Genomic DNA, 135,579 nt, shown 5'->3' with positions numbered 1-135,579 from the left:
TGTATTTTTAGTAGAGACGGGGTTTCACCGTGGTCTGGATCTCCTGACCTTGTGATCCGCCCGCCTCGGCCTCCCAAAGTGCTGGGATTACAAGCGTGAGCCACCGCGCCCGGCCGAGAACATCTAAGTTTTTAACCAACCACCATGTGGGTGTAGAAGACCATCAGGCCATAGAGGATTATGTTCAGGCCTTGAAATCTTTTTTTTTTTTTTTTAATTGTAAGTTTTCTTCAGGCTCAGAAGGTATCAGACCTTGAAATCTAATGGAACTTGCCTTCCTAGGTTTCAGACTTGCTTGGGACCCATGACCCCTTTTTTCTTTCCAATTTCTCCCTTTTGGAATGAAAATGTCTGTCCTAGGCATAGCTATTGTATTGTGTAAGCAGATGACTCATTGTTTGACTTCACGGGTTCACGGATGAAGAGAAGTTTTCCCCAGGGTGATTCATACTCTGAGTCTCAGCCATCAGTGGTGTAGTTGACAACATTTGGGACTTTGAGTTCATGACATTTAGATGAAATTTTGGACTTAGAGTTGACACTGGAATGGTTAAGACTTTTGGGAATATTTGGAAGAGGTGGATATATTTTGCATGTGGGAAAGACATGAATTCTGGGACAAAGTGGAAGACTATTAGGGGTTGCTTGTGTCCCCCAGAAAGACACGTTGAAGTCCTAACCCCCCAGCATCTCAGAATGTGACTTTATTTGAAAATAGGGTTGTTGTAGATGTAATTAGTTAGGTTATGATAAAGTCATGGTGGAGTAGGGTGTGTTCTTAATCCAATGACTTGGTGTCCTTATAAGAAAGGGAAAAGAGACACAGAGACAGACCTGACAGTGAGAAGACAGCCATGTGAAGACCAAGGCAGAGATTGGAATGGTGGATCTACACGACATGCAACACTGAGAATTGCTGGTAAACACTGGAAGCTGAAAGATGCAAGGAAGGGCTCTCCCCGATAGGTTTCAGAGGGTACATGGCCCTGTTGACATCTTGAATTCAGACTTCTAGCCTCCAAAGCTGTGAGACAATAAACTTATGTTGTTTTAATCCAACCAGTATTTATGGTATGTCATTAAAGCCACCCTAGGAAGCTGACACAGATTCTGGTACAACTAATTTGAATTTTTAATCAGTTGTACAAAATGTGAGATTAATGTCACATTAAAAATATTTCATGTAAATCTACCCTATTCTGATTTTCCATGTATCAATACTTTCATTATTGTTAAATACAAATAGGACAGATGAGTCTATATTTACATATGGAGTGAAATTTTCCAGTTTGTTTTTGTTATCTTTAGCTAGGTAATAAATGTTATTATACCCGATATGGTGGTTGTTTGAAAACTTAGATGTTCACATAAAGGACTACAATGTTATTTATTTGTTTGTTTGTTTGTTTTGAGACAGAGTCTTGCTCTGTCGCCCAGGCTGGAGTGCAATGGCGTGATCTCGCCTCACTGCAACCTCCGCCTCCCAGGTTCAAGCGATTCTCCTGCCTCAGCCTCCCAAGTAGCTGGGATTACAGGTGCATGCCACCACGCCTGGCTAATTTTTGTATTTTTAGTAGAAGCAGGGTTTCACTATGTTGACCAGGCTGGTCTCAAACTCCTGACTTCCCACCTCAGCCTCCCAAAGTGCTGGGATTATAGGCACGAGCTACCGTGCCCGGCCTACAGTGTTATTTTTAAAAACTAGATACTATATGAAATGCAGACATGATAAATGGGTGCTTAACCCTTTTAGGTGACCTGCCTTTTTAAGAAAATTGCAATTTTCGTATAAAAAGGTATACATTTTTAAATAGTTTAGTCATTACTTGATTTGTAATTTATTTTATATTGATTTTCCCCTCTGAGATTCAAATGTTTGTAACCATTGCTGTCTTTTTTACAGGTCTCTCTTCTTTATCAAGTTATCATATTTGGGAACAAGTGTAACATGGTAGAAATAAGATGTGTCTTGCGTGGGAGGCTGATGCTCCAAGGGAACCCTGGGCAGGATCCATGCTTTCTGCTAACACAGGCTTCATCCACCCTAAGTGCTCAGGCAGCATTTGGAGAAGGAAGAAGGATGACTGGAAGGAAGAAAGTTACTTTTTTTTTTTTTTGCAGTTGTGGGGAAATTGCGCTGATTCATGCATGTACTTTTATCCAGTCTCCCCGGTCACGAACAGAGCGTAATTGCTGCATGGCTGGCCAGAACAAACACTTGAGCTGGAAATACCAAACTGTATATATGTTAAACACAGGCTAGTTTTACAGAATTTTCACCTCTACTTCTCAATACAAAACCTGTTTTTCACAACTAGCATTACCCCCACACGCAGAAATTTTTAAAGAAAAGATGACTAGGTCTATTCTAGAACATTTTGTTATTCCTGGCAGTAGTACAATGAAATTGGGTCTAGTGGTATTTATTGCTGGGGTGGATGTAACTCCTATTGAATCTGAAAGCACAGCATCAAGTGAAAACTGCTGAACAAATGCTAAGCATAGAAACTCTTCTGTTTATGAACTTTCTGGTTTTCAATAGGCTGCCCTGAGCCTGCTTTTTTGTTCTTAATTGAACACAACATGGTACAAAAAATTACTAGGCCTGGCCAGGCGCAGTGGCTCACGCCTGTAATCCCAGCACTTTGGGAGGCCGAGGCAGGCGGATTCCAAGGTCAGGACTTCGAGACCAGCCTGGCCAACATAGTGAAACCCCGTCTCTACTAAAAAATATAAAAATTAGCTGGGCATGGGGGCGCATGCGTGTAGTCCCAGCTACTCAGGAGGCTGAGGCAGGAGAATCACTCGAACCCGGGAGGCGGAGGTTGCAGTGAGCCGATATCGTGCCACTGCCCCCCCGCCGGGATGACGGATGACGCTGTGTTTTTTTTTTTAATGAAACAAAAAAAAAAATTACCTGTGGGTGCTGGGCTGAGCCATGATTTTGTTCCTCATCTGGAGGGATTAAGGACTGCTTGGCTAAGCTCATCCCCAGTTATTGAATCAGTGGGACTTGTAGGGAGGGTGTGAAACCAAAATTTTTTATTTCTAACAAATTCCCAGGTGTTGCTGCTGCTGCTGCTGGTTGTGGACCTCACCTTGAGAACCACTGCGTAGCTCACAGCCGTCTGGGCCAGCTCTCAGGCTGAAAGTTAGAAAGAGATTTCTGTAGTCATTTTAGCTGTAATTCCCCCGAGGGTTACACTAGAGGGCAGTGTGATTACAGCTACTGCGATGGAGAGCAGATTGACTTCACACTGAATCCAGACTGAGGTTTTATATTTTGTTTACGGATGTTTCATGTAGGCATTTGTAGGTAGAAAAGGTTCTGCTGCTAAAAAGAAGTTAAAAGTTTGCTCTCTCTCTCTCCTGTCTTTTTATTTTATTTACTTATTTTTTTGAGATGGAGTTTCACTCTTTTTGCCCAGGCTGGAGTGTAATGGCACGATCTTGGCTCACTGCAACCTCTGCCTCCTGGGTTCAAGTGATTCTCTTGCCTCAGCCTACCAAGTAGCTGGGATTACAGGCATGTGCCACCACTCCTGGCTAATTTCATATTTTTGGTAGAGACGGGGTTTCACCATGTTGGCCAGGCTGGTCTCAAACTCCTGACCTCAGGTGATCCGCCCGCCTCGGCCTCCCAAAGTGCTGGGGTTACAGGCATGAGCCACCACGCCCAGCCTTTTTATTTTAAAATCATATATATTTATTAGCTGGAGAGCTGAGGCTGTTGAGGTGTACAATTTTATTTTCCATTATTCAGAGAACGTTAGAGACAAATTTGCTCTTTGAGCTGTTTCTAAACGTGTTTTCAGTGACTCCAGTTTTGTTAGTAGTAGAAATAGGGTTTGAGACCAAATAAAGCTGGAAACTCTGAGTTAAAGAAGTTACATAGACTCCTTTATGAAAATGTTCCTTAGAGCCTATATTTGTACACTGGAAACCACTGGGAGGAGGAGGCGGAAGGCAGGACCGCTGTGGGAGGAAAATGCCTTTTGGGTATTTTGGACAGGAAACACCTACCTGGTCCTGATTCTTCATCTTTTCCATAAGGAATTAAAAACTGGAAGAGAAAAATGACTGCTATGTAGTGACAGGACCTGTCTCCAGACTGTAGCCCAGGGTAGTTTCCGTAGGACCAAAATATTATTACCTGCAGTTCTGTGTGCAATGACAATACCCAGGCCAGTCAAATGCACTCCGTCTTCGGGCCTTGGGTCTTCCTATTCCACCTGTTAGAATGCTCTTACTCCAGGCACCTGCAGCCTTGCCTCCTCACTGCATGCAGAGTGTTTAAATACCACCTTATTAAAGAGGATCTCCCAGACCACTCTCCAAAATGGGCCTCCTTGGGTCACTCTCTATTTTTGTACCTTGCTTTGTCACCACCCGTTATATGCTTAATTATTTTTTGTTTGCTTCTTCTCTCTAAAATAGAGCTATAACAGAAGGGACTTTATCTATCTTAGTGTCTGCTATATCCCTAGTACTTTGTAGGTGCTCAGTGAACATACACTGGATGAATTAATATTTTCAAAGTATATAACATAAGATTGGTTATTCTATCAGCCAGAGTTCTCCAGAGAAATGGAACCAACATATTGATATATAAGTATACATAACACATTTTATTTATATATATATATATATAAAAAATGTTAAATATGTTAAAATGGTAAGAACTGGTATCTTTTATTAAATGGTTCTAACAGTACCCAGATAATGTGAACATTATATACACTTACAGAAAAATTTCCACTTGCACTTCTGGATTTGAAAGTGCAGTATCTGGCCAGGCGCGGTAGCTCACACTTGTAATCCTAGCAATTTGGGAGGTCGGGGCAGGCGGATCTTTTGAGTCCATGAGTTCAAGACCAGCTCAGGCAACATGGCAAAACCTCATCTCTACGAAAAAATACAAAAAGTAGCTGGGTGTTGTGGCGGGCGCCTGGGTCCTAGTTACACAGCTAAGATTATACCTAGACCTACACTACACCTATGCTGAGGTGGGAGGATCACCTGAGCCTGGGAAGTTGAGGCTACAAAGAGCCATGACTGTGCCATTGCACTCCAGCCCGGATGACAGAGTGAGACCCTGTCTCAAAAAATAAAATTAAAAGTGCAACATCTGACACTTTCTAGTAATTGTTTAAATGTAATGATATTGTATACTCTGGTTTCTCTTCAAATTGTGTACAACTTTTGCCTTTTAAATGTAATGGTATTTTATTTTATTTTTTGAGATGGAGTTTTGCTTTGTTGCCCAGGCTGGAGTGCAATGGCGCAATCTCGGCTTACTGAAACATCCGCTTCCCAGGTTCAAGTGATTCTCCTGTCTCAGCCTCCCGAGTAGCTGGGGTTACAGGCATGCACCACTACGCCCAGCTAATTTTGTATTTTTAGTAGAGATGGGGTTTCTCCATATTGGTCAGGCTGGTCTCCAACTCCTAACCTCAGGTGATCTGCCTGCCTCTGCCTCCCAAAGTACTGGGATTATAGGCGTGAGTCACCATGCCTGGCTGGTATTTTATTTTTATTTACTCTGGTTATGTTAGAGAATATCCTTCTAGGCTTCAGGGAGTTTGAATTTAAATATTATTAAGGTAAGGTGTATTTATATTTATCCAAGGCCTCTCTGAGAAGGAAATCTATGCTGGGTTTGACTGTAATTAAGGTAGCTGCCTTGGAGAACACTGGCCATTTTAATTTTCCACTCTCCAAATTTCACAGAAATGTTCTCATTGTCAGACTGACCTACAGTCATACAGGGAAGGGAATCCAGGCAACATCATCCCAGGTTTCTTCCACAAAGGCAGGAGGAGACTCTAGAAGGTGATGGTGGTGGTGGTGATGCCAACAGACATGAAGTACAGGACCTTTCAAATGAGATTTTGAAGTTCACACACCTTCCATAAGGCCCACCTTCCCCTCCTCCACTGAGGATCACCGGGTTTCATTGTCTGTCCCTGAGCCACAGGGCCCCTCCTCTCCTGCTGACCGCGAGGCGGTGGAGGTGGGGAGTGGAGTGTGTGTGGTCTTAGATAGAAAAGAAAGCCTGAAAAGAAACGTATTGTGCTAAACAACTGATGTGTTAAACACCTGCCTTCTGATATTCTTAAATGGCAGTCAGTCCTGTCTCCAGTGAGAAATAAATGTCTTTTGATAAATGCATTTACACTTATTCTCTAGTCACGATCAGCCAGTCCTCTGGGTAATGTCACTTTGAAGGAAGGTTGGATGCTTATCAGGAGAGAGTGAGTGGCCTTGGGTGGAATCCAGCGCCCAGGGGTGGACAGCTTTAGGGGGATGACCTTCCAGATCACACCACACTGGCTGCCACCAGCTCTGCCCTGCACAAGGTGGACCCAGGTGAAATAGCCCTTCTTGGGGACCCATTAGATGAATTCTTGTCTTCCTTAAAGTAATTACTGTTCCAATTTATATCAACCATGCTTACATGGAGTAGGTGGCAATGACAGTCAGAAACCGAATTATACCCGTAAAGAGCAATGCTGGTAAGGAGAAAAATCTGTCAGTGGTTGAATTGACACTGGCTGCTTCCCATCTACTTTGACTTCACAGAAAGTGGGGAGATGCTCTTTTTTTTGTGGGATACTTCTGAGGTTTCCTAGGTCTTTCCTGTGCAAATAAATGATGAAAATCTATCTGCAGAGTCACTTAGGAGGCTTACTGGGGTCAGCCATTTTCTGTGCTCCAGGAAGCCCGCCCTCTTTTTTCTTCCATTATATTTCTGTCTCGTCTGACCACGTGTTGTTGCACAACTCCAAGGCTGAGCTTGGAACTGAGCTTCCAGTCTTTTCTTCCTCATGCTCTCATGCTTTTCGGAGACCTGGAGATGCTGAAATTCCTCTGCCTTTTCTTGTCTCTTTGCCTACTCTAGCACTTCTGTCCTCTGAATTTGGTGGGAGAAAGTCAGAAGAAATAAATCTCATAGAATAAACAGAATAACAGTCTCCTTAGAAAGAGGAGGTGATGAGGAAAAAATACAGACATGAAGGTAGAGTAGATGGTCTTAAAGGAGAAGGGAGATGGAAGCCAGCCCCCACAACTGACAACAAGAATAATAATGCTGCCTTTTCAGGATTTTTTTTTTTTTTTTTTTTTTTTTGACAGGGTCTTACTCTGTTGCACAGGCTGGAGTGCAGTGGTGCATTCACAGCTCACAGCTCACTGCAGCCTTGACTTCCCCAAGCTCAAGCAATCTTCTCACCTCAGCCTCCCAAGTAGCTGGGACTACAGGCACACGCCACCATGCCTGGCTAATTTTTGTATTTTTTTGTAGTAGAGACAGGGTTTCATCATGATTCCCAGGCTGGTGTCAAACTCCTGGGCTCAAGCAACCCACCTGTCTCAGCCTCCCAAAGTACTGGGATTGCAGGCGTCAGCCTCTGCAACCGGCCTCTTTTTCAGGTTCTTGAGCTCAAATGTCAGCATCATCACTTTCTAGCTATGATCTTGGGAACTTAGATGTGTCATTGATATTGTCCTTGCTTCTCATTGCTGCCTCCAGACAATTATTCCCAACTCCTTGGGAGAAAATGAAAATGTCAATCTGTTTGAAACTCAGTCAGCTAGAGCACTGTCTCCTCGGCGCTGACATCTACTGACTCCCTGATCCGTCTTCCTCAGTCATCAAACCCTTTGGCATCAATTCTCCATCCTAGGTCCTGCCATTATCTTGTAGTTTTTCAGTATCCACATGTGATACATCTTGTCTTTTCTGTTCCTCAATCCCCTCATTTCTAGACTCCCTTTCCACTCTGCCTCAGCTCCCCATTCTTGTGGCCACATCCTGTCCTCCCTCCAATGTAAGGAACTGTGTCACCTGGCTCTGTCTACAGGGATCTTGCCTTTTTGCTTACTTGATCATCTACTTCCACGGGACCATTCTTCAGTGTTATCGGGACATCCTTGTTCTCCTCCCCACCTCCCTGCCTGTCCTTTCTTCACTTCCCTTATTTCCTCTACAGCAATCACACCAATGCCCAAAGCCCCACGGGCTCCCCGTGTTTCAGTCACATCTGTATGGGAAAAAACCAATCCCAGGAAAAATCTTTGATCTGCTTGCTAGAGAAAGTCACACAATAAAGCAAAATAATTCCATCATAAGCTCACAATCACCAGCCTCAAGTGGGATTTAATCAGGCAGTCCTGTGAGGTTTCTCTAGTTGGCTAGTTATTTATTATTATTTTGAGATGGAGTCACACTCTGTCGCCCAGGCTGGAGTACAGTGGTGCAATCTTGGCTCACTGCAACCTCCACTTCCGGGGTTCAAGCAATTCTCCTGCCTCAGTCTCCCAAGTAGCTGGGACTACAGGTGCATGCCACCACACCCAGCTAATTTCTTGTATTTTTAGTAGAGACAGGGTTTCACCGTGTTAGCCAGGATGGTCTCGATCTCCTGATCTCGTGATCCACCCTCCTTGGCCTCCCAAAGTGCTGGGATTACAGGTGTGAGCCACTGCACCCAGCTGGCTGGTTCTTCCTCTCCATCTTGGCCATATTACACTGTGTCTGTATTTTTCAGTCCTCAAATTCCCCTACTCTGCCTTCATTCCCAGAGACTATAACCTACTTTATAGAGAAAAAGGAAGCCACTAGATGCCATCTCCCTCAAGCTCCCAGCAACATGCAAACTACTCTCCATCTGCCTCCGCTCACCACGTCACCACTCTGTAACACGAGGCAGCTGTTCCTTCTCACTAGGGCCAGTCCCTTCATTGGGACCTGGAATTCCCGCTCCTTCCCACTCTGAACACATTTGCACTACATTTTTTTTTTGTTTACAAAAATAAATATTTCACTTCTTTTACTTAAATTGACTCTCCTTATTTAAAAATTTATTTGACATCTTCCATTTTAGAAAATCCTCTCTTGACCCGGCAACACTCCTCAATGACAGTCTGACCTCTCTTCCTTCATCAAAGACAAACCCCCTGAGCAAGTTTTCTACATTGACTGTCTCTATCTGCTCTCCTCCCTCTCATTTTAAATCTCACCTGAAGGTATCCTGTCTCCTAAATAGAAACATCTCTTGCTGAGGTCAAAAATAACCTCCATGTTTGCAACTGCAGTGAAAACATTCCACAGCCTGTCACTTGATTTCTCATTTTCATTGGCCACTACTGATCACTTCTTCCTGCTTCAAACATTCCCTTCCCTGGGCAGCCAAACCCTTTCTGTTTTCCTACTTTTCCCCTCTGTCCTCTCCTTAGACCACTGTGCATGCTCATTCTTCTCTAAATAATTGTATTTCTTCAAAAGTCTGTCCTTGAGCTGCGCATGGTGGCTCACGCCCGTAATCTCAGCACTTTGGGAGGCCGAGGCGGGTGAATCACCTGAGGTCAGGAGGTCGAGACCAGCCTGGCCAACATGGTGAAACCCCGTCTCTACCAAAAAAAAAAAAAAGAGCCGGGCATGGTGATACACGCTTGTAATCCCACCTACTCGGGAGGCTGAGGCAGGAGAATCACTTGAATCTGGGAGGCGGAGGTTGCAGTGAGCTGAAATCACACCATTGCATGCCAGCCTGGGCAATAGAGTGAGACTCCATCTCAAACAAAAAAAACCAAAAACAAAAACAAAAGAAAGAAACTTCACTCTTACATGTCACCAAGAAAGATACCAGGATCTCTTTTTAACATACAAATGTTCCTATAGTCTCCTGCTGTAGAGTAGTATTTTTTTCTTTTCGTTTAATACCTTGAGGGTACAGACAAAGTCCTGTCCATCTTCAGAAACTGATTAAAGATCTAGCACTTTTTCTTGAGATTTCCCTGTAATCTGAATCAAGGCTTACGCTTTAGGACTACAGTGGGAGAAACCAGGGAGACAATATATTAGCTTGCACTGCTGTAACAAAATACAACAGATGGGGTGGCTTAAACACCAAAAGAAATTGATTTTCTTAAAGTTCTGGAAACTGGAAGTCTGAGATCAAGATGCCATCAGGATTCAGGTCTGGTGAGACTTCTCTTCCAGTCTTGTAGACAACTGCCTTCTTACTGTGTCTTCACCTGATCTTTTCTCTGTCAGATAGAAAGAGCTCTGGAATCTTTTCCTCTTTTTATAGGAACACCAGTCCTGTAGGACTAGGGCACCACCCTTATTTGACTTTAATTATGTCCTTAAGGGCCCTGTCTCCAAGTACAATCACATTGGGAGTTGGGGCTTTCACACATGAGTTTTGGAAGGACACAATTCAGTCCATAACAGATGGTAACTCTAACAGAATTCAAAATTCAAAGGAAAATCTAGTTGGTACACCACATAATGTATTTCAATTACACAAGTTATAGCTGTAATTTCTAGAATTCTATTTTATCCATCCGTGGCACTGTCTTTTTCTTTGCAAGTTAATACTTCAGGTATGGGTTATATAATATGTAATGAATGATGTTTCCATGTTACTCGCTGTCAGAAGGATGTGTACTTTCAACTGTGTGTCTAAAGGTGGTGACAATTTGCTTTGAGTAATACACATTTCCCTGTGCAGTCAATCTGCCAAACAATGGTACAGAAGACAACAGGGATATTTAGATACAATCTGTGGATATGATAATGGAATATAGCTAAGCGGCCCACAGAACAGTAGAATCTCTTCTCTGGCCCCAGTCAAGACCTTGTGGTCCTTCCCTGAGAACACAGTCTCCATCTGGTTCTCTCTGGTGCTGCCAATAGCCTGGAAGATGGGCTGCATTCTCCACTGATCCTGGTCCTGCCTGGCCGCCTGAGGCCCTTGGTTCCTTCATCATTTCACTCCTGCCATGGTGACACCCTGGCACCTCATCAGCCAGCTTGCTCAGCTGTCCTCTCTGTTCCATTGTGCAAGGAGACGTTCTGGGTCTCTTCCATTCCACATGGGATCGGGGGAGGCTTGGGGGTCACTCTCTGAAGTTGAGCAGGCCATCCCAGGAAGAGGATAAGATACACATCAACAAATTTCTTCTACCTCTATTTTTCTTTCTCTTCTTGTCCCCATATCCTACTGAGTCAGAAGGCATTCATATCCCCCTTTCTTGGATATCACATCTTCTGAGTTTTTTCTTTTTTAATCTTTGAAGCCTGGTTCTTCATATGTAAACAGGAGCTTTAAAATTTTAGAAAATTTTCTTCTAAACTGTAACTCTTTTTTAAAGCCAAATGTTTCCAGAGTGGATATAGATGAGAAAGAACTCTAGATTCCTCTATGCATACTGGAATAAATAGTAACAAGGAAGTAGCTCTTTGTCGTGTGCCCTGGGTCACTCCATCACCATCCTCAGAACGGTACATGAGGACCTCCCCCAGCAGGAGGAGGCATCAGACCTCCTCACCTCTCCTGAGTCCTCCCTCCTCACTTCCCTGGAGTCTTCTCTACTGACACCATGGGTTGCTGTGGTTGTGGAAGTTGTGGTGGCTGTGGTGGTGGCTGTGGCAGCTGCACCACCTGCAGGTGCTACCGCGTGGGCTGCTGCTCCAGCTGCTGCCCCTGCTGCCGCGGCTGCTGTGGGGGCTGCTGCAGCACACCTGTGATCTGCTGCTGCTGCCGCACCTGCAGCTCATGTGGCTGTGGCTGTGGGAAGGGCTGTTGCCAGCAGAAGTGCTGCTGCCAGAAGCAATGCTGCTGCTAGGTGGCCGGCCTGGCTCTGCTTCTAGACTGAGGTGCTGGGTCCTGCTTTCTCCAGGTAATGAGACTTTCCCCCATGCCCCTGCCTGCTTCTCTCCCAGACCTCCCTATCTGGTATCACCTGGGTGTCCAGGGACTTGCTCCTTTGGACTCTATAACCCCCTCTTTGAACCTAGTGGTTTAAAATCTTTTTATTAAACAAAAAATCCAAATAGGAAATGGCCATTACCAAAATACAACCCCAGACTCATCCCTAAAGATCAGTCCGCCTCGCTGGGCCCAGCCAAGGGGGTCATGATCCCAAGCGTTCTGTTTCCTGGGTATTCAGATGGCCTCCACCTTTGTGTTTCTACTTCTCTGCACCTGCATGGGCACCATTTCCCACCTTTTCTATGAGTTTTGTTTCCAGTCACCACATAGCTACTGCTTATTTCCCTAATAAAACAATGTCAACAACCCTAAGTGCTTCTGTTTTTATTCTGCCACGTCAACAGGGGGAACGTAAGAGATTTCTTACGTTGGCTCACACCTGTAATCCCAGCACTTTGGGAGGCTGAGGCGGGTGGATCACTTGAGGTCAGGAGTTCAAGGTCAGCCTGGCCAACATGGTGAAACCCTGTCTCTACTACAAATACAAAAATTAGCCAGATGTGGTAGTGCGCGCCTGTAGTTCCAGCTAATTGGGAGGCTGAGTCAGGAGAATTGATTGAAGCCAGGAGGCAGAGGTTGCAGTGAGTCGAGATAGCACCACTGCACTCCAGCCTGAGCAAAAAGAGTGAGACTCCATCTCAAAAGAAAAACAAAAAAAGAGAGAGATTTCTATCTCCTTGAACAAGTTGAGTGACAGACGCACCATGATCAGACCGCAATGCCAGCACAGGGCTGCTGGGGAGGCCACCACCAGGCCTCTGGGGACTTGGCCTCCCTGCCACCTGCCGTTTCTCCATCTCCTGAGATTGGCACTTCCCTCAGATATTTCCACACCTGCTGCCACGTACCCCTGTTCTTCTAAAGACCCCAAGACCCAGCTTACTTGTCAAAAAGGAACCATGCACCTCTCCAGATGCAACTTCCTCAAAACAAATCTAAATATTTCACATAAGTCCACGTCAAACTGTAAACAAAAGGCAGGTCTAAACAAGCTAGAAAAATGGCCTATCATTTTTTCTAAGGATGGTTATTCTCTTGCCTTTTCTATTCCCTTATTTCTGTTCTTTGTCTGTGAACTCTTGTTTTTGTGGTTGTTGTCTTAAGAGTTGTTCTGTGTACAAACCAAACCCCTTAAATTGTTTCTCCATAGGGTATTCCCATGAGCCACAAAACTACTATCTCTTACAAAGCAAACCTACATTCTCATATTTTTTCTACCTTATTTTTTATTTCTAACTATATTTTTCTTTTATTTATTTATTTTTGATACTGGATCTCACTCTGTCACCCAGGCTGGAGTGCAGTGTCGTGATCACGGCTCACTGCAGGCTTGAACTTGTGGGTTCAAGTGATCCTCCCTCCTCAGCCTCCCAAATAGCTGGGACGACAGGTGCACACCACCGGGCTCTGCTAATTTCTTCTGATTTTTTGTAGACACAAGACCTTGCTATATTGCCGAGGCTAATCTTGAACTCCTGGGCTCAAGTGATCCTCCTGCCTCAGCCTCCCAAAGTGCTGTGATTACAAGCTTGAGCCACAGTGCCCAGCATCTTCAAACTTTATTAAAAGTGAAAAAACTGCAAAGGACTAAAAACTTGTAGCCAATAGAACAAAGAATATTTTTGGTGCTTTTCCAAAGGCATGTTTCCCTCTACTGGTGTATTCCAAAGAGGAAAGGAACTACGATCAGTTTATTTAGTTAATTAAGTAAAGATGCAATATGAGGCGCCTCTCACTGGGAGTGACTAAGGTTGAGTACTCAATCTTTTACTTACATTGACTTTGAATACCAAGTGAGTTGACCAAAGCATTTGTGACTATTATTATTATACTAACAGCAAAGTAACCTTTGTTATGTTGTATAGTTGGTTAACAAATATGAACACAGAAACCAAGAGCACTTGCATGACCTCCAAGGGCAAATAATTAATATGAACGACATATTCAGTGTCACTGTTAAGAACTGTGAGCCCCATTAGCCAATTTTTGTAGGACCCTATGCTTTACTAGTATAAATATACATGGAAACTTTGGAATCTGTACCTCTTTATTTAGACTAGTGGCTCTCGGCTGGGTGCGGTGGTTCACACCTGTAATCCCAGCACTTTGGGAGGCCAAGGCAGGCGGATCACCCGAGGTCAGGAGTTTGAGACAATCCTGGGCAACATGGTGAGACCCAATCTCTACTAAAATATAAATATTAGCCAGGTGTGGTGGTGTGCACCTGAGATCCCAGCTGCTTGGGAGGCTGAGGCACAAGAAGCGCTTGAACCCAGGAAGCTGAGGTTGCAGTGAGCCAAGATCACGCCACTGCACTCCAGCCTGGGCGACAGAGTGAGACTCTGTCTTGAAAAATAAATAAAATAAAATATAAACTAAACTAAACTAAACTAGTGGCTTTCCAGGAGGTGGTACTGTTCCTGTGGGGTGCTTGGGAATTTGTAGAAGTGGTTTTTGGTTGTCACAATCAGGAGTACACTACTGGTATCTATTGGGCAGGTGCAGGGATAGTAGATCCTGCTGTACAGAGGATGTCCCCACAACAAAGGCTTGTTTTGTGACACATATGATTTTCAAAAGTCTCTTTGGCATTCAAATAAATGAAGTCCCTGTGTATAATTATTGAAACCTATAATTAACTCCACTCTACATATAAACAGAGTATTTTTCACATTAGCTTAATGTACAGTGAAGCTTCAGGCCGGGTGCGGTGGCTCAAGCCTGTAATCCCAGCACTTTGGGAGGCCGAGGCGGGTGGATCACGAGGTCAGGAGATCGAGACCATCCTGGCTAACACGGTGAAACCCCGTCTCTACTAACAATACAAAAAATTAGCCGGGCGTGTTGGCGGGCGCCTGTAGTCCCAGCTACTCGGGAGGCTGAGGCAGGAGAATGGCGTGAACCAGGGAGGCGGAGCTTGCAGTGAGCCGAGATTGCGCCACTGCACTCCAGCCTGGGGGACAGAGAAAGACTCTGTCTCAAAAAAAAAAAAAAAAAATTAATGTATAGTGAAGTTTCTAGGAAAGCAATAGATAGTAAATTAAGAGAAGATTCCATTTTGATGGTTGGAAATTTTACCAAGCATGGTTCTTAATTTCAGTGAATCACGTCATTGATTGTCCCTCCACAAAACAGAATTCATTTGCATGTGCATAGACAAGAGTCAATTGCATTATTATCATTTCTTGGTATTCCCATTAGTTTTCTGCATTGTTTTCAGTTCTCTATTACAGAGTTATGAAACAGCTCAAAGGCAGTAGAAGGCTAACATCAGAAAACCCAGAAGGATGTACTATAAACAATGCGTAGTCCCTTGCTGGAGACACCCAGTAATATTTTTGCTTCTTCCAAATTTCCTTAGGCATTTGAATTAGTTATAGTAGATTAGTTTCAGGTATTCTATTAACAGTATGTTACATTGATCTTTCTATGTATTTTTTATGCCGGGGCACATTGTCTTCATTATTTTAGCTCTGTAATAGGCTTTTATGTCTATTTGCAGAAAGTCCTTTCTCATTTCTTTTTTTTTTTTTTTTCAAATTATCCATCTATTTTTCCTGTGTCCACATAAGCTTTTTGTTTAGGTTTCTGTAGTGCAGTGTAAGGTGTGTTCACCTTACACATACATACGCTCTAGGATCATTTCATCGCAGGAAAACAGCATCTTTAGACTTTGAAATTATAGAAAAGCTCATAGATTGATGAGGGAAGAATCAACATTTTTGCAATAATCCATGTTGTTATCCAAGGGATGTAGGTATATAATTATAGTTATTTTTAAAGCTTTCGGAAATTTCAAGCTTAAGCAAAAAGCTTTTGCTTCTCTAAAGGATTCAATTCTCAATTCAATCTAGTTCAGGGAAAATTATTATTGGTTTTCATTTTTATAGTTGAGGAAAGCAAAGATCACAGAAGTTAAAGCGCTTGTTGAGATTCGCACAATTAGCATGTGGCAGGTGTAGGATTTGACCTCCCATACCAAGGTCTGTGTTCTGTGTCATTAAATCAGGGAGAACCAAAACCTAGGGTGGTTGCAGATTTATCTGATATTCATGTTTGCTACATTTTAGAAATTGGAGAAAGACTGATCTGAATCACAGTCATATAAGAGCATCTTTCATCTGGTCTTGTGGTCCTCTAAGAAACTCTAGAGTTTTTAACATGAACAATACAGAGAGACACAAGTCTTCCCTTGAGAGCATTCGAATGAAGAAAAGAATCATGATTTTTAATATTGGTAAATATGACTTACTACAAAATGAAAACATTTTCAAAGTTTAACTTTAATCCCACGGTTTTCTTACCTAGACAGGCATCCAAAAATCTCACAAAAATACTTAATGAACATGTCAGTCCATTTAAAAAAATACTTAACACATTTATACCATAGTCAGCAATCACAAGGCTATAGTCATTTACATAATCACAAATGTCTTAATTTTTGTGTTGTTTTTTCTATCTTTCACAATAGGAAAATTTACAAAAGAAGAGATTATTGTTCTCCCAAGGCCCTCAAGGGTGAAAGAGAATTTGATGCCTGAAGAATAGGAGTGGTTTCTTATAGTCTCTTTTTTTTTTTTAATTTTTCATCTCAAGAACAAAGATCCACTTTACTTACAATTTTTATTTTTATTTTATAATAGAGACAGGGTCTTGCTATATTGCCCAGGCTAGTTTCAGACTCCTGAGTTCAAGCAATCCTCCTGCCTTAGCCTCCCAAAGTGCTGGGATTACAGGTGTGAGCCACCATTCCTGGCCAAGAATAGGAGTTTTGAAATCTACTCTTAGGTTGGGGCCTTCAGAAAACACAGCTTGATAAATTAGATAATGATAAATTATGATGAGATATCACATAACCAGCTGATAACATTTCAGCATTTCAAGGCTGAAAAAACTTCCTTGGAAAGAGATTTAAAAATTGGAAGTAAAATAGAGAGAGATACACTCTTGATCAAGCTCGTCCAACCCATGGCCCAGGATAGCTTTGAATGTGGCCCAACACAAATTCGCAAACTTTCTTAAAACAATATGAGGTTGTGTTTTGGTTTTTTTGTTTGTTTGTTTTTCTGCATCAGCCATGGTTAGGGTTAGTGTATTTTATGTGTGGCCCAAGACAATTCATCTTCTTCCAATGTGGCACAGGGAAGCCAAGATTGAATACCCCTGCTCTAGATAATGAAAAATGGCTCAGAGTCTAAAGAAATATCTAACTGTTCTATTGATAAAGCCTATAAACTATCTTAACCAGGGAACATTGGTCATTCCATGTGGCACTTTTCTTGGATAAAGAGAGCTACTTGTGATTACTTGGAGTATGTTGATGGATTGTGCCCATATTGATCAGAGAATCTTGGGTGTCCTGGTTTGCTGAGTCATGTTTGCCTGTCTTTGGGAGTGGTGACAATTGTGTTATGGATCCTGGTGAACAGACCGCTTTAATGTGGGTAACAGACTTTTTGATGAGGTTCATTGGAATCCATATTTTAAAAGTACCGAATAAACATAAAACATAAAAATGCATTTTGATACTATAAATTTGCTACTAGAATATCTGTGTGACACGCCAAAGAGATGCTCATGGACCAGGAGGAATCAGCAAACAAGGTGGAACTTTGCTTCTTTTCTCGTGTCTGATGGTTCCTCTAGTCCTGGCCCACATGAATTCTGATCAGTGGTGGGGCACCCTCTTCCTTTTTGACTTTGTTTAAGAGATTATGTATGTGCTTCCTATCAGGAAAACTCTATCAATGAGTACAAAATAACCTCTGCGAACTATATAACTGGAAAAACTCAAAATTCACAATGCACGGATTAATTCTAAAGACAGATAAAGTATGATTTGCTTGCTTAAATGATGAGGTTACAAAGATCCAGGATCTGATATTGGTCCATTCAGTTTGAGAACTTTTTTGTGACAACTCAGCATGCAGTATACACACATTTTTTATCCAGGGAAAGAGTGTTTTTTATAGAGAGAGTTCAACTCTTACTATTAAACTGGTGGAAAAGTAACTGTGGTTTTTGGCATTACTTTTAATGACAAAAACCACAATAACTTTTGCACCAACTTAATACTACCTGGGACTTCATATTTTTGCTTTTCTCTCTAGCCTGGACAACATAGCAATATGTTTTGCTTTTCTCCTCTGGATTTTTGCTTTTCTCTTCTGGATTTCAATGAACCAGTTTTTTTTTTTTTTTCCCAGTAGCTAACTTTTGCCATAATATTCAATATCTAAAAATAGGATATAAATAACGTAATGAAATAATATTTTAGCATGAAAATAAAAAAATTTTCTGATAAATTTTTTGAATATAGAAGAGAAAAGATAAAGAGAAGAGATGAGTAATTGTGATACAAAGTCAACTAGAAGTTTTCAAGGAATGTCTTAAATCTTGATTTTATTTGGCAAAGCAAATCATTGTAAAAACTTGGGTCTCTGGGGAAAAGACAGCTTGCATGTTAGTTTTCTTTTCTAACTTCAGTGTCTGTTTCTCTCATTTTCATTGTTTGCATGGCCTCTCACAGTAAGTGGGAACATGCTGATTTCTAAAAAGACATTTAAATTAAGGTTTGGGTTTTTTTTTTTTAAGAGTTTTTTTTTTTTTTTTTAAAGAGTTTTAAGTAATAGGAAAAAAGGAGAAAGACTAATCGTGGATTTTTTTGGATTTGAATACAAGGAGATCCATTTCAAGTTAAAAACTTGCAAAGAGATGAGTACTAAAATAAGAAGTAATTTCTCTTTGAGGAAAATAAAGTAAAATAAAATTACTTTTATATAGTACAAGTTCCACATATTAATTAATATTCATATTAATGAATCAATTAATGGATTAATATTCATATTAATGAATCAATTAATGGATTAATATTCATATTAATGAATCAATCAATGGATTAATATTCATATTAATGAATCAATCAATGAATTAATATTCATATCAATGAATTAATTAATTGTTAATATTCATATTAACGAATTACTATTCATATTAATTAACGAATTAATATTCACATTAATTAACAAATTAATATCCATATTAATTAACGAATTAATAGTCATATTAATGAATCAATCAATGGATTAATATTCATATTAATGAATTAATCAATGGATTAATATTCATATTAATGAATTAATTAATGAATTAATATTCATATTAATGAATTAATTAATGAATTAATATTCATATTAATGAATTAATTAATGAATTAATATTCATTAATATGTGGACCTAATATATGATTGTTGTTCATTTATTTAAAAAATAGTTTAACATTATTGAATATAACCATATCACCCAAGTAGCAGACACATCATCTTCTCTATGAACAACCCAGTGTGTTAGGCACACTTAAAAAAAAATAGCTTTGTTAAGATATAATTTACATACCATACAATTCACCCATGTAAAGTGTACACTTTTTTTGGCATATTCACAGGGTTGTGTAAACATTAATACAATCTAATTTTAGAACATTTTTGTCCTCCCTTAAAGAGACACCATATCCATTAGCAGTCAACTATCCTTTCCCAACTCGCAGTCTTTTTTTGAAATTGTTTTGGCTATTCTGAGACCTTCATATTTCCACATAAATTTTAAGCTTCTCAACATCTGAAAAGGAGGCAGCTGGGGTTTTGATAAGGATTGAGTTAAATATGTAGATCAGTTTGGAGAGTATTGCCATCTTACCAATATTAAGTCTTCCAATCCATGAACATGGGATGCCTTTCGATTTATTTAAATCATCTTTAATTTTTTCAACAATATTGTATAGTTTTTAGTGTACAAATCTTACACTATACTTCTTTTGTTACAGTTATACTTAAGTATTTTATTCTTTATGATTCTATTGCAAATGCAGTTATTTTTTGGGTATATTTTAAAAAATTATAGATGTGGGCTAGGCATGGTGGCTCATACCTGTAATCCCAGAACTTTGGGGGGCCAAGGAGGGAAGATCACTTGAGCTCAGGGGTCTGCGGCCAGCCCGAGCAACATGGTGAAATGTTCTCTCTACAAAAAATACAAACATTTGTCAGGTGTGCTGGTGTGCGCCTGTAGTACCAGCTAGTCAGGAGGCTGAGTTGGGAGGATCACTTGAGCCAATGGGGGAGTGGAGATTGCAGTGAGCAGAGATTGTGCCACTGCTCTCCAACATGGGCCATACAGTGAGTGACAGCCCGTGTCAAAAAAAAAAAAAAAAATTATAGATGTGAAAACTGAGGCTCATAAAAATATCTTTTCCTAATGCAACTGCATACAAGAACCATGTACAAAAGAATTACTCTATCTTGCCTAGGTATTCATGTGCTTAAATAAAGTTTTCCTATTTATTTTTTTTAAGCAATAACAATTACACCATTAACAGTATCTTAGTAATTGCTTCATACCTTTAGATTTTTAAAAGAGGAACAGCAGGAGACTGGAGGTAATGAGGCTTACCTGAACCCAGATTCTCAGTTCTGTCCACACTGGTCAAGCAGTCTAAGTGATGACCAGCTGGATCAGTGAAGTGGAGAAAGAACTGTTTCCTGACACCAGGACATAGCATTTCATGCTATGGTTTCCTGCAATCTGAGATCTGACATTGCTCAAAAGCTTAAATCTTAACAAAGAATATTTATGAATTCTCTTATTTATTTTTCTACATTTATTTTTCTTTCTAAAAGTCATACATGAAAACATTCTTTTAAAATTTTCAAATGATATAGACAAAGTTACTAAGTTTCTCCTTACAAGTATCTCATCAATTCCAGTATGCTCCACTGAGGAAATCAGTATTGTCAGTTTGGTGTGTCACTTTCCATACCTCTTCCCAGGTATATGCATGTAGCTGCAGAAATATAGGCTTTACTTTTGTGACTATTATCCTAATTAGCAGCATATGACACTTACCTCTCTGCACTGTCTTGGAGATCTGGTGTGGTATCTGGTGAAGGCCTGCTTTGTCACGGGTGGTGCCTTCTTACTGTGTCCTCATATGGTGGAAGCAAGTTTTCCTATTTAAAAAACAGAAGAGATAAGTAGTGTGATGAGCTACCTTATTGCAAGGTCTTTATTGATGCTACAGCTTCTTTATTAAATCTTTTGCAGTAGACACAATATGAAAGGGACATAATTCAATAGAAATTGTTTCTCCATTTTATTTTAGCATCTCCATGGATATAGTGTATCACTGTACAATTCCTGGAGAAACATTTTAACAGTTGCTTCAACTAATCACAGATGTTCCAAACACTCAGTGTAACTTGAAAAATGTATTTTGCTGACATTTGGTTTCAGATGGTGCTTGGTAGTCACTAAAAAGTAGTAAATGAAAGCATTGCTCAGTTTGATTCACTTACTCATTTTGAGGTCAGTTTTTAAAATGGGCACTTTCAGCAATTGGTAGGTAAATTGCTGTCTAGAATAGTCCAAAATTTCCTGCTGGTAAATTTATTTTTGTTTTGTTTGTTAACGTACTGGAAACAATTGTGGTAAAATTGTATATACAATTTGTAGATTTTCAAATCCTGTTAGTAATCTTCAAAGCCAAGAGTAAAGGTAGAGTGGTAATCATGTAATTTATCCAAAGTCTTTTATACTTCTGGTTTTTAAAAGTATGTGAGAATAAGTTAGTGTGAAATTATTTAACTTCCTCTCATAAAAGGGCACATTATGTATGTTTTAGGTTTTTAGGTGTTTCCATCCATAGAAGTGAGACAATTTAATACAAAAATACCAACAAATCGGCCAGGCTCGGTGGCTCACACCTGTAATCCCAACACTTTGGGAGGCCAAGATGGGAGGATCACCTGAGGTGAGGAGTCAAGATCAGCCTGGCCAACATGTTGAAACCCTGTCTCTACTAAAAATATAAAAAGTAGCTGGGCGTGGTGGCAGGTACCTGTAATCCCAGCTACTCGGGAGGCTGAGGCAAAAGAATTGCTTGAACCTGGGAGGCAGAGGTTGCAGTGAGCTGAGATAGCACCATTGCACTCCGGCCTGGGTGACAAGAGCAAAATTCAGTCTCAAAAAAACAAAACAAAAAACAAAAAACCATAAAACAAACAAAAAAGACAAAGGAAATATGTATACATTGTGGAATGTCTAAATTGGCCTATTTAATATATGCATTACCTTTTATACCAATTTTTGTGGTGAGAACACTTAAAATCTGCTATCTTACTGATTTTCTAAGGAGCTCCATTTTGACTTTTATTTTTTAAGTTTTCATTTATGCATACTCACATTGGCAGCAATAGAGGCTGATATATTTTAAATATAACTGCATCTTTGAGTCATCATCTGACTAAAATGAGCAGCAGCGCTTCCAGTAAAATCTTACTAGAATCATTGTATCTGATTAAAAATTATGGCTTAGCTCTGCACCTCCTGAATATGTGTACGTATGAAAGTGCATACATTCTGAGCATGGTATATATTTTTATAGCAGAAGTAATCTAACACTGTAGTATAAATATTTCTAGTTGTTTCTTTGTTCACCCATCAGGAACAAACGTGTTGATTTGGCTCATGATCAGAATGCCATAGAAATGAGAGCTGATTGTAATGGGTCTCCACTACAAATACTGAGGAATGAAGAAGGCCATTTTAACTCTATGGTTAAGTGTGGTAAGGGGGAGGCTAATGTGAAAGTCAGGGAAATCACACTCCACTTTAAATATTAGTTTTTACTTTTTCATAAAATATTTCCACATAATACCAAAACATGCAGATATGATTTTCACGGCCGGGAGTGGTTGCTCACGCCTATAATCCCAGCACTTTGGGAGGGTCAGGCGGTGGATCACTTGAGGTCAGGAGTTTGAGACCAGCCGGCCCAACATGGTGAAACCCCATCTCTACTAAAAATACAAAAATTGGCTGGACGTGGTGGCACATGCCTGTAATCCCAGCTGCGTTGGAGGCTAAGGCAGGAGAATCCCTTGAACCTGGGAGGTGGAGGTTGCAGTGAGCCAAGATCGCACTACTGCACTCCAGCCTGGGCAACAGAGTGAGACTCCATCTCAAAAAAAAAGAAAAAGAAAAAAAATAAGATATGATTTTCGCTTTATTTCTTAACTTTCCTCTTCCTAAGCTCTAATCAAGTTACTAAGAGGCAGTAAAATATACAAACAGAAAATGTTAAAAATCAATCAGTAAAACTTTCTTTTAAAAACAGGAAAGAACTAAGTATGTAATCCTAGAGGAAGTTGGAGTTAGTTCTAGATTTACATAGAAAGTTGTTTCACTCACTTGAATCTTTTATATTTATATGGCCGGGCATGGTGGCTCATGCCTGTAATCCCAGCACTTTGGGAGGCCGAGGCAGGTGGATCACCTGAGGTTAGGAGTTCAAGACCAGCCTGGCCAACATGGTGAAACCCCGTCTCTACTAAAAATAGAAAAATTAGCCGGGCATGGAGGCAGGCGCCTGTAATCCCAGCTACTCGGGAGGCTGAGGCAGGAGAATCTCTTGAACCCGGGAGGTGGAGGCTGCAGTGAGCTGAGATCACACCATTGCACTCCAGACTGGGGGACAAAAGTGAGACTTAGTCTCAAAAAAAAAAAGAAAAAAAGAAAAAAAGATATTTATATAAAATTAAAAGTAAATAAAGAAACTGAGACAATAAGGGAAAGAATAAGATGTTTATATCTCCAGCATATATTACTTTACTAATATCACTAAAATAAAATTTTTGAACCTATGATGACATTTAAAGAAACTTCTAGTACAGCAGAAGTCTAATTTCACTGTGAAGTCCTATTAGTACTGTCAGCTTCAGAGGTCCTTTTTGATACAATCACAGCATGGCACTGATAAGGTGTCAAGTGAAATATGTGATGCCTGTTTCAGACTGAAGGCATATTTTATGATAGGCAAGAATTTCTTAAAATGCAGCATCAGCCAATCATTAAATCTCTGTATTGAACACTTGAATAAAAGTTGTTACTCTCCATAACTCGATGAGGTAGGAGAAGTGCTTGAGTTGATCCAGATTATAGGACCCTAGATTCATATGGAAGGAATATTTATTTGATAGGAAACAACTAGGTTGGTAATAAGGAGGGGTGAAGGCTAATAAAAAACTGGAACCCAAAAAGCTAGGGGAGTGTTATTCTTTTCTTAACTTTCTAAAGGAATCAGAAGATTTAAGAGTTTTCTCCCTCACTTACTGCTGCAAAATTAAAATAAGCTGATTAAAATAATTGAACTTTCTGCACACAGCACTAGGTTTGTAATAGCATTCAAGAAATATCTGACTCATTTTCTAACCAAAGGCACCAGATCATAACTATATGATTGGGTCCTGTAGTGTTAGACTGAGGATACTTTTCCAGATTTGTTGCTTTATTACTAATCAGCGTGATCATTAATCTAAGAATATATGATCTAACAGAAAAGTGGCACTTCATTGCTTTCATGTGCTTTCCAAGTGGCCTAAGGGCCCCTTAATTCTTCAGTTCACTTACCTAACTCAGACTTGACTTTATCTTCTCTTTGTGGGTACAAGTGTTCTTTTAGACTTTGTAAACTTTCATGGAATTTAGCATTTCTTGTAATCTTAGCATTTAGGTTTTTTTTTTTTTTTTTTTTTGACGTCCCTGAGAACATGTTGCAATTTGTTTTTCAAAGAAATAGTTGCACAGGAATTACTAAAGCAGACAAGAAAAACTGGGTGTGATGGTAAACAGGAAAGATATATCAAAACTGGAGACGGTATCACTGCTCACCGATCATAAGCATCAATATAAGTTTCCTATTCTTACATTCAGACAGCATTATGGTATCTAGCAATATTCAGACAGCAGTATGGTATCTAGCATGAGGTATTTAATATAGTACCATAAATATCTTATAAAATGCTATTCTTGGAACTGAAATTACTAAGATAAAATAATACTGTATAATTAGGGGCTATAACTAAATGGACGATGACGCATATGTAACTGTAACCTGAATGAATATTAAATAACTAACAAAGCTTGCCCACCTCTGGGGGTAACAGCTGGTAAGATTCCCCAAAGCCCACTCCCCCCAGAAGATCCCTGTAGACTTTCACATGGCCCACTGTGAAGATATAGCCGTGTCCCCTGAAAGGAAAGAATAAACATACCTGTATCTTGCTAGCCAAAGTGTGAAATGGCTTTATCCATCGTTGTCAACACCCATACTACAACAAAACACAGATTTTTTTGCTTGAATTTTGATTTCATGAAAAGCAACCTTGTGTCAGAGACAAGTCTGACAGAAAAAAAAGAAAAAAAGAAAAGAAAGAAAAGCAACTTGATTCAGCTCTACCAGGTGTTAATAACCTTTTCCTTTACTTATTTTTTTCTTCTCCTTTTGCTTAATTCATTGGTGTGAGGCAGCAGCCAAGGCCTGCAATGGTTCTGCGTTCTCCTGGATCTTCCTTTGGCGTCTGTGACCTTTTGGTCAACTGCATACATGGTTAGCTCCATAACAAAGGGTTCCTTTTCCTGCAGGACACCCATGCCACCAAGGTTAGGGGCAACAAGAACCGACAAGGGGGGCTGTCTGTTCTCCTGGGCCCCAGCTCATAACGGTGAGCCCCAGCTAGTTCTTCCTCTCCTCCCCTTATATCCGTTTTTCTGCCCTCACTTCTTTTTTTTGAGACGGAGTCTCGCTCTGTCCCCCAGGCTGGAGTGCAGTGGCGCGATCCCGCCTCACTGCAAGCTCCGCCTCCCGGGTTCACGCCATTCTCCTGCCTCAGCCTCCTGAGTAGCTGGGATTACAGGCGCCCGCCACCACACCCGGCTAATTTTTTGTATTTTTAGTAGAGACGGGGTTTCACTGTGTTAGCCAGGATGGTCTCGATCTTCTGACCTCGTGATCCGCCCACCTCAGCCTCCGAAAGTGCAGGGATTATAGGCGTGAGCCACCGCGCCCGGCCTGGCCTCACTTCTTGATCTGCGCACTTCAAGCTCCGGCGGAAGGACACAGCCTGGCAGAGAACACACAGCCAGGTCCTCTCACTGGCCTCAGCTCCTGAGGAAGCCTGAGTCTATGACACAGCAGTCACACCTTACTTTGCTTGTTGGTTCCTCAGCCCAGTTCCTGGTAGGTCTGCTTCAACTTACTGCAAGTGCTAGAACCACATATCTATTCTCTAAATTGATTTAATAAAGACATTTTCTATAATTAGGGCTTTTTAAAAAAAATGTGATGAGAATGCATTTGTGTTTAAAATAAAAACTGATTTTCTGGGCACTGTGGCTTACATCTATAATCCCAGTGCTTTGGGAGACAGACGTGAGAGATGATGTGAGGCCAGGAGTTCAAGACCAACGTGGGCAATAACAAGACTCTGTTTCCAAAAATAAAAATAAGGCTGGGCGCGGTGACTCATGTCTGTAATCCCAGCACTTTGGGAGGCTGAGGTGGACAGATCACTTGAGGCTAGGAGTTCAAGATCAACCTGGCCAACATGGTGAAATCCTGTCTCTATTAAAAATACAAAAATTAGACGGCTGTGGTGGCGTGTGCCTGTAATCCCAGCTACTCAGGAGGCTGAGGCACCAGAACCACTTGAACCTGAGGGGTGGAGACTGCAGTGAGCTGAGACTGTGCCACTGCACTCCAGTCTGGGTGACAGAGTGAGATTCTGTCTCAAAAAAATAAATAAATAATAAAATAAAATAAAATAATAAAATAAACTACCTGAGTGATATGGTTTGGCTCTGTGTCCCCACCCAAATCTCATGTCGAATTGTAATCCCCAGTGTTGGACAAGGGGCCGGGTGGGAGGTGATTGAATCATGGGGGCAGAGTTTTCTCATGATAGTGAGTGAGTTCTCATGAGATCTGGTTGTTGAAAAGTGTGTAGCACTTCCCCCTTCGCTCTTTTCCTCCTGCTCCCACCATTTAAGTCGTGCCCCTTTCGACTTCTCCTTCCACCACGATTCTAAGTTTCCTGAGGCCTCTCCAGCCATGCTTCCTGTACGGGCTGCAGAATCGTGAGCCAATTAAACCTCCTTTCTTTATAAATTGCCCAGTCTCCAGTATGTCTTTATAACAGTGTGAGAACAAGCTAATACAACGGGTGTGGTGGCACACACTGTAGTCCCAGAGACTTGGGAAACTGAGGCAGGAGGATCACTTAAGCCCAGATCAGAGCTGCAGTGAGTGGTGACCACGCCACTGCACTCTAGCCTGGGCAACAGACTGAGACCTTGTCTCTAAAAACATAAATAAATAAAAATATAATAAAATAGTTAAAATGGTACATTAAAAAAAAAGGCTGGGTGCAGTGGCTCACACCTGTAATCCCAGCACTTTGGAAGGCTGAGGTGGGAGGATTGTTTGCGGCCAGGAGTTCGAGACCAACCTGTGCAACACAGTGAGACCCTGTCTCAAAAATATTAAAAAATAAATTGAGAATGACATGAAATACACTTAAAGAATAAAAAATAAATAAATTTAAAAAGGAATAAAAAATAAATATTTACCTCCTATTTCAAACTTGCATGTAGGAACAACAACAAAAAAATCCTGGAGTAATGCCAGATTCCAGAGCTAGCCTGGAATTTCACAAGTTGGAGGCAATGAGAAAATAAGCCCAAGGTTTTCTTGCAAAAGGTCAACAAACATGAGTGCAGAACATTCCAGTTTCTTAGAAAATGTCTTCAAAAACAGAATAATCAGAAAATAAATGCAGATAGTTGGATTAACCTCTGACTTTTATCATGGGCTTCCCTCTGGCCTCCGAAGGAAATGTGAGAAGGGTCACAAGCTGCCTCAGGAGGAAAAGGCAAGAGTGTGACCAAGGTCCTGTCAACCTCATGCCTATTTTAACTCCTCAGCTGAGAGGGAGGATACAACGGGCAGGAAGGAAGCTCCCCAATGGGGAAACTATGATGAAAATTGGAGACCCTCACATCCATTCTTGTTTTTGTTTGTTTGTTTTGAGACTGAGTCTTGCTCTGTTGCCCAGGCTGGAGTGCAATGGTGGGATCTCGGGTCCTTGCCACCTTCGCCTCCTGGGTTCAAGTGATTCTCCTGCCTCAGCCTCAGAAGCAGCTGGTATTACAGGTGCCCGCCACGATGCCCAGCTAATTTTTGTAGTTTTAGTAGAGATGGGATTTCACCATGCTGGCCAGGCTGGTCTCAAACTCCTGACCTCAGGTGATCCACCTGCCTCGGCCTCCCAAAGTGCTGGGATTACAGGCATGAGCCACTGCACCTGGCCACCATTCTTTAGAACTTCCTTCTGCAGTTTCTCCAGGTCCCAATGCTGGCTAAGACCACATTGCCACCATCAATTCAACCTTTTCATTTTCTTTCTCTGTATTCATCTTTTTCTCTGCTGTCATCTCCATAATCAAATGGTGTTTGTTAAAAAGTAGTATGTTCTGAGGCCCGCCACAGTGGCTCATGCCTGTAATCTCAGCACTACAGGAGGCTGAGGAAGTTGGATTGCTTGAGCCCAGGAGTTTGAGACCAGCCTGGGCAACCTGGAGAAACCTCATCACTACAAAAAAAAACAAAAAAAACAAAAAAAACAAAAAAACCACACACACACACACAAATTAGCCAGGCATGGTAGTGTACGCCCATAGTCCCAGCCACCTGGGAGGCTGAGGTGGGAGAATTGCTTGAGCCCTGGAGGCAGAGGCTGCAGTGAGCAGAGATTATGCCACTGTACTCCAGCCTGGGTGATGGGAGTGAGACCCTGTCTCAAACAAACAAACAAACAAACAAACAAACAAACAAACGTAAAACGTAGTCAGGATATATAGAATAGGTGGTATCTCTTAATTTTACACTGATGAAATGGAGCCTCAAAGAGTATTATACAACTTACACACTTTGTAAGGGATAGAATATGATTGAGAATTAGCCTGTCTGATTAAGGTTTAATCACATGCTCCCTTGATAAAGGATATAACAAAAGTAGAATTGTTGGGTTCCCTGCTTTCTAATCACTCCTTTCTTAATAAGAAGTATTCTTGGCTGGGCATGGTGGCTCATGCCTGTAATCCCAGCACTTTGGGAGGCCAAGGCAGATGGATCACCTGAGGTCAGGAGTTCAAGACCAGCTTGGCCAACGTGGCCAAACCTCATCTCTACTAAAAATCAAAAATTAGCTGGGCGTTGTGGCACATGCCTGTAATTCCAGCTACTCAGGAGGCTGAGGCAGGAGAATCACTTGAACCCGGGAGGCAGAGGTTGCAGTGACCTGAGATCGCACCACTGCACTCCAGCCTGGGCGACAGAGCGAGATTCCGTCTCAAAAAAATAAAAAAAGAGTGCTCTTGACAGTGACCTCTGAATGCGCACAGATAGCACAGCCATTTTGTGAAACTGACTTAAAGAACGTTTACTTTGACAAGGTAAAGTAAAAACACCTTACACTTCAATAGCTTCTCTTGCCTCGTTATATATGTGAGAATTATACGATGATGCCTTATGATTCCATAAAACTTGAATTATAATATGCTGGGTAGATACAAAGGGACCATCACCTCTTTTCCCCCAAATAATACTGTTCTGGTTTCGGTCAACTCTGGTCACAATTTAACATGGATTGCCTAAGAGACTCAGAAGAGCTTTGGTTCTCAGAATCTCAATTTCTAGAAATGAGAAAGACAATTGGCAGAAGAAGGCATAGAGGAAGGTGCAGATATCCATCCCAAATTGCTGCTCCTTTACTTCCATCTGAACTTGGGGGAACAGAAGCCACATGTAGAGCCACAGAGAAGGTAGAGCAGTGAAGGAACTACTGGCAATAATCTACCAATGTGTTCCTTTAAGAGTGGGCCAATTGGCTGGGCACAGTGGCTCACGCCTGTAATCCTGGCACTTTGGAAGGCCTAGGCAGGAGGATCACTTGAGCCCAGGAGTTCAAGATCAGTCGGGGCAACACAGGGAGACCCCCATCTCTGTTTACTAATATAAAATTTTAAAAAAGGGTAGTTGAGTTGAGGCTCCAGAGGATCTCCTGGGCTGAATTTGGGTTGTGCTTCTTTTTCCTCTCTCTCTCTCTCTCTGTGTGTGTGTGTGTGTGTGTGAAAATTTATGGGACACAATGTAATTTTGTTACATGAATATATAGTCCAGTGGTGAAGTCAAGGCTTTTAGTGTATCCATCACAAGAATAATATACATTATACACCTTAGGTAATTTCTCGTCATCCACCCCTCCTAGGACCCCCACCCTTCATGAAATGCAATTCAGGCATAAAAAAGAATAAAATCATGTCTTTTGCAACAACATGGATGGAACTGGAAGCCATTATCTTAAACGAAATACCTGAGATACAGAAAGACAAATACTGCATGTTCTCACTTAAAAGAAGAAGTTAAATAATGTGCATACATGGACGTAGAGCTTGTCTTTTGTTTTGACTTGATCCTCTCACTCTAGAGCTGTCTGAGATGTAACTGTATCTACATTTCTATTTCTGAGGCAAACTCTCCCATTTTGCCTTTAATCTAGCCACCAAGAGTAGTGGTATTTAGGCTTCCAATCAGTGTCATTCTCCATGCACTCTCTTCTTGGCTTTACTTGAAGAATGTAAAACTAGCCCAGTGCTTCAAGCCTTCATTTAAAATGAAGACAAATCAAGTGGACCAAGATGTTTTCTCATTTTGATTTTAACAAGGACAACTGGTGGATCATTCAAATGAGGGAAGGTGATCATGGGGAAGAAAATGGATCTTGGGAAAAGAAAGGGTAAGTTTCTGATTTAAGTGACATTTCTATCCCAAAGCAAGTGAAATGCTGCAGCCTCTTATCTTCTCCTACTTGTATTTCCATGAACTGCAGATATATTGGGACAAATCCTGGGAGCAGATGAGGTACCTTCTAGTATTGCTAAAAAAAAAAAAAAAAAAAAAAAAATGGTGAGATGACCTCAAAGAAGAATAAATACTCCCTTTGGGGAAATGTTTGCTCAAGTATTCCTTTACTTTGTAAGACTTTAATTTTAGGCCAAGGGCAATAGGATCATCTGGTCAGAATTTACAATTTGAGATACTGTATATATAAGGCATTTGAGCATTTTGAATCCCAATCATCCTCCACTAGTTTTGTGTGTGTGGAAAAGCAAACAGGTGAGACTAAGCTTCACTGAAATTGAATCCTGGTTAAGATGAATAAAATAATGTGAATCTTTGTCATTTATTATCCAAGAATCCTAAATGTCTGTCTGTGTGTGTAAATTTAAGCATGTATTCTTCCTTGAGGTCATATAAAAAATCTATATACACAGATGATTACCGTAGGAATAACCCCAGATTGGCTCAACAAATTTTGGCAGTGATCCATGACTGAAACAAAGCCCAAAGCAGATAAGCAGATTGGCCATTGGAATATCCTTGTTAAAAACTAGACTGAGTGTATTTTATAAAACTGGAATTACTGCTCCAAACACTTTCCTAGTTTAGATCATGGTTTAGGATGATTCTGCATAGTACTAATCTGATTGGTAACTCTTCGTGTATCTTTTTCTTCATGAAAAAAATTAATGATTATTTTGAAACGGCTTATAGGTCAAGACTAAGTTTTGTCGACCCACAAGTGAAACGGAGGGATCACTAATAAATCATCACTCCAAGATAATGTTTTGCATAGTGCATCTGTGACAGTCTTCTAAGGTGGGATGAAAATTATAAACTAGAGTCCACAGAATTTTGCTAGGAAGGGAAAGAAGGTAGTAGACATGAGGTATCTTAAGTGTTAAACCCTGGAGACTTTCTAGTCTTGTCAATAAAATGGATACATAGTGTGTAGCTATTAATAAATTGAAAACAGGTAGTCAGATATACATGTTCTTTAAAGTGTGTTTTAAGGCTCGTCAAACTACCAGTGGAGAATAAGACAATAGATGCAGACATGGTAGGCTGGGCGCGGTGGCTGACGCCTATAATCCCAGCACTTTGGGAGGCCGAGGTGGGCAGATCACTTGAGGTCAGGAGTTTGAGACCAGTCTGGCCAACATGGTGAAACCCCATCTCTATTAAAAATACAAAAAACTTAGCAGGGTGTGGTGGCACACATCTGAATTCCTGGCTAATCAAGAGGCTGAGGCAGGAGAATTGTATGAACCTGGGAGGAGGAGGTTGCAGTGAGCTGAGATCACACTCGCACTCCAGCCTAGGCAACAAAGTGAGACTCAATCTCAAAAAAAAAAAAAAAAAAAAAGATACAGACATGGTAAAAGTTTCTTCTAGAGCATTACAGTTAAAATGAATATAGGTGGATCACAGGATTATGTCTCTTTTTTTTTTTTTTTTTTTTGAGACGGAGTCTCACTCTGTCACCCAGGCTGGAGCACAATGGTGCAGCTCACTGCAACCTCCTCCCCCCAGGTTCAAGCTATTTTCCTGCCTCAGCCTCCCAAGTAGCTGGGACTACAGGTGTGTGCCACCACACCTGGTTAATTTTTGTATTTTTAGTAGAGATGGGGTTTCACTACGTTGGCCAGGCTGTTCTTGAACTCCTAAGCTCGTGACTTGCCTGCCTCAGCCTGCCAAAGTGCTGGGATTACAGGCATGAGCCATTGCGCCTGGCCATAGGATTATGTCTCTTTCTTTTTTGTTGTGTTTTTTTTTTTTTTTTTTTTGAGATTGAGTCTCACTCTGTCGCCCAGGCTGGAGTGCAATGGCACAGCTCATTGCAAATTCCAGCTCCTTGGATCAAGCAATTCTCCTGCTTCAGGCTCCTGAGTAGCTGGGATTACAGGCACACACCACCACGCCCGGCTAATTTTGTATTTTTAGTAGAGACGGGGTTTCTCCATGTTGGTCAGACTGTTCTCAAACTCCTGACCTCAGGCGATCCTCCCGCCTCGGCCTCTCAAAGTGTTGATGTTACAGGCGTGAGCCACCATGCCTGGCCACGTCTCTTAATTGGAATAGTTTCCTATTCAGATAATCGTTGTTTTAATTTTAGAAAAGAAGCATAGCAACCAAAAAAGGCCATATCGAGAAGGAAATAATGGAAAATTAACTTTTTTCCTTAGGTTCAAAATATATCTCCATTTAAAAACCAACCTGTATTAGTCTGTTCTCACACTGCTGTGAAGAAATACTTGAGAGTGGGTAATTTATCAAAGAAAGAGGTTTAATCGACTCACAGCTCAGCATGGCTGGGGTTGCCTCAGGAAACTTACAATCATGGTGGAAAGCAAAGGGGAAGCAAGGCATCTTCACAAGGTGGCAGGACAGAGTGAGTGCAAGCAGTGGAAATGCCAGATGCTTATAAAACCATCAGATCTCGTGAGAACTCAATCACTATCATGAGAACAGCATGGGAGAAACCACCCCCATGATTCAATAACCTCCACCTGGTCCTGCCCTTGACACATGGGGATTATGGGGATTACAATTCAAGGTGAGATTTGGGTGAGGACACTGAGTCAAACATCACATCCTTTAAAAAATAAAATAAAAGCCATCCTTATATATAATTTAAACACTAAAAGGGGAGGGCTAGTGTTCAGAGTTATGAATCACAATGATTTTATACATTATTCCATCAGATTTAGTCTACTGAATCTGAAAAAACACAGGTACCCAGATAATCTTAAATGTTCTAAAAGTTCTCAAAAGCTCACACTCGGGACTCAGCTCAGTGATCAGGAGTTTCTTTTTGTCAGGAATTCCTTGCCCTGAGCAGGTAGAGTTGATCGGCCCTCCTAGCTTGCATCTGGGAATCTGCTCTTTTGGCCTCAACCTCTCTCTGGAACAGAATGCGTTTGGCTACTGATCCTATTTATCTTACTGCTAGTCTCTGAGTGAGTCCCTTAAAAGAGGGACCATGCCATCCCTTTAACTTCACTGATGTTTTTTTCTTTAGAATATGGGGTCTCTGTCAGACTCCTGGGCTCAAATGATCCTCCTGCCTCAGATTCCTGAGTAGCCAAGACTACAGACACACACCACCACACCCAGCAAAGTTTTTAAAAAGCTTTTTGTAGAGATGTGGTCTCACTATGTTGCCCAGGTTGGTCTTGACCTCCTGGCCTCAAGCAACCCTACTGCCTTCGCCTCTCAAAGTGCTGGGATTGCAGGCATGAGCCACTACACCTGGCCAAACCTCACTGATTTTTATGGTACCCAGTAAAGGGCATTTATGTAAGAAACTTTTTGAAATATAAAGATTCTTTAGATCAAAATGTTTTCTAGCTACTCCTGAGTTAATCTAAAATATACTTTAAAATTCACAACACTTAATTTCCTTGCAATCCTATGAGTTGGAATTTTGCTGGTTAGTGGGATCCTCTAGAGCAGTGGTCCCCAAACTTTTTGGCACCAGGGACTGGTTTTGTGGAGGACAATTTTTCCATGGACTGGGTGGGGTTGGGGGTGGTTTCAGGATGATTCAAGCACATTTATTGTGCACTGTATTTATTTTTTCTGTTTCTTTTTTTTTTTAGACAGAGTCTGATAGGAGGCAGAGCTCAGGTGAGCAATGGGGAGCAGCTGTAAATACAGATGAAGCTTTGCTCACTCACCTGCCGCTCACCTCCTGCTGTGAGGCCCAGTTCCTAACAGGCCACTGACCAGTACCAGTCTATGGACCGGGGAAATAGGGACCCTGCTCTGGATTTTATTTTCATGAATTGACACAACACTCTCCTGTGTTGAGTATAGAGCAGGGTGGTATCGTAGAAAGACCACAGTTTTTGTGGTCAGACATACTTGAATTCAAATTGCACCTTCACTCTTTCCTGCGTGCTTGACTTTGAACCAGTTTCATATGCCTATGAGCCTCTTTCCTGATTGAGGAATCACAGTTGGGATTGATAATCAAATGACACACCAAAATGGCTGGTACTTATACGAGGGGTCGTTATTTAAAAAATTTTTTTCATTACTGAGATACCAAATAAAAAATTTTAATTTAATTTTTCAATGTCAGGTCTACCTATTATTATTAATTTTTTTGAGATAGAGTCTCACTATGTTGCCCAGGGTGGTCTTAAACTCCTGGGCTCAAGCGATCCTCCCACCTCAGCCTCCCAGAGTGCTGGGATTTCAGGCACAAGCCACAGTGCCCGACCAGGCCTACTTATTTTTTTCTTCTGTTGTTTGTTCCTTTTAATTATAAATGCACATTTAGTAATCCATTCACATTGCCAAAAATATAAAACCATCATAATGGTTGCATAGCAAATCTCCAGCTCCTTATTCTTCAGTGCGAATTTATTTCTCAAGAGGTTAAATGCTTTTTTGTAAAAGTAGTATTTTAATTTACTGGTGGGTTATTCATTTGGTGCAAGCATCAAACGCCATGAGAATGTAATGTCTCCCTCCCATTTCCCATTACTCTACAGTAGGCAATCATTGGTATGAGTTTCATTTGTTTATTTATTTGTTTGATTGTTGGTTTGTTTGTTCGAGACAGGGTCTCACTCTGTCACCCAGGCTGGAGTGCAGTGGTGCGATCTCAGCTTACTGCAACCTCTACCTCCTGGGCTCAAGTGATCCTCTCTTCTCATCCCCTCAAGTAGCTGGGAGTCCAGGTGCAAGCCACCATGCCCAGCTAATTTTTGTAGTTTTTGTAGAGACAGGGTTTTACCATGTTGCCCAGGCTGGTCTTGAACTCCTGAACTCAAGCGATCCACCTGCCTCAGCCTCCCAAAGTGCTAGGATTACAGGCATGAGCCACCGGGCCAGCCCTCATTTGTCTTTTTAGAAAAGTTACATGCATATATAAGCCAATACAGATATTTTTCTCCTTTTTATACAAATGCTGAGTTGCTGCATTCATTATTACTTTGGTGCTTGACTTTTTTCCGCTTGATAGTAGAGCTCTTAGATTTCTGTGTCACTAAAGATCTTCCTCATTTTCTAGCAGCTAATTTTGTTATAGGTGAATATGTGAAGGAATCATAATGCATTTTTTTTTGTCCCCTTTGGGTCTCACTCTGTCGCTCAGGCTGGAGTGCAGTGGCACAATCTCAACTCACTGCAACCTCTGCCTCCCCGGTTTAAGTGATTCTTATGCTTCAGCCTGGAATTACAGGCATGGACCACACCTGGCTAATTTTGTTGTTTTTAGTACATACAGAGTTTCATCAAGTTGCCCAGGCTTGCCTCCAATTCCTGGCCTCATGTGATCTGTCCGCCTCAGCCTCCCAGTGTTGGGATTACAGGCGTGAGCCACTGCACCTGGCCTCCTTTCAATTTTTGACTTCTGATTTTTCTTGCTTGTCTAATTGTGATGCCTAATGCCTCCAGAATAATAAGTTAAAAAAGGATAATAGACTGGGTGCGAGGTGGCTCAAGCCTGTAATCCCAACACTTTGGGAGGCCGAGACGGGTGGATCACCTGAGACCAGGAGTTCGAAACCAGCCTGGCCAACATGGTGAAACTCTGTCTCTACCAAACATACAAAAATTAGTCAGGCATGGTGGCGCGTGCCTGTAATCCCAGCTACTCAGGAGGCTGAGGCAGGAGAATCGCTTGAACCCGGAGGCGGAGGTTGCAGTGAGCTGAGATTGCATCATTGCCCACCAGCCTGGGTGATAGAGCAAGATTCTATCAAAAAAAAAAAAAAAAAAAAGAAGAAGACGAAGAAGAACAGCGGCCATTCCTTCCTTGCCTTTAATGTAAGTAGGAATGTTATTAGTTTTCTCCAGTAAGTGAGGGCATTGATTCTTGGGCTGCATCTTAGTCCAGTGAAGAATTTGGGGATTTGGAGAGGAGTATACTTGAGAAACATATTAGTCCATTATCACATTGCTATAAAGAAATGCCTGAGACTAGATAATTTGTAAGAAAAGGGGTTTAATTGGCTCACAGTCTATATAGGAAGCGTGGCAGCATCTGCTTCTGGGGAGTCCTCAGGGAGCTTTTACTCATGGGAGAAGGCAAAGTGGGAGCAGGCATCTTCACGTGGCCAAAGCAGGAGAAAGAGAGAGTGGGGAGGTGCTACACGCTTTTAAACAACCAGATCTTGCGATAACTCGCTGTCATGAGAACAGCACTGAGGGGATGCTGCCAAACCATTCATGAAGGATTCACCCCCAGGATCCAGTCGCCTCCCAGCCGGCCCCACCTCTAACAGTGGGGATTACACTTCAACATGAGATTTGGTGGGGACACAGATCCAAATCATATCAAAATGCAATTAAAATTTTTTTGTTTGTTTTAGAGACAGGGTCTTGCTATGTTGGCCAAGATGGTCTCATACCCCTATCCTCAAATTAACCTCTCACCTCAGCCTCCCAAAATGCTGGGATGACAGCTGTGAGCCACAGCTGCCAGCCCTAATATAAATCTTGACTCAGCATTCTTTATTCTCACTGTCAGACTGCTCAATGCATCCCTTATTGAAGTTTCTTGAAGTTTTGAAAAACAGGTATGTTCAGATAATTTTCAGCATAATTCATCAAAAAATGTTAACAACTCTTTAAAATTTTGACACATTTTATTTAGCACAATTGCTACCATTTAAAAATCAGGGGCATGGTGGCTCACGCCTGTAATCTCAGCTCTTTGGGAGGCCGAGGCAGGCAGATCACCTGAAGTCAGGAGTTTAAAACCAGCCTGGCCAACATGGTGAAACCCCATCTCTACTAAAAATACAAAAATTAGCCGGGTGTGGTGGTGCGCACCCATGGTCCCAGCTACTCGGGAGGCTGAGGTAGGAGAATGGCTTGAACTCAGGAGGTGGAGTTTGCAGTGAGCCAAGATCACGCCACTACATTCCAGCCTGGGTGAGAGAGCGAGACTCTGTCTCAAAAAAAACCAAAACAAAATAAAATCAGGTGTTTTATTCCACTCCCTCCATCAGTGTTTTCTTATTTCTAATACTTCTAGAAACCTCCTTTAAGTTTTCCTATTTTAGACAGACATCACACAGGTGCTCTTTTTTGGGAGGAGGGGGATGAGAGTCTTACTCTGTTGCCCAGGCTGGAGTGCAGTGGTGCAATCAAAGCTCACTGCAGCCTCTGACTCCTGTGCTCAACCCATCCTCCCACCATGGCTTCCCAAGTAACTGAGACTACAGGCACACACCACACTGCCCAGCTAATTTTTTAATTTTTTAGTAAAGTCAGGTGTCACTGTGTTGCCCAGGCTGGTCTTGAACCTCTGGCCTCAAGCAAAACTCCCACCCTGGCCTCCCAAATTGCTGGGATTACAGGAGTGAGCCACTGCACCTGGCCCATAGATGCATTAACACCTCTATATGGTGGTGGAGAGAAGGCTCACTGCCTCTCCCAGGCTACTGGGAAATGACCTTGTGTTCTCTGCAAATACACAAGAGGATCTGAAGCTATTCTTGAGGTAGACTTTCAACAGCAAAACTCAGAGCAGAAAATGGAAAACAATCATAAAAAAATTAAGTAATAATACTATCAAATCATAACTTGTGAATAATGCTGTTATTAGAGTTGAAGAGAAGCCCTTAGAAATGGGACAAACATTGTAATTCTCTTAGAGAACTGTAACTTAAACAGAAATACACTTATTAGAAGAGGAAAGAAAATGGCTCATGTGACAAAAAGGTCCCATGTGTTGATTTCTTTGGTAAGATCAAATAAGTATTTAAGCCAAGCAATAGGGTCAGTCCAGTTAGTATTTCTCCTCACAAATGGTGAATATGAACTCCAGGATGGCTGGAGTTTTCTCGTGGTTTGGTTCCACGCCATCTGCATGTCCTTATAAGTGATAAAAACCAGAATTTTCCAGCTGCTACTAGTCACAGGGGGTCCCCAATATGGGTTGTTTAATTATGATGACGGGTCCTGTCAATTGCCTCCAGTAAAATTGGTCACATAGAGAACTCATCTAAAACTGAGGTTTTGTTGTGGTTTTGAAAGGTCCATTGGAATCCAGATTTGCAAAGCATGTCAAGTTATGGCAAAACATATGCCACCCGTCTCAAAATCCTTCCTTATTATTGCATAACTTTGAAAGCCACTGCTGCATTTGTTGCAATGAGGTTAGAGTTTTGTTGACATGATGATATTACTCTCTTCCTCTGGGTGAGACACATCTGGATTCTCACTTGGAGCAGGGCTCTGTATATCCTTCTGGGATTTGGTTGAGTAGATAATATACATGCTTCTCATTAGGAAAATTCCAGCAATTACTGCAAAATAGCTCCCATAAACTAGAAACTGGAGAAAAACAAATAATTAGCCACATATAAAATATGACCATCTATGTCAATGATAATACATCATAATACTGTTGGTTTGCTTGGATTACGGGGTAACAGAGACCCAGGTTTTTAATATGGGTTATTTAGGTTGAACAATACTCTCCTATCAAGGAAGAAATCAAGATCAAGTAAGAAGATGTAAGCAATACGGTGACTAAGAGTCTTGGCTTTAGCGCAGGTTGCTTGGGTTAAAATCATAGCTACTATCATCAATAGTAAAAAACAAAACAAAACAAAAAAAACACTAAAACTCATTGATCTGTCTCTATGTCTTTGTTTGGAGGCTGGTGCAATGTTACATTCAATGTCTCCAAGAATAAATTTAAGCATTGAGGTTATTTCTTACCTGCTTTATCCATGTAAATGTTGTCCTAGTTGCAATTATTGCTCAAAACCTACTTGGTGTGTTATAACATGATAATTAAGGAATTATGTATTTTTTAATTGCTTAACCAAGGATCTCAAGAAATTTAAATATTGTTTGTTGTAAGGTTGAGAAACTTTTGAGGTTACCTAGTTGAAAACAGAAGTATTGCAGCTTACCTGAATGCTGACTGGCAAGTTGAGCCCTCTCTGATCTACTACGATCACAGTCATGATGGTCTGAATCACCAAGGCGATAAAGGTGTTGATTCCAAATACCAGGGCATAGCGTTCCACATTCAGATTAACTGCAATCTGAAATCTATCATTAAACATAAATAAGCATTTTACCTATAATATGCATGGATGGAAGTCTTAAAAAGATAGAACATATTGGCCACGGGGCTATTTGTGTCACCCACCTCCAGCTCCAGGTAGTCCAGCAAAGACAGAGAGAGACTCTGGAAGAAAGCAAAGGAAAAGAACAAGTGTCTCTGTCTGGTAATCCAGAGAATTCTTCTGGATCTTATCCAAGACCACCAAAGCAGTAGCTCTAAGAGTCTGCTAGAACCACAGTGTTACTGGGCTTGGGGTGCTCCCTAATGTAGACACAGTTTAGATCACAATACCCAAATCCTTCTGAATATCTGGAAAGCCTTCCCATGGAGGACAGGTACAAAAAAGCCCAGACAGCAAAGACTACAATAAATACAACTCTTCAATACCCTGACACTGACGAACATCCATAAGCATCAAGATCATCCAGGAAAACATATTCTCACCAAGCTAAATAATGCACCAGGCACCAATCCTGGAGAAACATATACGAACTTTCAGACACAGAATTCAAAATAGCTGTGTTAAGAAAACGCAAAGAAATTCAAGACAACACAAAGAAGGAATTCAGAATTCTGTCAGATAAATTTAACAAAGAGATTGAAATAATTAAAAAGAATCAAGCAGAAATGCTGCGGGTGAAAAATGCAATTGACATACTGAGAATGCATCAGAATCTCATACCAGCAGAACTGATCAAGCAGAAGAAATAATTAGCAAGCTTGAAGACGAGCTATTTAAAAATACAGTCAGGAGACAACGGAAAAAAGAAGAATGAGGTACACCTACAATATCTAGAAAACAGCCTCAAAAAGGAAAATCTAAGTTATTGGCCTTAAAGAGGAGGTAAAGAAGTAGATAGAGGTAGAAAGTTTATTCAAAGGGATAATATCAGAGAGCTTCCCAAACCTAAAGAGATCAATATCCAAGGACAAGGTTACAGAACACCAAGCAGATTTAACCCAAAGAAGACTATTTAAAGGTATTTAATAATCAAACTCCCAAAGGTTAAGGATAAAGAAAGGATTCTAAAAGGAGCAAGAGAAAGGAAATAAATAACATACAATAGAGCTCCAATGTCTGGCAGCAGTCTTTTCAGTAGAAACCTTAGAACCAGGGAGTGGCATGACATATTTAAAGTGCTGAAGGAGAAAAACTTTTACCCTAGAATAGTATATCCAGTGAAAATATCAAACCTGAAGGAGAAATAAAGACCATCCCAGGCAAATAGAAGCTGAGAGATTTCATCAACACCAGACCTATCCTACAAGAAATGCTGAAGGGAATACTTCCACCTCTAAGAAAAGGACGTTCATGAGCAATAAGAAAACAAGTAAAGGCACAAAACTCACTTGTAGTAAGTACATAGAACAACACAGAATATCATCACACTGTAACTGGGGTGTGTAAACTACTCTTAGAAGTAGAAAGACTAAAAGATGAACCAATCAAAAATAGTAACTGCAAATTTTCAAGACAGACAGTAAAATAAGATATAAAGAGAAACAACAAAAAGTTAAAAAGCAGGAGGACAAAGTTACACTGTAGAGTTTTTATTAGTTTTCTTTTCGCTTGTTTGTTTATGCAAATAGTCTTCAGTTGTTATCAGCTTAAAATAATGGGTTATAAGATAGTATTTGCAAGCCTCATGGTAACCTCAAATTGAAAAACATACAATGGATACCCAAAAAGTAAAAAAGAAATTAAATTATATCACCAGAGAAAATCACCTTCACTAAAAGGAAGAAAGAAAAGGAAAAAGGCTACAAAACCAGAAAAGAAATAACAAAATAACAGGAGTAAATCCTTACTTATCAGTGTAAACTCTTCAAAAGAGAAGTGGTTGAATGGGTTTTTAAAAAGACCCAATGATCTGTTGCCTATAAGAAATACATTTTACCTATAAAGACATATATAGACTGAAAATGAAGGGATGGACAAAGATATGCCATGCCAATGGAAACAAACAAAAAAAGAGGAGATGTAGCTATACTTATAGCAGAGAAAATAGATTTCAAGACAGAAACTGTAAGAGACACAGGTCATTATACAATGATAAAAGGGTCAATTCAGCAAGAGAATATAAAAATTGTAAATATGGCCAGGTGCGGTGGCTCATGCCTGTAATCCCAGCACTTTGGGAGGCCGAGGTGGGCAGATCACAAGGTCAGGAGATTGAGACCATCCTGGCTAACATGATGAAACCTCGTCTCTACTAAAAATACAAAAAATTAGCTGGGCATGGTGGTGGGCGCCTGTAGTGCCAGCTACTTGGGAGGCTGAGGCAGGAGAATGGAGTGAACCCGGGAGGTGGCGCTTGCAGTGAGCCAAGATCGCACCACTGCACTCCAGCCTGGGCAACAGACAGAGACTCCATCTCAAAAAAAAAAAAAAATTGTAAATATATATGCACCCAACACTGGAGGACCCATATATAAAGCAAATATTAGAGCTAGAAAGAGATACGAGAATCCAATACAGTAATAGCTGGAGACTTTAAAACCCCACTTTCAGCACTGGACAGATCTTCCAGACAGAAAATTGATAAAGAAACATCAGACTTAATCTGCACTATAGAAAAAATGGACCTAATAGATATTTACAGAACTTTTCATCCAATGGTCACAGAATACACATTGTTCTCAGCATATGGATCATTGTCAAGGATAAACCATGTTAGGTTACAAAACAACTCTTAAAACATATTCAAAAATTTGAAATAATTAATATCAAACATTGTCTCTGACCACAATAGAATAAAAGTAGAAATCAACAACAAGAGGAATTTTGGAAACTATAGAAACACGTGGAAATTAAACAGTATGCCTCTGAATGACCAGTGGGTCAATGAAGAAATTGAGAGAAATTGAAAAATTTCTTGAAACAAATGATAATGGAAACACAACATGCCAAAACCTATAGGACACAGTGAAAGCAGTACTAAGAGGGAAGTTTATAGTTACAAGTGCCTACATAAAAAAAGAAGAGAGGCCGGGAGTGGTGGCCCATGTGTATAATTCCAGCACTCTGTGAGGCTGAGGCAGATGAATCACTTGAGCTCCAGAGTTCTAGACCAGCCTGGGCAATATGGTGAAACCCTGTCTCTACCAAAAATACAAAAAAATTAGCCAGGTGTGGTGGTGCATGTTTGTGATCCCAGCTTCTCAGGAGTCTGAGGCAGGAGGATCACTTGAGCCCAGGAGGCAGAGGTTGCAGTGAGTAGAGATTATCACACCAGTGCACTCCAGTCTGGAGAACATAGTAAGACCCTGTCTCTTAAAAAAAAGAAAAAAAAAAGAGTTGTCTCAAATAAATGACCTAATGATGCATCTTAAAGAACTAGAAAAGCAAGAGTAAACAACCCAAAATTAGTAGAAGAAAGGAAATAATAAATATCAGAGCAGAAAGAAATGAAATTGAAATGAAGAAAGCAATACAAAACGTCAATGAAACAAAAAGCTGGGTTTTAGAAAAGATAAAATTGACAAACCTTTAGCTAGACTAAGAAAAAGAAAGAAGTCCCAAGTAAATAAAACCAGAGATATAAAAAGAGACATTACAACCAATACTGCAGAAATTCAAAGGATCATCAGTGGCTACTATGAGCAAGTATATGCCAATAAATTGGCAAATCTAGAAGAAATGGATACATTCCTATATACAAACAACCTACCCAGATTGAACCATGAAGAAATCCAAAACCTGAGCAGACCAATAACAAGTAATAAGATTGAAGCCACAATAAAAAGCCTCCCACTAAAGAAAAGCCCAGGACCCAATGGCTTCACTGCTGAATTCTATCAAAGAACTAATTCGAATCCTACTGAAACTATTCTAAAAAACAGAGGAGGGAATACTTCCAAACTCATTCTACAAGGCCGGTATTACCCTAACACCAAAACCAGACAAAGACACATTAAAAACAAAAAACAACTACAGGCCAATCTCTGATGAATATTGATGCAAAAATTCTCAACAAAATACTAGCAAACTGAATTCAACAATACATTAGAAAGATAATCTACCATGACTAAGTGGTATTTATCCCAGGGATGCAAGGATCATTTAACATATGTAAATCAATCAGTGTGATAAATCACATCGACAGAATGAAGGTCAAAAATTATGATCATTCAACTGATGCTAAATAAAGCATGTGATACAATTCAACATTCCTTCCAGATAAACACCCTCAAAAAACAGGGTATACAAGTAACATACTCAACATAATAAAAGCCATATATGACAAACCTACAGCTAGTATCAGATTGAATGGGGAAAAGCTGAAATGCTTTACTCTCTAAGATTTGGAACATGACAAAGATGCCTACTTTTACCACTGCTATTCAACATAGCACTAGAAGTCTTATCTAGAGCAATCAGACAAGAGAAAGAAATAAAGGGCATCCACATTGGAAAGGATCAAGTCAAATTATCCTTGCTTGTGGACGATATGATCTTACAGTTAGGAAAACTTGAAGACTCTTACCAATAAACTATTAGAACTGATAAATAAGTTCAGTATATTTGCAGGACATAAAATCAACATACAAAACTCCGTAACATTTCTATATGCAAACAGAGAACAATCTGAAAAAGAAATCAAGAAAGTAATCCTATTTACAATAGCTACAGATAAAATAAAATACCTAAGAATTAACTAAAGAAGTGTAAGATCTTTGCAATGAAAACTATAAAACACTGACACAAGAAATTGAAGAGGATACACACACACAAAATGGAATGATATTCCATATTCGTGGACTGGAGGAATCAATATTGCTAAAATGCCCATACTATCCAAAGCAATCTACAGATTCAATGAAATCCCTATAAAAATGCCAAGGATATTCTTCACAGAAATAGAAAAAGCAATTCTAAAATTTATATGAAACCACAGGAGACCCAGGATAGTCAAAGCTATCCTAAACAAAACAAAACAAAACAAAATGAAACAACAACAACAACAACAAAAATCTGGAGGAATCACATTACCTGACTTTGAATTACACTCTAGAGCTACAGTAACCAAAACAGCATAGTTCTGGCATAAAAGCAGACATGTAGACCAATGGAACAGAAAAGTGAACCCAGAAACCCAATAGTGAACCCACACACCTACAGTAAACTCATTTTCAATAAAGATGCCAGGAACATACATTGGGGAAAAGACAGTCTCTTCAACAAATGGTGCTGGGAAAACTGAATATCCATATGCAGAAGAATGAATGAAAGTAGACCCCTATCTCTCACCATACACAAAATCAAGTCAAAATGGATTAATGACTTAAATCTAAGACCTCAAATTATGAAACAACTACAAGAAAACATTGGGGAAACTCTCTGGGACATTGGAGTGGGCAAAGATTTCTTGAGTACCCCACAAACACAGGCAACCAAAGCAAAAATGGACAAATGGGATCACATCAAGTTAAAAAGCTCCTGCACAGCCAAGAAAAGAGGCAACCCACAGAAAGGAAAAACAAACTTGCAAACTACCCATGTGACAAGGGGTTAAAAACCAGAATATATAAGGAGTTCAAACAACTCTAGAGGGAACAAAAGTCTAATAATCAGATTAAAAATGGGCAAAAATCTGAACAGATGTTTCTTTAAAGACATGCAAATGGAAAACAGGTATATGAAAAGGTGCTCAACATCATTGATCAGAGAAATGTAAATCCAAACTACAGTGAGATATTATTTCACTTCAATTTGAATGGCTTTTATCCAAAAAACAAGCAATAAACACTGATGAGAATGTGCAACCTCTGCCTCCCAGGTTCAAGTGATTCTCCTGCCTCAGCCTCCCCAGTAGCAGGGATTACAGGTGCTCACCACCATGCCCAGCTAATTTTTGTATTTTTAGTAGATGCTGGGTTTAACCATATTGGCCAGGCTGGTCTCGAACTCCTGACCTCAGGTGATCCACCTGCTTTGGCCTCCCAAAGTGCTGGGATTACAGGCGGGAGCCACTGTGCCCAGCCATGAAGATTTTTTTTAATGCAAAGAAATGATATAATCCTACTTTAACAAAATCCTCACATTAAAAAAAAAGCAACCTAAGATACGTGATTCTGATCAAACTAAGACATTTCCATGAAGAAAATAAACATACCAACTAATTGTTTTTTCCTTTGTCTGATGATTTTTTTCCCAGAGTGCTCAAATTTCTGTGTTGTAAATTGTTTATAAAACATTTTTCACAAATTAAAAGCAAAACTTGATGATGCTTTTGTCTCCACTTCTTTCATGCAATTTGAAATTCAAATGTTTCTCATCTCTTTTGGTTAATAGCAAAACATATTTTCTGCAGTCAGCTTTAGCTGTACTTTTATATGAAACCGAATGGTTTTTTAATCATTTTCTTAAAGAGATCTCTGAGAAAAAAGTAGAAGCAAAAATGTTGGGAAATTCTAAATCCCAGAGATTATTTTTAGAAAATGACTAAAAACTAGATCTGGTGTGGTGGCTCACACCTGTAATCCTACCACTTTGGGAAGCTGAGGCCAAAGGATTGCTTGAGCCCGGGAGTTCGAGACAAGCCTGGGGAACATAGCGACACTCTGTCTCTACAAAAATGAAAATTAAAAATTTAGCCAGGCATGGTGGTGTGCACCAGTAGTTTCAGCTACTCGGGAGGCCGAGGTGGGAGGACTGCTTGTGGTGTGCTCTGATTGTACCACTGCACTCCTGCCTGGGTGAGAGCCTGTCTCAAAAAGAAAGAAAGAAAAGAAAAACTACTTGGTTCCATATATGACTGCAGCTAAAGGTTTCCTGTTATCTTTGCATCTACTTTTTTTAGTATCCAACTTTTTAATAACTTTCCTGAGAATCTTTTGTGTCACAAAAGTATGTGCCTAGAATTTCTCAAGCAAGCAAGTGAAAGTAGGAATGAAATCTAAACCTAACCATTTAAAAGCAGATCACATCACACCTTATGTGGAAAGTTGTTGGAAATAAACAAATCAAATCTTGACAATGGTGCTAGATGTAGCAGCTCATATCTGTAATTCTAGCGCTTTGGGAGGCCAAGGAAGGTGGATCACTTGAGCCCAGGAGTTTGAGACCAGCCTGAGCAACATGGTGAAACCCCATCTCTACAAAATATGAAAAATTAGCTGGGCATGATGGCACATGCTTGTCATCCCAGCTACTCAGGAGGTTGAGGTTGGGGACTCACCTGAGCCTGGGAAGTGAAGACTGCATTAAGCCGTGATCGTGATCGCACCACTGCTCTCCAGCCTGGGCAAGAGAGCCAGGCCATCTCTCAAACAAAATAAAACAAAAAGAAAAACCTGACAATGTATCACTGCTTTTGGTTTATAAACCTACAGAGCTTTTTGCCTTGATGACTAAAGGTATATTGTAGCAATATTCAGAGAGCAACTAGTTAAACGAAAAGTTGGCTTCGTTGTGTCTAATTTAATATAAAGCAGTCAACATTTAATATTGCAATGGACTAAAATCCTTCTGAAATTCTTAGAGAAAGTTCAGAAAGACAGAAGAAAGAGGAATACAGTTCAGTTTTAGGAGTGGTTGGTAAAACTTACACTGCTATGGTTATAAGAAGCATATAGCTGGACTTGAATATCAAATAACTAGCATAGCACGCCCAGATATTGGCTGTGTAATGCATGAGAAATAAAGAACCAGCATTGACAACTGAGAAGACCGCCAGAGCCAGCTCTCCCAGAAGGTCCCAGTTGACTTTCACATAACCCACTGCAAAGGCAGCCACAGCCCCTGAAAAAAAACATTGAAGGTAATCAAACATAATGACTTTGCATGCAGGAAAATATCAACACCCTCTATTAAAAACTCAGGTCTCAGGTGATTCTGAAAGATAAATATTTGCCTTCACAAAATTGTGTGATCGACCTGAATGTGGATCTAACCTTTTCTCAACCATGTCTTCTTTGGCTTTTCTTTTCACTTGCTATTCTTTCAGTCACTTAGTCATCACACTTTTAATTAGTATCAACTACATGCCAGGCACTGTATTCTGCAAAGGGGCCAGAAAGGTTCCTAAGCACAGCAGTGTGAGGAGAAATGATACATTAACCTAGTCACTCAATACAACATGCAGGGATGGAAAAGGATGAAATAAATTCTCTGGGAATACACTGGCCTCTCTATTTGTCTTTCTTTTCTCAGTTTTTGCTGTAAGTCTTTTTCAGTGATGAGTATCAGATGTGTTACATTGATAGTTTTAGTCTTTTTTCTTGCCCCACCAGCTGTAGTCTTTATTTTGAATCTTTAGTATTTTTAGTCTTATTTCCAATCTCCACTCTAAAGTCTTCAACATCTGACATAATTTACTTGAGAAGCTTTGGGCGAAAATATCTATATAGACCTACAGAGTTCAAGAAATTGAATAACTGACAGTAATTAGGGTTAGTACTTTTGTGTGGTTCTCTTTAACAAAGGTAAAAAGTATTCAGGGCTGGGGACAGTGGCACACTCCTGTAATCCTAGCACTGTGGGAAGCTGAAGGGGGTGGATCACTTGAGGTCAGGAGTTAGAGAGCAGCCTGGCCAACATGGTGAAACTCTGGCTCTAATAAAAATACAAAAATTGGCCAGCATGGTGGCGGGCGCCTGCAATCCCAGCTACTCGGGAGGCTGAGGCAGGAGAATCACTTGAACCCGGGAGGCAGAGGTTGCAATGAGCTGAAATCATGCCACTGCAATCCAGCCTGGGTGACAGAGTAAGATTCTGTCTAAAATAAATAAATAAACAAAAGGTATTTAGATTTCAAATTACTACCCTGACATATGACTAACTTTCCCACATATGATCATGACTACAGCGGAGAAAAAAAAAACTATTTTCCCCCCATGGATTTGGAATGTAGGAGCAATAATTTCAGTGAAGCAATTCTGGCACAGTCCTGGTTTCCAGGAGTTAAACTGAAGCTTCCCAAAAGGGAGATAATAATAAAATAGAGGTCACTTGGGTTTTCTAAAACTTTTTGTAAATGAGGGTGGGGCGAATTCTCACTTCCTAAAAAATATCTTCAAAGTCTCATTTGACATTTAAGCTTCCAGTTACTAGGAAATAAACATTTATTGTAGATTAAACTTCAAAGACAGATTTCCCTCTGATATTAAAATCCTGACTTTCACATCTCTTCCACCCCTCATTTAAATATCATGAGAAAGCTGCTTTTGAAAGTTGTTGGTGTATAGTCTAGAATTGTTATAGGTGCATGCTAGCTAGTTCAAATCCTGTATTAACAAAACCCTCAGTGAGAATTTGGAATCCTTAATTTATTTTCTAAAATAATAAAAACATACACACATATGTATATATTTTGATATTAAAAATAATCCTAAAAGAGCAAGGCATGTTATTAACCTTTGTGCTAATGATGAATTGGAATCTTAGGGATTCAACTAGAATTTCATTGTTTGGTGCTAAGCCCTGAGTTCCTAAGAGTTACTTCTTGTGGCTGGGCGTGGTGGCTCACACCTGTAATCCCAGCACTTTGGGAGGCCGAGGCGGGTAGATCATGAGGTCAAGAGATAGAGACCATCCTGGGCAACATGGTGAAACCCCATCTCTACTAAAAATACAAAAAAATTTAGCTGGGTGTGGTGGTGTGTGCCTGTAGTCCCAGCTACTCAGGAGGCTGAGGCAGGAGAATAGCTTGAACCTGAAAAATTATTTTGAATACAACACAATAGAAATCATGGTTTTTTTTTTTCATCCATTCTTTTTTTTTTTTTTTTTGAAGAGTCTGTGCAGTGGCATGATCTCGGCTCACTGCAAGCTCATCCTCCCAGGTTCATGCCATCCTCCTGCCTCAGCCTCCCAAGTAGCTGGGACTACAGGCGCTTGCCACCATGACCGGCTAATTTTTTTGTCTTCTTAGTAGAGACGGGGTTTCAACGTGTTAGCCAGGATGGTCTCGATCTCCTGACCTCGTGATCCGCCCGTCTCAGCCTCCCAAAGTGCTGGGATTACAGGCGTGAGCCTGGGATACAGGCGTGAGCTAATTTGCTGCCATGAAGTTCAGTACCTGGAGAAATGGACTTAAGGGGGTAAAGCCAACAAAGGAAGATTAAGAGACATCTGCTTACCTCCAAAGGTTGCAATAGCTTCTACAGCCCCATTATAGACGGAAGAATCTTGGGATGGCGCCTTGTAATCCCACAGGATTTGAACATAGTTCAAAACCTGGTTAAAACCTGCTGTGGCAAAAGCCCACCATAGAGACCAGTAGAAAAGACGCTTTGAGGAGTAGCACTCCTTCAGATCTGGGAACCACTGCACAAAAACGTCCACAGTCACGTTGCTTGGTTTCAGCCTATTCAGCTGGCCCTTATTCGGCTTCCCTGAAGTGCTGAGTATTTCTGATGTGGGTTTCTGCTCTTCGCAGCCTGGTGCTTCACCTTCGTGAGTTTCCTCTAATACTGGATTCACGCTTGATGACTTCTTTATTTCTCTGCTGGGTTTTGCATGAAAAAACATGCTTTTCTTGGGCATTGGTAGGAAAAGTGAGAAAAGGAAGGCCACGGAGACAGAGGCCAAGGATATGACGTGGAGGTAAAAGTACGACAGGTTCACCAGGGATACCAAGAGTTGGGCCAGCACGGACGCTGCTGTGTAGGCGGCCAGCGTGACACTCCTGCAGTAGCCGCTCACTCTCTGGTAGTGCTTGGGGCTGACCACGCTGTATATGTAGGCGTAGTAGGCCACCTCGGTGGCGGTGACCATCCCGTAGAAGAACTCTACAACCTGCATGGTCTTCACTCCTTGGCCAAACAACAGCAGCAGCCAGGTAATGATGAAACTGATACCTTGCAAGATGATGACTGGCTTGTAGCGGACGTAATCAGTGAGGACAAACACAGGCAGCAGCAGCACCAGGTAGGAGTATGTCCAAACGGGGAAGATCTCATTTGTTATCTGCAAAGTTGGTAAATTGCATGACCATGAAGCACCGGTACTTTACTAAGGTACCTATGGTTTGTATCTCAAATTCTGCCTCCAATTGGAAATTATTTGCATTATGGAGAAACATAATGAGAAAACTGATTTTCAAGGAAATCACAAGAAAAGATAGTCTCCTTTCCCATTGGTAAAAACCAACCAATTTACACACTTAGATAAACCCCGGTAGAAGAATATATTGGCTTATTGTGCAATCTGAATTATATATTAAGTGTAAATAGTATGTGCAGTTGAGTAGATGAGTTAAAAAGTTTTTGGACACTTCTAAGTTTTTCCGATTCTTTTTTTTTGAGATGGAGTCTTGCTCAGCCACCCAGGCTGGAGTGCAGTGGCCTGATCTTGGCTCACTGCAACCACCGTCTCCCAGGATCAAGCCATTCTCCCATCTCAGCCTCCCGAGTAGCTGGGATTACAGGCACCTGCCATCATGCCTGGCTAATTTTTGTATTTTAGAAGAGACGGGGTTTCACCACGTTCATCAGGTTGGTCTTGAACTCCTAACCTCAGGTGATCCACCCGCCTCGGCCTCCCAAAGTGCTAGGATTATAGGCGTGAGCCACTGCGCCTGGCCCAAGATTCTTAAAAAATATAATTTCCTTCTTGTTTGAATATTAACATTAGACAAGTAGACTACAATGTTAAAAGAATCCAGGCCAGGCATGGTGGCTCACGCCTGTAATCCCAGCACCTTGGGAGGCCGAGGCAGGCAGATCACGAGGTCAGGAGTTCGAGACCAGCCTGGCCAACATGATGAAACCCCGTCTCTACTAAAAACACAAAAATTAGCCGGGCATGGTGGCAGACACCTGTAATCCCAGATACTTGGGAGGCTGAGGCAGGAGAACCGCTTGAACCCGGGAGGCAGAGGTTGCAGAGAGCCGAGATTGTGCCACTGCACTCCAGCCTGGGCAACAGAGCAAGACTCCATCTCAACAATAACAACAAAAAGAATCCAACAAAAAGAATTCATGTGATCTATCACTACATCAAACATTTCAGCCCTTCCAACATCTGAAAAGATATGGGAAGACAGGGAAAGAGTAAATAACTTTGCCACATTACAGAGTGGAAGCAAGTAATGTATCTCATTTTCCTTCCTGGGCAAATTTGCTAGGTTCCCAACCTTCCCCCTGCTCCCCCTAACAATTCTGCTGATTTGTCTATGGCCCAATTTAATATGGATCATCTCACAGATTTAGTCAGAAATGCATGGGATCTCAATTTTCATAGTAGGAAGGACTGGAGTTGCTGATCTGTAGGGATGGGTGAGTGCCGCAGCCTCTCAAATCACTGAACTTACCCACCTTGTCACCTGGATCACTGAGGTTGCTGGAGAAAGCAGGAGGCCACAGAGCAAAGACCACACAACTGAGCTGCTCCTTGGAGGGAGGACCTATTAACTGGTCCATAGTGGCTGGAGAAGCAGACCCCAGTAGATTCACTGAGTTGCTTCTGACCCTGCATCTGTCCTTTGTTATCTTAACTGTGGCATGTTTCAACCTGAGCAACTCGGAAACAGGGTTGTCCCTGAGTGATCTGATACTACAGAACAAGCTTGCCTTTCTGTCCTTGCCACCTCACCACCCGAGGCACCAATGAGCCTTGCAGGCGAAGCCACACACTTTACATAGTGTTTTCAAGGCTAAGGCTGGAGATTGTAAAATCAGCCCAGGGTAATTTTGCAGTTAGGTCAGTGCATTTTCTTGTTGTACTCCTTATAAAGAAATGCGAGGCCGGTGGCGGTGGCTCACGCCTGTAATCCCAGCACTTTGGGAGGCCGAGGCGGGTGGATCTCTTGAGGCCAGAAGTTCGAGACCAGCCTGGCCAACATGGCGAAACCCTGTCTCAACTAAAAATACAAAAATTAGCTGAGCGTGGTGGCTCGTGCCTGTAGTCCCAGCTACTCGGGATGCTGAGGCAGGAGAATCGTTTGAACCCCGGAGGCGGAGGTTGCAGTGAGCCAAAATCACCCCATTGCACTCTAGCCTGCACAACAGAGTGAGACTCCATCTCAAACAAAAGCAATAAAAAAAAAAAAGAAAGAAAGAAAAAGAAAGAAAGGCGTTGCTCTTTTAAGTAAGAGAATCTGGCATTCCAGAGAAGGAGGCAAGGGCTGGGAGATAAAGCTGTTAATGGCTCACCTGCGGGTAAAGAGTGTCATACAGAAATACCACAATTTTTTATGAGATCCTGCTTATCCCTCAGCAGCCTGAGAGTTTATTTAGATCTAGATCCTGTGCCTGCCAGTGATGCTATTTTAGGATTAGCATAATAGAATCAACGGAGACCTGAAAGGCTCCTATCATTAACACAAATGTTAGGATTCTATGCAAGTTAAAAATTTGTTAACACATGTAATATGTTTTGGCTGCAATTTTTTGCAAGTAAGAAAAGGAAATAATTTGAAAAGTTCTATATGTGACACATATTATGAAAATCAGGCTCACTGAGTTTAACGTGTTCATCTTATATCAAGTTGAGGGAAGCCCTGCATCCTTGTTCAAGTCCTATAAAATTTAAAAAATCACATTAAGATATGTATGTATGTTAACTTACCTCTGCACTGGTCAGGTTTTTATCTGGTCCAGATAAATATGGGATAAGGAATGGTTCTGAGGGTCTCATCATGGAGAAAAAACCAAATAAGCAGAGGATCACAGTGGGGTAAATCCAGGAACTGCTTGGTGAAGTTCTATAACAATCCATGGCTGATCAAATGGAAACAAAGAGAAAATTAAGTGATGCTTATTCTTTTTAGCATCCTTGATGTGATGAAAACCTGATTTTTTTTTTTTTTTGAGATGAAGTCTCGCTCTGTTTTTCAGGCTGAAGTGCAGTGGCATGATCTCAGCCCACTGCAACCTGCGCCTCCTGGGCTCAAGCCATTCTCCTGCCTCAGCCTCCCAAGTAGCTGGGATTACAGGTGCTCGCCACCATGACTGGATAATTTTGTATTTTTAGTAGAGATGGGGTTTCACCATGTTGGCCAGGCTGGTCTTGAACTCCTGACCTCAAGTGAGGAAATTGCTTGAAATGCAAGCTTTAGACATAAAGCCCAACAGAGGATCTCATTTGTCACTACACAGAAGAAACAAAAAACAAAAAACAATCATTGTATGGTGGCTGTATTTGAAAACATCTTGCTATCTCATGTGAATTATCATGTGCACAGGAAAATTCAGTAATTCCTCCACATTTTAGCTCAAACTTTGCCTTGTTGTAACGCTTATAGATTTTTGACAGTCCTGCATGTGGCTAAGTTCTCTGAGATGAATTTATAGGAAGGAAACTAATTTGTTGTATGATGCTTTTCTGCATACTATCTCAAATCTACATAATAACTGTAAAACAGATATCATTTCCCTACATTCCCAGAGAAGCATATGGAAGATCCAAGATGCCCAAACACTGGCTTCAAACCACATGATCAAGATCTGAATCCAGGTCTCCTTACTCCCATCAGGAACCTTTCACCCACTCCACTCTCCCTCATTCTGGAGGCCCCCTCAGCTGCTGGTATTAACCTAATGACAACCACAGTGAGGGAAAAAAACGTGTATTTATAAACACATTCATACTAAAGATTATGGTTACATATATAGAGCTTTTAGGGTCAATTACAGTTTGAAAGCAGACTAGAGAGAGGGAAAAGCATTCTCATTCCGGAATAGCAAGTCACCTGGGTGGAATTCCAGGTATCCAGTGGGTGGGGAGCTTTACTAGGGGTTGGGGAGGTAGGAAGGACCTACTAGGTCACATCATTGCGGCTTGCCACTCACCCTACCCTTTCCCAAGGTGACCCTGACAGCTGCATAATTCCTCTCAAGTTCAATAGGGTAAACGCTGTTTATGTCAACAAAGCTTGATTAAGCAGTGGAGAGACAAGGGCGATCAGATTTTGAAACTAGGATTACAGCATCGGTGAGCAATGCTGACGATGTGAAAATTTTGCCAAAGGCAAATTACAGTGACTGTTCACCTACTCCCTTGGTCCACAAAACAGGGCTTTCTCTTCTTCCTGGAATGCTGCTGGGTTTGCTGGTGCTTTCCGTCTTTGTTGTTAAGGATCTTATAGAAACGGCTGTCCTGGACAGGTAATCACCAAGGCTTGGTCATCTTCTGAAGAGTGGTCTTGGTGGGGTGGCATCTGCTGGCTGTATATCCAGAGCTTCCTCTCTACCTTTGCTGACCACGGATTTGTTCATTAAATCCAGGTCATCATCTTCTCCATGCATCTGCTAAAAGCCTGCTGGATTATCTATCTTTTTGTCTCTTTAGGGTTCTAATACTGCTGTCCAAATCGATTTAGTTGGGACGGTCAAGCAGAAAAAAAACCTGTAATAAGACATGCCCTACTAAAGCACAAGCCCAGGAGGGCAGGCCATATTGCCTGGTCCACCGCTGTGTCTTAAGTGCCTAGCATAGCACCTAATACATAGCACTCAAGGAAGATGCTGAATGAATTGAATAAACAAGCCACTACAGTCTACTTGAAGAAGGGTAAGGGTGAAAAGAGAGAAATGTCAGGACAGGCAAGAATCCAGGAGTTAGGGAGGGCAATCTTACAGAAGGAAGGGCATGAGTCATGCCTCACCACTGAGAAGAAATTCAAGTGCTGCCTGGTTTTCGTGAGTGCATCTCACTTCCTAGCTGCATCCCTTAAAGGACGGAAAGGTCCTCAGCTCTCCAAGTGCTTTGCCATTTATGACTAGGACTATGATAATTGAATTATTTGTGCAATCTTTTAAAATAATTTTTACATTTTGAAAATGATTTACTTTTTCTTTGAGCATTCTGTGAGGCACATGGAGGTGGTATGGTTGTCACTGGGGGTGTCACTGGGGAAATGGAGGACTAGGGGTAGTAAGATTTGTGCTCATTTTCACCTTTAACAAACATCAGAGCCTGGACTTGGCCTCAGTTTCCTAATTCCAAGTTCAGCTATCTTTCTTCTTACCCTCTGTTTGAGAGAGCCTGGCTATATCCTCAAAATTCCCATTCTAAACTGAGCATGGTGCCCAGCACTTTGGGAGGCTGAAGCAGGAGGGTCACTTGAGGCCAGGAGATCAAGCTGTCTGTGAGCTGTGATCGCATCACTGCACTCCAGTATGGGAAAGAGTGAGATCTTGTCTCAAAAATAAAAATAAAAATCCAATTTCAGTTTATTTTAAAACAGTATTTTCATATTGTGGTGTCAAGGAAATGCAGTATGGGGTTGCAAACAGGATTATTGTTGTTATTATTTGAGTTGGAGTCTCGCTCTTTTGCCCAGGCTGGAGTGCAGTGGCACGATTTCAGCTCACTGCAACCTCCGCCTCCTGGGTTCAAGTGATTCTCCTGCCTCAGCCTCCAGAGTAGCTGGGATTACAGGCACCCACCATGCCCGGCTAATTTTTGTGTTTTTAGTAGAGATGGGGTTTCACCATGTTGGCCAGGCTGGTCTCAAACTCCTGACCTCAGGTGATCCACCCGCCTCAGCCTCCCAAAGTGTTGGATTTTTTTAATGGTACAAAAAATGTTAACTATCAGAATGCATTGCAGAGAAAGGCTAAGCTTTTTTTCTGAAACTTCTGTTTGGGTCAGCAATATATAAATACAAATATATAATCATAATGTACACTATCTTACTATGGGACACGGTACTATGTTAGAAGTTGTAGAGGAAGACTGGGCTCAGTGGCTCATGCCTATAATCTCAACACTTTGGGAGGCCAGGGCAGGATGACTGCTTGAGGTCAGGTGTTTGAGACCAGCCTGGACAACACAGCAAGGCCCTATCTCTTAAAAAAAAAAGGTATACATGTTCATGTGTCTTTATAATACAATGATTTCTATTTGTTGGGGGTATATACCCCGTAACAGGAATGATGGGTCAAATGGTATTTCTGCTTCTAGATCTTTGAGGAATTGCCACACTGTCTTCCACAATGGTTGAAGTAATTTATGTTCCCACCAACAATGTAAAAGCATTTATTTTTCTCGGCAACCTGGCCAGTGGGAACGGAGCGATGAGAATGCATGGACACGTGGGGCGAACAACACGCCCTGGTGTCTGTCGGGGGAATGGGAAGGCGGGGGAGGAAGAATGGCTAATGGATGCTTGGCTTATACCGAGATGATGGGTTGATTTGTGTAGCAAACCACCACGGTAAACGTTTACCTGTGTAACAAACCTGCACATCCTGCACATGTACCGCAGAACTTAAAATAAAAGTTGATGAAAAAACAAACAAAGATTTAGCGTGGTGTGGTGAAGCATACCTGTAATCCTAGCTGCTTGGGAGGCTGAGGTGAGAGGATCACTTTAGCCCAGGAGTTTGAGGCTGCAGTGAGCTGTAATCATGCTGTTGCACTCCACTCTGGGCAACACAGTGAGATCTTGTCTGAAAAAAAAAATGCAGAAGAAAAAATGCACTAAATATGAACACACGTCCCTTATAAACACAGTAACCACCTGTGCTGTTTGGGAGGCTCACCTCCTCCGCAATGAAGTATTATTCTGGAATAGACTGTTCTTTTGTCTTTTTTCCACTTATCGTTCCATTTTGATCCCGTAATATTATCTGCCTTTAAAAAGTGCTCTAAACGTCCCTTTGCTTCCACTGCTTCTAAGGTGAGGACATGAATTGACTTGATTTTCTGGGTTCATACCTGTGAAAGCCAGATGTTTACCTTTCCCCTTCATTTTCTGTGTGTTCCAAATCACAAGATAGTCCTTTTAAAAGTTGCTCTTGTAGCAGTAATCCTCACCCATTACTATAAGCTCTATCACTTTTTAAAAAGGTATGAGAACACTGTGTAAGCAGTAGATTAAAAATTTTAAAAGGCTGGGTGTAGTGGCTCATGCTTGTAATCCCAGTGCTTTGGGAGGCTGAGGCAGGTGGATCACCTGAGGTCAGGAGTTCAAGACTAGCCTGGCCAACATAGTGAAACCCCATCTCTACTAATAACACAAAAATTAGTCGGTTGTGGTGGTGGGTGCCTGTAATCCCAGCTACTTGGGTGGCTGAGGCAGGAGAATCACTTGAACCCGGGAGATGGAGGTTGCAGTGAGTGGAGATCATGCCACTGCACCCCCACCTGGGCAACAGAGAACGACTGTGTTAATAACAACAATAACAAAAGGCACATTCCCCAAACAAAAGTCAGCCTATCAGACTCTCATGATTTGAAACACGCAGTGAAGATGCTGAAAGTAGAAAGAAATAGTCAATTCATCAGCTGCTCTTTTTAGCAGAGACTCAGAGCAGCTAAATCCACAACAGACCTTACCTTGGTGGACTTGGACGCACAACAGAGAGTTTGCAGTGGCACAGTGTTAGCTACAACAGCAGATTGAGGAGGTGAACCCTGAGCTTTGGCCTTTGCTCCACTCCAGAGCCACAGTGACCCAGGGTGGGTCTCCCTGCTGCACCTGCACAGCAGACCAGAGTAAACTCGCCCCCTGACCCTGTTGTAGCATACCACATGAGCCCTGAAGAAAACAGCCATGGACACTGTGGGGATACACAGAGGCGCTGATCCAGCTAGCACCTTTGACTTTGAATGAGGCAACACCTTTGCATTGCAAGTGGCCACTTCAGTTGCCTTGGAACTGATGGGTTCCTTTCTTCTTTGGCTGGTAGAAAAATAATTATTTTTCAGCCAGGCGTGGTGGCTCATGCCTGTAATACTACCACTTTGGGAGGCCAAGGCAGGTGGATCGCTTAAGCTCAGGTGTTCGAGACTAGCCTGAACAACACGGTGAAACCCCGTCTACAAAAAATACAAAAGCTAGCCAGGCATGGTGATGCACACCTGTAATCCCAGCTACCTGGGAGGCTGAGGTGGGAGGATCGCTGAAGACCCGAAGGTGGAGGTTGCAATGAGCTGAGATGGTGCCACTCCACTCCAGCCTGGGCAATGGAGCAAGACCCTGTTCTCAAAAAATACACAATAAAATAAAATATAATAAAAAATAATAAAACATTTAAAAAATAATGGAAATAATTATTTTTCATATTATGAAAAAAGCCACAGCTGTCCCACCAGGGATGCTTCAGTTCTCTACTGTTCGGCCTCCAGCTTCTCTCAATCTCTATTTTTTTTTGAGACAGAGTCTCGCTCTGTTGCCCAGGCTGGAGTGCAGTGGTGCAATTTCAGCTCACTACAACCCCTGCCTCCCAGGTTCAAGCGATTCTCCTGCTTCAGCCTCTCAAGTAGTTGACATTACAGATGCCCGCCACCATGCCGGGCTAATTTTTTGTATTTTTAGTAGAGACGGGATTTCACCATGTTGGCCAGGCTGGTGTTGAACTCCTGACCTCAGGTGATCCACTTGTCTTGGCCTCCCAAAGTGCCAGGATTACACATGTGAGCCACCGCGCCCGGCCTGAATCTGTATTTGGAGCCCATTGCCATGTATTCCACACAAGGCCACATTGCTTACTGCTGGCTCCCCTTCTTTGGGGAGCTTGGGGTGCCACAGCCTTTTGAAAAATAACTGTCTTGCTAGCATACCTAATCCTACTTCATTTTAAAATGCTCTTAGTTTTCTTTTTTTTAATCTTCCATAAAAGTTAACTTGTATTTTGACTATGAATGAATTTGGTAGGAGTGGCTTCTCACGATTTTTGTTTTTATCTGCCTTGCAACCTCTTATATGTTCGCAAAATTTCTTTTTATGCAACCTATTACACGGTTGTCGTCTCTTTGTATCAGAGTTCAATTTTTTCTTTCTTCTTTTATTTCAATTATTACCATGTTATTGGCTTTTCCACTTTCAACCACCTCCTTCAATTGTTCTTTCCACCTGGCAGCCGGACATGGTGGCTCATGCCCATAATCCCAGCATTTTGGGAGGCTGAGGCAGGGGGGATTGCTTGAGCCCAGGAGAGCCTGGGCAACATAGTGAGACCCTGTTTCTATCAAACAAACAAACAAAAAAACCAAAAAAAAAAAAAAAACTTTCCAGCCGGCTGCACGCTACGCTTCTTTGAAAGATAAATGCTTTAACAATAATTATAAGTGTTTAGTTGATTTTTAATACTATCTCTGAAACTCCCAATGTTCTTACAGTGACTGCAAGATAAGTTCATTTGTCATTCTAATTCTGTAGCATAGAAAAACTAAGGTTTTTGTTTATTTGTTTTTAGTGGGAAACATAAAAAAATACCTTCATTGCTAGGATCTCATTTGGAGTGAGTTACAAATGAAGACTAGAACTCACATCTCCTGGGTTTGCTGCTGTATTTCCTTCAGTGAGTCTTATCTCAGAGTCATTGTGCGGATTAAGACCTTTCCATAGTTGTGCACACAAAAATGTTCACGTATTGTTCATATATGCATTGGGGAATCATAATGGATCTAAGCTAATTTGGACCTCATTTAAATTTCGGACATGGATAGTGTCCTATTTCCTAATCCATAGGCTGTCTGTATCTATCTCTAAGTGTACATACTTAAAAGCCCTATGTCCACAAATATTTCCAAGTATATTTTCCATTTTTGTAGGGTAAACAACTATTAAAAAGCAAGAACTGCAGAAACTGAGGCTGGGCACTGTGCCTCACACCTGTAATCCCAGCACTTTGGGAGGCCGAGGCAGGTGGATGACTTGAGGTCCAGAGTTCAAGACCAGGCTGGCCAACATCGGTGAAACCCCATCTCAACTAAAAAACGCAAAAATTAGCCCGGCGTGGTGGCGGGCATCTGTAATTCCAGCTACTTGGGAGACTGAGGCATGAGAATCGCTTGAACCTGGGAAGTGGAGGTTGCAAATGCTGAGATTATGCAAATGCACTCTAGCCTGGGTGACAGAGCGAGACTCTGTCTCAAAAACAACAACAACAAAAGAACTGCAGAAGCTGGCATGCACTGGTGAGTTTCCCGAAGCCAGGGTGATTTTCTAGCTGAGGTAAAGCCTTATTTGGTCAGATTCCTCCACCCAGACACACCCACTTGCCCACCCAGAGGATGGAATTCTCCCACAGCCAAAGCATTCAGAGCTGTGAGGCTCCCTGAGGTAGGGGACAAGGTGACCTGATGAAAGCAAGTAACTCCCTGAAACCTGGTTATGCAAGTTCCCCACAGTGACTGCCTGGAAAAGAACAAGTTATTGGGTGGGTGGAAAGAAATCACTTTATCAGGTCCTCGTCCATGTTGTTCAGACAATACTTCCAGAATTAACCCCGATGCCAGTAATTTGGAAGGAAATTATCTACAGTAGTGGTCCCCAACCTTCCTGGCACCAGGAACCCGTTTCATGGAAGACAATTTTTCCATGAAAAAAAATGGGGGAGGAGTTGGGGGGAATGGTTTTGAGATGAAACTGTTCCATCTCAGATCATCAGGCATTAGATTCTCACAAGGAGCTTGTAACCTAGATCCCTTGCATGCACAGTTCACAGTAGGATTTGCACTTCCAGGAGAATCTAATGCCGCCACTGATCTGACGGGAGATGGAGCTCAGGTGGTAATGCTTGCTTGCCTGCCACTCACCTCCTGCTGTGATGGCCCATTCTTAACCCACAGGACCCCTGATCTAGAATCCCCACTCTCCACCTACTTCCTGCCCACTCCTTTCTACTAATCATTCCAGCCATCTCAGAGAAGGTGTCTAGCCAGGCAGCCATCTGAGAAATGGGCTGGCCTGATTTTCACAATAGGCTAGAACTTTACTGCAGTCAAAACACTTATTTCAAATAGAAGAGCAATAAATTGGTAATTATATGTTTATCAGACCCCATCTCTACAAAAATACAAAATAAGGCTGGGTGCAGTGGCTTACATCTGTAATCCCAGCACTTTGGGAGGCCGAGACAGGTGGATCACCTGAAGTTAGGAGTTTGAGACCAGCCTGGCCAACATGGCGAAACTCGGTCTGTACTAAAAATATAAAAATTAGCCAGTTCAAGGCCAGCCTGGGCAACATAGAGACCCCATCTCTTTAAATATTAAAAAAAAAGAAAAAAGAATCTTACAGAGCATGATCTTCAGCTCCTTCCCCCCAGTTTTTAGACTATCATATGGACCCCACTCTAAGCTATCTTATTAGCATAAACACGTTATCAAAGAGGGTCATTATGAATAAAAAGACATCTATTACTCAGGAATTCCCAAAAGTTTTAGCTTAAAGGCCAAATACATTTTATGTTATATCAGTTATGGTTTCCAAAAAGCCCACCTTCCAGGCTTTCAACACTGCTAGAGTCAAGCCCCTCCCTAGACACAGCAAACTCAAAGTCTGATTACTAAAACAAAAATATTTGCTTTTAGCTGACATATCAGAGCAGACAAACTAATTATGCCTTTTAATCTGCTTATTACTAAAATAGAAGAGAATGTAACTTTCAGTAAAACATTCAAATAAAGCAGAGGGCTGCAGTCAGCTTAAGTCAGGGCAAGATGGTCCTGAAGGAAGGCATGGGGAAAGGATGCCAGGGACTTGCTCAGCCACCGCCGTTCTGCTGCAGTCAGAATTGGTGGGTGGTGGCCAGGCACAGTGGTTCACGCCTTTAATCCCAGCACTTTGGGAGGCTGAGACAGGCAGATCACCTCAGGTCAGGAGTTCGAGACCAGCCTGGCCAACATGGTGAAACCTCGTCTCTAATAAAAATACAAAAGAATTTGCTGGGCATGGTGGCGGGTTCCTATAATCCCAGCTACTTGGGAGGCTGAGGCACAAGAATCTCTTGAACCCAGCAGGTGGAGGCTGCAGTAAGCCAAGATAGTGCCACTGCATTCCGGCCTGGGTGACAGAGCGAGACTCTGTCTCAAAAAAATAAAACAAAATAAAATAAAATAAAATAAAATAAAATAAAATAAAAATGGGAAGGTGGTTCCACCAACTTCTAGGGAGTTATTGTATTCTGGCTGTAACTTCATCTTACTTGAAATGCATCTTACTGATCACTGCCTCACTCCATACACAAAAACTAATTTGACATAACAAATACTAACACCACAGCATGCCATCCAGAAGGAAACAGATCTTCGTTACCTGGGGACTGGCACATATTTGAAATGATAAAAAGAATCTTAAAAGAAAAAAAAAGATAAATTGCATTTCATCAAAAAGCCACATCTGCATATCAAGAAGTACTGTTAAGAAACTGAATGGGAAGGAGGCTGGGTGCCGTGGCTCACGCCTATAGTCCCAGCATTTTGGGAGGCCGAGGTAGGCGGATTACTTGAGGTCAGGAGTTTGAGACCACCCTGGCCAACATGGCGAAACCCCATCTCTACTAAAAATACAAAAATTACGAGGTGTGGTGGCACAAGTCTGTAACCCCAGCTACTCGGGAGGCTGAGGTAGAAGAATCGCTTGAACCTAGGAGGTGGAGGTTGTAGTGAGCTGAGATCCCGCTACTGCACTCCAGCCTGGGCGACAGAATGAAACTCTGTCTCAAAAAAAAAAAAAAAAAAAAGCCACATCTGCTTCTCAAGAGGTACTGTTAAGAAACTGGCAAGGGACCAGGTGCAGTGGCTCACGACTGTAATCCCAGCACTTTGGGAAGCTGAAGCAGGAGGGTCACTTGAGCCTGGGAGTTCAAGACCAGCCTGGACAACACTTTTTTTTTGTCTATACAAAAAAATAGCACACACAAACACACACATACAAAGGCAAAGAAATTAGAAAGGGAAGCCACAGACTGAAGAGAAAATAGTCTTAAAAGCAATGTCTGATAAAAGAATTGTCTCCAAAATAAAGAACCCCTGCAACTCAGTAAGAATAGATGAACAAAAGATTTAAATACTTCGCAAAAGACGTGGTTGGCCAAGAGCACATGCAGAGATACTCAACATAAGTAATCAGAAATCTTAAGTTAAAACTAGGAGAGAAAACTAGCACTAGAATGGCTACAGAGGCCAGCATACCAAATGTTGGCAAAGATTTAGAGCAAGTGAATCCATATACATTGCTTGTATGAATGTAAAATGGTACCAACCCTTTGGAAATCATTTGGCAATCTATCCAAGAATGTTCATATATTCATATTAGTGAAAAAATGAGAAGAAACTAAATGTCCATTAAATGGGGAATGAATAAATAATGATAAATTTTGGCAACAATACTAATTAGCAATAAAAAGGAGTGAACTATTGCAAATACTTGAATGCACATAAAAAGAAAAATTTGCTGTGCCAAGGAATCCAGACACAAAAAAATGTATGATTTCATTAACATATAAAGTCCTAAAACAAGCAAAACTTATCTATAGTGATGGAAATTGGATCGGTGGTTGCCTGGGGTGGGAGATAGGGAAGAGAGTGACTGCAATAGAGCACAGGGGAACTTCCTGGGGTGACCAAAACACTCTACACCTTGATTGTGGTGATGATTACAAACATTTGTCCAAACTCATGTATTAATACTATACACTTATAATACACATTTTCTTATTTGTAAACCATATTGTTAGGGTTTGAATATCAGTCCTCTTCAAAACCCATGTTGAATCTTAATCCCAGGCTGGGTGCAGTGGCTCACACCTATAATCCCAGCACTTGGAGAGGCTGAGGCAGGATTGCTTGAGGCCAGGAGTTCAAGATCAGACTGGTTAAGATAGCAAGAACACAGTTCTACAAAAAAATTAAGTAAATTGACTGAGCATGGTCTTACATGCCTGTAGTCCAAGCTACTGAGAAGCTGAGGCAGGAAAATCCCTTGAGCCCAGGATACCAAGGCTGCAGTGAGCCATGACTGCACCACTGCATTCCAGGTTGGGCTGGAGAGTGAGACCCTGTTGTAAAAAAAAAAAAAAGAGGGGGGTGGGGCTTTTCAGGAGTGATTAGATCATAAGGGCTTTGTGCTCATGAATGAATTAGCTCATTCATGAATTAACGGAGTCAAAGGTTAATGTATTAATGGGTCATCATGGGAGGGGAACTGGTGGTTTTCTAAGAGAAAGTCCTGAGCTTGCAGCCTTAGCCCTCTGACCATGTGATACCTGTGCCACCTTGGGATTCTTTAGAGCCCATATTAGAAAGAAGTGCCCCCTAAACCTTGGACTTCCCAGCCTCCATAACTGTAAGAAATAAAGCTCTTTTCTTTCTAAATTTCCCACCTTCAGGTATTGTTATAAGCAACAGAAAACAGATTAAAAGAAAAAGATGTACTTCAATAAAGATGATTTGAAAAAGAAAAACAAAATAAATCACTGATACACGGAAGAAAATAAACCAGTCTCAAACATTATCCTGTGTACAAGAATCCAGATACAAAAGGGACACAGCATGAAGATTTCATTTACGCCAGGTCCAAAACAACCAAAACCACTTCATGCTGATAGAAATCACAACTACGGTCATCTTGGAGGTGGGGCTGGGTGAGAATTGATGGTAAAAGGGCAGGAGGCAATTTTCTGGGTTGATGAAATATCCTATATCTTGATGGGATATAGTTACGTGGGTGTATACAATTATAAACACTTAAACTTAAAATCTTTGTTTGTATGTAGATTATACCTCAACTTAAAGAAATGCATCCTACTCTCCCTCCTCCAGAGCATTTTACTGTGCACAACTCTCTGTAGCTCTGGACTTTTTCTAGTGGTGCAATGACTATTTTAAATTTAAATTCCACATCAGGGCAAGGCCTCCGTATAATAGAACCGAACAGGATCTTTGAAACTGAGTCTGTCCCAGAAAATTTCTGCTGAAAACAGTGCCCGTAAAGCAAAGCTAGAACAGGCCAATAAACCTTGTAAGTCTGGCCCACATACAACATTCTTCAATTAATACAGATAGAATCTGAATCTGAGAAGCTGAGGCAGGAGGATCCCTTGAGTTACCTGTTTTTTTCTGTGCCCCCAGTTTCTTTCTTTCTAGAACCAAGCTGGCTTCCTGCCTTCAGATCCAACTGCTGCTCCTTCCTGCTGCCCGCCACTGTGCAAATCCCTTTCCATTCCCTGGAGTCTCTTATCCTCCTTCAGACAGAGCTGCCAAGAGCAATAGTTTTATACACAGAAGCCCATCCACTTCTGGTGGCTTTATGTACTGGGGCCCACCCTCTTCTGCAGCCAATGTCATTTGAAATCCCATTCAAAAAAAAAAAAAAAAAGCAGACACCCAGATCCAGATCTTTCTGAAATACAAGTGATTAGAGAGATAAATACATGAATAACACCTTCCCCTGACTAGTCTTTTTTTGTTTGTTTGTTTTGAGACAGTCTCCCTCTGTCGCCCAGGCTGGAGTCTGGAGTATAGTGGCACAATCTCCCCACTCACCGCAACCTCTGCCTCCTGGGTTCAAGCGATTCTCCCACCTCAGCCTCCTGAGAAGCTGAGACCACAGGCACCCGCCACCAGGCCTGGCTAATTTTTGTATTTTTAGTAGAGACAGGGTTTTGCCTTGTTGGTCAGGCTGGTCTTGAACTCCTGACCTCAAGTGCTCCACCCACCTCAGCCACTCAAAGTGCTGGGATTACAGGTGTGAGCCACTGTGCCCGGCCTTGCCCTGAATATTCTTACTAAAGTCACCTAATTTAGCTTCTATAGAATTTTGTGCTAAGTGACTTAGACTCTCAAAAAACTATAAAGTAGCCTTATCACCCATTTATAATCCTTTATGTCAAACCCCACACCCCCACCCCAAAAAAACTTTGCTGAAATAAAGCACTCCACACACTTCCAAAGATGTGAACTAGACCCGGATATTCAGTATGTGGGCCAGAATAGTTCTGTTGTTTGTTTTTGTAATAGCAGAAACAAGTGATATTTTTAAAATTTTATTTTTAGTGAAGACGGGGCTTTGCCATGTTGGCCAGGCTGCTCTTGAACTCCTGGCCTCAAGAAATCCGCCTGCCTTGGCCTCCCAGAGTGCTGGGATTACAGGTGTGAGCCACCGCACCCAGCCCAAGTGATCTTTAAGATGCTTCAGATTTTATTTTATCATATATGGTACCATTCCTTTTAATTTGCATGAGGTATTTGCTGGTAAATTAATCATTCCCTTCCAAATTCTGTTTATTCTGTTATGTCTATGTTCAGATCAATCTAGTCTTAGGTAGAGCAGGAGAAATATGCCTAAGAAAACCATAAAACTAAGAAAAACATAAAACGGCTTAGGAAGTCAACTGACCCCAGCCTGGGCCAAATAGCGAGACCTCATCTCTTAAAAAAATACAAAAATTAGCCAGGCATGGTGGCGTGTGCCTGTAGTGCCAGGTACTTGGGAGACGGAGGTGAGAGGATCGCTTGAACTGGGAAGGTCAAGGCTGCGGTGAGCCGAGATCCCAGCCACTGCACTCCAGCCTGGGCAACAAGAGCGAGACTCCATCTCAAAAAAAAAAAAAAAAATTTCAAAAACCCCAAACAAAACAAAACAAGGAAAGTCAACTGACCATCTAGTCATTGAGATGCAGTGGAAGAATCTGATTAAATGCACTGTGAGAAGGTAGGGTTGTAGGGAAAAAATTGGATTAAAGAAAAATTAGAGGTCATTTGAGCTATTTTACAACTCTATAAATTTTAACAACTGATGGCAATGTTAAATAATTATTGTCTATAGACAGGGAAATAAGGTTAATCACATGAAGGACAACAGTCTTCCTTTCCCCCGTGGAAAACCAGTTTCAATATTCCTGATCTATATTTCATTATTTAATATTCCTGATCTACGAATGTACCCATTCTTTGGATTCTTCTTTGATCTGGCTATTACAGACTCACCAGTTTCATCACTAATAAGTGCCGGGACTCAGAAGCCGATACCCCAAAATATGGGGCTTTGACATGCTGGAGACCTCAAGGTCTCTCTGACCTTCCTGGCTCCCAGCTCAACAAAACCTTTATCTGCCTAAGATCTAGACCCACCAAAAGGAACAATTGTTTCTTTTCCCTTCCCTTAAGACCAAGAATATACCCCACACTTGAACAGACCCTTTCACAAGATAATGTAGCTTATTGTCTCCCCTGACCCATTCATCCTCCCTAGCAGAAGCCCATCAACTTCTGGTGGATGCTCTTCTGTTCCCTCCCATAACCTTATTTGCCAGAGTAGTCTATAAGCTTCTGAGACATGTTGCAGGGTGGGTAATCAATCACTCTGATTCTCCCTGTGTGCATGTTAAATAAATGTGTATGCATTTACCATTATACAACCTTAAAAGAGTCTTGTTGGTCTATTAGCAATAATGACTGAAGGAAATTGGTATTTTTGTCCATTTCAGCTACTACTAGGATAATCTTATAAGATATTTGGGAAGTTATGTTTTGGTCTGTTTAATATATGTGCCTCAATGAAAAAAACACCTTTTGCCACAGGAGACATCAATGTTTCAATATTGATAGGAGCAAAACACATGAGAGTACTTTTTTTTTTTTTTTGAGGCAGAGTCTTGCTCTGTCGCCCAGGCTGGAGTGCAGTGGTGCAATCTTGGCTCACTGCAACCTTCGCCTCCCAAGTTCAAGCCATTCTTCAGCCTCAGTCTCCAGTGTAGCCGGGATTACAGGCACCCGCCACCATGCCCGGCTAATTTTTGCCCTTTTAGTAAAGACAGGGTTTCACCCCAGGGCCAGGCTGGTCTCAAACTCCTGACCTCAAGCGATCCGCCCCGCTCAGCCTCCCAAAGTGCTGGGATTACAGGCGTGAGCCACTGCGCCCGGCCTGAGAGTACTTTTAGAAGACATTATTTCTTTACCTTTTTCAAACTTGAAGCACTCCGAAAGTCCCAACCTTTTGCACATTTCCAGCAGCGACAAATCACTGTCGATTGATTTGGTAAACAGCTGTCACACTATTTATTATCTGATGACTTAGTTATCCTTTCCAGCAGTGTTTTTGTAAGGTGTAGTTGTGTTTTCTTTTAGTTTCAATTAACTAAATTTCAAGTGGTTCCCCAAAAAGCCCCTGCTCTCTTAAATTCAAACTCACCTTCCTTTTTCTCACTAGGAAGGACCTTTTCTTCATCCTTGGATTGGAATTTGGAATTCTATGCTAAAATGCCTTTTCAGTTAAAATCTGTGAACGCAGGGTGTAACCATAGGAGGTGCTGGCACTTTACGAGAATCGTGATTTTACTTAATCTGCGTTTCCAGAAGGCTGCAAATGGGAATTCCAGACAAACCCACTTGGGTGAATCCCAGCACGCGGGCTGCGGCGTAGGGGGAGAGCTCCTCACGCGGCTCGGAGTGTAGCCCAGGCCCGCGGAGCCAGGAACCCGCCCCCAGCTCTCTAAACCCAGGAAGAGAGAGGCGGCACTGCTAAGACCGAGGGATGACGGTGCTTCTTCAATTAATTCGCCCCCCGAGATATTCTTACCTACAGAAGGGAGTGTCTGTTCACCAAAGCGCTCACTTGCCGGACGACCACGCACCCGCGGCTGTCGGAAGGATCCAGGCGCTCTTGATGGGAAGGGGGCGGAGCCTGCCTGGCCTGGAGCCAGGAGCCACGCCCCCACGTTTTGCATATGCGAATCCGGGCGTCCAGACCTTTCATCCCAGTGTGGAAGCCCAGATTTTCCTGGGCCAGGGCCGATTTTCCGGGCAGAAACAGTCAACTCCGCTGAAGGGAGCAACTTAAGTAATACACTGACATTCAGCATAATGAAGCAAGAGGGCCTGAATCCAACGTCGATCGTTTGCTTTATTTATGAATCCACTTATTTCTCTCCTGAAAGCTTAGGAGAGAGGGCTGGCTGGCTGTGACCCCCACTCTACACATGAAGAAAGTGAGGCGGAAGGAAGCAGGCCTAGTAAATAAAGAAGCCTGGGTTTTAGTTGGGGCTCCTGGCTCCAGAGTCAGGGGTTATAATCACTCTGCATTTTTTTTTTTTTAAGGAGGTAGAGTGGGATGGTTTCCTGTCACTTTGAAAATCTTCTGAACAAATAATTTTTTCTTTTCTTTTTTTCTTTTTCTTTTTTTTTTTTTTAGACAGGGTCTCACTTTATCTCCCAGGCTGGAGTGCAGTGGTGCAACCCCAGCTCACTGCAACCTCAATCTCCCAGGCTCAGTGATCCTCCTGCCTCAGCCTCCCAAGTAGCTGGGCTTGCAGGTGGGTGCCACCATGTCACATTAATTTTTTTGTTTTTGTTTTTTTTTTGGTAGAGACAGAGTCTCACTATCTTGCCCAGGCTGGTCTTGAACTCCTGGGCTCAAAGGATCCTCCTGCCTTGCCCTCCCGAAGTGTTGGGATTACAGGCATGAGTCACTACGCTCAGCCTACAAAGAGTTTATATATTAAAGTGAAACTTCTTATTAAACAGAGGATTTTTTAGAAAAGCATTACAAGGTTCTTATTGGTTAAAATGGAAAAAAATATTTTTATTTCTGTTCATCTCTTGGTGGAATTGAAAAACCCTCCCTAAAGATAAACACTGCGTGTCTTCTAAGGGCTACCAGCAGAAGTTAAATGGATTAAAAGATCCCGAGGTGTCTTGGTTCTCTGTCCTACGGCTCTGGGTTTTCTATTTTCATCTTCCTATGATTTGTGAACAGTCCTGAGCTGAACCTTAGGTGTAGGAGTGCCCTGCTCATTGTGCAACCTTGCAAATTGCTGGGTCCTCCCAGAGAATATTGTGAAATTTTTATTAAAGGCTGAAGGTGTCATGATTTCCTGCACACCTCTTGACAAAGATGAGTTCAAATTGGATCTTGAGAGGTTTACTCTGATTCTCTAATATCTCATAGCCATAGTTTAAATCAGAGAGAGACATTGAGGAATTCATTCATGCATAGAAACATAAATGACACATTTACAGATTACATGACATGACATTTGAGTTTGATCCCATATGATTGTGTGGGGAGAAGGGTGTGGATGGGGTCATGGATGACAAAAGATTGGCTGTGTGTTGATTATTGTTGACTTGGGCGGTAGTTCTGAGAAACTGATTGTACTATTTCCCATTTTTATATATGTTTATTTTCCATAATACAAAATAGTTTTAAAATCATTTATTCTGTCTGGGCACAGTGGCTAATGCCTGTAATACAGCACTTTGGGAAGCCGAGGTGGGTGCATCGCTTGAGCCCAGGAGTTCAAGACCAGCCTGGGCAACATAGTGAGACCCTCTCTCTACAAAAATACAAAAATTACCCAGACGTGCTAGCATGTGTCTGTAGTCCCAGCTACTTGGGAGGCTGAAGTGGGAGGTTGGCTTGAGCCTAAAGAGGTGGAGGTTGCAATGAGCTGAGATCACACCATTGCACTCCAGCCTGAGTGACAGAGCCAGACCCTGTCTCAAGAAAACCCACACGCAAAAAAGAAAAAAAAGTCATTTGTTCATTAAGAAGTTATTTATTAACTACTACGTGCCAGACACTTTCCTAGGTGCTTGGGATACATTCGTGAATAAAGTTAAAAATCTCTGCCTTGTAACTTACATTCTAGCTTGGGGTGGGGTATGTAGAGGGAACATAAATAGTAAACATGATGAGTTAGTGAATTTTATAGTGTGTTAGAAAGTGGTAAGTCTATGGATCTCACTGAGAAGAGGATGGGGAAGAGGACTAAGCCTGATGCTTGGGGCTCCAACTTGGGAAAGAACCTACAGGGAGGCCGAATGAGAACAGTAGGAGAGGGAGCCACAGTGTATAAGGGAGTTGCTCAACATTGTGTACCTCCCTATTATACTTCCTCTTGCATTGTTACTCAAAAATGTGGCTGCAATTATGTCCATGAAAATCTATACAAGGCCAGGCATGGTGGCTCATGCCTGTAATCCCAGCACTTTGGGTGGCCGAGGTGGGTAGCTCACCTGAGATCAGGAGTTCGAGACCAGCCTGGCCAACATGGTGAAACCCCATCTCTACTAAAAATGCAAAAATTAGCCAGGCATGGTGGTAGGCACCTGTAATCCCAGCTACTTGGGAGGCTGAGGCAGAAGAATTGCTTGAACCCAGAAGGTGGAGGTTGCAGTGAGCCGAGATTGTGCCACTGCACTCCAGCCTGGGTGACAGAGTGAGACAAAATTTTATATATATATATATTTGAATAGTTGATATAGGAGCAGAGAAAATGTGGCCAGGCAAAGAAAATCTCATTTAGTTATGTGTTAGGTAATTTATCTTTCATTTAATTTAATTTTGAAGGCAATTTTTTTTTTTTATTTTTTTTTTTCACTCTGTTGCCCAGGCTGGAGTGCAGTGGGGTGATCTCAGTTCACTGCAACCTCCGCCTCCTGGGTTCAAGGGATTCTCCTGCCTCAGCCTCCTGAGTAGCTGGGATTACAGGCGCCTGCCACTATGCCCAGCTAATTTTTGTATTTTTAGTAGAGACAGGGTTTCACCATGTTAGTCAGGCTAGTCTTGAACTCCTGACCTCAGGTGACCCACCCGCCTTGACCTCCCAAAGTGCTGGGATTACAGGCATGAGCCACCGCGCCTGGCCTTGTTGTTAGATTTCTATCTTGGCTGGATACCTGGCCTAATAGAGCAGCGACATATTTGCTGAGTGAATGAGTAAAAACCACGTGGAGAGTTGGAGTGAAGCTGTGACCTGCCATACTGGGACCATCCAACACTCCCAATCATAATTCAGTTGCAGATGTTGGAGCTCATAAACCGATACCGCAAAATACAGTGCCTTGAGATACCGAACTGCAGCAGCCTAAAGGTCTCTCTGATCTCCCCGACAAGGTCTCTTCGGAAGAAGCTGAAGTCTTCTGTCCACCTAAGATCTAGACCCACCAAGGGGAACTATGGTTTTTTCTTCCCCTGCTTGTAAGAGTAAGAATGTAACCACACTGGAATAGACCCTCTCACAGTCAAAGAGAACTACTTACAAATTAATCTCAGTTCCTGATCCTTTATTGCCCTTCAGCAGAATTCCTCTTCTTCCTCCTCCCATAACTTGTTTAGACAGGCTGGTATACTGAAGGGGGCCAGCCCCTCCACACCTGTGGGTATTTCTTGTCAGGTGGAACGAGAGACTGAGAAAAGAAATAAGAAACAGAGACAAAGTATAGAGAAAGAACAGTGGGCCCAGGGGACCGGTGCTCATCGTACGGAGGACCTGCGCCGGCACTGGTCTCTGAGTTCCTCCAGTATTTATTGATCACTATCTCTACCATCTCGGCGAGGGGGATGTGGCAGGACTATAGTGTAATGGTGGGGAGAGGGTCAGCAGGAAAACATGTGAGCCAAGGACTCTGTCATAAATAAGTTTAAGGAAAGGTGCTGTGCCTCGATGTGCACGTAGGCCAGATTTATGTTTGACTTTACACAAATATCTCAGTGCAGTAAAGAGCAGTATTGCCGCCAGCATGTCTCATCTCCAGCCATAAGGCATTTTCTCTTATCTCAGTAAATAGAATGTACGATCGCGTTTTACACCGAGATATTCCATTCCCAGGGATGAGCAGGAGACAGATGCCTTCCTCATATCTCAACAGCACAGAGGCCTTCCTCTTTCAATAGTCCTCCTTGGCACAGACCCTTTACGTGTGTCGGTTGGGGGACGGTCAGGTCTTTCCCTTCCCACGCGGCCATATCTCAGGCTGTCTCAGTGGGGAGAAACCTTGAACAATACCCAGGCTTCTTGGGCAGAGGTCACTGCGGCCTTCCGCAGTGCATTGTGTCCCTGGGTACTCGAGACTGGAGAACGGTGATGACTTTTACCAAGCATACTGCCTGCAAACACATTTTTACCAAAGCGCATCCTGCACAGCCCTAAATCCATTAAACCTTGAATCAACACAGCACATGTTTCTGCGAGCACAGGGTTGGGGCTAGGGTTACAGATTAACAGCACCTCAAGGCAGAATAATTTTTCTTAGTACCGAACAAAATGCAGCTTCTTATGTCTTCCTTTTTCTACATAGGCATGGTAACAATCTGATCTATCTTTCTTTCCCCCATAGTGTATAAGCTTCTGAACCCTGCTGGGAGGTGGGTACACTCTGTGGTTCTCCCTGTGCAAACATTAATATATTTCTATGCCTTTACCTTTTTTTTTTTTAATCGCCCAGGGTGGAGTGCAGTGATGCCATCTCAGCTCACTGCAACCTCCGCCTCCCAGTTCAAGCAATTCTTGTGCCTCAGTCTCCCGAGTAGCTGGGATTACGGACATGTGCCACCACACCCAGCTAATTTTTGTATTTTTAGTAGAGATGGGGTTTTGCAGTGTTGGCCAGGATGGTTTCGAACTCCTGGCCTCAATTCATCCACCAGCCTCAGCCTCCTAAAGTTCTGGGTGTATGCCTTTTCTCTAATGAATGTGCCTTTTTTGTGAGTTGATTTTCAGTGAACCTTTGGAGGGTGAAGGGGAAAGTGCATTGACCCCAACACAGACCCACATCCTGGGAAGATGTGTAGACGAGCACAGGAATTTTTGTCAGTGACACTGATGACCAAAGGTTGGAATTTACTCCCAAATTTTTATCTTTATTGTAAAATCTGCTACAGCATAGTATGGGACCTGGCATCCACTAACTGAAACCCATCCCAAATCTTTACACATCACCCATTGTCTTTGCTTTGTTGGCCTCACCAATGCAAGGTGCACATCTTACAGAACAGAGAGATGCCTGAGAATATGGAGAGATTATTATTTTTATTAAGGAAGAGTAGCCTTTTTTTTTAAACAGGGACACAGAAACAGGAAAGAAGTTAGTGAATGTGCAATATGAAACAACAATAAATCCATCATAAGAATTTTTTTCAAAAAAATAAAATATCAGTTCTCACGATTTTATTTTGTTAAGCTCAGAATACAAATATATTTTTGACATGAGTGGCTGTGCTTCCACCCCTTATGTTGATAATATATGCTAATCTTTTATCTTTTTTTCCAAATGAAAACAAGATTACAAAAATGACAGAGAATAATAGCATAATAGCACAATAGCATAATAGCATAATGCTAAGTCTTGGAAGATACAGGGAGAAGAAATTGAAGTAGTCATACCACCACAAAGGAAGAAAAACAATCCTAAGACTTCAGACTACAAGGGGACAGCATGAGCAGTTCCAATACATCCAGGTAGATGAGGCAGGACAGAAGCAGAAAGGAAGGGTGAAGGAAAGTTTCTCCAAATTCTGTGAGCAAAGCCTTGGCGTTTCTTAGGCTAGAGGCAGAGCCAGCCTGGCCCAACTAGCAGCAGCATTGCTTCTTGCAGCAGCCCTTCTGCTGGTAACAGCCCTTCCCACAGCCACAGCCACTGCCACATGAGCTGCAGGTGCGGCGGCAGCAACAGATCACGGGCGTGCTGCAGCAGCCCCCACAGCAACCGCGGCAGCAGGGGCAGCAGCTGGAGCAGCAGCCCACCCGGTAGCACCTGCAGGTGGTGCAGCTGCCACAGCCACCACCACAGCCACCACCGCAGCCACCACCACAGCCACCACCGCAGCCACCACCGCCGCCACTGCAGCCACCACCGCAGCCACCACACCCACAGCAACCCATGGTGTCAGTAGAGAGGACTCAGGTGAAGTGACGAGGAAGGACTCAGCAGAGGTGAAGAGGTCTGATGTTCTTTGCTTCAGGGGCTCTTAAATACCCCTTCCAGGACTAACATGTGGCAGGTGGCCACTTCCTTGTTTCCTCCAGCTTTCCTGGAGGAATTTCACAAGACCCTGAGTGTATTTCCTCATTGAACACCTCTGACTTCATAGAATTGCTTATTTTCACATTTATTTCTTCCTCAAGTTATGCTTCTAATTGTTTCTTAAATATTTAGTCTTGTTTTAACCTAGCAGTTTTCAAGTGTGATCTATGAGTCTCATTTGATGAAAGCCCATCTCCTATCTTCCATGCATCAGGATCCCTTGGCCCCGAGAGGATCTTTCCCTTGGTTTCCCCCTCCTCTAAAGGAAGCCTTTTCTGTTTTCAGGTGCTGTCTGCAGAATGCAAGAGAAGGTGAGATCCCTCATGGAGAAGCAAATATTCAAAGCTTCACATGTCATAAGGTCCCTTGGCTAACATCTCGGAAGGCTTTCTCACCTGTTTTCAGACTTACTTTTGCTGTTGATTCACAAGTCAAAATATGGGAAAGATACCCATCTTGGGTTGATAGTCACGGTGTATTTCATAGTGAGCTTCCCACACTGGCTCATGTTCCCCTCTTGTCCTATACTCATGGATTAGTGGGTGAGGTAGCTAAGAGCCTCTGCCACCAGCTGGTTTCGTGTCCCTAAAAAAGCCATGGTCCCTGTGTGACCCAGTTTCCTTAGCTTAGAGTCAATAATGCATAAACTTTTAAAAGATCTTATTTTTTAAAGCAATTTTTGGTTCACATCTAAATTGAGCCAAGGGCTGAGTGCAGTGGCTCACACCTGTAATCCCAGCACTTTGGGAGGCTGAGGCGGGTGGATCACTTGAGGTCAGGAGTTCCAGACCAGCCTGGTCAACATGGTGAAACCCTGTCTCTACTAAAAAATACAAAAATTAGCTGGGTGTGGTAGTGGGCACCTGTGGTCCCAGCTACTTGGGAGGCTGAGGCAAGAGAATTGCTTGAATCCAACAGACAGAGGCTGCAGTGAGCCGAGATCAAGCCACTGCACTCCAGCCTGGGTGACAGTGAGACTCTGTCTTGAAAAATAATAGTAATAATAATATTAATAATCGAGCCAAGAGTACAGAGTTCCCATATACCCCCTTCCTCTCCAACACAGCCTCCTTCACTACTGACATCCCATGCCAGGGTGGTATATTTGTTACAACTGGTGAACCTACAGTGAGACATCATAATCACCCAAAGTCCATAGTTTTCATCAAGCCTCACTCTTGTTTTCTTTCACCACCCTGGGTACTTAGCCCCTTCAGAATCATATGTCTGGCTGGGCATGGTGGCTCATGCCTGTAATCCCAGCACTTTGGGAGGCTAAGGCAGGCAGATCACCTGAGGTCAGGAGTTTGAGACCGGCCTGGCTAACATGGTGAAACCCTGTCTCTACTAAAAATACAAAAATTAACCGGGTGGTGGCTCATGCCTGTAGTCCCAGCTATGCGGAAGGCTGAGGCACGAGAATGGCTTGAATCCGGGAGGCAGAGGTTCAACAGACTGGGCAACAGAGTGAGACTTGTTCTCAAAGAAGAAAAAAGAATCGCGTGTCCTAAGAATTGTCTCCAAAAAATTAAAAGAAAAGAAGAACTTCATGTAAAGTCCTTTTGCAGCCTTCAAAGGCTATTCCTAAACTGTCATCCTTTTCTAGAATGCTATGATGTGGGGTATTCTCCCTTAGATTTCTGTAGAGCAGTGGATCTCAATGAGGAGCAATTTTGCCCCTAGGAGACACTTAGCAACATCCAAAGACATTTTTGCTTGTTTTTTTGTTTTGTTTTGTTTTGTTTGTTTTGTTTGTTTTGTTTTGTTTTGTTTTTGAGACAGAGTCTCGCTCTGTCGCCCAGGCTGGAGTGCAGTGGCATGATCTCGGCTCACTGCAAGCTGCGCCTCCTGGGTTCATGCCATTCTCCTGCCTCAGCTTCCCGAGTAGCTGTAACTACAGGCGTCTGCCACCACGCCTGGCTAATTTTTTGTATTTTTAGAAGAGATGGGGTTTCACCGTGTTAGCCAGGATGGTCTTGATCTCCTGACCTCGTGATCCACCCACTTTGGCCTCCCAAAGTGCTGGGATTACAGGTGTGAGCCACCGCTCCCAGCCTGACATTTTTGCTTGTTATAACTGGCAGAGACATTGTCATAACTAGTGGTTTGAGGCCAGAGATGCTGCTCAACATTCTACATTGTGCAGGACAGTCCCCACAACAAGGAATTGTCTGGCTGAAAATGTCAGTAGTGCCAAAGTTGACAAATCTTGTCGTATTTAGTGTTTTTCCTTTCTAAATCATCTTCACATCCATTATTTCAAAACAATATGAAACAATATTACTGTCTGAGATTCATCTTAAAAAATTATTCTTCAATTAGTTAACAAAGATGCATTGTGTCCATGTCAGGTAAAATATTCTGGGCTGGGGCCAGGCATGGTGATTACTCCTGTAATCCCTGCACTTTTGGGAGGCTGAGGCAGGAGGATCATGTGAGTCCAGGAATTCGAGATGAGCCTGGGCAACATAGCGACACCCTTATCTCTACAAAAAAGAAAAAATTAGCCAGGTGTGGTGGCATGCACCTCTAGTCCTAGCTACTTGGGAGGCTGAGGTGGGAGGATCACTTGAGCCCAAGAGGTTGAGGCTGCAGTGAGCCATGATCATGCCACTGCACTCCAATCTGTGTGACAGAGTGAGGCACTGTGTCCAAAAAAAAACAACAAAAAAAAAACCAGCAACCAACCAAACAAAAAAGAAGCCTGTGCTGTGCTGGAAGATTCTGTAGCTGAACATTTTGAGCCATGATTTGGCCTGTGATTTAGAGCAGGAACTAAGGCTCAGGGGGTCAGACCACCTCTATCAGACTATGTGAAATTGTGCAATATGGGTCATGTCAGTTGATTTCAAACATGCCCTGAGTGTTAATTAACAAAATGTATGCACATGATTAAAATAATTCCAAGTTCCTTCTCCCATCCCACCTTCTTCTCTAGTCCACTAAACAGAAGCAGCATTATCCACTTGCCAGCTGTTTCTGTTGATAGCTCCCTTCATATTTCTTATTAATTTCCCTATTTTGTTTTTTTTTTTGAGACAGAGTCTCACTCTGTCGCCAGGCTGGAGTGAAGTGGTGCGATCTCAGCTCACTGCAACCTCCGCCTCCAGGGTTCAAGTGATTCTCCTGCCTCAGCCTCCAAAGTAGCTGGGACTACAGGTATGCACCACCATGCCCAGCTAACTTTTTGTATTTTTTCTAGTAGAGATGAGGTTTCACCATGTTGGCCAGGCTGGTCTCGAACTCCTGACCTCAGGTGATCCACCCGCCTTGGGCTCCCAAAGTGCTGGGATTACAGGTATGAGCCACCACACCTGGCCAACACAATGTTAAATATACTGAGTAACGAAACATAGAGCCAGGCTTTATAACTGTGTGGTGGGGAGCAAAATCTTCCATTCTCGGGTGGACAATCTCCAGTGAGAGTATCCGTCTGCTTCTGCAGTTGGCAATGACATTTGTGCCTGAGACACCTGTCATTTCTCCAGTCTTTGGTAAGAGAATTTCTGGGCACTATACAGGAATAGCCTCCTGATAATGTTTATTCATTGTTCGAATTTGGACCATCCATTCAAGCATTGCTGTTGTGCTATATGGGCTTTCTGAGTGTGCCCAAAACTGTTGATAATACCCCCTTTCCCATGGCTCTCAGGAGGTCTTACTGGAATTTTTAGGACATTCGACTCAGAAAATAAACAAAACAAGTAATCTCATAAACCTAGCTCCCATTCCAAAGGGCAGTAAATAATATATTATGAGATTCTCCCATGACAATTGACCCAAACAATAACAAGGAAGTGGTCATGTGTCTTCCCTGTCCTTTCCCCAGAGTTGGTACATAAGGGCCTCCCCCACCAGAAGGAGGCATCAGACCTCCTCACCTCTCCTGAGTCCTCTCTCCTCACTTCACCTGAGTCCTCTCTACTGACACCATGGGTTGCTGTGGTTGTGGAAGTTGTGGTGGCTGTGGTGGCCGCTGTGGTGGCTGTGGTGGTGGCTGCGGTGGTGGCCGTGGTGGTGGCTGTGGCAGCTGCACCACCTGCAGGTACTACCGGGTGGGCTGCTGCTCCAGCTGCTGCCCCTGCTGCCGCGGCTGCTGTGGGGGCTGTTGCAGCACACCCGTGATCTGCTGCTGCCGTCGCACCTGCAACTCATGTGGCCGTGGCTGTGGGAAGGGCTGTTGCCAGCAGAAGTGCTGCTGCCAGAAGCAATGCTGCTGCTAGGCGGGTCCCTGGCCTCTGGGAAGATGCTGCAGGTAACTAACTGTCCTGTTGGTAAATTTTCTCTCTCTCCTGCCGGTCTTCTCTGATTTGAAAGTCACAAGAAGTTTCATCCACATTCCCTGGTCTCTGAGATCCTGCCTGCACGTGAAAACCACCAACACAAACCTTCTCTATCAATCACCAATCAAACAAAACAGAGGGATAGTTTTAATGCTATGTTTTCTTGAAATTTTACTGTTGAAATGTTTGTTTCTATTCCCTTTCCCTTCTTTCTGTAGTTTCTGTATCCTGCATGTCTGCTCCTGCTTTCTGTTTCTATAAACCTGAGACAATATTTTCCCAATTAACCACATAAAATTGGCATTAAAGACTCATGGACATCTCCTTCTTTCTTTTGTTCTTCTAATGTGTCTAAAGGAAAGATGCAATTAAATCTAGAAAACTAACAGTCCCTATGTTTGTTTGTGATGGATTTAGAATAATAACCAATAGACCGGGTGTGGTGGCTCACGCCTGTAATCAAAGCACTTTGGGAGGCCGAGACAGGCAGAGTTCACGAGTTCGAGGTCAGAAGTTCGAGACCAGCCTGACCAATATGGTGAAACCCTGTCTTTACTAAAAAATCAAAAATTAGCCAGGTGTGGTGGTGGGTGCCTGTAGTCCCAGCTACTTGGGAGGCTGAGGCAGGAGAATCACTTGAACCTGGGAGGTAGAGGTTGCAGTGAGCTGAGATGGCACCACTGCACTCTAGCCTGTGTGACAGAGCGAGACTCCACCTCAAAAAAAAAAAAAAAAAAAAGAATAATCACTAATAAACCTGGTGCAGTGGCTCACACCTGTAATTCCAGCACTTTGGGAGGCTGAGGTGGGTGACTCTTAAGGCCAGGACTTCGAGACCAGCCTAGTCAACATGGTGAAACCCTGTCTCTACTAAAAATACAAAAAATTAGCTGTGGTGGTGCACACCTGTGGTCCCAGCTGCTTGGGAGACTGAGGCAGGAGAATCACTTTGAACCTGGGAGGTGAGGGTTGCAGTGAGCTGAGATCATGCCACTGCACTCCAGCCTGGGCAACAGAATGAGGCTCTGTCAAAAAAAAAAAAAAGAAAAGAAATCATGAGTAATCTGTTCCTAACAGGTTTTCACACAGTGGTAAAAGTTTGTTGGCTTCTATCTGAATTTGAAAAAAGATTCAGAAAACTGTATCAACAAGATCTTATTTCATCACTTTCTCTCTACCCTTAGATTCAACTTTTCTAGCAGATTTTAACCTCAGCATTGATAGCCAGATGAAATTCAACACCTAAAGCTATTTAGGTCTTGGTTATTTTGGTTTTGGTTCTATTAACAGACTAAAATTTAATTACAGCTCAATGAAATTAAAAAAAATTCATCATCAGTACTAATTAATTGTCTTTCTGGTAGATTATGGTCACAAAATACTAATGTGGTCATATTTGAATAAATCTGTTAGTAGAAGTTGTCACCTACTAAAACACTATATCCACTTGAATTTTATATACATATACATATATATATATATATATATATTTTTTTTTTTTTTTTTTTTTTTTGAGATGAAGTCTCACTGTTGCCCAGGCTGGAGTGCAGTGGTGCAATCTCGGCTGACTGCCACCTCCACCTCCTGGGTTCAAGTGATTCTCCTGCCTCTGCCTCCTGAGTAGCTGGGATTATCAGCGCCCACTACCACACCTGGCTAATTTTTGTATGTTTAGTAGAGATGGGGTTTCACCATGTTGGCCAGGCTGGTCTCGAACTCCCAAATTCAGGTGAGTTGGCCTTGGCCTCCCAAAGTGTTGGGATTACGGGCATGAGCCACTGCGCTCAGCTCCACTTTAATTATATTCTATCACAAGTAAGTAAGAATATTATAAAAACAAAAAAATACAGAGTTCACAAGGGGTGGCTTTCATACCACATCTGTAAGTCCCCTGAAAGTGAAGCCACATATGGTGTATGTTGAAAAACCCATCTTCTGAATGTAGTGCCCTTTTTTTAATGAGCTATCCATTAGAATTTTGAGCCTAACTCTGTTCCCTGTTGAAAGCAAGAGATGGAGAAAGGGGCAGAAGACTTCTCCATGGTGTTGGCAGCCGCCCTGGGCCTGAGGAAGGTAATTTACTGATTCTTGCTCCTGGACCACAGAGGTCTCTCCTCTTTCTCTTCCATTCTTGGAAGCACTCACAGAAAGTAGATACTTTAGAAATGCTACAGTGAAAAGAACTGTAGAAGATGCTAGTCCAGGGGCAAGTTCAAAGTCTGCATTAAATAGTAACACCACGGATGCTTCCAAAGAAAGGCTGTTACGAGGGCTTCACAAGAGTCAAGGAAAAATGGGCACTTCTTGCCTGACTCAAGGGTGTTTCCATATGGACCTAAAAGATGAGGGGCTACAGTGCTGACTTGGCGGTTATTTCTTGTTATTGCCTGTCAGTTTCAGCATCAATATGTAGATCAAAAGAACCAGGTAATAATATAAAGTAGATGAATTTGCTTCAGCATATATCTGGCAATCAGAAACTTTGCATCAGACACTGTGGCGGGCACAGTAGGACACGCGAAAACAAGCCCCAGATGGCCAGGATGTGATTAATAATTGGCAGTTTCCCTAATTCTTATTCCCTTTTTCCAATTTAGGACCAATTAGAGAGAGTCGAATATGCACTCCTAATGAATCACATAAGACGCCCTCTTCTAGTTAGTCTGTCTGCAATGTCCCATACCAAAAGCCTCTCATCTGGGCATACCTGAAACCTTCCCTTCTTCTGGTATGAAGCTTTCCCACTCCTCCACCTGCCTTTGAGTGTCCACGAAGACACAGGTGATGCTGTGGCAAGCCATCACTTTGCTATGACAAGCATAATTAAATAGCCTTTACCTGGACTAATTTGGTGGGTTGTCATTTATTTCCACAAGACTCAGGAATTTCATTCCTAAGTGTGTGTAAATTCTATAGATACATACAAGAATGCTCACAGCAGCACTGTCAAAAATAGCAAAAACCTGGAAACAACGGGACTTCCTATCATCTGGAGAGTAAACGAACAGAAATGGAATGTTAAGTGGATGTAGTAAAACCATGTCCAAAGAAATGCAAAGGAATAACAAACACAAGCTTTTTCTCTTTTTGTTTTTGAGACAGGGTCTTATTCTGTCGCCCAGGCTGTAGTGTGGTGTCACGATTATGGCTCACTGTAGCCTTGATCTCCTGGGTTCGAGTGATCCTCCTGCCTCAGCCTCCTGAGTGGCTGAGACTACAAGCATGCTCCACCACGCCTGGCTAACTTTTAAGCTTAATAGAGACTAGTTCTTGCTATGTTGTCCAATCTCAAATTCCTGAGCTCAAGCAATCCTCCTGCCTCTGCCTCCCAAAATGTTGGGATTACAGGTGTGAGCCACCACTCCTAGCTGAACACAAGCTTTAGGGCAAGGGCTACCTTGGGTGTAGGAGGGCAGGAGCACAGGTTGGGCAGTGAGGAGCCTTATGTTAGATCATACTGTCAAGGTCCTGAACAGTTACATCATTAAAATAATTAACAAATTAAATAAAGAAGGCTATGTTTAAAGTGTTCTATGAACCAAAAGGGCACACAAACCATTGTTTCCTGTGCCCCTTAAAAAATGGTATATGTTCTGGCAAACTGAATGCAGCAGTACATCAAAAAGTTTATCCACCATGATCAAGTTGGTTTCATCCCTGGGATGCAAGGCTGGTTCAACATATGCAAATCAATAAACGTGATCCATCATATAAACAGAACCAAAGACAAAAACCACATGATTATCTCAATAGATGCAGAAAAGGCTTTCGACAAAATTCAAGAGCCCTTCATGCTAAAAACTCTCAATAAATTAGGTATTGATGGGACATATCTCAAAATAATAAGAGCTATTTATGACAAACCCACAGCCAATATCATACTGAATGGGCAAAAACCGGAAGCATTCCCTTTGAAAACTGGCACAAGATAGGGATGCCCTCTCTCACCACTCCAATTCAACATAGTGTGGGAAGTTCTGGCCAGGGCAATCAGGCAGGAGAAAGAAGTAAAGGTATTCAATTAGGAAAAGAGGAAGTCAAATTGTCCCTGTTTGTAGATGACATGATTGTATAGTTAGAAAACCCCATCATCTCAGCCCAAAATCTCCTGAAGCTGATAGGCAACTTCAGCAAAGTCTCAGGATCCAAAATCAATGTGCAAAAATCACAAGCATTCCTATACACCTATACACCAATAACAGACAAACAGAGAGCCAAATCATGAGTGAACTCCCATTCACAATTGCTACAAAGAGAATAAAATACCTAGGAATCCAACTTACAAGGGATGTGAAGGACCTCTTCAAGGAGAATTACAAACCACTGCTCAACGAAATAAAAGAGGACACAAACAAATAGAAGAACATTCCATGCTCATGGATAGGAAGAATCAATATTGTGAAAATGGCCATACTGCCCAAGGTAATTTATGGGTTCAATGCCATCCCCATCAAGCTACCAATGACTTTCTTCACAGAATTGTAAAAAGCTACTTTAAAGTTCGTATGGAACCAAAAAAGAGCCCGCATTGCCAAGACAATCCTAAGTCAAAAGAACAAAGCTGGAAGCATCATGCTACCTGACTTCAAACTATACTACAAGGCTACAGTAACCAAAACAGCATAGTACTGGCACCAAAACAGAGATATAGACCAATGGAACAGAATAGAGCCCTCAGAAATAATACCACACATCTACAACCATCTGATCTTTGACAAACCTGACAAAAACAAGAAATGGGGAAAGGATTTCCTATTTAATAAATAGTGCTTGGAAAACTGGCTAGCCATATATAGAAAGCTGAAACTGGATCCCTTCCTTACACCTTATACAAAAATTAATTCAAGATGGATTAAAGACTTAAATGTCAGACCTAAAACCATAAAAACCCTAGAAGAAAACCTAGGCAATACCATTCAGGACATAGGCATGGGCAAGGACTTCATGTCTAAAACACCAAAAGCAATGGCAACAAAAGCCAAAATTGAGAAATGGGATCTAATTAAACTAAAGAGCTACTGCACAGCAAAAGAAACTTCCATCAGAGTGAACAGGCAAGCTACAGAATGGGAGAAAATGTTTGCAATCTACCTGTCTGGCAAAGGGCTAATATCCCCAAAGAACTCAAACAAATTTACAAGAAAAAATCAAACAACCCCATCAAAAAGTGGGGGAAGGATATGAACAGACACTTCTCAAAAGAAGACATTTATGAAGCCAACAGACACATGAAAAAAGCTCATCATCACTGGCCATCAGAGAAATGCAAATCAAAACCACAATGAGATACCATCTCACACCAGTTAGAATGGCAATCATTAAAAAGTCAGGAAACAACAGGTGCTGGAGAGGATGTGGAGAAATAAGAACACTTTTACACTGTTGGTGGGACTGTAAACTAGTTCAACCATTGTGAAAGACAGTGTGGCGATTCCTCAAGGATCTAGAACTAGAAATACCATTTGACCCAGCCATCCCATTACTGGGTATATGCCCAAAGGATTATAAATCATGCTGCTATAAAGACACATGCACACATACGTTTACTGTGGCACTATTCACAATAGCAAAGACTTGGAACCAACCCAAATGTCCATCAATGATAGACTGGACTAAGAAAATGTGGCACATATACACCATGGAATACTATGCAGCCATAAAAAAGGATGAGTTCATGTCCTTCGTATGGACATGGATGAAGCTGGAAACCATCATTCTGAGCAAACTGTTGTAAGGACAGAAAACCAAACACCACATGTTCTCACTCATAGGTGGAAATTGAACAATGAGAACACTTGGATACAGGATGGGGAACATCACACACTGGGGCCTGTCTTGGGGTTGGGGGCTGGGGGAGGGATAGCATTAGGAGATATACCTAATGTAAATGACGAGTTAATGGGTGCAGCACACCAACATGGCAGATGTATACATATGTAACAAACCTGCACATTGTGCACATGTACCCTAGAACTTAAAGTATAATAATAATAAATTAAAAACAAGAAAAAGAAAAAATGGTATATGTTAAAATGTGGTAACCATTATAAAAAAAATAGAGCACAGTATGAGAGATTGGGATTGAAGAAATGGTGGATGGTATTTCAATTTCCAATTGGGTGGTCCAAATAGGAGTCAGGTAGAACCTAACATTCCATCAAAGACTACAAAGTGATGAAGAAGTGAATTATCCAGTTTTCTGGGGCAAGAACATTCCAGAAAGTGGGAAGGGAACAGTGAAAAGGCAGTTCAACCAGCACCCACTGAATGGGAGTGCCAGGAGTACCGAGTTCAGTGAAGTAATGGAGAGGGTGTTGTTGGCATTTCTCGGGGACAATTCTAGGTCACTGTAAACCAGCTTTGACTGTGAGTAAAGCAGGGAAGCTGAGAAGGGATCCCCTGCCTTCCTTTATAAAAGGATTACTCCAAACAGTGCCTTGAGAATTGACCACAGGAGGGGCCAAGGTAGGACCTGGACCATCTTGAGGAAGCTCTTGCTGGGTAGGGGTGATGCAGCCTGAACCTGTGGGGTAAGGGTGTAGGTCAAGAGAGGATTCAGCTCTGGTAATGTCAAGTGGATTCGCTGATACATCTAGTGCAGGGTGTGAGAGGAAAATAGAAGTCAAGGTGGCACCAATGTCTTTTTGGCCTGTGCAGCGAAAAGGATGGAGTTGCCATTTATTGAGATTAACTAGAAAAGGTGTTGGCCAGGCATGGTTGGTGCGCACTTGTGGTGCCAACTACTCAGGAGGCTAAGGTGGGAGGATTGCTTGAGCCTGGGAGGTCAAGGCTGCAATGACCTATGATTGCGTCACTGAACTCCAGCCTGGGAGACAGAGCAAGACCTGTCTCAATCCCTTCCTCATCCCCCAAAATAAAGGGCATATCTGCAAGAAAAGCATGTGCTTTTTTGGGGTGTGAGTAGGGATTGCTGGTGGGAATTTCAAGCGTTCAGTTTCTAACATGTAAATTTAGTTAACTGTCTTCCCTTCTATAATTGTGTCCCCCTGTGAAACTTTGGTGAGAGCAGGAGAAGTTTTATATAAAAGTTGAAAGCAGCATTCTTCTCATTCTTCTCAGATGTGGAGACAATCCACTACCTTCAAGGTGCAATTCCTTTGATTTGGGTCCACAGGCAGATAAGTATTTGCCCCTTGCTTATGCGGAGGCAGACACTGTTTCCATTCGGTCATGCCAATTTGGAATATATTTCTGTCGTGTTGATACGGAGCCGTTAGGATAGATGCGTTTTCTTCTCTGCTTAGACTCAGGTGGCTCCTTGCCTGGAGGGTGGGGAGTGTGTGTGCTTTTGTTTAAACCGAAGCTCACAACTGGTCTGGAGTACTGACTTCAGGTCTCTACAAAAGACGCCACAGTTTGATTTTAACCTCCTGCAGAATGAGGGACTGAAATCACAGATAGGACAGAGTTTGACACATTTCACCAAAGAAGTAATATTCATATCCCACACATGCAATGCTTGAAATGAAATACTCCAAGTATCAGGAGGTAGTAATGTTGGTTTATCGAGTCCTGAGTAATTGTCCAGCTGTGAACTCGGGCAGGGGCAAGCCCGCTCTGGTGTGGGTAGGAGTAGGGTGGGAGACCCTGAAGGGAGCAGATGTTCTAGCTGTCCATCACCTGGAGCTGAGGCAGATCTGGGAACTGAAAAGGGGGTAAAGCCCTCCCAAAGGTTTGGGCATCCTCCTCCTTTCACTGCAGTTGAACTGTGGTTCCTGGCCAGACTCCAAGGGGAGCAAAGATGCTTAAGGGCATTCCTTGGGAGGAGGGAGCCGGCTGGTGCTGCCCAGAGCAGGCAGCATGGGATAGAGGTTAAGTACTTGTAAGAGGCACCCAGAGTTTGTATTTGACCATGATTTTAAATTACTCTGGGTTGTTTTTGAACCTTTACTAGAGACTTGCCAATAATTATGATCTGGGTTCTGAAAGGTTGTAGGGAACTAAAGGAAGATCCTGTTCCACTCTTGGGATGGAGCACAGAGAAGGGGAGCTTAGCTGGAATGGGGTGAAAGCAGTGGAAGCCAGGAGAGTTGGGTCAGCCCAGCAGACCTGAGACCCCTGAGAGCTGATGACAGGAAGACAGCAGGCTCCCTGATGAAGAGGCCAGAAGCAGAGCAATGCTGCATGCGAAGTGGTGTGGTAGGGGGTACTCTCTGCCTGCCTAGATGTGTGACCTGGCACCCCAGGAAACTCTCAGAGAAAGCTGAGCTCAGAGAGTACATAGTGCAGAGGTCACTACCAGAGGGATAAAATTCCAGCAAAAAAGATGCGGGTGAATCCAGCCATCATTACTGAAGGAATTTCTTTTTTTTCTTCGAGACAGACTCTTGCTCTGTCACCCAGGCAGCAGTGCAGTGGCTTGATCTCAGCTCACTACAGCCTCAACCTCCTGGGCTCAGGTGATCCTTTCACCTCAGCCTCTCGAGTAGCTGAGACCACGGGTGCATGCCACCACACCTAGCTAATTTTTTGTAGAGATGGGGTCTCACTGTATTGCCCAGGGTTGTTGGGAAAATTCAACGGAAATGCAACCCTACTTTATTTTTTTTAATTAATTAATGATTTTTTTTTTTTTTTTTTGAGACAGAGTCTCACTCTGTCACCCAGGCTGGAGTACAGTGGCACAATATCGGCTCACTGCAGCCTCCACCTCCTAGGTCCAAGTGATTCTCCTGCCTCAGCTTCCCAAGTAGCTGGGATTACAGGTGTATACCACCATGCCCGGCTAATTTTTTGTATTTTTAGTAGAGATGGGGTTTCACCATGTTGGCCAGGCTGGTCTTGAACTCCTGACCTGAAGTGATCTGCCCGTCTCGGGCTCCCAAAGTGTTGGGATTACAGGCGTGAGCCACCGCGCCCGGCCTTAATGGCTCTCTTAATCTGTAGTTCCCCCTCCATCTCTCTCTCTCTTTCTCTCTCCTTGAATTGTGTTTTTCCTGTGAGTTTTTCATGGTCAAATTTTGAATTTCGATCATTGCATCCCCATGTAATTAGATCTAGAGGCTTATTAAGATTCAGTTTCTATTTTTGGACAAGAATGCTTCATGGGTGGTGTTGGGTTCCTCCACCAGGAAGCATGTAATTCTAATTGTCTCTCTTTGAATGACAGTGGCACCTGCTGTTAGTCACTGCCTACATCCATTAATTCATTTGGGTTGCAAAATGGTGATTGATATTCTACTTTTTCCTCATGTATTAGTTGGAATACTTCTATAGAAAGAAATGTGGGCTGGGTGGGGTGGCTCACACCTATAATCCCAGCACCTTGGGAGGCCAAGGTGGGAGGATCACTTGAGGCAAGGAGTTTGAGATCAGCACGAGCAACATAGTGAGACACTGTCTCTAATACTAAAAAAAAAAAAGAAAAAGAAAAAGAAAAAGAAAAGAAAAGAAAAGAAATGTCCCCTCCTCAACTCTTTGCTTACTCTGAGGTACAGTTCATTTAGGAAAAGAAGAATAAATGCCTAATTCTCCTCGTACCATTAAAAATATCTACTTCAAAATAATGTGTAAATTTCTTAGCATCTTCCAAAGATGACCAATGAGGATTTCTTAAAAATTTGCTATTATTATGAACTCATAGATTTAAAAAAATTTTATGTGTTTTAACTTACCGCAGCCATTTTTCTTTTTGATGCTTAAATAGTTGTCTTGATATGAACCCATTACCCTTTGGTAGCTTCCTTGTTTTCTGGCGTGACAAGATATTCCAGGCTTATCCCGTACATTTTATGCCCCAAATTTGGAATCATTTTATTTTATTTTTTATTTTGAGATAGAGTCTCGCTCTCACCCAAACTGGAGTATAGAGGCACAATCTTGGCTCATTGCAACCTCTGCCTCCTGGATTCAAGCAATTCTCATGCCTCAGTCTCTCAAGTAGCTGGGACTTCAGGCACATGCTACCACATCTGGTTAATTTTCTATATTTTTAGTTAGAGATGGGGTTTCGCTGTGTTGTTCAGGCTGGCCTCAAACTCCTGACCTCAAGTGATCCACCCGCCTTGGCCTCCCAAAGTGTTGGGATTACAGGCGTAAGCCACCATGCCTGGCCTGGAATCATTCATTTTTCTTTTCTTTTCTTTTTTTTTTTTTCGAGATGAAGTCTCACTCTGTCACCCAGGCTGTAGTGCAGTGGTGTGATCTTGGCTCACTGCAACCTCTGCCCTTTGGGTTCAAGCAATTCTCCTGCCTCAGCCTCCCAAGTAGCTGGGACTACAAGTGCCCACCACCACACCTGGCTAACTTCTGTATTTTTAGTAGAGTGGTGTTTCACCATGTTGATCAGGCTGGTCTTGAACTCCTGACCTCAAGTGATCTGCCTGCCTAGGCCTCACAAAATGCTGGTATTATAGACATGAGCCACCATGCCCAGCCTGGAATCATTCATTTTTCAAGGAGCTCTTATTTGTATTTCTTTTTAAAATGCCTGATTCTTCCTTTGCATATTTCCCCATGTGAATTTATAAAAGTTCCTTACATATAAAGATATTAATCTTTTGTCCTATACACATATATATTTTCCCCAGTTTCGGAAATTTTGAAGCTTTGTTTTTGTCAGAAATTTAAACATTTTATAAGTCACATCTCTCAATTTTTTTCCGTATTGTTGGGAAAAAGCTGAGCGTTGGGGAAAAAACTGAGGCAGGGCTTGCATGTCTGACATAACGTCCTCTGGAATGTGTCTAGACTTGCTGGCTCCTTGCTTCTAGCCCTCCTAGGCTACTAGATCATTGTATTCGCGTTATCTCAAGTAGCGGAACATGTTCCATATAAATGCTAAACTGTCATAGCTGTAGATCATGTGCCTGCCCTTTTGACTCCCACATTCTCACTGCCTGTTTCTTTGTTGGGTTACCAATAAATAGTGTGGGCTCCCAGAGCTCGGGGCCTTCCCAGCCTCCACAGTCGTGATGGCCCCCTGGTCCCACTTTACTTCTCAAACTGTCTTTTTCTCAATCCTTTGACTCTGCCAGACTTTGTTACCTGCACAACCTGGTGTTGGGTCTGATCGCCCCAATGCATATGATTTTTGGTATTGGTGCCATATTAAGCAAGGTATTCCACAGCCCAGGAATATAATACTATTCTCCCATATTTTTTATACTACCCCTATTGCCTTACTTTTTTATATTTCAATACTTGATCCCTGGAATTTATGGTGATTTGGCATGATGCAAGGGTTTTACTTAAAAAATCATTTTATGTCATACTCTAGTTGTGTAAGATGTTATCCCTGATGGAAGCTGGACTAAGAGTACGTGGGCCCTCTCTATGCTGTTTTTGCAACCAAAAGTTTATTATAATTTCAAAATAAGTAACAAAACAAAACAAAACAAAAAAAACACTGAGTGTAGTGGCTCCCAGCTGTAATGTCAGCACTTTGGGAGGCTGAGGCATGAGGATCACTTGAGGCCAAGAGTTCAAAACCAGCCTGGGCAACACAGTGAGACCCTGTCTCTACAAAAAAAAAAAAATTAAAAATTAGCTGAGTGTGGTGGTTCATGCCTGATATCCTACCTACTTGGGAGGATTAGGCAGGAGGATTGCTTGAACCCAGGAGTTCGAGGGTGCAGTGAGCTATGATGGTGCCACTGTCACTCTAGCCTGGGTGACAGAGTGACATCCTGTCTCAATAAAAAAAGAAAAAAGAAGGGAAAAAACCCATTTTGTCATTTTGTTATTGTTGTTGTGGTGGTGGCTGGTATCCAGGTTTATTTTTCCAGATGGTTAGCAAAATGTTTAATTGCTTAGGGAGCTTACTGGTGAATATGAGGTAATTTACAGAAGTTATATACATAATTGGCGATTATGTGGTCATTAAGAAACCATTTCTGAAAAGCAAATATTTAATAATGAGGGTAATTGTATATGATTAAATGCTAAGTTAAAAACCAGGATACAAAATTATATATTCACAATACTTTTAATTTTGCCATATAAATTCAAGGAAATAGCCGGGCATGATGGCTCACGTCTGTAATCCCAGCACTTTGAGAGGCCAAGGTGGGCGGATCACCTGAGGTCAGGAATTCAAGATCAGCCTGGCCAACATGGTGAAACCCTCTCTCTACTAAAAATACAAAAATTAGCTGGGCATCATAGCATGTGCCTGTAATCCCAGCTACTTGGGAGGCTGAGCCCAGATGGTGCCATTGCACTCTAGCCTGGGTGACAGAGCAAGACTCCATTTCAAAAAAAAAAAAAAAAATTCAAGGAAATAGTCTATATTAATTAAAAGAAAAAAGAGGCTGGGTGCTGTGGCTCATGCCTGTATAACCAGCGCTCTGGGAGGCTGAGGTGGTCGGATCACCTGAGATCAGGAGTTCGAGACCAGCCCAGCCAACATGGTGAAACGCCGTCTCTACTAAAAATATAAAAATTAGCTGGGCGTGGTGGCGCATGCCTGTAATCCCAGTTACTCGGGAGGCTGAGGCAGGAGAATCACTTGAACCTGGGAGGCAGAGGTTGCAGTGAGCTGAGATGGTGCCATTGCACTCCAGCCTGAGTGACAAGAGCAAAACTCCATCTCAAAGGAAAAAAAATGAATTAAAAAAAGGAAAAAGGAAACAGTAGATTAACAGTGGCGAAATCTGGTGGACATCATGTTAATTGGGTGATAAAATTTAATATCACTAGAAATGGGATAAATTAACATCACACACTTGTTGATGTGATGCACTGAGGAAAACACATCAACTGTGTAATATTTCTGCAAAAACGTTTAACCAGAACCTGACCACGAGGAAACAACGAGCCAAATCTCTGTGGAGGGTTATTTTGCAAAACAACTCTCCAGGACAAAAATAAAATGCTGGAAAATTGTTCTAGATTAATGTTCAATAAAAATACATCTTTGATTGGATCTAACATGAAAAATTATTTAAAATGCTATTCCAAATTATAGGACATTCTTGGGATAATTAGGGAAATTTAAGATTGGTTAAACATTACATAAAGACGTGTCACTTAAATCTCTCAAGTGTGATAATAGTATTGTAGTTCTGTAGGAGAATCTCCCTTCTGGGAGACACTTACTAAAATTTGTAGTATTCTTCTTCAACTTACTTTCATTCAAATGGGAGAGAGAAGGCTGGGTGCAGTGGCCCACTTCTGTAATCTCAATGCTTTGGGAGACTGAAGTGGATGGGTGGTTTGAGGCCAGGAGTTCAAGACCAGTATGGGCAACATAGCCAGACCCCACCTCTACAAAAATATAAAATAAAATAAAATAAAATGAAAGAGAGAGAACTAAAATGAAATGTATGGCAAAATGTTAACTACTGGTTAACTTAAGTAAATGGTATACAGGATTTTACTGTAATATTCTTGCAAATTTTCTGTGGGTTTAAGATTCTACAAAATACAAATATTGGGAAAAAACAAAACATAGAAAAATGATGGAGCAATGTGAAGTGACTCATGCCTGTAATCTCAGCATTTTGGGAGGCCAAGATAGGAGGACTGGTTGAGCCCAGGAGTTGAAGACCAGCCTGGACAACAGCAAGACCCATCTCCATTTTTAAAAGGCATAGGAAAATGATGGAAGAAAATATGACAAAATGGTAAAAGTGGTTATTATAGGCACTATTAATTTTCTCCGTTATGGTTTTCTGTATTTTAAAATTGTTTATAATGAACTTCTATTTATTATTCTAAATTTGGAAAAAAAAATTTAGAGGAGAGAAAAACCACTCCATTTTCCCCATTTTTCTTTTTCATTGTTCTATGTCAATTTCCATAACCTGACATGACAACAGGTGGACTCAGGAAAGAGGCAGAGGCAACTGCTGATGTTTAGATGTGGCACCTTCTGAAGTGTTTGGGTAAGTGCTGTTACTATCCACAGCATGCATTTTGGAACAACCCTCAACTCTGTTGTGGACGTGTTTTGAGGTAGGTGTCCCATCTAGATTGTGTTTCCCTGGGAATCTAAGCAATGGTTGTAGATGTGGTCTAATTCCCTGAGCAAAGATGTTTTGGGCATGACCTATAAGAATTCTGAAGACATGCTGGGTGAGGTGGCTCACACCTGTAATCCCAGCACTTTGGGAGGACGAGGCAGGTGGATTACCTGAGGTCAGGAGTTCGAGACCAGCCTGGCCTACATAGTGAAACTGTGTCTCTACTAAAAAAACACAAAAATTAACCAGGTGTCGTATTGCGTGCTTGTGGTCCCAGCTACTCAGGAGATTAAGGCAAGAGAATCACTTGAATCTGGGAGGTGGAGGTTACAGTGAGCTGAAATCACGCCACTGCACTCCAGCCTGGGCAACAGAGTGAGACTCTGTCTCAAATAATAATTAATAATAATAATAATAATAATAATAATAATAATAAATGCTGAATACTTGCAGAGAATAAGATTAGGGTGAATTACTTACTGAAACCTATGGCCTCAGCAAACTTGAGCCCAACAATCCCCTGATACTTCCCCCAAATTACTTCACTTTCAGCCTACAGGAACCCTGAGACATTGAGGATTTTGGCCAATTGAAAAATCAGACATCTGCATTCCACAGAGAGGGGAGGGCAGCCATTGTCGTGCTGTCACTGCTGCTGTTTTTGCCTGACATCTCCCAGCCCAGCCCCAAAGCTATTGTGTGTGTGTTGGAGGACACTGGGTCCAGGAAAGCAGAAGAATTAGGAGCGCTGCTCTCCCTGGTTAGGGGTTACTAAGGTCATTAATACTTCTTAGCTGTGATGTCAAAAGCACACTACAGGCTGGGCGTGGTGGCTCATGCCTACACTCCCAACATTTTGGAAGGCTGAAGTGGGTGGATCACCTGATGTCGGGAATTCGAGACCAGCCTGGCCAACATGGTGAAACCCTGTCTCTGCTAAAAATACAAAAATTAGCCAGGTGTGGTGGTGCACACCTGTAATCCCAGCTACTTGGGAGGCTGAGGCATGAGAATTGCTTGAACCCAGGAGGCAGAGGTTGCAGTGAGCCAAGATTGTGCCACTGCACTTCAGCCTGGGCGACAGAGCAAAACTTCATCTAAAAAACAAACAAAAAAAAAGGGAGAAGAGCACAAAAACAATGTCCCCAGACAGAGTCCAGAGTCAGCCATCTCTAGCTGAACCTGGTGCCATGGGCCTATAGTCCCAGCTATTGGGAGGCTGAGGATGGAGGAGCCCTTGAACCCAAGGAGCTTGAGGCTGCAGTGAGCTATGATTGCACCACTGCACTCTAGTCTGGGTGACTGAGAAGGACCCTGTCTCAAAAAATTAAGGAACAAAATAAAACAAAAAGGACAGTCACCTCATACAGCAGGGCAGGCAGGTCTGGAAATAGCAGGAACCAACTGAGGGAGTCTGGCCCTTATGTCTCTAACGTGGGCATCATAGACATTATACGAGTGTCTCATGTAGGGCACTGGGCAGACAAAACGGAGAGCAGGAGGACTGCTCACAGCCCCACACCTGTGAGAGGTAGATCAAGGGAGGGTGTCTTAAGCCTTTCTTCTGCTTTCAAAAAGTCAGCTTATGAAAGAGGTGCCAGCTGTAAAACCATGGACACAGACAACAACCACCTGCAGAGCCTGGTGGTTGTTGATCAGAACCTGCAGTGTAAGTTCCAAGAGGGACTGCAGGGTCCCCACAGCATGGGCCTCTTCTGTGAGTTGTCTGGAGAACAGAGATTAGCCAGGCAGCCTTAAACTCTGGAGATAGTCAGGCAAGAACCTTACCCTACTGACTTACTCATACCCACGGGCTACCTGGGGCAGGAAATGGAGGCCTGACAGGTAGAGTCAGTTGGACTGAATGGGATCATTCCAAATAAACATTCCATTAGCGCGTGGGCAGGCCCAAGCCTGGAGCCTCCCCATGGGTCTTAAATGTGAGAGGGGCACGAGAGAAGGCCAGCCACCAAATGTAAACTTTGTTGCTTTTGTTTTCTCAATTATTTAACAGATAAACAACAAACAGAAACCTCACCCTTGGCAGATGACTTAGGAGTAGGCCCTAAATAATTGCATTTTTAGCATTTCACATAGCACAATATTTTTTTTTGGAATTTTTAATGATCAAGCAATTCTTCTGGTGAATGAAAAATCCCAAGGAGCTAGAAAAGAGAATATTTGTGTTTTAAGGTGAGATATAATGTGCAAGATAATACATTCAGAAATGCCTACTCTGTTTCTTCCTTTTTTTTTCGATGGAGTTTCACTCTGTCACCCAGGCTGGAGTGCAATGGCCCAATCTTGGCTCACTGCAACCTCTGCCTCCTGGGTTCAAGTGATTCTCCTGCCGCAGCCTCCCGAGTAGCTGGTCTAATTGTTTTTGTTTTTTTGTTTGTTTGTTTGTTTGTTTTTTTGAAACAGAGTCTCCCTCTGTCTCCCAGGCTGGAGTGCAGTGGCACGATCTTGGCTTACTGCAATCTCTGCCTTCTAGGTTCAAGGGATTCTCCCGCCTCAGCCTTCTGAGTAGCTGAGACTACAGGCATGCGCCACCACACCCAGCCATTTTTTTTTTTTTTTTTTTTTTTGAGACAGAGTCTCACCCCATCGCTCAGGCTGGAGCGCAGTGGCGTGAACTTGGCTCACTGCAAGCTCTGCCTCCCAGGTTCACGCCATTCTCCTGCCTCAGCCTCCCGAGTAGCTGAGACTACAGGCGCCCGCCACCGTGCCTGGCTAAATGTGTTTGTATTTTTTAGTAGAGACGGGGTTTCACCATGTTAGCCAGGATGGTCTGGATCTCCTGACCTCATGATCCGCCCACCTTGGCCTCACAAAGTGCTGGGATTACAAGTGTGAGCCACCACGCCTGGTCTTGTTTCTTTTGATTCTGATTTTCACTAATTCTTTAAAGAAGGTTTTTTTTTTGTTTTTTTTTTTGTTTTTTTTTTTGTTTTTGAGACGGAGTTTCCCTCTTGTTGCCCAGGCTGGAGTGCAATGGCATGATCTCGGCTCACCACAACCTCCGCCTCCTGGGTTCAAGCGATTCTCCTGCCTCAGCCTCCCAAATAGCTAGGATTACAGGCATGTGCCACCATGCCTGGCTAATTTTGTATTTTTAGTAGAGACGGGGTTTCTCCATGTTGGTCAGGCTGGTCTCGAACTCCCGACCTCAGGTGATCCACCCGCCTCGACATCCTAAAGTGCTGGGACTACAGGTGTGAGCCACTGCGTCCTGCCAAGAAGGTGTTTTTTTTTTTTTTTTGAACGGAGTCTCGCTCTGTCGCCCAGGCTGGAGTGCAGTGGCGCAATCTCGGCTCACTGCAAGCTCCGCCTCCCGGGTTCACGCCATTCTCCTGCCTCAGCCTCTCCGAGTAGCTGGGACTACAGGCACCTGCCACCACGCCCGGCTAATGTTTTGTATTTTTTAGTAGAGACGGGGTTTCACCGTGGTCTCGATCTCCTGACCTCGTGATCCGCCCGCCTCGGCCTCCCAAAGTGCTGGGATTACAAGCGTGAGCCACCGCGCCCGGCCAAGAAGGTGTTTTTTAATATCATAAGACTGTGTGATGAATTCCAATAGAGAGAAAAACAACGTTTTGCCTAACCTGTGACAACTGAGAAGTATCAACAGAAACACAAGACTATTTACCTGGCTCTGGATTCAGACTCTCATGGTTATAAAGAAATGAAGATTATTCTTAAATATTCTAGGCATTCATTTAATTCAAAAGATACCTATTGAATACTTACAATGTGTTGAGCACTATTTTAAGCCCTGGAGCAAAAACTACACACACATTTAAGTTCTTACGAACATAAATGTCTTAGAGGTGTGTTCTCATCCAAACAGAGGTTTAAGAAATGAGTAAAAGTTAAATTTAGCAATATTAGCTTGTTAAGATGTTCACGAGGTAGGGCGTAAGACAACTCATGAGATCTTTTATGAGATCTCATAAACAACAACAAGAAATGGGCCACATATTGGGCTTGGCTTGCTGGAGTTGCTATATAAGGGCTTCCCCGGATAGAAGGAGGCATCAGACCTCTTCATCTCTTCTGACTCCTCTGTCCTCGCTTCTCCTGGGTCCTCTCTACTGACACCATGGGTTGCTGTGGTTGTGGAAGTTGTGGTGGCTGCAGTGGTGGCTGCGGTGGTGGCCGCAGTGGTGGCTACGGTGGTGGTTGCGGTGGTGGCTGCGGTGGTGTCTGTGGTGGCTGTGGCAGCTGCACCACCTGCAGGTGCTACCGGGTGGGCTGCTGCTCCAGCTGCTGCCCCTGCTGCCGTGGCTGCTGTGGGGGCTGCTGCAGCACACCCGTGATCTGCTGCTGCCGTCGCACCTGCAACTCATGTGGCTGTGGCAGTGGGAAGGGCTGTTGCCAGCAGAAGGGATGCTGTCAGCGGAAGTGCTGCTGCCAGAAGCAATGCTGCTGCTAGGTGGGAACCCAGCCTGTAGGCAAGGGCTGCAGGCACTCATGCTGTTGGTAAGACTTGCTCCCCTTGCGGTGGCTTTCCTCCATCCCATCCTGTGTGCTCCCTGCTGTCTCCCTGTCACCTGGACTTCATGGCACTTTTCTGCTTGGTTCCCATCTCTGTAGTTTAAGTAATTCTTTTTATTATTAAGGTAGTCACATGGGCATCTGGTACAATGTCATTCAAGCACAAAGATGCGGGACATTTTGAGTTTTGAGCTCAGCAAAGCGGGATCATGACGGTGACCATGCTTTCTTCTTTGAACTCTTTTTCTCTCTAGGCATTAGGTCTTCTTGCGTGTTCCACATATGCTCTGTCTTTTCTGTGGTCATAGAGCCTTTTCTAGGTGTTCTCCTAAAATTTTCTTTTTTTTGTTTTTAACTTTTACTAATTCATGGTCTTTATTTTAGTGCTATAATTTTGATTACATCACCAAAAAATCTTTTTTCCCTTTGGTAGTAACCCATCTATATTTTTTTACTTGAAAAAATTGATACATAATAGATGTAGATATTTGGGGGGGGTACATGTGATATTTTAATATATTTACATAATGTGTAATAATCAAATCAGGGTAATTGGGATATTAATCACCTTAAATCTTTTTCTTTTATGCTGGGAACATTCAAATTATTCTCTATTAACTGTTTTGAAATGGGTAATAGATTATTGTTTACTATAGTCACTCTACTGATTTATTGAGCACTAGGTATTGTTCTTCTAACTGTATTTTTGTATTCATTAATCAACCATTCTTCATGAAAAATTTCATAATAAAATGCAAAAGTGAACTCTGAACAGTTTCCTTAGTTTTATTCTTATAGATATTTTTTCATTAAACTACCATTAATTATGATTTTCTGTGGGTTGGAGGCCATTAAGGATACACATATAATTATGCCCTTGTGTGGTTTACATTCCATTTATACACAAATAACCACAAACATGAGGTAGAATAATAACAAGCGTGTTAAAAGTTCTATGTTGATGTGTATGTCATGGGCAGGAACAACACATTGCTGGATGGGGAATGGGTGTAATTCAAAGGAACTCGGATCTTCAAGAAGGAAGGGACATTTGGGAGTGTGTTTTGAAGAATTAGTAAGGTTTTGACAGGTGGAGGTGGTTGGGGCAGATGTTTTGAGAAGGGCAAAACTGTGAGAATGGAAAAGTTCAAGACACACATGGGACAAATCATGAATTTGACCTATAGTAGGCTAATATAAATAGTTACAAGTCAACAATGACAGGAAGGCTGTCCTATGATTTGGAAGGCTAAGGGGTTAAGAATAACAGCAAGGGCCGGGTGCCGTGGCTCACGCCTGTAATCCCAGCACTTTGGGAGGCTGAGGCGGGCGGATCACGAGGTCAGGAGATCGAGACCGTCCTGGCTAACATGGTGAAACCCCGTCTCTACTAAAAATACAAAAAATCAGCCGGGTGTGGTGGCGGGCACCTGTAGTCCCAGCTACTCGGGAGGCTGAGGCAGGAGAATGGCGTGAACCTGGCAGGCGGAGCTTGCAGTGAGCCGAGATTGCGCCACTGCATTCCAGCCTGGGTGACAGAGTGAGACTCCATCTCAAAAAAAAATAAAAATAAAAATAACAGCAAGGACGACAGCAACAGTAACTGGCATTCACGTTGCCCTTAAAAACCAGGTATTCTGGCCAGGCGTGGTGGCTCATGCTTGGTCTCAGCACTTCGGTTTTTGTTTTGTTTTGTTTTTTAGGCAGAGTCTCAATGTCTCACCCAGGCTGGAGTGCAGTGGCACTATCTTGGCTCACTGCAACCTCCGCCTCCTGGGTTCAAGTGATTCTCATGCCTCAGCCTCCTGAGTAGCTGGGATCACAGGCCTGCGCCACCACGCCTGACTAATTTTTGTATTTTTAGTAAAGACGGGGTTTCGCTCTGTTGGCCAGAGTGGTCTCAAACTCTTGGCCTCCAGTGATCCGCCTGCCTCAGTCTCCCAAAGTGCTGAGAGGATCACTTGAGCCCAGGAGTTCAAGACCAGTCTGGGCAACATCGTGGGACCCAGTGTCTACAAAAAAATACACAAATTAACTGGGCGTGATGGCGTGCGGCTGTAGTCCCAGCTACTTGAAAGGCTGAGGTGGGAGGATCACTTGAGCCTGGGAGGCTGAGGCTGCAGTAGCCATGATAGTGCCACTGTACTCCAGCCTGGGTGACAGAGTGAAAAGGGGACAGGCACTCTTCTAAGCACATACATGTGTCATGTTGCACAGAGAGGGAAATGGCACAGAGAAGTTATTAAGTAACTTGCTCAAAGTACATAACTGCTGCCGGGGCGCTGCACACACAGCAATGCTATGGGCCAGGGAAGGCTTTTGAGAGGGGACACTTACCTGGACAGAAATGCGCAGAATTAATCGGTTCATGGGGAGAACGGAGCAGTGTCAGCAATCCTGGGCAAAGCAATGAGGGCCCAAGACAACAGCAGAGTGGGAATGGCAAGAGCATTTGTGGGGAGTTAAGGCATAATACAAACCCAACAAATGAGGGGCACGTCTGCGATGACAAAACAGGCAAGATGACAATGGTGATTTAACAATGCACTGGAACTTCTATTCTTCTTTTCTTAGAGATTTGGGAAATTGTACAAGGTAGCCCAGTTTATTCTTTATTTTTATTTTATTTTATCTTATTTTTTTCAAACAAGGGCTTGCTATGTTGCCCAGGCTGGAGTGCAGTGGCACCATCATTACTGACTAAAGTCTCAACCTCCTGGGCTCAAGCGATCCTCCTACCTTGGCCTCCTGAGTAGCTGAGATCACAGGTGCATGCTATCACACTTTTTACATTTCGTGATAGAATCGAGGTCTTGCTGTGTTGCCCAGGCTGGTCTCAAACAGTTGGGCTCAAGTGATTCTCCTAACATGCTTGGATTCCAGGTGTGTGCTGCTGTGCCTGCCCCATTTTAAAATTCTTATCAAATATGATCAACTGGGTCAGAAGCTGGCCATTTCCTTTAAAGTTGTTTGTTTCACTCTGTAAGATATAGCAGGAAAGGGAGTTGATAATCTAAAAATGCTTTCTAATAAATGTGCATGATAACTCCCTTATATATCACTGATCCTGATCTTGGTGTATTTATTCTATTGCAGATGCAGTGTGAAATGGTTATTTTGAGAAAAGGTAGATCTGCTTGACTGGCTACATTGGGCTGACCTGAAAAGATATAGGCTTGAAAAAAATTGCCTTTTTTTTTTTTTTTTTTTTTTTAGATGGAGTCTTGCACTGTCGCCCAGGTTGGAGTGCAATGGTGCAATCTCTGCTCACTGCAACCTCTGTCTCCTGGGCTCAAGCAGTTCTCCTGTCTCAGCCTCCTGAGTAGCTGGGATTACAGGCGTGCGCCACCATGCCTGGCTAATTTTTATATTTTTAGTAGAGATGGGAGTTTCACCACGTTGGCCAGGCTGATCTTGAACTCCTGACCTCAAATGATCTGCCTGCCTCAGCCTCTCAAAGTGCTGGGATTACAGGCGTGAGCCACCGTGCCCGGCCTGCTTTTTAATTTTATTTATTTATTTATTTTTAATTAATTTTTTCAGACGAAGTCTTCCTCTGTTGCTCAGGCTGGAATGCAGTGGTGGAGTCTCAGCTCACTGCAACCTCTGCCTCCCAGGTTTAAGCGAGTCTCTCAACTCAGCCTCCCAAGTAGCTGAGACTAGTCATGTGCTACCACACCTGGCTAATTTTTGTATTTTTAGTAGAGATGAGGTTTCACCATATTGGCCAGGCTGGTCTTGAGCTCCTGACCTCACGTGATCCACCCGTCTAGGCCTCGCAAAGTGCTGGGATTACAGGCATGAGCCACTGCACCCAGCCAAAAATTGCTTTTTTAGTTTACTTAAATGAATCCTTCCTTCCTTCTTTCCTTCCTTCCTTCCTTCCTTCCTTCCTTCCTTCCTTCCTTCCTTCCTCCTTCCTTCCTTCCTTCCTTCCTTCCTTCCTTCCTTCCTTCCTTCCCTCCCTCCCTACTTCCCTGCCCCCCTCCCTCTCTCCTTCCTTCCTTTCTTCCTTGCTTTTCTCTTTTTCTTTCCTTCCTTCTTTCCTTTCAAGACAGGGTCTCACTGTCACCCAGGCTGGAATGCAGCCTTGACCTCCTGGGCTCAAGCGATCCTCCTGCTTTAGCCTCCCAAGTAGCTGGAACTACAGGCATGCACCACCACACCCGCCTAATGTAAAATTTGTTTTTGTCGAGACAGGGTCCTGCTCTGTTGTCCAGGCTGAACTCAACATCGTGGCCTCAAACAATTTTCCTACCTTATCCTCTCAAAGTGCTGTAATTACAGGTGTGAGCCACCTCCTACTTATTGAATGTTGAACTTTTGCATTAATTTTAAGAACATTTGGATGCAGATTGTAGACTAGTAACACACATTATAGGGATCACAGGGCTTGGCACATGTATAGTTTGCCACTAAATATTGTTAGAATGAGCAAATGTTATATATATTATATATATATTATATCTACATATAGGTCAGGCTTGGTGGCTGACGCTTGTAATCCCAGCACTTCAGGAGGCTGAGGCAGGAGGATCACTTGAGGTCAGGAGTTTGAGACCAGCCTGGCTAACATGGTGAAACCCCATCTCTACTAAAAATACAAAAAGTAGCTCGGCATGGTGGTACGTGCCTGTTATCCCAGCTACTCGGGAGGCTGAGGCAGGAGAATCACTTGAACACCTGGAGGCAGAGGTTGCAGTGAGCTGAGATTATGCCACTGCACTCCAGCCTAGGCAACAGAGAAAGACTCTATCTCAATAAAATAAAATAAAACCTATATATATAATATAATATAGGTTATATATATGTTTGTATATGTTACTTGTATTCATTATAGTACACTTATGTTATATATGAAATTCGTATATATAGGTTATACATGTTACTTATATATAACAGATATACATATAACTCAGATGATATATGTTACATAAAATTTTTACACATCCATATGTTATATGTATATACGTATGTGTGTATGTATAACACATATATGTTCTCAGAGTCTAAACTTTGTGACTTAACACATGATTTTGTAAAATCTAGTAATTTTTGGGACGTACGTTCTCGAATACATTGTTTCCGTTGTTAAGGCTTGCCTCCACCTCACAGTGTCTGCTCCTTCCTGATCTTTGCGTCAACTGTGATTGCAGGGACTTCACCCTTGTGTTTACTGTATGCCCCGTGGCTTCTACCAGAGGTTCTCACAGGTCAGAGTATTACCATCCAAAAGTCCTTTAGGCACTTCAATCCAGACAAAGCAAAGGCATCAAAATCTGCTGTATGTACTTACGTGAAGAATGTCCAGTGGATCACACCTGTAGTCCCAGCACTTTGGGAGGCCTAGGTGGGCGGATCACTTGAGGTCGGGAGTTCGAGACCAGCTTGGTCAACATGGTGAAGCCCTGTCTCTACTAAAATCACAAAAATAACTGGGCATGGTGGTGGGTGCCTGTAATCCCAGCTACTCAGGAGGCTGAGGTGAGAGAATTGCTTGAACCCAGGAGGCAGAGGTTGCAGTGAGTGGAGCCAAGGTCATGCCACTGCACTGCAGCCTGGGCAATAGAGCAAGACTCTGTCTCAAATATTTTAAAAAAAAGTCCTTGAATTGTGTGTTTGTGCTGGCTGGCTAGTGAGCTATTTGTGAAAAGGGTAAGTGTATGGTGTAAGAAGGTGGACATGGACAAATGATGGTTGGTTTTGTCACTGCTAGAGGGTCATGACTGCAAATTGTCCAGGTTCTTGTCATTTTGAACAAAGAACTGGACAAATTGCCTAGCAAAGCAAAAAAAAAGAATGAAGCAACAAAAGAATGAAGGCAGGGATTTATTGAAAATGAAAGTACACTCCATAGTGTGGGTTCTAGCCGAGTGGTGGTTCAAGGGCCCAGATACAGAATCTTCTTGGGTTCAAATACCACCTACAAGTTTCCCATTAGCCACTTCATACTCACCTCATGTAAATGAAGTGGTAGCCTGCAATCAGTCTGATTGGTTGTGGACAGCAGCCAACCAGAGGCTGAAGTTACAAAGGTCACACTTCTGTGCTAACCTCTGATTGGTTGCTTTTTTGCACCAATTGGTTGGCTAGGGTGAAGTTACAAAGTTACAATTCTATGCAAATGAAGTATACGTAGAAGAAGAAGTGGGTGGAGGAGGCAGAGAGGTGGCAGAGAGGTTGCCGTGAGCTGAGATCACACCACTGCACTCCAGCCTGGGCGACAGAGTGAAACTCCATCTCAAAAATAAAAAACCAAACCCCAAAAAAGCAAAGGTCAAGTACTCAGAAATACAGTATAACATAGTAAACAATTTCTTAACTTTCTGTAAGCACATTATCTACCAACAATAGCATATTGTATTTGTCTGCTAGGGCTGCCGTAACAAAACACACAGGGCTTAAACAATAGAAATTTATGTTCTCACAGTCTGGAGGCTGGAAGTATAAGATGAAGATGCCAGTGAAACTGCCTTTGCAAAGTTACAATTGAGTAAATTATGGCAGTGAAAGCCGACTCCATCTTGCTTCTAACCTTCAAGCTGTCCTTGTTCATTCCTGGGCATACGCTGAACTAACTTTGGGAAGGAATTCAGTTCATGGTTTGACTCTGAAATAAAATTGATAACAGCCCTTTCCCTAAAAGACCCCCTACTTGCCTGGGGACCAGTCTGCCTTTGCAGGACTAACAAATTAGCTACAAGATTAGAAATTACAGATTAGGGGTCACGCAGCCTCTGGCTCCAAGAGTCCAAACCTCCCCAAATTGTTCTTGGGGATAATATCACTATTGTAAAACCTAACATCAGTGCTTGTGACATTTTGCAGACCTTGCACTTGATGGATTAGCTGATACCATCCAGACCGGTAACCTAGCTCAACCAGATCTGCCTTCCCACCCAGGAACAGAGAACAGCAAGGAAAAGTCACTTCGGGCCAGGCGCAGCGGCTCACGCCTGTAATCCCAGCACTTTGGGAGGCCGAGGTGGGCGGAACACTTGAGGTCAGGAGTTCGAGACCAGCCTGACCAACATGGCAAAATCCCGTCTGTAATAAAAATACAGTATTAGCTGGGTGTGGTGTTGCGTGCTTGTAATCCCAGCTACTTGGGAGGTTGAGGCAGGAGAATTGCTTGAACCTGGGAGGTGGAGGTTGCAGTGAGCCAAGATTGCACCATTGCACTCCAGCCTGGACAACAAGAAGGAAATTCCATCTCAAAAATAAATAAATAAATAAATAAATAAATAAATAAATAAATAAATAAATAAAACACAGGAAAAACTCACTTCAACCCCCTATGATTCCATCTCCAACCTGACCAGTCAGAACTCCCCACTTCCCAAGCCCCTACCCGCCAAATTATCTTTAAAAACTCTGATCCCCGAATGCTTGAATGCTCTGGGAGTCTGATTTGGGTAGTAATAAACTCCGGTCTCCCGCACAGCCGGCTCTGCATAAATTACTTTCTCCATTGCAATTCCCCTGTCTTGATAAATTGGCTCTGTCTAGGCAGCGGGCAAGGTAAACCCACTGGGTGGTTATAACAGCAGGGTTGTTTTTTTCTGAGTCTTTTCTTCTTGGCTTGCAGATGACCCTCCTGCCATGTCCTCATACGGCGTTTTCTCTGTGTCCACTCATCTCTGGTGCCTCTTTCTTTCCCTCTTTCTTTCTTTCTTTCTTGCTTTCTTGCTTTCTTTCTTCTTTCTTCTCTCTTTCTTTCTTCCTTCCTTCCTTTCTCTCTCTCTCCTTCCTTCCTTCCTTCCTTCCTTCCTTCCTTCCTTCCTTCCTTCCTCCTTCCTTCCTTCCTTCCTTCCTTCCTTCCTTCCTTCCTTCCTTCCTTTCTTCTTTCTTTCTTTCTTTCATTCTTTCTTTTTTCTTTCTTTCTTTCCTTCTTTCTCTCTTTCTTTCTTCTTTTCTTTCTTTCTTTCTTTTTTGAGACAGAGTCTTGCCCTGTTGCCCAGGCTGGAGTGCAATGGCATGATCTCGGCTTAATGCAACCTCCGCCTCCCAGGTTCAAACGATTCTTCTGCCTCAGCCTCCTGAGTAGCTGGGATTACAGGTGCCCGCCACCACGCCCAGCTAATTTTTGTATTTTTAGTTAAGATGGGGTTTCACCATGTTGGCCAGGCTGGTCTCGAACTCCTGACCTCCTGATCTGCCTACCTCAGTCTCCCAAAGTGCTGGGATTACAGGAGTTAACCACTGCGTCCGGCCTGCCTTTTTCTTCTCATGGGCACACTGGCCATATTGAATTAGGGTCCCACCTTAAGGGCCTCATTGAATTACCTCCTAAGAGGCCCCATCTCCAAATACAGTCACATTAGGGGTTAGGGCTTCAACATATGAATTTTGGTGGGAGGCAGGGGTCACACTTCATAACACATCTCATTATTGTAAATCCACAAAGGTGGAGTACTTTGAACAAAACACATAGAATTAGGGGAGCCCCAGATGAATTAATCTCTAAGAATAAAAGTAGGAAAAGTTGACATATTAGGTATACATCCCATATCTACTCCTACATGGGACAACAATACCTGTGAGCAAGAATATTTGTTGTATTGTTTGTAGAAGAAAAAGGTTTGAAACAACGTAATGACCCAACAAAGGAAGACTTAGTTAAGTTTGGTACATGTGTGAAAAGAAATAAACTATAGTAACAAACGAGAAGGAGGCAGTTGCCTATGTATTATTTTTAGGTCATATTGATGAAGAAATCAAGGTAAGAAGCAGAATGGTATACTCAGCTGTCACAGGGGTCTGTATATGCATAGAATATCTTTTTCTTTTCTTTTCTTTTTCTGTTTTTTGTTTTTTGAGACGTAGTTTCGCTCTTGTTGCCCAGGCTGGAGTGCAATGGCGCAATCTCGGCTCACTGCAACCTCTGCCTCCCAGGTTCAAGCAATTCTCCTGCCTCCGCTTCCCAAGTAGCTGGGATTATAGGCATGTGCCACCATGCCCGGCTAATTTTGTATTTTTAGTAGAGATGGGGTTTCACCATGTTGGTCAGGCTGGTCTAGAACTCCTGACCTCAAGTGATCCACCCTCCTTGGCCTCCCAAAGTGCTGGGATTACAGGCATGAGCCACTGCACCAGGCCCAAACTTTTTTTAATGACACAGGTAATATATGGATGGAAGCATGGCAAATTCAAACAATAAAATAGTATATGGAATGTAAAGAAAGATGTGTCTTCATCTCACCACTAATCTCATTTCTGCTCCTATAGTCACAGTCATGACAGGATGGGGCTGGCCACCAGCAAGACTAAGTGATTAGAGAGTGGGAACTTTCAGCTCCACCCACTGACCTCCAGAGAGGGGACCAGGACTGGAGATGGAGCTCTATCCAACTTTTAAACAAAAAGATTCTGAGAGCTTCTGGGTTGGTGAATGCTCCAACTGCCCAGGGACAAAAACTCCTGCACATACAAATACTTGCACATTTAGAAACATATCTTACAGGGCTTTTTTTTTTTTTTAATACAGCAGCAGAGTCAAGATGTATTTATTTTTCAGAAAGTTGATTATTTTTCAATTAGCATTATGCTTTAGAGTTCTTTCCAGGCCAGTTTGTGTAGATCTACTTTATGCTTTGTTCATTTTTTGAGACAGTCTTGCTCTGTTGCCCAGCCTGGAGTGCAGTGGCACAATCTCGGCTCACTGCAACCTCTGCCTCCCAGGTGATTTTCACGCCTCAGCCTCCCAAGTAGCTGGTATTACAGGCGCCTGCCACCACACCCGGCTAATTTTTCTATTTTTAGTAGAGACAGGGTTTCAACATGTTGTCCAGACTGGTCTCCAGCTTCTGACCTCAAGTGATCCTCCTGCCTCTGCCACCACACCCAGCTAATTTCTCTATATTTAGTAGAGACAGGGTTTCATCATATTGTCCAGACTGGTCTCTGACTTCTGACCTCAAGTGATCCTCCTGCCTCGGCCTCTCAAAGTACTGGGATTACAGGTGTGAGCCACTGTGCCCAGCCAGCGCTCTCCTTTTATGTCAGGGTTTCCCAATCTTGGCTCGACTGACTTTGTGGGCTGGATAATTCTTTGTTGTAGGAGACTGTCTTGTGTTTTGTAGTGTTAACTAAAAGGTATCTGATACAGACCTCAATCAGTTTAAAGTTTATTTTGCCAAGATTAAGGACATGCCTGGAAGAAAAAAACATGGAATCACAGAAGCAGCCTGTGGCTTGTGCCTTTCTCCAGTGATAAATTAGAGAGCTCCAATATTTAAAGGGGAAAAGTGAGCTGGAGGGGAAAAGGGAGGGTACGGTAATCCACATGTTGCAAGAGAAAAGGAGTAGGTGAGGAAATAGTCAATTATGCATTTGTCTTGTCCTCAGTAAATCAGCACTTTATATAAGATACAGTGGCTGGGCATGGTGGCTCACACCTGTAATCCCAGCATTTTGGGAGGCTGAGGAGGGCAGATCACCTGAGGTTAGGAGTTCAAGACCAGCTGGCCAACATGGTGAAACCTTGTCTCTACTAAAAATACAAAATTTATCCAGGAATGGTTGCGCACGCCTGTAATCCCAGCTACCCAGGAGGCTGAGGCAGGAGAATCACTGGAACCTGGAAGGTGGAGGTCGCAGTGAGCTGCACCACTACACTGCAGTCTGGGCGACAGAGCGAGACTGTCTCAAAAAAAAAAAAAAAGTTCCCACCCGCTAATCACTTAGTCTTGCTGGTGGCCAGCCCCATCCTGAGGCCATCTAGGGGTTCTTCCCTAAGCAACCTTATTAGCATAAACGCAGGTAGGATTGAAAGGGGCCTCTTACACATAACAAAAGACACTTTTTTTTTTTTTGAGATTCGCCTGCCTTGGCCTCCCAAAGTGCTGGGATTACAAGCGTGAGCCATCTCGCCCGGGCACAAAAGACGCTTCTGTCACCCAGCAAATTTTAAAGGTCTTAGGAGTTCTGTGCCAGAAACAAGGGACAAACTTCAACCGTGCGTTTTATGACACTGCCTTCTATAAGAAGCAGAGAGGTGCTTTAGTAGAGACCGGGTGGCAAAGAGCAAGAGATGAGGTCTGAGACCTAAGAGGACCAGGTCAAGAAGGAATGAAGTTAAAGAATTTCTGCTTTAGATTCCTGAATATTTCTCTATGACAGATGCTAAAAATGGATTTCTCAGGTTGAAATTTAAATTCTGATAGGCTCCCCTAAGTTGCTACCATCTGAACTCATGCTAATGGCATCTGAATTGCCCATTTCTCACTCTTGTTAACACTGGGTATTTCTCTTGCCAATCAGGAAGGAGCATGAGGCACTTCTTTGAGTGTCAGGGATCCCAGGCTCATTTCCTCATGTAAATTCCTCATCACTGCTCCTTTTTCTGGCAATTGCTTGTTCATATGTATTAAGCAAAGTTAACAAACCTCTGTGTTACTTTCCTCATCTGTAAAATGGGGACAGTAATATCTTCCAACAACGCTATTCTGGAGAGAAAATTGTGTATGTCACTGTCGGAGAGCTTTGAGAGGTGCCTGGCCCAGGCCGAGGGGATGTTCTCTGTGCATGGTGCTGCTAGGACTGTTGAAAACTCCTGTGATTACTATGTGCTGATTTTTTTTAGACGGAGTCGCGCTCTGTCGCTCAGGCTGGAGTGCAGTAGCGCAATCTCGGCTCACTGCAAGCTCCACCTCCCGGGTTCACGCCATTCTCCTGCCTCAGCCTCCCTAGTAGCTGGGACTACAGGCGCCCGCCACCTCGCCCGGCTAATTGTTTGTATTTTTGGTAGAGACGGGGTTTCTCCTGACCTCGTGATCCGCCTGCTTCGGCCCCCGAAAGTGCTGGGACTACAGGCGTGAGCCACCGCGCCCGGCCTGCTATGTGCTAATTAATGGGAGGGATGGCCTGCCTGGCATTGGCCGAGAGCAGAGTTTTGAGGGGTGACAAGTGGCAGGATCTCATCACATCCACAGGTGGCCTCGACTCTGTGGTCTTTTTGCCAGGTTCATCTCTGCAATAAATCTGAACCCATCTGGCTCAATCCCTGTAGACGTTAAGGTTGTTCAAATTCTATTTCTTCTAATCCAGTGCTGACCAAGGAATGCTTTCTTTTTTTTTTTTTTTTTTTTTGGGGATGAAATCTCACTCTTGTCCCCCAGGCTGGCGTGCAATGGTGTGATCTTGGCTCACTGCAACCTCTGCCTCCCGGGTTCAAGCGATTCTCTTTCCTCAGCCTCCTGAGTAGCTGGGATTACAGGTGCCTGCCACCAGGCCAGGCTAATTTTTGTATTTTTAGTAGAAACGGGGCTTCACCATGTTGGCCAGGCTGGTCTTGAACTCCTGACCTCAGGTGATCCCCCGCCTCAGCCTCCCAAAGTGCTGAGATTACAGGTGTGAGCCACCACACTCAGCCAAGGAAAGCTTTCATAATTGTTAGGTCTTTCAGTAAGTAGATTTTATTTTGATTAACTAAATAACTAAGTAATTGCTTTTAAGAGGATACCCTTGTTAGAGGATTTAAGAGTTGGCTTGCTTTGGGAGTTAGTTTAAAGAAAAAAAAATTGGCTGGATTGTAGTGGCTCACGCCTGTAATCTCAGCACTTTTGGAGGTCGAGGTGGGCAGATCACCTGAGGTCAGGAGTTCGAGACCATCCTGGCCAACATGGTGAAACCCCATCTCTACTAAAAATACAAAAATTAGCTGGGTGTGGTGGTGGGCACCTGTAATCCCAGCTACTTGGGAGGCTGAGGCATGAGAATTGCTTGAATCCAGGAGGCGGAGGTTGCAGTGAGCTGAGACTGCACCATTGCAATCCAGCCTGGGCAACAAGAGCAAAAACTCTGTCTCAAAAAAAAAAAAAAGATCATTCTGTAAGGTCCTCTGAATGGGCTTCACCATAGTAGAGCCAGTGTGACCCCTGTGACCCACACATACAGGCTTCCTGGAGTCACAAAGCCTGGATCAATAGCAGAACCACTAAAGAAGAAGAAACAGCTAGTTCCTGCCTTAACTGATAACTGACCTTGCAACATTCCACCATTGTGATATGTTCCTGCCCTACCCTAACTAATCAATCAACCTTGTGATATTGTACCCTTTGTGACTATGCACCTTGTGACATTCTTCCCCTTCCCGAAAAAACTCCTAACTGTAACTTTCCACTACTTACCCCTTACCTGTAAAACTAATTCCAATCCCACCACCCCTCCGCTGCTTCTCTTTTTGGACTCAGCCTGCTCGCACCCGAGTGAGACAGCCTTGTTGCTCACACTTAGCCTGTTCAGGGTGTCTCTTCAATTAGACGCACGCATAACAACTTCTGGCCTAACTGCCTTGTTTGGGCTTGGTAGCCTGAGTCACTGTTTTAGGCCTGGATGCCTCTGGGCTTCCTTCTAACCCCGCTGAATTCCTACACGGACCTCAGCTAGATGCAGCTGTTCCAAGGTGCAGCCATTGTAAGGTCCCAGCCGGGTACCCCACCCATCAGCTTTGCTGGGTGCATTTTCACTCTGCTCTTGTTCCATGCCTCTTTAACTGTGACACGAGGAGTGAGGCAATGGTTTTCATATGGATATCAGCATTTCTCCTTTGGAATTCATGGTCATTTGAAGGCTTCCGTGCTTCTCTCTCTTTTTGAGACTGAGTCTCGTTCTATTGCCCAGGCTGGAGTGCAGTGGTGCAATCTTGGCTCACTGCAATCTCTGCCTGCCAGGTTCAAGCGATTCTCCTGCATCAGGCTCCCAAGTAGTTGAGATTACAGGCACCCGCCACCATACCTGGCTAATTTTTGTATTTTTAGTGGTCTATCATTTTAACCACTCGGCCACCTCATCCTACAATTTTTGTGTTTTTAGTAGGGACAGGATTTCACCATGTTGGTCAGGCTGGTCTTGAATCCCTGACCTCAAATGATCTGCCTGCCTTGGCCTCCCAAAGTGCTGGGATTACAGGCATGAGCCACGGCACCCGGCCAATTTTTTTTTTTTTTTTTTTTTTTTGAGACAAAGTCTCACTCTGTCACCCAGGCTGAAGTGCAGTGGCAGGATCTCAGCTCACGGCAAGTTCCGCCTCCCAGGTTCAAGCGATTCTCCTGCCTCAGTCTCTCTAGTAGCTGGGACTACAGGGGCCCACCACCATGCCCGGCTAATTTTTGTATTTTTAGTAGAGACAGGGTTTCACCATGTTGGCCAGGCTGGTCTCGAACTCCTGATCTCAAGTGATCCACCCACCTCAGCCTCCTGCAGTGCTCGGATTACAGGAGTGAGCCACCGCACCCAGCTCTCTCTCTCTCTTTTTTTTTTTTTTAAATAGAGAAGGGTTTTCGCATGTTACCCAGGCTGGTTTCGAACTCCTGAGCTCGAGCAGTCCACCTGTCTCGGCCTCCCAAACTGCTGGGATTACAGACATGAGCTCCTGCGCCCAGCCCTGTGCTTCTCTTTACCACAGCCTACAAACTCTGACGTAATCTTGTCCTCAACTACCAGCTTTCAGTGCCCCCCTCTGCGCTGGACTGCAGCTCATCTCTTCTCAATCTTTCTTGCCTCAGGGCCTTTGCACCTACTGTTTCATCAGTTTAGAGTGCACTTTACCCCTATTTTGCACTTCTGGCTCCTTATCCCTCTGTCAGGTCTCACGGAGCCCTCTGCCCCATTATTGTCATCATTGCATTCCTTACACATTGACATTATATATATATTTGCCATTTAGGATCTGTTTTCCTCCATATTTGGTGCAAATATCATGGAAGTCCGTCTGGTTTAGCACTATACCCCAGGGCTGGGACTAGCCTATGCTAATCAGTACAAATTAGTAGAAAGAAAAACAGAACAAGAGTGACCTAATGTCTGCAGAAATTGGATCAGCAGTCCTAGTTCCCAAACACGCAGATACTGAGGCCCTGGTGTGGCCTTCAAGGCCTTCCCAAATCTTATGCCAGCTCTTTTTCTAAACTCAGAGTGTCTAAAATTCCCCTTCATTCGAGCCATGTTTACATTAACCCACACACTTTCATCCACCATCTCTGCTGGTTAGATGCTTTGTTTCTCCACCTGGAATACACTTTCTGCTACCCCCAGGCCAGCTTTCAGCCCGTGGGATGCTGACCTCTCCATGTGTGTAGTTGACATCTCCACGTGGATGCTATGCAACCTCATGATGCTATTTTATGAGTTGGTGAGAGTCCAAAAAAGGGGCCTTGCTGGGTGAGCCTGAAGCAGTTGATGAAGATCAAGGTGTCCTTGATGTCCTTGCCATTGTCCTTGTTCTGTGGCTTAGGGTGGTGCATGGGGGAAGGCTCAGGCCTTCTTCCTCTGGGTTCACTGGCTCGTGTGTTCCTTTTCTTTTTCAAAAGCTACTCCAGGAAAAGTCTTGATAGCAGAAGTCAGTTATTAAAAGCTGTGTAAAGGTACTAAAGAGGACAGGTGCCAGATACATTTTCATTTAACATTTTACTCTCAACTGGGAACTGTTTGCCTTTGAAGGAATGTCAGGCACGGTTCCTAGTTGGGGCTGGAGCATTTTTGTGATGTTCTGCACAAGCCTTGGTCTAGAGAAGAAAGCTGGCTGCATGGATAGCATGAAGAATACCAAGCCACTTGAGTAATAATTATGCAAAATCAGGGTTCAGGGCCCATTAGGTAATCATCCAACATTTCTGTGCTGACTCTTGCACATAGCACAAGAGAGTGAAGTATGCCAGATCCAGGAAAAGGCAAAGTTCAATAATTAGCTATAAATACAACTTTATAGCCGTTTCCCCAGACTAAAGGGTAAAGTTTAATAACTGGCTATAAATACAACTTTATTGCTACATCTCCAGACTCTATTTTTATAGTGAGGATAATGGCTTCTTAAATGATTAACATGGTTGATAGCTACTGCTCTTTGTCTTTGAAAAAGCACATGGTATTTCGTGGAAATGTGCATATGTGTGTATGTGTTTGTATCTTAAGTCAAACATTAACAAATAACACAGAAAGTCCCTTGTTTTCTTGTCTTGCACTTAGCCTTTTGCATCTCACTTCTTTCTCTCTTTCTTCCTTTCTTTCTTTCTTTCTTTCTCTCTCTTTCTTTCTCTCTCTCTCTCCTTTCTTTCTTTCTTTCTTTCTCTCTCTTTCTTTCTCTCTCTCTCTCTTTCTTTCTTTTCTTTCTTTCTCTCTTTCTCCCTTTCTCTCTTTCTCTCTGAGTCTCGCTCTGTTGCCCAGGCTGGAGTGCAGTGGCACAATCTTGACTCACTGCAACCTCCGCCTCCCAGGTTAAAGCAATTCTCCTGCCTCAGCCTCTCGAGTAGCTGGGATTATAGGCACCCACCACCAGTCCTAGCTAATTTTTTTGTATTTTTAGTAGAGATGGGGTTTCACCATGTTGGCCAGGCTGGTCTCAAACTCTTGACCTCAGGTGATCCACCCATCTACCCTTCTTGGCCTCCCAAAGTGCTGGGATTACGGGCGTGAGCCATTGGGCCTGGCTACATCTTGCTTATTTCTAAGGAAAACTACTGAATGGGGATCATTCTCCTGGCATGTACATGTCGGTATATAGTACCTTCTGTCTGAGTTCTAACCAGGCCTGACCTTGCTCAGCTTCCTCAATCAGACGAAATTGGGCATGTTCAGAGTGCTATGGCCATAGACTATATAGTGTCTTATATAAGATATAGCACATGTTATGTAAATAAATGATATTCACACAAAAATATGCATATCCTCCCCTCCACCTCCTAGTTTTTGGGTTTACCTATCAGCTCTCAGAGCGGAGGACCGAAGGAAGCCTAGAAAGACAAAATCAATTTAGGCCAGGTGCAGTGGCTTACGCCTATAATCCCAGCACATTGGGAGGCCAAGGTGGGCGGATCACCTGGTCAGTTCGACACCAGTCTGGCCAACATGGTGAAACCTCGTCTCTACTAAAAATACAAAAGTTAGCCAGGCGTGGTGGCGGGCGCCTGTAATCCCAGCTACTCGGGAGGCTGAGGCGGGAGAATCCCTTGAACCCAGGGGCGGAGGTTGCAGTGAGCTGAGACCGCGCCATTGCACTCCAGCCTGGGTGACAGACCAAGACTCCGTCTCAAAAAAAAAACAAAACAAGTCAATTTATATTGGAAGATCAAGGAAGGATTAGATTGGTGGGGGTGGGGGTGGGGTGGAGAAGGTGGGATCCTAAGAGAAGAAGGCCAAGACTGAGTTCTTTGGGAATTTGGGGGGAGTTTTGGGAGCCTGGGGAGAGACGAGGACCTCTGCGGTGCTCTGACAGGGAGGCACACTGAGACCAAGGGATGAGTATGTTGGTGGTACTTTTCTCTGGCTCCTATAATTTGCCACCCATTTTTAACTTTGCTAAGAGAGTGCAGTGAAGATTCCTATTGCTCGTTGTTGTTTTCTTGGTTAACTGATTTTGTTTCTTTTTTCTTTTTTCCTAGAAAATCATGAAACAATGAATAAAACTATGATTTTGTACTGAGATAGATCACAAGACAGCACAGTTTTACACAGACTGCACACACCTGTCTCTCTGCCACTCTGTCTAGACTTTTAATTTTTTTTTTTTTTTTTTTGAGACAGAGTCTTGTTCTGTCGCTCAGGCTGGAGTGCAGTGGCACGATGATCTCAGCTGACTGTAACCTCTGCCTCCCGGGTTCAAGCAATTCTCCTGCCTTAGCCTCCTGAGTAGCTGGGGTTACAGGCACGTGCCACCACATCTTGCTAATTTTTATATATTTAGTAGAGACGGGGTTTCACCATGTTGGCCAGGCTAGTCTTGAACTCCTGACCTCAGGTGATCCACCTGCCTCGGCTTCCCAAAGTGTTGGGATTACAGGCAAGAGCCACCGTGCCTGGCCTAAACTTATATTAATTTTATATTGCACAAATAGATTATGGTAATGGATAAATTTATTCTCTGGAACTGGACAAAGTTGAAAGCAGACAGTCATAGTGAATCTCATCACCTAAAGGTAACCACTTTTGCATTTGGTGGCTGTGTTTTCAGGCTTTTCCTAAGCATGTACAAAGGTAAGTTGCTATTTGCAAAGTGAGACTTTTGTTCTATATGCTGTATATTTTTTGTGCAACTTTCTTTTCTTTTCTTTTTTTCTTTTTTCTTTTCTTTTCTTTTTTTTTTTTTTTTGAGACAGAGTCTTGCTCTGTTGCCCATGCTGGAGTGCAATGGTGCGATCTTGGCTCACTGCCACCTCTGCCTCCCAGGTTCAAGTGATTCTTCTGCCTCAGCCTCCCGAGTAGCTGGGATTACAGGTGCATGCCACCATCCCTGGCTAATTTTTTGTATTTTAGTAGAGACAGGGTTTCACTGTTTTGCCCAGGCTGGTCTCGAACTCCTGAGCTCAGGCAATCCACCTGCTTCGGCCTCCCAAAGTTCTGGGATTACAGGCGTGAGCCACCACACCCGGCCTTGCTTTTCTTACTTCTTATTACAGTACTGCATGTCATTTCTGTTGTCTATACATACCTTTTAACATTTTTTGCAAAGTTTTCCATCTTGTAGATTTACCATAATATTTTTAAAAATTTTTAAATTTTTAATTTAATTTATTTTATTTTTTTGAGATAGAGTCTCACTCTGTCACCTGGGCTGGAGTGCAGCAGTGCCACTTGGCTCACTGCAACCTCCACCTCCCAGGTTCAAGTGATCCTCCTACTTCAGCCTCCTGAGTAGCTGGGATTATAGGCATGTGCCGCCACACCCAGCTAATTTTTGTATTTTTAGTAGAGACAGGGTTTCACCATGTTGACCAGGCTGGTCCCAAACTCCTGACCTCCAGTGATCTGCCTGCCTCAGCCTCCCAAAGTGCTGGGATTACTGGAGTGAGCCATCGCGCCCAGCTCACAATTTTTTTTTAAGGTGAGGTCTTGCTATATGGCCTAAACTGGACTGGAACTCTTGGGCTCAAGTGATCTTCCTGCCTGGGCATCCCAAGTAGCTGGGGCTACAGGTGCATGCCATTGTGCCTGGCTCCCACAATTTATTTATGTCACCAATAATGGGCATTTATGTTGTGTCTAATTTTTTGATATTGTAAATAATGCTGCAATGAGCATCCTTGAACATATAGACATGTAGATTCTACCAGAAACTACTCTTAAAGAAAAGATTTTTTTTTGTGGTGTTTGTCAGTGAAAGCACTACCCCAATGTCATGTGGCTTTGGAGGTCTCTGTGTCATTAAGTAACCTCAAAACCTGCAGCATATGGTTTTAAGCTATCTTAGTAATTCCCTCTTCTTTCATAATTGGAATTTGAGTGGAGAAAATTAAACAATATACATGAAATAACATCATTCTTTATCTGTTCCCTACTTAATATGCGATTTCTCTTATTGGCTGGAAAAAGTACATACCTGCTGATTTATCTACTTCAAGTAACAGGACAATATGCTTACCTTAAATAGTCAAATGTAGAAAAGAACAATGGTCCTGAAACAGTCCATGCCGTCACAGGAAGAGGAGAGGCCTGAGACTGTGAGGAGAGGGAGAGAGGCCAGTGATCAAAACTGAGCTCTAAAACAGTCCCCTCTGTTGGGGGAATTTAAAAGCAAAGAGTTTGAACAAGTAATTCACAGATGGGGTAGTACAAATGGCCAGGAAACGTCTCAAATAACTTGGAAAACGTGAAACCCCAAGGATAGTGTCAAGAGACCACTTTAAAGTGAGATTTCTGTTATTCATGTTTAAAATATGAAGTATTAATCAGTCTTCTGGAAGAGACTGACACACAGAAAAATATAACAAGTAGCTTGTATTGACCTTTCCACCAGGCGACTTTCTGAGAGCTTTTCACATATTAGCTCATATAATCCACACAGCAACTTTATGAAGTAGATAGTTAATTATCTCCATTTTGTAGATAAAGAAAACAAGGTGCACAGAGGCATTCCATGTTTTGTCCAGGGTAATTCAGTCCTTGGCAGAGCTGGCATTTGGGGTCAGGCAGCTAGGCTCCTGTGCCCGAGCGCTGAAACACTGCCTTGTGCTACCACCTGGTGGTCAAAAGCGATACACGCAACAACGGAGGTGAGGCCAGGCCAGCGAGGAGCCGGCTCCCTGGAGGATGTGAACTTGAAGCAGAAATCAGGAAAGACATTCCAGGCAGAGAGAGCAGCACTCGCCAAGGCACAAAAACAGCAGTTATCGCTCCATGCATGAGGAACAAGAGACAACTGGGAATGATAGCAAGAGGAGCAAAAAATAAAAAGAATTTCTTTTCTTTTTTTTTCAGAGCAAAGAATGATGTGTTAGGAGATTGAGTGGAGAGGTCAGCTGGGACCAGATGATGGGAGAGCTCCTAGTAAGGGGCTTAGACTTTATTCTGAGGCTGATGGAAAGCCACTGAAGAGCTTTTAATCATGGCAGTCGGCCAGGCGTGGTGGCTCACACCTGCAATCCCAACACTTTGGGAGAATGAGGCAAGGGAATGGCTTGAGGCCAGGAGTTCTAGATCAGCCTAGGCAACATAATGAGACCCCTGTCTCTACAAACATGAAACACCACACACACACACACAGACACACACACACACACACACACACACACAGACACACACACACACAGACACACACACAGACACACACACAGACACACACACACACACAGACACACACACAGACACACACACAGACACACACAGACACACACACACACACACACACACACACACATTAGACGGGTGTGGTAGCATGCCTGTGGTCCCAGCTACTTAGGAGGCTGAGGTGGGAGGATTGCTTGAGCCCAGGAGATTGAGGTTGCAGTGAGCCTTGCACTCCAGCCTGGGAGACAGGGCCAGACTTTGTATGGAAAATTGATTAGTCAGCTGGGCGTGGTGGCTCATGCCTGTAATCCCAGCACTTTGGGAGGCTGAGGCGGGTGGCTCACCTGAGGTCAGGAGCTCAAGACCAGCCTGGCCAACATAGTGAAACCCCGTCTCTACTAAAAATACAAAAATTAGCTGGGCGTGGTTGCGCACTCCTGTAGTCCTAGCTACTCGGGAGGCTGAGGCAGGAGAATCACTTGAACCTGGGAGACGGAGGTTGCAGTGAGCTGAGATTGTGCCACTGCACTTCAGCCTGGGCAACAGAGCGAGACTCTGTCTAAAAAAAAAATATATATATATATATATATATATATATATATATATATATATCAGTCATAATCAGTCAATCATGGCAGTGACCTAGGGAGAGTTGCATTTTGTATAAAGTCCCTGGTGACTGTGAGGAAAATGGATGTGGGGGACAAGGCCCGGGGAGACCAATGCAGAGCCGCCAGGAAGGAGCCGCGAGTTCCCGAGTCACCAGGACCCCAGCGGTGACAGAGCGGGGAGAGCACAGGTTCAAGAAATATTTAGGAGGCAAAGCTGTCAGCACTTGGCGAATGAACGTGATGCGAAATGGACAGAGTGGGAGAAGCAGGCTACAGACACCAGGAAAAAGATCGTTCCAATCACTCCTTGGCTGTTTCGAGCCTTATAGCGGGATCCTCAATCAGGGGCCATTCTGCTCCCCGGGAGACAACCAGCTATGTCTCGGACAGTTTTGCTGGTCGCAGCAAGCGGCCGGGGTGGCGGTGCTAGAGCACGCTGCTAAACCCCCTCGGTGCACAGGGCAGGTCCCATGGGACGGGAATCCTGGGCTCGGGGCGCGGCTGCCTGGGTCTCCTCTGGCGGTGCCAGCTCCAGGAGGCAGGAAACGAGGAGGCCTTGGTCCACGGAGTGTGCTTTTACAGAAGCAAGCCCTGGCGCTCCAGGCAGATGTCCGGGGGTCTCCCACAGACCCCTTGCCCTCCATGGAGTCCCGTTCCTCCCAGGGTTCCCCTGCCCCACTTACCCCTCCAGGCTCCTGAGCGCTGAAAACTGCATTCGGCGGCCCAGATAAGGTTACCGCCTTCCTGCCGGGAAGCCACTGGATACAGTTGCAGGCTAAAGGCAGTGTGATTCCCCTCAAGCAGGCCTTAGTTTATTCAAGGGCACGGGGCGTGCTTCCTTCCCCAGAGTCTCCTTTTCAGGAGCTGCAGGGCCTCTAGGCTTCCCGGACTGCAGCTTTACCTGCCTGCCCCCAGCAGGATGGTCTTGGGGTCTATACCTGAGCCGAGATCTCGCCACTGCACTCCATCCAGCCTGGGTGACAGAGTGAGATATCGTCAAAAAGACAAAAAAAGAAAGTCATCCATGGGAAGAATCGGTATTGCTGGATTCTGTTGATGTTTTTTCGTTTGCTTCTGACTATCTATGTTGGTTAAAGGTAAACACAAAATTTCATTTAGACAGGAGGAATACATTCACGCGGTCTATTGAATATCATAGTGACAAGAGTTAATCACAATATATTGTATACTTGAAAATTGCTAAGAGTAGATTTCGAGTGTCCTCAACACAAAAATGATAAGTATGTTAGGTAATGTTAAATGTTTAATAGCTGATTTAGGCATTTCACAATGTATGCATATAGCAAAACATGTTATACACCATAAATACATACAATTTTTACTTGTCAATTAAAAATAAATAAAACAATAAATAAAAGAGTATATAAAAATTGTTGGAAATTGCTCCTATGAGATTTGTTGTTGATCAATAACATTATTATACTCTAAGCTCATTTATTTATTTATTTTTTGAGACGGAGTCTCACTCTATCGCCCAAGCTGGAGTGCAGTGGCATCATCTCGGCTCACTGCAACCTCTGTCTCCCGAGTTCAAGTGATTCTCATGCCTCAGCCTTCTCACTAGCTGGGACTATAGGCACACATCACTACACCTGGCTAAGTTTTGTATTTTCAGTAGAGACGGGGTTTTACCATGTTGGCCAGGCTGGTCTCAACCTCCTGGCTTCAAGTGATCCACCTGCTTTGGCCTCCCAAAGTGCTAGGATTACAGGCATGAGCCACCACACCTGGTCCTAGGCTCATTTATTAATGTGAAAATTCTTTAGGCCCCAGGAGCATATATTCTGGATAGAGTGCAAACAGATTCTGAGTGAGGCTTCAGGGGCCCAACTGGAGGGGAGGGGCTTGCCCTGTGCTCTACCCACTCTGATGCTTTCGACTTGTCAAAAGTTTGTCTTCATTATTTTATCTTTAAGTGAAAACACACTGGGGCTCACCATGTGGAAATTAATCGCATTTACCACCTGAATTACTTTCCTTTTGTGCTGTATCAAATGAACACAAATTTGGTGGCCTAAAACAGCACATTGATTCTCTTACAGTTCCAAAGGCCAGAAGTTCAGAACCAGGCTCACTGGGCTCAAGTCAAGGTGTTCGCAGGGCTGGTTCCCTTTGGAGGTTCTCAAGGGAGAGTTTGCCTCCTTGCCTTTTTTGGCTACTGGAGGCTTTGTGCACTCCTTGACTTAAAACCCCTTCCTCAAATCATTCCAACCTTTGCTTCCATTGTGACATCTATTTCCTCCTCTGTAGTCAAATCTTGATCTGTTTCTATCTGATGAGGCCACTTCTGATTACATTTGAGTCCCACCCTGATAATCCAGAATACTCTTTCCATCTTTCCATTAACATCCTTAATCATCTGGGCTTACTGGCTCATGCCTATAATCCCAGGACTTTGGGAGGTCGAGGCAGGCAGATCACTTGAGGCCAGGAGTTCGGGACCAGCCTGGGCAACATGGTGAAACCCCATCTCTACTAAAAATACAAAAAAATTAGCTGGGTCTGGTGGCAAGTGTCTGTAGTCCCAGCTACTCAGGAGGCTGAGGCAGGAGAATCGCTTGAATCCAGGAGGTGGAGGTTGCAGTGAGCCAAGATCACACCACCGCACCGTAGCCTGGTGACAGAGCCAGACTCTTGTCAAACAACAACAACAACAAAAACCTTAATCACATCTGCAAAGTCCATTTATGGAAGGTAACATTCACAGGTTCCAGGAATTAAGACCTAGATATCTTTGGGGTCCTTTATTCAGCCAACCACAGCACATTCTCCTTTAACACAAATTAGATGACTCAGAGGATTGTGTTTAGTCTGGGGCAAAACCTCATAGAATTGGAAAATATTTGCAAAATATAAAGCTGATATAACTTCCCTCAAAGCAAATGTTTTGGCCATAGGAAGGGTTATTTGGTCAAAGAAAATGATTCCTTTATAATTATTGAGGAATTCCACCTGCTAGCAAATAAAACATTTGTTTGCTAAAAATATGTTTTATTTGAATAGCAGCTTTTTTTTTTTGAGACCAGGTCTAGCCCTGTCACCCAGGCTAACGTGCAATGGCACGACGTTGGCTCACTGCAACCTCCGCCTTCCAGGTTCAAGCAATTCTCCTGCCTCAGCCTCCTGAGTAGCTGGGATTACAGGCGTACGCCACCATGCCCGGCTAATTTTTTTGTATCTTTAGTACAGACGGGTTTCACCATGTTGGCCAGGCTGGTCTCGAACTGCTGACCTCATGATCCGCCCGGCTTGGCCTCCCAAAGTGCTGGGATTACAGATATGAGCCACTGGGCCTGACCTTGAATAGCAGCTTTTTATTATAATTCATATTTTAATTTTATGTATTTTAAGAATAGGCTGGGCACAGTGGCTCACACCTGTAATCCCAGCACTTTGGGGGGCCGAGGCAGGTGGATCACTTAGGTCAGGAGTCTGAGACCAGCCTGGCCAACATGGTGAAACTTCATCTCTACTAAACATACAAAAATTAGCCTGGCGTGGTGGCATGCGTCTGTAATCCCAGCTACCTGGGAGGCTGAGGCAGGAGAATCACTTGAACTCAGGAGGTGGTGGTTGCAGTGAGCTGAGACTGTGCCACTGAATTCCAGCCTGGGCGACAGAGCAAAACCCCATTTCAAATAATAATAATAATAATGATAATAATAATAATAATAATAATAATAATAATAATAATAATAATAATAAACATTGTCATGATGACTTCTGCTAGTTTTCCCCAGTGTTATATCATAGGTGTTTTCCCTAGAGTTTCCTCGGGTCTGAGATTTCCTTCTTTCTGCTTGTTTAACTGATCATGAATCAATTGAGCTTTGGACTGGGTCAAAGTTCTGTTTTGCCTACAAGAGTTCCACAGGGAACACGATTCTGCTGAGGAAAAAGACTGCTGGGTTCTGGAGGAGTATTTTACCTCCTCCTTGCTGGAAACAGTTAATGCCCTGGAGAATGTGGTCGATGGCCTCATGCAGGCAGATGCATGTTTTAAAATGGGTAAATCTAGTTTTCTTCAGCAGTGACATGAATCGTAGGAGATCTGCTCAAATGCTAACCAGCTAACTTCTCTGAGGCCGAATGCTTGCTGTCTTCAGCCTCTGGTTCTTCATTATGAAGTGAAGGATTTTGCCAGGTTATCTGTAGCTTTCCTCCTTTTTCTCCCAGGCCGACATTCTTATAAGTTAAGTCTACTCTTAGAAGTTTCTCCACTAGCCAGGTGCAGTGGCTCAGGTCTGTAATCCCAGCATTTTGGGAGGCCAAGGCAGGTGGATCACCTGAGGTCAGGAGTTCGAGACTAGCCTGACCAACATGGTGAAACCTCGTCTCTACTAAAAATACAAAATTAGCCAGGCATGGTGGTGCCCACCTGTAATGCCAGCTACTTGGGAGGCTGAGGCAGGAGAATTGCTTGAACCTGGGAGGCAGAGGTGGCAGTGAGATGAGATTGCCCCATTGCACTCCAGCCTGGGCAACAAGAGTGAAAGTGTGTCTCAAAAAAAAAAAAAAAAATTCTCCACTACTTGGTGAAGGCCTTCTGGGTCATTACTGAGGCCTTCTCTCTTTCTCTTTTTTTTTTTTTAGTAGAGATAAGGTTTCACCATGTTGGTCAGGTGGGTCTTGAACTCCTGACCTCATGATCCACCAGACTCAGCCTCCCAAAGTGCTGGGATTACAGGCACGAGCCATCACACCTGGCCTATTGAGATGCTTCTCTAGGCAGTTTTCTCCTTGAGATCTCCAGAATCACAATAACACTCAAAGTGCAAAGCAAACAAACAAAACCAGAACACAAAGGAAGAGAGGGAAGAGAGGGAATTTGAAACTGCAGGAGTCATATTTACTTGCTCCTTGTTCCATGTGACAAAGGGGCCAGGTCATATTGTGTGATGAAGTTTGTACTTATCAGTCACCTGGCCAAGTCATGTAAACCAGGGGTCCCCAACCCCCGGGCCATGGAACAGTACCAGTCTGTGGCCTGCTAGGAATCAGGCCACACAGCAGGAGGTGAGCAGCAGTTGACTGAGTGAAGCTTCATCTGTATTTACCACCACTCCCTATTGCTCGCATTACTGCCTGAGCTCTGCCTCTTGTCAGATCAGCTGCGGCATTAGAGTCTCATAAGAGCACAAACCCTATTGTGAACTGCACATGTGAGGATCTAGGTTGCGCGCTCCTTATGAGAATCTAATGCCCAATGATCTGTCACTGTCTCCCATCACCCCCAGGTGAAACCATCTAATTGCAGGAAAACAAGCTCAGGGCTTCCAGTGATTCTACAATATGGTGAGTTGTATAATTATTTCATTATATTACAATGTAATAATAACAGAAATAAAGTTCATAATAAATGTAATGCACTTGAGTCATCCTGAAATCATCCCCCACTGACCCCTCACTGGTCCGTGGAAAAATCATCCTCCAAAAAACCAGTCTCTGGTGCCAAAAAGGTTGAGGACTGCTGGCGTAAACCACACAATTCTCCCCACTGGCAAAACGTGGAACCATCTTTCACTTACCACATGCCGTAATGAATGTGTATATGGTGTATGCTGGGATTGCTTTGTGCCTTAGGCTGTCACTCAGTGTGCTAAGTGGGGCTCTACTAGACCCACTGTCTTTCTTCCCCAAGGGTTCTGACTGTGAGGGACACACATAGCTTGTATGCATTTATATGGTCACCAGTTTCTCCTTCCCCCCTCTCTCATTATACCCAAGTTTCTGCTGTTTTATAATGCAAAGCACTTCAGCATTCTCTTTTGTTTCCCTGTCCTTGCTCATGGTGATCTTAACCACTTATTATGACTTTTTTTCTTATGAAAATTGTTCCCTCTCTGAGTATGTCTGGCAGCAAGTGTCTTTTTTTTTTTTTTTTTTTTGAGACGGAGTCTCTCTGTGTGTCCCAGGCTCAAGTGCAGTGGCATGATCTCGGCTCACTGCAAGCTCCGCCTCCCGGGTTCATGCCATTCTCCAGCCTCAGCCTCCTGAGTAGCTGGGACTACAGGCACCCACCACCATGTCTGGCTAATTTTTTTTGTATTTTTAGTAGAGTCGAGGTTTTACCATGTTAGCCAGGATGGTCTCAATCTCCCGACCTCGTGATCCACCGGCCTTGGTCTCCCAAAGTGCTGGGATTACGGGCGTGAGCCACCACGTCCGGCTTAAGTGTTAAGATTATGAAATATTTACTCTCTGCATACTTAGTTCACCTATAATACTAAAGATACAGGGAGAGAAGTGTTGCTAAGCGGAAGAAGATCTTGGGTTCTGATATAAATGCAATCTTGCTTTGAAAGCTTGCTCCTTTTTTCTCTGTACCAAATAGGACAAAATAAACAGCTTATAACATAACAAGTGAAGAGTTAATTTTTCAGTGACAGATAAACTATTATCTCCAGTTTCTCCTTTGGCCATCTTCTTGTGTTTATGAATGCCTCTTCTTTGAAAATAATAGTGAATTACTATACCCTTTTTCCATATTCTAACATTTTGCCTTTTTCATCCAAAGGGATATAAGCAAAACAGAGTTTGTGGGTTACATGAAGATTGTGAGAAGACCTGGATTGGGGTCCCGATTCTCCACGAGGTATTTCTCCTCACAAGAGGGCATTAGCTACGGGGGTCCGCCCACAGACCCTGACCCAAACGACAGATAGATAAAATGTACACTGACACACAGATATTCCATTTTGCCAGTCCTGCTGAGTGTCTGAAGCCCTACATACCAAGAGAGGTTTGTCACTCTGGCCAGTCCTGAGCAGCTCGCCCTCCAGGCATTTATTTACTATACAATTAACAACAGAAGCTCTGAGTCTTGTGGATAATTAACATGGTTAAGAGAGTAGTTCTACAAATGATTAAAGCTTAGGTACCACAGTTTAAAGTAAATACCATTAGGGGGCAATATTTCTGGTCCACCTCCCCGCGAGAGGGTCATCTGGCTCAACAGTTGGTTAATGGAGGTAGGGTAAACAGACTTATTGGGGAAGCTTCTATTGTCCCTAGTATTCTAATGCTCTAAGGTAAGAACGGGCTGCCTTCAGCCTGTTCAATTATTACAAGCTATGTAACCTTTCGGCCTTCCAAAAAGGTTTGTGACTATTCACTATAACTTTCCCTAATATTTCCTTTTAATATTTCTGCCACCATCCTGAGTGAATCCCAACAACTCACTAGATAACTCACCCTGCAAAAGTCATTCAACAAACCTGCGGCCCCATTTCATCATCTGAAACTCAAATGGTTGTGGAGATGGCCTCTGCAGTTTCTATTAAAACATCACCGAACTCTTAAGTAGGTCATTTTTTTTGTAGCAGACTTTTCTACATTTAAATTGCTAGTAGGAAGACGCTTTCAAATCTAGGTAAGCCAGTTTTAAAACAGACAAAGAATACAGAAGAGGAAATGACAACGAGTTTGCTGTTTTCCATTTCTTAATTTTAAAACCCAAAGTCCTGGTATTATCTATCAGAATTTCCATTAATCATGAAAAGCACACTGGGCCTCTCGTCTTCGTCTCTCATTGATTGACAACCTTTCATTTTGATTCCACCCAGCATTACAGGAGTTTTCTACATTCTTAACCTTTCTGATGGTCTGGCAAAGCTGTGTGAATGCCATCAATACTGATTTCCAGGAAATATTGATGTTAACATTTTATCTTTAGTGTTGCGGTGTTTTGCCTGCTCTGATATGAACTGGAAAATATTCTCTCCCACACTTTGAAAACTGGTGTGAAAAGTGATGCTAACAGTAAAAGTCTTTCTTTTAATGAAAAGACAAATGTTGACATTTACACATTTGGCTTCAACTTTTTAATTCCTCTCTATGTGCTGACAGGTGCAGTCTCAATCCACATGATTCATTTTCTGCTTGTTCTTTACTTTGTATCACTTCAAATGAGCCATTTGCTTAAAAAGAAAAAGGTACAAGAATATGTCACTATAAGTTCATGGTTTCTGCCTGTAGGTTTTAGGTTGCTAGGGGGTGATTTGACCTTTAAGTCTGGTAAAATGCAGATGGGATTATATAATGTTTACAATAGCATATAATTGAAGTTGAAAGGGGTGTGTGTGTGTGTGTGTGTGAGTGTGTGTGTGTGTAAGCAGTAGAGTTAGAAGTGAGTAGAAGTCACCCCCGGAAACAGATCGTGACTCCAAGGAAAACTAAAGCCCATAGTTCCACAATGTCTCAATTTTCTCTGGATGCTTTCAGAGAAGAATAATTTTTTTTTAAATTTAATTTAATTAATTTATTTTTTTGAGACAGAGTCTCACTCTGTCGCCCAGGCTGGAGTGCAGCGCTGTGATCTCGGCTCACTGCCACCTCCACCTCCCAGGTTCAAGCAATTCTCCTGCCTCAGCCTCCCAAGTAGCTGGGATTACGGGTGCCCACCAGCACGCCCAGCTAATTTTTGTATTTTTAGTAGAGGTGCAGTTTCACCAGGTTGACCAGGCTCGTCTCATACTCCTGACCTCAGGTGATCCTTTGTCAGGGAGCCTTGGGCCTCCCAAAGTGCTGGGATTACAGGCGTGAGCCACCACCCCCAGCCTCAGGGAAGAATCTGTAGGAAAACCAAAACAAACAAACAAACAAACAAACAAACAAACAAACAAAAAGGAATCTTCTTTCACGCATTAGAAAGGAAAAGAGCAGGACATGGCTGCAGAGAGGTTTTGGTGGGGCATTGGGAACCAATGGGAAGAAATGCTTCTTGCATCTGATTGTGGAGAAGGCCTTATGAAAACTAAATTAATCCATGAAAAGCAGGAGAAAGGACACGATTCAGCTAAAAAGATAATAACAGTCTGCTTGGACTAGACTTATGCTTGTGCATAGACTTTTTTTCAATTTTCAATTTTGCTCGTCTATTGTGGAATAATTTTGGGTGTACAGGAAAGTTACAAAGATAGTGGGGAGAATTCTTGTGTGCCCTTCACCTGGCTACCTCCACTGTGGGCAACTTACATAGCCATGTTGCATTGATGAAAACAGAGAATCACACTGGCGCATTCCTGTTAACTAAACTCCTGACCTTATTTGGGTTTCACCAGTTTTCCACTAATGTGTTTTCTCAGTTTGAGGATCCTTCCAAGAGACCACATTACATTTAGTTGTCAGGTGTCTTCGGTGCTCCCTGGACTGTGATAGTGACTCAGTTTTTCCTTGGTTTTAATGACCTTGATATTTTTGAGGAGTCAAATATTTTTAATTGTTTACATTCTATTATTAGTTTTACGAAAAGTGAATTTTCTTTCTTTCTTTCTTTCTTTCTTCTTTCTTTCTTTCTTTCTTTCTTTCTTTTCTTTCTTTCTCTTTCTTTCTTCTTTCTTTCTTTCTTCCTTTCTTTCTTTCTTCTCTGTCTCTCTTTCTTTCTTTCTTTCTTGGCCTGTCTTAGTCTGTTCCTGCTGCCATAGAAAAATACCACAGATGGAGTAATTCATAAATGATAAAAGTTTATTTCTTCATCCATCTCCAAAAGCTAGGAAGTCTGAAGCCAACGTGCCAGCAGATTCACTTGTCTCTCTGCTTCCTTGTTGCTGTGCTCTCCAGAGAGGATGAATGCTGTGTCCTCACTTGGCAGAAGGGACGGGATGACCAGCCAGCTCTCTGAAGTCTCTTTATAAAGGCATTAATCCCATTCACAAGGATGGCGCCCTCACGCCTAATCATCTCCCACCATCACTTTGGGATTTAAGTTCCAACATGAATTTTTGGATGGATGCATACATTAAAAACTTAGCAGCCACTAATCCACCATCCTGGAGGCTCCAAGAGCTTCTCATGTGATTCACTCATGACTGCTGTGCACCTGCCACATTCAGGATCTGCTCACCTGTAGCTGCACGGCCCAGGGAGGAGGGGAGGATCTATTCCTCTCTGCCCTCTTCCTAATTCCTTGGCTGTCCATTCTTTCTTTCCTTCCTTCCTTCCTTCCTTCTTCCCTTCCTTCCTTCCTTCCCTCCTTCCTTCCTTCCTTCCTTCCCTCCCTCCCTCCTTCCTTCCTTTCTTCCTTCCTTCTTTCTTCCTCCCTCCCTCTCTTCCTTCCTCCCTTTGAAAATGTACATGACCTAATTTTTACATCATAGTAAAATGGGCCCTTTGGAGAGAGGACATGGGTTTCTCTGCTGAACAGCTGTTATTTATACTCATTCCAAGGCTTCTAACATTTATTTATTTATGTATTTATTTTTGAGACAGAGTTTCACTCTGTCGCCCAGGCTGGAGTATAGTGGCACGATCTTGGCTCACTGCAACCTCTGCCTCCTGGGTTCAAGTGATTCTCCTGCCTCAGCCTCCTGAGTAGCTGGGATTACAGGCGCCCACCACCACGCCCACCTAATTTTTGTGTTACTGGTAAAGGCGGGGTTTCACCATGTTGGCCAGGCTGGTCTAGAACTCCTGACCACCAGTTATCCACTTGCCTCGGCCTCCCAAAGTGCTGGGATTGCAGGCATGAGCCACTGTGCCCGGCCAAGGCTTCTAACATGATGATACTATTTCCTCGTATTACCACCTTTCCAATATTGTTCTGTTGCCCACTAGTTGCCGTCTCCACACATCCATCTATCACAAGATTCATAAAGGGCTCAAATCTCTGCAATATTCCTTGAACATGTCTGCCACCATTTAAACTTCAATGATAATTTCTTGTCCATAAGTTTTTTCACCTCGAGACGGTGAGCTTTTCTCATGGTGTCTACTCCACAGGCTCACAGATGCCTTGGAAAGGAATCTCTTTCTTTCTTCTTGGGAGATGGGATCTCCCTATGTTGCCCAGGCTGGCCTCAAACTCCTGACCTCAAGCAATCCTCCTGCTTCAGCCTCCCAAAGTGTTGGGATTACAGGTGTGAGCCACCACACCTAGTGCAAATCACTTTATTTGAGCAAAGTTAAGTGTTAACAAGCGAAGAGCCAAAAGAGGGCTGTTTTTCCCCCATTCAGAGTTTTGGCAATTTGGCAAAAAAGGGGTATCAATTTCTTCAAAATCTGGGCTAAAAGACTCAGGGAGATCTGAGAATCCCATTTTGAGAAGCCATTTTCTTCTTAGAAGTAACTGAGGTGCTGTACGTGTGTCAAGAGAGAGATAGGTGGCAGAAAAAGGTGTGCTTTCCACAAGGGAGTTTTGCTACCAGGAGAAAAAGAGAGGATGGATTGCAGGAAGGAAAAAAGGGCTCTAGGCTGGGTGCGGTGGCTCATGACTATAATCCCAGCACTTTTGAAGCCCTAAGCGGGTGGATCACCTGAGCTCAGGAGTTCAAGACCAGCCTGGCCAACATGGCAAAACCCTGTCTCTACTAAAAATACAAAAAATTAGCCGGGCATGGTAGTGCAAGCCTGTAATCCCAGAGACTTGGGAAGCTGAGGAACAAGAATAACTTGAACCCGGGAGGCAGAGATTGCAGTGAGCTGAGACCGTGCCATTGCACTTCAGCCTGGATGACAGAGCGAGACTTTGCTTCCAAAAAAAAAGAAAGAAAGGAAGGGCTCTCCTTGCCCCAGGGATGGAGGCCCGATGCACCTCTCTCTTAGCGAGCTGGGTGTGGGGGAACTACCCAGTAACCTTTTTATTTTTATTTTATTTTATTTTTTGTGGGGGACAGAGCTTCTGTCATCCAGGCTGGAGTGCAGTGGTGTGATCTCGGCTCACTGCACCCTTCACCTCCCAGGTTCAAGCCATTCTTCTGCTTCAGCCTCCCAAGTAGCTGGGATTACAGGTGCCTGCCACCATCCCCAGCTAATTTTTGTATTTTTAGTGGAGATGGGGTTTCACCATGTTGGCCAGTCCGGTCTTGAACTCCTGACCTCAGGTGATCCACCTGCCTCGGCCTCCCAAAGTGCTGGGATTCCAGGTGTGAGCCACCGTACCCAGCCTTCAGTAACCTTTTTAAAAATAGCTTTATCAAGATGAGTTCACATACCATGTAAGGTATACAATTCCGTGTTTTTTATTATATTCACAGGGTCATGCAGCTGTCACTACAATCTAATTTTAGAGCACTTCACACTCCCGGAAGAAAACATGTGCATTCACAGTCATTCCCCATTCCTTTCCCACCTCCAGTTCCTGCATCCATCCATGTCACTTCTATTTCTATGAATTTGCCTATTCTGGACATTTTATATAAAGGGGAATCATGCAGTATGTGGCCTTTTGTGCCTGGCTTCTTTCACTCAGCATGAAGTTTCTGAGGTTCATCTGTGTGTAGCACGTATCAGTGCTTTGTGTGTTTTTTTTTTGCTGATCAATATTCTACTGTATGGACATACCACATTTTATTATTAATGACCAACTCCATGAAAAGGGGAGGAGAAAACCAGCACAGATGTCATATAAATGATGCTATAGCCTGGATAAAGTGAAAGAGAAGACACAGCTGCCTTTTTGAAAAGACTAGAGTGCTATGGAGTGTAAACATCTAAACATCTGACAGCAGGAACCACTTTTTTTTTCTTTTTTTTTTTTTTGGAGGCGAAGTCTTGCTCTGTCGCCCAGGTTGGAGTGCAATGGCATGATCTCATCTCACTGCAGCCTCTACCTCCCAGGTTCTAGCAATTCTCCAGCCTCAGCCTCCCAAGAAGCTAGAATTACAGGCACCCATCATCATGCCTGGCTAGTTTTTTTTTTCTTTTGTATTTTTAAGAGAGACGGGGTTTCACCATGTTGGCCAGGCTGGTCTCAAACTCCTGACCTCAAGTGATCTGCTTGCGTTGGCCTCCCAAAGTGCCGGGATTACAGGCATGAGCCACTGCACCTGGCCCTGGAACCACATTTCTATGTATTATTCTCCTTGTGTCTGTCTGGACCGGCCTGGTCTCCAGCCCTGCGGTCCCCTCTGCGTGGCTAGGACTCCTGGATCCCCACCTGCTGGCCTGGCATTGCTCCATTTTAAGGACATATTTTCAATGTTGAGTGTGAAGAGTGGATTTAAAAAACACTACCTTATTATCTATTTATTTTATTAACAGACCCAAAGCTTACAACCTCATTGTTTTTTAGATATTATTTTGATATTCTGGAAGATAACCATAGACGATCTGTTAAAGAACAGAAAAGGAATGCTGTTGTTACAGTAGGTAGCCAGTCAGACATGAACGGGGCAGGAGAGGCCCCCCGACTTCCCGCCAGGAATGTCAGGCAACCATCAACCATCTAGCGATGGTCAGGTGGTTGTTAAACTGCTTTTCTAAAATAATGATTGGTCACAGCCAGTGCCAGGGAAAGGCAGTCTCCCAGTAGATAGGAAAAACCTGAAACTGGTGATCAGCAGCTTCCCAATAAGATCTCAGGCGTCGGGTGAGTAGGCTCAAGCATGCGCACTAAGAGGCGAAATGGCAGAGTTTAATTGGTATATGACCTTATAGGAACACTCGTCTGGGAAGGGAAGAATAGCTCAAGGGAGCGTGCATACAACTTCAGTAAACACACTGTGCATGGGGCCCCTCCCAAGTGCTGGACGGCCACTGTGCATGTGGACAGCCTACCCCAAGGGAAGAATCCGGGGAAAAGGGACAGACGCCAAGACCCCAGAAGCATGCCAACGTATAAAACCCCAAGTCAAAAGTCAGAGTACACTTGCCTTTCAGGTCACCCGCTTGGCCCTCTTCCAAGTGCAGTTTACTTCCTTTTATTCCTGCTCTAAAGCTTTTAAATAAACTTCTAGTCCTGCTCCAAAACTTGCCTCAATCTCTCCTTCAGCCTTATGGCCCTTAGTAGAATTCTTCCTTCTGAGGAGGCAAGAATTGAGGTTGCTGCAGACACATAAGGATTCGCCGCCAATAACACTGTGATCAGATATGTTTGGGAAATGAGTTATGGCCCCTTTTCGGAGATATCAAAATTAATCTGAGTATATAAATGCCTCAGCAAAAACATCAGTAAAGTACTTGGTGAGCTTTGCTTAACCTAGGGCCACCCAAGATTCCCCTCACCCTCCCCAGCCACCATGGTGGTCCACGGAAGAGTGGAAAATGCCTCCTTCCAGACAATGTGCTAGGACTCTGCCCCCTTGCCACTGGCCCAACCTGACCATGCATCCAGCTGTGATTTCTGGGCTTCTGCCCTATTGCTGGGGCTGAGGGTAGGTCTCAGTTCTGGAGACAGCTGTGTCTTATTCTCAGTCACTTTTCTCTCACCCCAGGGATGGCAGCCCGTCCTGAAAACTGGGCACAGTGATGGGGCTCTGTTATTTTCTGTTCATTTCTCTGTTGTTCTCTGCATCCCTACCCACTTCGTTGAATAGGTCTCTTCATAGATTGCTTGTCCTCTCTGGGGACACTCCAGTTTCTTAACTCTTGAGCATCCTGACGTCCTGTTCTTCTGCCTGGATGATCCACAGCTGAACTCGTACAGCTCCCACCTTCTGTAGCTGCTGTCCACTCCATTCCTGTCTCACCTTAGGTCTTGACGCAGTCCCCAGTCTTCCTTGTCCCATGGTCGTCTACTGAGGCCAAGGTGCTGTGTATGAGACACAACAGTGCCACTCAGGAGTGTCTTGCACAAGGTGGATGTCCAAGACTCTGCTAATGAAGTTGTAGCAGGTGGCATCCATGTGTTCATCCTCCCTCATTGTTTCTTTATTTTATTTTATTTTTTGAGACAGAGTTTGGCTCTTGTTGCCCAGGCTGGAGTTTAATGGCGTGGTCTCGGCTCACCACAACCTCCACCTCCCAGGTTCAAGTGATTCTCCTGCCTCAGCCTCCTGAGTAGCTGGGATAATAGGCATATGCCGCCACACCTGGCTAATTTTTGTATTTTTAGTAGGGAGACGGGTTTCATCATGTTGGCCAGGCTGGTCTGAACTCCTGACCTCACATGATCTACCTGCCTCGGCCTCCCAAAGTGCTGGGATTATAGGAGTGAGCCACCGTGCCCAGCCTCTCCCAAATTATTTCATTGTGTACTGTGTTGTTGCTGAAGGAGCATGAGCTCTAATGCCAGGCAGACTCACGTTTCTATCTGGGCTCTGGGACTTACTAGCTATGTGGCCTGTGGTAAGACATAAATTTTTCCGAGTTTCAGTTTCTTCATCTGTAAAGAAAAATGGGTGTGAATACACTTACCCCTCCCAGTTGTTGTATGGATTGATTTAGAAGGTTTAGACAGCTTCACTGTTCCCAAGACTCATGTGACTCTGGTACGAGTAGTTTCCAAATACCATTCTGAGAGACACAGGAGTAAATAATAGATTCAAAAGTCCCTAGCCTGGGACTTTTTTACGTTATGAGTTAATATTTGAAAATCACTAACAAAAAGGTCTAGAATAAAAGGCATGTTAGTGTTATGTAAATGTTGTTTAAAAAAGGAAGTTCCCTTTCTTTTTCCTTCTAGATAGTAAGGATCTTGAGCTATTGACCAAGGTTTCAAAGTGAAGAAATGGGAAAAACCATTTATATGGGGTTGCTAGTCACACCAGGAGTTGGAGGCAATGCCCGCCTTGGTTGGATTCTACTGTGGTAACAACGGACCCCACAAGACAGCCAGAACTTTAAACAGCATGGAAGAGGTGGTCACTGTGCTAGCTGAGAAGTGAAACTTCATTGCGCTTTTGAAGAAATTCTCTCACCGAAAGGAAAGAAAAACTAAGTGGATATCAAGTATAGTTCTGCTTCTCAAACTGTGTGGTGATTCCCCTCCCACCCACTTAGAGTAACCACATGTCAAGCACTTTCTTGAAGATCCCTGACTGTCTTACTAGAATATCCTCCTTGTCCACTCAATGTTATTTATTTATTTATTTTTTTGAAACAGAGTCTCTCTCTGTTGCCCAGGCTGGAGGGCAGTGGTATGATCTCAGCTCACTGCAACCTCCGATGTTCAAGCGATTTTCCTGCCTCAGCTTCCCCAGTAGCTGGGATTACAGATGCCCACCGCCATATCTGGCTAATTTTTGTATTTTTAGTAGAGATGGGGTTTCACCATGTTGGCCAGGCTAGTCTTGAACTTTTGACTTCAAGTGATCCACCCATCTCAGCCTCCCAAAGTGCTGGGATTACAGACGTGAGCCACCGCACCTGGCCTGTCCACACAACTTTAATCCTAGCATCGAGACCTTTTCTGTTATCTCATTTTTTGTCCCCTATTTCACATTCCCAGATCCATATAACACCAGTGAGAGATAACCCCCAATACCTAGGGAGAAGTGTGATCTCACCGTGTCCACTTTTTCCCGAACATGAACTCCATGATTCTTTCCAAACAGTAAAAGCAGTTTCTCCTTTTTATCTCTTCTGGTAAAGCTGCAGTTGGGAAGCAGAGAGGTTTGGCAGAGTTGTTGGGACCTTTGGGGTGGTTTGTTTCCTACTGGAAAGAAAATGAGGGTAGGAAGCTGCTGAACAAAGAGTCTCTGCCCTGCCTTTGCAGGGCTGCTGACCCTCATAATGGGTAGAAGCTACTGCCAGCCTGCTGCATAGAGCTGTCTTTGTAGATTTAATACTTTGGTGAGGGGCTAGGGGCCTACTGCCGAGCCCAGGATATAGTCAGTTACTAAACCTTGCATTATGAAGCCAGTTGGCAAATCTATAGTTTTGTTCTGGTTAGATGTGACCATGACTTTGGTTTTTATTTACTTCTTTCTTTTGTATAACTATAAATATTTTTAGACTGGATGCTACACAGTTAAGTCTGTATATATGATTTGCATTATCCAGTTTAGGCCCAAAGTCGGGAAAATTGCTTCCATGCAAGATGAGT

The 135,579-nt window shown here is 43.0% G+C and overlaps 4 protein-coding genes and 1 pseudogene across 4 annotated transcripts; 2 read left to right on the top strand and 3 right to left on the bottom strand.

The window, feature by feature from the left end:
• Positions 1 to 35,082: 35,082 nt before the first annotated feature.
• On the bottom strand, positions 35,083 to 53,276 carry SLC19A3 (solute carrier family 19 member 3). The gene is made up of 5 exons (XM_032754091.2): positions 53,127 to 53,276; positions 49,697 to 50,525; positions 47,165 to 47,357; positions 39,456 to 39,597; positions 35,083 to 38,868 (listed from the first exon to the last, which is right to left on the bottom strand). The coding sequence occupies exons 1-5, from the start codon at positions 53,274 to 53,276 to the stop codon at positions 38,692 to 38,694; spliced, it is 1,491 nt and encodes a 496-aa protein (XP_032609982.1). The 3' UTR covers positions 35,083 to 38,691.
• A 21,311-nt stretch (positions 53,277 to 74,587) lies between these two features.
• On the bottom strand, positions 74,588 to 74,899 carry LOC131383281 (small cysteine and glycine repeat-containing protein 9-like). Its single transcript, XM_058437687.1, has one exon. The coding sequence runs from the start codon at positions 74,897 to 74,899 to the stop codon at positions 74,588 to 74,590; it is 312 nt and encodes a 103-aa protein (XP_058293670.1).
• Positions 74,900 to 78,973: 4,074 nt separating this feature from the next.
• LOC131383283 (small cysteine and glycine repeat-containing protein 7-like) lies at positions 78,974 to 79,264 on the top strand. The gene has a single exon (XM_058437705.1). It carries the CDS (start codon positions 78,974 to 78,976, stop codon positions 79,262 to 79,264), a length of 291 nt encoding a protein of 96 aa, XP_058293688.1.
• An 18,087-nt stretch (positions 79,265 to 97,351) lies between these two features.
• Positions 97,352 to 97,684, top strand: LOC131383280 (small cysteine and glycine repeat-containing protein 7-like). Its single transcript, XM_058437677.1, has one exon. The coding sequence runs from the start codon at positions 97,352 to 97,354 to the stop codon at positions 97,682 to 97,684; it is 333 nt and encodes a 110-aa protein (XP_058293660.1).
• A 29,008-nt stretch (positions 97,685 to 126,692) lies between these two features.
• On the bottom strand, positions 126,693 to 129,580 carry LOC116810166 (small nuclear ribonucleoprotein G-like; annotated as a pseudogene).
• Positions 129,581 to 135,579: the final 5,999 nt, after the last annotated feature.

Source organism: Hylobates moloch, unplaced genomic scaffold (assembly GCF_009828535.3).
Source record: "Hylobates moloch isolate HMO894 unplaced genomic scaffold, HMol_V3 SCAFFOLD_1, whole genome shotgun sequence".
Taxonomy (NCBI): Eukaryota; Metazoa; Chordata; class Mammalia; order Primates; family Hylobatidae; genus Hylobates; species Hylobates moloch.
The sequence above is the reverse complement of the archived record's forward strand: the minus strand, read 5'-3'. Positions and strand labels throughout refer to the sequence as shown.

Bases quoted from the DNA above. Each gene is read 5' to 3' on its own strand.
- SLC19A3 (XM_032754091.2), bottom strand. From the start codon at position 53,276: ATGGATTGTTATAGAACTTCACCAAGCAGTTCCTGGATTTACCCCACT. The intron at 47,358-49,696 runs GTAAGCAGATGT...GTTTTTTTTCAG, and splicing joins AGCTATTGCAACCTTTGGAG to GGGCTGTGGCTGCCTTTGCA. The intron at 39,598-47,164 runs GTAAGTTTTACC...GTTTAATGATAG, and splicing joins CTTCTTATAACCATAGCAGT to ATTTCAGATTGCAGTTAATC.
- LOC131383283 (XM_058437705.1), top strand. From the start codon at position 78,974: ATGGGTTGCTGTGGTTGTGGAAGTTGTGGTGGCTGTGGTGGCCGCTGT.
- LOC131383281 (XM_058437687.1), bottom strand. From the start codon at position 74,899: ATGGGTTGCTGTGGGTGTGGTGGCTGCGGTGGTGGCTGCAGTGGCGGC.
- LOC131383280 (XM_058437677.1), top strand. From the start codon at position 97,352: ATGGGTTGCTGTGGTTGTGGAAGTTGTGGTGGCTGCAGTGGTGGCTGC.